At 43.0% G+C, this 144,179-nt stretch overlaps 1 protein-coding gene across 1 annotated transcript; it reads left to right on the forward strand.

Moving 5' to 3' along the window:
* Positions 1-17,247: 17,247 nt before the first annotated feature.
* Positions 17,248-110,627, forward strand: LOC124616561 (monocarboxylate transporter 12-B-like). The gene is made up of 8 exons (XM_047144880.1): positions 17,248-17,339; positions 29,973-30,070; positions 38,636-38,762; positions 52,599-52,742; positions 62,973-63,449; positions 80,263-80,574; positions 105,283-105,474; positions 110,268-110,627. Exons 2-8 carry the CDS (start codon positions 29,981-29,983, stop codon positions 110,390-110,392), a joined length of 1,467 nt encoding a protein of 488 aa, XP_047000836.1. The 5' UTR covers positions 17,248-17,339; positions 29,973-29,980; the 3' UTR covers positions 110,393-110,627.
* Positions 110,628-144,179: the final 33,552 nt, after the last annotated feature.

Consider the following 144,179-nt stretch of genomic DNA (forward strand, 5'->3'; position numbering starts at 1 on the left):
CGACACCCCACAAGTCCATAATAGCTTCAGAGTGGCTCGAGGAACACTCTTCTAATCTTAAACACTTCCGCTGACCAGCAAACCCCCCAGACATGAACATTATTTGACATATCTGCGACACCTTGTAACACCCTGTTCAGAAGAGATGTCCATCCCGTCGTACTCTTACGGAATTGTGAACAGGTGCTGCAGGATTCATGGTGTCAGTTCCGTCCAGCACGACATCAGACATTAGTCGAGTCCATGCCACGTCGTGCTGCGGAACTTTTGCATGCTGACAGGGGCCCTAAACGATGCTAGGCAGGTGTACCAGTTTATTTGGCTCGACAACGTATTTCTCATCACCAAGAAGTTCATGGCAATCTGAGGACGGTTCCTACCCGAAACGCGTCAAATAAAACCGTTGTTTTGTCAGCTGGTAGCTTCTTATTTAGTGACGAATACAGGAATTCTGCAGTACTCCTACTGATTTGGAGTATGGTCACATTTTTCCTGTGTGACTTGATGTCACAATTACAAGCAACTGAGGTTACGTTTATTATGGCACGTTCCACAACTCTTACCATTGGTATTTTCACGTAAGTAGTTTGCATACGGCAATTTAAAATCTAGAACAGTTCCTATAGATGCAGCTTGCTTTATTAAATTATCAACTCCATCTCTGTAGCGGATACCAGCGTAGGAATGCACCCACAGCAAAATCAATTGTCCGCCCCCTCCGACTAGTGCGAGCATATTCCAGCACCACATTCAGTGAATAACGGTTGACTGTTTTATTGCACGTAAATTAAGTGACAGAAGGATACCGAGCGGTGATCACAGACTGCCGGAGGGGTAAGATTGCTGCTACACTGTCAGCTATGTGGAACGCTAAAACGTATTACGAATTAATAAATGAAACGCATGTAACAGAGTCACCCACAGAAAGAGGAAGTTCCGATACTAGACACTGGGTTTGACCATGGAATACTTAACAATCGGCAATCGCCGAAAGTATAGCGACTATAGCTTCATACGATTAGCGGCATTTTGAAACGTAAATGAGACAGACAGTTATGATAACGAGAATTTATTACACCGGAAGAAAGTATTTCCAGTCACAACCCTTGTAACCAAACATATGTTAAATGAGAGACATCTCTTCGAACGAAATGGGACCAAGTATCCTAAACAGTGCTCTACAGCTGTAGTGAAGAACGCAAAATCACAGTACCAACTAAAAATAGCACTTACAAAGAAATAAACGCTAGTATCGGAAAATTCACTTCGACCATATTGAACAAGCGCACACTGCGATACCTAAGTTCAATTACAACGAGAATCTTACAACACATGCCACACGAATCAAATAAACAATTATTATATTCGCCTCAAGCACGTTGCAGGGGGCTAGGATAATCTAACACTATCGATTCAGTAGTTGGCTAAAAGCAACTCAAAACTGGCATTCACAAACTCTATTATGCAAATAAGAACTACAATCAAAATATATTCTGCAGTACCAACAAACAGCAGCTGAGTATTGTAATTGGACAAGAAGGTTGCTCTATAGCTTTCTTGGTCAGCGCTAAGGATACGCGTGTCGTAGCAGTGAAGTGTAGCCGTTAAATATCTTCTTGTTTCTGTGCCGTAAGACGTCTGTTCATCTGTTGTCCAAAAATGATTTTTTTTTGCTGTGTTGCATGAGTGATGCAGAAAGAAATCGACAACGACGGCAGTCTTCACTCCGTAGGTCAGCCGTAAGAGTATCTGGTCGACTTCACCATTCAGTCGACGGCCACGGGGAAGAAGAAGACTCCTCGCGCGTCTAGTCATGGCTGCAACGACTTTTTAGTAGCTAAAAGGAAATTTCGTGTAACTTTGAATTGTATAGAGTCAGTCTGTGTAATGCTGCCATGGGTGTTCACGTTACGTGGCTCGTGCTGAATGAGGAGAATGAAATAAAATTATCTATAACTGCCTAAAGTTTCTATGAAGAGTTTTGATTTGCCTAAAATAGTTTGACGTTAGTAATATTTGAATCTGTTAAGAGGTATCAGATTTTTCCATCTGTGAAGAATTTATAGTAAAGTAAAGTCAATTTGTTCGCCATACAATTGACAACGAGCAGCATCTTTGATATTTCTCGCACTTCATTTAAAGCGAAGTTAACACTTACTACTATAGGCTGTAAAAATACATTGCACCGGAGTACTTACTTGATTCTCAATTTGATGTTGAAGTGACATCGTAAGTGGTATTTATTTATGTGTGATAACACTGACATTTTCTATAAATACGTGCAACGTGAGGTCCAGAGCTAACGTAATCCGCCGATTGAGACAGGAAGAGAGTCTCTGTTGGAGCGAGCTTACGCAAATGTTTTCGAAAATTGGCTGTTAATTAACTGAAATGTACTTCGACATCATGTACAGTGAATTAAAATTTAAGAGAAGAAAACGATGAATACTGATGTGCCACAGTATCCTGTGATACGTACACATACTGATTCGCTAATAGTGTTGATAACTCGATGTCAAAGATAAATATAGCTTGGGAGGTAGCAATAGCAACGAGAGATATACAGGTGAAAAGTTCGGCACACATGACTGTAATTAACATCGCCGTATTAAGCTGACACAGTCATCTCTATATCTGCCAACACATAAATTGCATAAACACCAAATCAGCATAGTTTAGCGACGCGCGTAACTGCTGATAGACTTCCACAGCACGCATCACTACAGGAAAGGTGTTACCATAACAGTATTTGCACATAGTGTCCGTATAGCCAAATCAGACTGAAACAAAAAGGTCGCTTGAGAGGAATTCCACTTTCAAATCTACAACGTCTCTTCAAAAAATCTTTGAAATCCGGCGCAGTATCAACCCTCGCGATGTTCTCCATATTTCGATGTTAAAAGGACTATTTAATGACGAAATGTTAGAATTTCCAACAACATTGAAAAGGTAGGCTTTTGTTTTTCACACACAGAAGAGATTAAGAAATTGATTATCTTGAAACCGAAGATAAAATCGCAGTAAATGTCGCTATAAACCACTGCAATTCGAAACGCGAATCACGAACCTGCTTTACAACAGCCATTTACATTGCGTCGCTGGTCAAAACCATCACTAGTATGGCAGATTCTTCTTTATCCACATACCCTGCTAGCGCGTGGGTCTTCACAAACGAAATCCACAGATTACTGTGTTTGAGCGACAGATCGAAATTGTTTGCTGGTTGAGAAACCAATCCGCGCTGGATTAGCCGAGCGGTTTGAGGCGCTGCAGTCATGGACTGTGCGGCTGGTCCCGGCGGAGGTTCGAGTCCTCCCCCGGGCATGGATGTGTGTGTTTGTTCTTAGGGGCTGATGACCTTAGCAGTTAAGTCCCATAAGATTTCACACACATCTTTGAGAAACCAAATCGGAAATTCTCGTTCACTGATAACTTCTAACTGGCTATGTGTCCCTGGTTATATACGCTGCAAGTGGAAGGAAGTTAGTTATTTATAGTTATCCACATACCCTGCTAGAGCGTTGGTCTTCACAAACGAAATCCACAGATTACTGTGTTTGAGCGACAGATCGAAATTGTGCGCTGGTTGAGAAACCAATCCGCGCGGGATTAGCCGAGCGGTCTAAGGCGCTGCAGTCATGGACTCTGCGGCTGGTCCCGGCAGAGGTTCGAGTCCTCCCTCGGGCATGGGTGTGTGTAAGTGTAATTAAACAGGCGATACCAAGTAGTTAATAAATACTTGACACTAACGATGCGAGTCTGTCATGTTTCGCACGAAGATATTTCTCACTTCTAAAGGTGACGGTACACTTTACATAAAGCTCCCAAGCCTCCGTCCGGGCTATCAGTGATTCCTTTGTTTGAATCAAGACTTCATCATTACAGGGCACTATATCGACACAGGACTCTATAAAAAGAAACTCGAAGTAACGCTAAGTGACAATAGACGACGCTCCAGGCGCTTTTAAACTGTTTTGATCTTTCTCTGAAATGAACACTGAACTGCAGACCACTTCTCAGTGGTTTACTGGTCATATGCTATGAGTTTTCCGTACAAATGTCTGTGCAGAAGAATTGGAAGCTACTTAAGATAATGCTGTATAATTATTGATTACAGTTCAGATGCAGCTGGTCTGTAATGTAAAAATATTCATCAAAAAATCTGACGTTAAGCCGCGGAATATTTAAATGAAGAATTTTCCATTAAAATCAGTTCTGTTTACTTGCTGTTATTAACGTATTTGCCGAAAATTAGGTAACAAGTGAAGTGGTTACAACTAGAGGAAACTGGTAGTATTCCTTACTAGAGAACCGTGCACAGATTACGGTTGCAATAGCTACGGTCAGTGACAATAAGTGAAGTATGCAGATATGCCACCGTATATGTATGTTGCCTTAACCATCCGGCTCCAGAAACGAGCGCCCTTCATGATTCCAGGAACACTGTCAAGCGGTAATTACAGGCAGCACATAATACATCAAACTTGTAGGAAAATTCCATTAAAATTATTCTTGGTGTCCTGTCTTGTTATAGAATTCTAGAGTGTATGTTTCTACCTTGTTGCAGCATCTTCCTCATGGTGATGATTAAATTAACAGGTGAGTGGACCTTCAGTACATTGCGTTACTTATGGTGTCGCAAGGCCAGCTGTGTCAAAACGGCTAGACTTTATTGGTCCTAAAGTACCACTGGTCGTGACCACTTCCCCAGTGTTTGATTTAAGGTAACACTGGTCTCGCACTAAGTACACTATCAGATCAAAAGTATCCGTGCACTCTAAAAAAACATACGTTTTTCACGTTAGGTGCACTGTGCTGCCACCTACTGCAAAGTACTCTATATCAGCGACCTCAGCAGTGGTTAGACACCGTGAGATAACAGAATTGGGCGCTCCGCGGAACTCAGGGACATCGAACGTGGTCAGGTGATTAAGTGTCACATGTGTCAAACGTCTGTACTTGAGATTTCCACATTCCTAAACATCTCTAGGTCCACTGTTTCCTTTTTGATAGTGAAGTGTGAAGAGACACGTAGAGCACGAAAGCCTACAGGCCGACCTCGACTGTTGACTTACAGAGACGGCCGATAGATGAAGAGGATCGTAATGTGTAATAGGCAGACATCTATCCACACAAGAATTCTAAACTGCATCAGCCTCCATTGCAAGTACTGTGACAATTAGACGGGAGGTGATAAAACTTGGATTTCATGGTTGAGCGGCTGCTCGTAAGCCACATTTCACGCCGCCAAATGCCAAAGACGCCTCGCTTGGTGTAAGAAGCGTAAAAAGTGGACGATTGAACAGTAGAAAAACGTTGTGTGTAGCTACGGATCAGAGTGCACAATGTAGAGATCCGATGGCATGGTGTGGGTATGGCGAATTCCCGGTGAACGTCATCTGCCAGCGTGTGTAGTGCCAACAGTAAAATTCGGAGGCGGTGGTGTTACGGTGTGGTCGTGTTTTTCATCGAGGGGGCTTGTACCCATTGTTGTTTTGGATGGCACTATTGCACTGATGTTTTAAGCACTTTCTTGTTTCCCACTGTTGAAGATCAATTCGGGGAAGGCGATTGCATATTTCAATACAATCGATCACCTGTTCATAATGCACGTCCTGTGGCGAAGTGGCTACACGATAATAACATCCCTTTAATGGACTGGCCTTCACATAGTTCCGACCTGAACCCTATAGAACACCTTTGTGGTGTTTTGGAACGCCGACTTCGTGCCAGGCCTCACCGACCAACATCGATATCTCTCCTCAATGCGGCAGTCCCTGAAAAATGGGCTGCCTTCCCCAACTGATTGAAAGTATGCTTGTGGGAGTAGAAGCTTTTATCAAGGCTAAATGTGGGCCAACACCGTATTGAATTCAAGCATTACCGATGAAGGGCGCCACGAACTTGTAAGTCATTTTCAGTCAGGTGACCGGATACTTTTGATCACATAGTGTATATACGAATAGACGGCTGGTCTGGTGTAGCAATAATAAATTACACAGATGAATCTTCCTCGTGAAAGATTTTGTCAGTGAAAAATAGTTTTCATGAACAGCCAAAAAAACCAGGTAAGGACCTCTTTTTTATACATGGTCCAGTCATATTAAAGTGACCATCAGCTATGTTCGATGTCGGTGGCAAGAAATAACTGGTCACAGGCGACAGGTGGCAGCACTAGCAGTGGAGGGCATATAAAACGTATTGCGCGGACGCGGGAACAGTTCCACTCGTTGCTGTAATGCAGAAACGGAAAGATTTATCTGACATCCAAAATGGCACGATCATTTGCTTTCGGGCCAGGGGTAGAAGCAGTTTAGAAACTGTTAATTGATGACAGGGGTAAACGACGTCTGCAGAGATGTGTATAGACGTGCAACTGTAGAGTTAGTGACCCCCTAGATGAACGAAGGGGCTACCAACAGTGTTTCCTCAACGACAGTTCAGCGAACGCTGCTGCCTCCTCAGCAGGCACTTGGTTCATGTACTCCTGCAGACTGCCGCTTGTGGGCGACGAAAGCTGGCATTTCCACGCCAGTACCACGACTGTACATCCATTGAATGGCGACAGGTGGCCTCTTCTGGTTAATCACGTTTATGCTCCATTGGACTGATGGCCGTAGGCGCGTGCGGCATGAAAAGTCTGAGAGCAAAGACGCTGCAACAATAGTCGGAGCGTTACGATGTGGAAAATTTTTATGCGGCCTTGTTTCGGTGATCACATCATTCTGGAGGTCATAGTGGATCGGCATATGTACGGGGACCATGTATACTCCTACATGCAGCTTGTTTTTCCCTCTGCACAATGACACCTACCGGCAGGACAATGCAGCGTGTCTCTCAGATTGCAGTGAAGATGCATGGCTCGAAGAGCACCAGGATGAATCTACCATACTTCCTGGCTATCAGAATCACCATATTTAAAACCAACTGAGAGTCTATGGGAACACCTCTAACAGGCTGTTTGTACCATTGATGCTCAACCGAAAAATCTAGCGCAGTTGTTCTACATCTACATCTACATCTACATTGATACTCCGCAAGCCACCCAACGGTGTGTGGCGGAGGGCACTTTACGTGCCACTGTCATTACCTGCCTTTCCCGTTCCAGTCGCGTATGGTTCGCGGGAAGAGCGACTGTCTGAAAGCCTCCGTGCGCGCTCTAATCTCTCTAATTTTATATTCGTGATCTCCTCGGGAGGTATAAGTAGGGGGAAGCAATATATTCGATACCTCATCCAGAAACGCACCCTCTCGAAACCTGGCGAGCAAGCTACACCGCGATGCAGAGCGCCTCTCTTGCAGAGTCTGCCACTTGAGTTTATTAAACATCTCCGTAACGCTATCACGGTTACCAAATAACCCTGTGACGAAACGCGCCGCTCTTCTTTGGATCTTCTCTATCTCCTCCGTCAACCCGACCTGGTACGGATCCCACACTGATGAGCAATACTCAAGTACAGGTCGAACGAGTGTTTTGTAAGCCACCTCCTTTGTTGATGGACTACATTTTCTAAGCACTCTCCCAATGAATCTCAACCTGGTACCCGCCTTACCAACAATTAATTTTATATGATCATTCCACTTCAAATCGTTCCGCACGCATACTCCCAGATATTTTACAGAAGTAACTGCTACCAGTGTTTGTTCCGCTATCATATAATCATACAATAAAGGATCCTTCTTTCTATGTATTCGCAATACATTACATTTGTCTATGTTAAGGGTCAGTTGCCACTCCCTGCACCAAGTGCCTATCCGCTGCAGATCTTCCTGCATTTCGCTACAATTTTCTAATGCTGCAACTTCTCTGTATACTACAGCATCATCCGCGAAAAGCCGCATGGAACTTCCGACACTATCTACTAAGTCATTTATATATATTGTGAAAAGCAATGGTCCCATAACACTCTCCTGTGGCACGCCAGAGGTTACTTTAACGTCTGTAGACGTCTCTCCATTGATAACAACATGCTGTGTTCTGTTTGCTAAAAACTCTTCAATCCAGCCACACAGCTGGTCTGATATTCCGTAGGCTCTTACTTTGTTTATCAGGCGACAGTGCGGAACTGTATCGAACGCCTTCCGGAAGTCAAGAAAAATAGCATCTACCTGGGAGCCTGTATCTAATATTTTCTGGGCCTCATGAACAAATAAGGCGAGTTGGGTCTCACACGATCGCTGTTTCCGGAATCCATGTTGATTCCTACATAGTAGATTCTGGGTTTCCAGAAATGACACGATACGCGAGCGAAAAACATGTTCTAAAATTCTACAAGAGATCGACGTAAGAGATATAGGTCTATAGTTTTGCGCATCTACTCGACGACCCTTCTTGAAGACTGGGACTATCTGTGCTCTTTTCCAATCATTTGGAACCCTCCGTTCCTCTAGAGACTTGCGGTACACGGCTGTTAGAATGGGGGCAAGTTCTTTCGCGTACTCTGTGTAGAATCGAATTGGTATCCCGTCAGGTCCAGTGGACTTTCCTCTATTGAGTGATTCCAGTTGCTTTTCTATTCCTTGGACACTTATTTCGATGTCAGCCATTTTTTCGTTTGTGCGAGGATTTAGAGAAGGAACTGCAGTGCGGTCTTCCTCTGTGAAACAGCTTTGGAAAAAGGTGTTTAGTATTTCAGCTTTACGCGTGTCATCCTCTGTTTCAATGCCATCATCATCCCGTAGTGTCTGGATATGCTGTTTCGAGCCACTTACTGATTTAACGTAAGACCAGAACTTCCTAGGATTTTCTGTCAAGTCGGTACATAGAATTTCACTTTCGAATTCAATGAACGCTTCACGCATAGCCCTCCTTACGCAAACTTTGACATCGTTTAGCTTTTGTTTGTCTGAGAGGTTTTGGCTGCGTTTAAACTTGGAGTGGAGCTCTCTTTGCTTTCGCAGTAGTTTCCTAACTTTGTTGTTGTACCACGGTGGGTTTTTCCCGTCCCTCACAGTTTTACTCGGCACGTACCTGTCTAAAACGCATTTTACGATTGCCTTGAACTTTTTCCATAAACACTCAACATTGTCAGTGTCGGAACAGAAATTTTCGTTTTGATCTGTTAGGTAGTCTGAAATCTGCCTTCTATTACTCTTGCTAAACAGATAAACCTTCCTCCTTTTTTTTATATTCCTATTAACTTCCATATTCAGGGATGCTGCAACGGCCTTATGATCACTGATTCCCTGTTCTGTACATACAGAGTCGAAAAGTTCGGGTCTGTTTGTTATCAGTAGGTCCAAGATGTTATCTCCACGAGTCGGTTCTCTGTTTAATTGCTCGAGGTAATTTTCGGATAGTGCACTCAGTATAATGTCACTCGATGCTCTGTCCCTACCACCCGTCCTAAACATCTGAGTGTCCCAGTCTATACCTGGTAAATTGAAATCTCCACCTAAGACTATAACATGCTGAGAAAATTTATGTGAAATGTATTCCAAATTTTCTCTCAGTTGTTCTGCCACTAATGCTGCTGAGTCGGGAGGTCGGTAAAAGGAGCCAATTATTAACCTAGTTCGGTTGTTTAGTGTAACCTCCACCCATAATAATTCACAGGAACTATCCACTTCTACTTCACTACAGGATAAACTACTACTAACAGCGACGAACACTCCACCACCGGTTGCATGCAATCTATCCTTTCTAAACACCGTCTGTACCTTTGTAAAAATTTCGGCAGAATTTATCTCTGGCTTAAGCCAGCTTTCTGTACCTATAACGATTTCAGCTTCGGTGCTTTCTATCAGCGCTTGAAGTTCCGGTACTTTACCAACGCAGCTTCGACAGTTGACAATTACAATACCGATTGCTGCTTGGTCCCCACATGTCCTGACTTTGCCCCGCACCCGTTGAGATTGTTGCCCTTTCTGTACTTGCCCAAGGCCATCTAACCTAAAAAACCGCCCAGCCCACGCCACACAACCCCTGCTACCCGTGTAGCCGCATGTTGCGTGTAGTGGACTCCTGACCTATCCAGCGGAACCCGAAACCCCACCACCCTATGGCGCAAGTCGAGGAATCTGCAGCCCACACGGTCGCAGAACCGTCTCAGCCTCTGATTCAGACCCTCCACTCGGCTCTGTACCAAAGGTCCGCAGTCAGTCCTGCATGAATGGCACTAACGACGACCGAAGAGAATCATTCAATGTGACTGAAGTGCAACCCCTACGCAAATGCTGCAGTTTTCAATGCCGGGCAACCAACAAGTGTCAGAGTGCGAACCATTCAACGAAACAGCATCGATATGGGATTTCGGAGCCCACTCCTGTACCCTTGACACGACACAAAGCTGCATGACAAAGCTTTGCGCCTCGCCTGGGCCCGGCAGCACCGACATTGAATTATTGATGACTGGAAACATGTTGCCTGGTCAGACGAATTAGTCTCTTTTCAAATTGCATCGAGCGGATGGGCGTGTCCGGCTATGGAGACCACCTCATGAATCCATAGACCATGCATTTCAGCAGGGGACTGTTCAAGCTGGTAGAGGCTCTGTAATGGTATGGAGAGTGTGCGATTTGGAGTTATACAGGACCCGTGTTACGTCTAGATACGACTGTATCAGGTGACACGTACGTAAGCATTCTCTCTGATCACCTGGATCCATTCATTTACATTGTGCGTTCCCACGGACTTGCGCAATTCCAACAGGTCAATGTCACACCCCAGACGTCCAAACTTGCTGCAGAGTGGTTCCCTTTGCCTACACTGACTAATGGATTCTTCTAAGAAATGCAAAAGTAAGATAACCTGAAGATGCCTAAATAAGGCGAAACGCGTCGTTGAAAAATAAAAAAAACTAAAATTGCAACCAAGACTGTTTTTAACCAATACTATTAAGCACTGGTTTGCTGTATGCCACATATGGATTGGAAGAATTTCGACACTCTTCAGAGTTTAATCGCTTCCGCTGACCACCAAACTCTCCAGGCATGAATATTATTGAGCATATCTGGGATGCCGTCAACGTGCTGTTCAGAAGAGACCTCCATCCCCACGTACTATTACGGATTAATGGACAGCCCTACAAGATTCATGGTGTCAGTTTCCTCCAGTGTTATTTCAGATATTAGTCGAGACCATGCCATGTCGCGTTTCGGCACGTCTGCGTGCTCGCGAGCCGCTACACGTTATTAGGCAGGCGTACCGGTTTCTTTGGCTCTTCGGCGTAGATCAGACAGAAGAAGCTGTAGCCGCTTGCAATCGGTTTTAACCTAACTGCACCATATTCTTTCATTAAATTGTCGTCTCTAAATTTTGTTGTCACAACAAGGGGACGACATAAATCTTTCACTGGTTGTGCTGGATTCTAACTCGCTAAAATAAAACATTTAAGCCCAACATCTTTTGATTGATCTGATAAAGGAAAACAAACGAACGCAATGGATACGCAAAGATCCGACAGGACCATGCATTGAAGAGTCGATTTACGTTCGAAATCAAATGGCTGTAAGGACTATGGAACTTAACATCTGAGGTCATCAGGCCCCTAGACTTAGAACTACTTAAAACTTAACTAACCTAAGGTCATCATACATATGCATACCCGAGACAGGATTCGAACCTGAAGCGCCTAGAACTGCTCTGGCACAGCGGCCGCCATTTACGTTCATTCGGTGCGCATATTCTTTGGTAGATTACTGACATCGTACAAATATTCTCTAAAGGAAAGGGAAGTTGAATAATATCGAATAATAGTTAACCTACATTCAGAAGTCTGATTATTTATGGCAAAAACGTAATGCCAGATTGAACAAATGCATAACATAAACCATCTTATATTACTTTCGTTCATTATGTATTCACGAGGGAGGAGTGGAAATTGTCAATTTACATGGGAACTCAGCACGGAAAGCCTCTTCATAGTCTTTGGATAGGCATCCACTTCAAAATGGATTTAAAGACATGCAAAAACGCAGGGTATCCAGGCAGAATCAGGATAGTTATTCCAGACTAGAATAAATTCTATGGAGCCTCCAGATTATTCATGTAGTACAATGAGCACTGGTACTCGTCACTGATTTGCGTACGCGGTGATGGCGCCCGATAGCGACACAGATGGGTTCCAAGGGATTTACATCAGGCAAATCTGGTCGCCGTGACATTAACGTGAGTTCACTATTATGCTCCTCAAACGACTGTAGCTCCGAGTTACGAATAATTATACTGCTAAAAGAAGACATTGCCGTCGGGGAAGACATCAAGCATGAAGGGATGCAGGTGGTTCGCGGCTGTCAGCGTGTCTTCGATTACTACCACAGGTCCCATGCAAGTGCAGGACATAGCCTCCCACAGCATAATACTGGTCCCACCAGCGTGCGCCCGTAGTGCACTGTACTTTTCGAGCCACCGTTCACCTCGATGATGGCGTATGTGGAGACGACCGTCGATCTAGTGTAGCAAAAATGTGATATCACCCGAAGAGTCGACACGTTTTCATTGATGGACGGTCGAATCCCTATGTTCCCCTGCCCACTGAAATTTTAATTGACGATGTCATTGGATGAAATGTGAACACGTAGGCGAGGTCTGCTGCGGAGCTCTGTGTTCAGCGTTATAGGATGAACAGTGTGCTCCGAAACACCAGCACCAGTATTGTGCTCTTTCGGCAGAGATGCCACGGATCACCGTCTATCCTACGTGGACGTCCAACCACTTAGCACCTAGTCTTACTTTCACTGTCCTACCCCTTTCCGTATACGCTCACGACAGTAGTTTGTGAACACTCGATCACACTCGATATTTCGAGGTACTCGTTCAAAGGCTCTGCGCAGTAGTAATCTACGATAAAATGAACAGTCGAGATGGCAATAAAATTTCTTTATTAGCATAAGCTGCAACCGGTTAGTAAAGAAATATTATTGCGATATCGACTGTTCATTTTAACGTAAATATAGCATCAGGTTGCTGCTCTCCATAGAATATGTTTCCAAAATTTATAATAATAATGTGCCCTTTGTCAAAGTCGCTTATCTCCATGCATATCCTCATTTACAAGCCATATCTTCGCTAGTTTGATCCCCCGCCCTTGTCTGCTCCGCTTACATACTTACGTTACCGCAGCATGTGCACGCAATGCCATCAGGCAGCATCCAACGTCACGGTGGGCAGTGGTCATACTGTTTTGACTGATCAGTGCATGCATGAAAAGGTTGCCCGCAGAATCGCAGGGTTTTGGGGGCGAGGGGGGGGGGGGGGGCTTCTTGGTGTTCACTTCCTGTTTGAGCCACAAACATGGGGTTAAGCCTTTGGCTTAGCCTGGACCAGTGGCCATTTCTGTAGCCATTCGAACATCTGTTACAGTATATTAGACAAGGTTTGAATCGGAGATGGCAGCCAGGTAAATTGTGTGAATCGATTTATTCCTTTCCCAAAATATTTTAGTTGGGCTGAAATTAACGCTCAGCTAATGGCACCATTTCGATGTGCATCGTCCGGATTTTAGGTGTAAAAACAGCTTTACGTGTTCGGATTTTATGTGCAGTAACAGTCATCCGTAAGCAAATCGGACTGGAGCGAAACTGATGGTTCAAATTTGGTCCACCTTTCTATCGGACCGTAGACTAAGATGAGTTTCACCGGCTTGAAGAGTCTTGCTTCGTTTGGATTTTAAGTGAAAAAAAAAAAGTTCTGGAAGGTTTTTGAAGTGCGTCACTTCCACACTTTAAAATTGTACGGGTCGGTTCAAACGTTTCACGGGGATGTATATAAAGGGGAGGAAACAGTAAAATATCCGGCTAGTATTTACTTCGTGTATACAGAATGGCAGCATCCCAACCAGCTGGAGCAAAGCAAACATAACCTTACTACATAAGAAGGGAAGTATTCACGATCTGAAGAACTACCGCCCCATTACCTTACTTTCTGTTATATATAAAGTGTTCACTAAAGTCTTGATAAGTCGCATTAAAATGGTAGTGGAGACTACACAGCCCATAGAACAAGCTATATTTCGCAGTGGTTTCAGTACAATTGACCATATAAACACACTGTGAGAGGTAATTAGTCGAGCCGATGAGTATGAAATGCCACTATGCATAGCCTTCATTGACTTCGAAAAAGCCTTTGATTCTGTCAGCCACACTGTAGTCATACAAGCACTGGCTGACCAAGGAGTGGAAACAAAATATATAAACATATTGTGTAACATTTATGACACGTCAGTAAACATCTATCAACATAGGAAAAAAGTGCGAATTTCCCGTTGGAAAAGGAGTAAAGCAGGGCGATGCTATATCTCCGAAGTTATTTATAGCAGTTCTTGAGACTGCTATGTCCAAAATTATTTGGAACAATAGAGGAATAAGGATAAATGGTAAAAGGTTCACCAGCCTGAGACTCGCTGACAGTTTTTGATCAGTGTGTCCTACCGGTTTTAATGTGCGGGTGTGAAACATGGACTTTAAATGAATTTTTCAAAAGGAAACTTAGAACTGCTCAAAGAGCAATGGAAAGGTCTATCTTAGGCCTCACTAAGAAAGATCGACAGAAAAGTCAAGACATTCGAGCAATAACAGGAGTAAAAGATATTATAGAACGGGTTAAGATTCTAAAATGGCAGTGGGCAGGACATATTGCACGAACGCAGGATGAAAGATGAACAAAATCAGTTTTAGAGTGGAGTCGCAGAGGAAAACGAAGACCACCAGGGAGACCACCTGATCGCTGGGATAAGGAACTCAGGGAAGTTGCGGGCTTCAACTGGCAGAAGACAGCAGCGGACAGGGATGCATGGAAAAACCTCTTAAAAATGTATTTAATAACTTAAAGAGGTTACATCTAGTATAGAGTCAATTAGCTGAACAATAAATAAATATAAAGGATATGGTAAAAACCAGTTTTTTATTTCCATATTCTTTTCCGTTTAAAGTCGTGCTAAATGTAACATCTAAAATTCGTTCTTACCCAAAGTGAATGTGTGGTAACGTCTTAAAGTGATTGAAATAAATAAATAATGCATTCTTATAATAAAATTGAAAAAGAAGGAGGTATAAGAATTGAGGGTCAGTGGTCATACTAAGTAGGTTTGCAGTGTAAGGATGAACTATTTGTTCCCTGCTGTTCAACCCTTTCATAGGAGAAACAATGATGGAGGTAAAAGAAAGGTTCAGAAGTAAGATTAAAATTAAAATTAAAAAGATGCTGACGATAAAATAAAGAGCAGAAAAAAACTAACGGAAACCACCACAGATAAACTGCCCATTGATAGCTAAAAACTATTTGCTAATAAAAAAATAGGCATTAATTTGTGAAGAAATACCTGAAAATGTACTTTATGTGGAACTGAATGGTGGACAGTGGGAGCACCTGGAAAGCAAATTGAAGCATTTCATATGTGGTGTGACAGTAGGATACTGAAAATTATGTGGGCTGATAAGAAATGAGAAGGTCGTCTGCAGAATCGGTAAGGAAGGGAATATGTGGAAGAAGGGGCAGGATGAGAGGATATGGTTGTGTTAAGACGTCAGGGAATCATACTGGATGTATTTGAGGCAGCCGTAGAGTGCTGAAAACTCTAAAGGAATAAATCTAATATGCAATTGATGAATTCAGATTTAAGTTCTATTACCTCCAAACGATTTAGCACAACTACATTTTCAATCATAACAATGAATATCCAGCATGCAATAATGATAGTACTATGAAAAGCATAGATTGCTACTCACAACATAGTGGAGATGTTGAGTCGCAGATAGGCACAACAGAAAGGCTGTCAAACAAGTGCGCTTTCGGCCGAAAAGGCCTTCATCCGAATTAGACAGTAGTGTGTACGTTGTCTAATTCGGATGAAGGCCTGTTAGGCCGAAGGCGTACTTGTTGTTTTTTGTTGTTTCAATATGCAACTCAACTTCTCCGCTTTATAGTGAATAGTAATCTATCCTTTTCATAGTATTTTCAATCATCTTAGCAGTTATAAAGCTGCTCGGCCTGGCAGAATCAACGCAGGACTCCTTAGCTACAGAGGATTAAAGCTACAGTTGGGGATATTACACCTCTTAAACAAGTGCCCAAAGACAATGTTAGTTAGTGAATCGTTGAAGACAGCGGATATAATGCCAGTCTATTAAAAAAGGGGAAGATATACCTGTGAGACCCCGGAAGAACAAGCGTACTAAACGATTCTTACGGACTTTGCCAATAATTATTAAGAAGAGAATCTGAAAGATAAATCTTGTCTCTCTAATGGAGGAACAAAATGGATTTACAAAGAGACAATGTTACAAATGCTCACTAGTTAAGTGAAAAACGACGAGAATACAACCTGGACATATACATCACGTTAATAGGTTATGAGAAGGCTTTCGATAAAGTGAACAGAAGCAAGCTTTGGAACATCACAGAAAAATGAGGTGTTTTAGCACACAGAAATTAAAAGAAACACAAGAAACTGAAGATAAAACCAACAGAGATCAGTACTGTGACAAGGCCGTAGCCTTTCACCTACTGGATCCCTTATACATACCACGTTGTTAAAACAATGGAATCGAGTTAGCTAACAAGGCGTCAGATTTATACCAGAACTTTCACAAATAAGCACTCTGTACCTTGCTGATGACCAAATAATTATTCAGAAGACAACATTATCTCCTGTTTCCAATAATTCGCCTAACTGAAGTACGGTATGTACTGACTACTAGTGTTCTTAGGCTAGCATTGCTAGCTATTCATCAAAACGTCCTAAGTCCCGAGTTCGAACCTAGTCACTGTTTGCATTCTGAATAAAAATCATCAGCAATTGCCCTGTCGAGGAGGGCATGCTGCCAATCGGAGATCGGAATGTCGGAAGTTTGAAGCTAGGAAATGTGAAAAAGTGTAGCGCAGAGGTTCATTCGAGGTATAGAGGGAGTCAGTGACGTGAAATGGACACCTTGAATATATGGATAAGAATTAATTGCAACATTGATTGTAGTCTACAAAGATATTATCATGATATACTTAGCTCACAAATTCACAAAGACTTTCAGTCGTCGACAGTAAGAACCCGGAAGTATGAAAGCAGATGTCTTAGTTGATCATGTGACTGGTGAATGATTAAGATCACCGCATGGCGTGGATCATGTGACAATCAGCTGGTGTGCACTTCTGCGATAAGCTTCTTCGCCGTATCCATGTGGCATCTCGCAGTCAAACAAGGCTGCTTGTTCATTGCAACATCAGACATCACGGTAGCAGTCCGTGTTACGGGGACGAGTAGTTATCAAGATGATGAGCTAATGTCAGATACGAAGCGACAGCGACCAGTCAGACTTTGAACGACGCTCTGAGTGACAATCCTCAACTGCTTGAGAACAGTAGGACGATACTCGGCACTCGTGATTGGACACAGTAAATTCTGCAGGTAAGAAAATACTTCACTAGTCATCATTTCGTCTCTTTATATTGTAATGTTTTATAATTGGTGAGGTGTGACCTGCTGAAATACTAAGATGGAATTTTCTTCACCGTATTATAATATGTGTGTTTCATGACGATTACTGAGGAATTCTATAGGAAATATTATTTGGTTATGGGCTATAGCGAGTATGAAGGAGAAACACTTAAATTCTACTGCCACCTCTTAGCATATTCCTTTCGGACAGTACCAAGAGAGCCATCGAACTTAATAACTCCGTCAGTGGTCACAGATGCTTCCACAATGCGTAAAGGTTTGCGACGAACTTCACTGCCGCATAGTGATTGTAAACGTTGAGTCACACTTTCGATGCTCAGATACTGGTGTTGGATACTTCTTCAACAATTAGGATTCGAAAGAGTTATGCTAACATCGTGTACAAACACCCCAAAGAATTCTTGTGAATTTCTAAGGACTGGATTATGAAAAGATATGGAACTCAGTTAACGTGCTGTAGGACCGAACAAAAGGGAACACTTACCGTCGCAGTATTTCACGAAAGATTTATTTCAGATTCTCCGTAGTTGAAACGAACAGATTCTTCGATGTTCATTTCACATTTCAAAAAAACTTCTCAACATCCGCACTTACTACTGGCAGGTAGGTGACGACCAAACCAGAAACAAATTGTGTAAAATACAATGAAATTCTATAGCTTCCATGTGGAAAAGTAAAGGTTGCAAGAGAAGAAATTGTACTTAAAAGTTATTTATGGATCCTTCCGTTACTTCTTGGTAGAACAAATCCATATTTAAGGTTGAATAAGAGGTTCACTTCTTTTGTTCTTCTGACATTTATTTCTAACTAGTTTTCACTTATTAGGCCATCTCCGGGAAACAACTGACTTGCTTATATAATGGACACTAGTTCTTAGATAACCAAACATTATAAGAAAAGATAGAATCCAGTTGCGTACGATTTTGTACACCAAACTCTTTGGTTGAAATTACACTTTACGAAATGGACAATATTAAGCGCAACAAATAATTAAACTACAAGCTATTACAGGTTACATGTTCATAATGCTAAAGTTTGTAAGGTCTTGACAGTGGTTGAGAAACTGTCAAACTGAGCATTCTTCATTTATGTTGTGCATCAAACACGTTTTTTAACATGAGGTGGAAATGTTACCTGCAGAAGAGTAAACTGAAAATACTACATACAACATCTCCATTCTAGGAAAAGCACAGAAATCCGTAACATCATCATAGATATTAAGTAAGGCGGGTGATAACTTTAGATTGCATTGAAAGAACCAGTAGTCGTGCTGTTTCCACACGTTGCCTAATGTCACCTCCACAATGTGAGTGAATACCTCCTGCTTGTATAACAGCACTCTGTGTTGGATGTGTTCTCCACGTATTAGTGTCTCCCTTGTTATTAGTTCTCCAGCAATGTGGCATTACACATAAACTACGTTCGTGTTGAGAAAAGACAGAACGCTTTGACCGACTGGAAATAGATACTTGTATGGATATGGTGTCTGTTTTTTGGGACATGACATATAAGTATATAGTTCTGGCAATACTGACCATGACCTTCTTCTTCTTTGCCGATGCTCATATATTCCCCGAACTCTTACGGGATTTGGTAAGAATGTCTTTCACGAGTAATGAGTGTGTTGGGGTGGGACACTGAGAATGTAGTGTGCTGACATACAAGGTGAGAATTTCGGCCTCGCAGGAGGCGTGCTTGAGATAGTCCCTGCAGTCGCAGTATCCTTTGTCTCCTCAGTGGCTCAGATGGACAGAGCGCCTGCCATGTAAGCAGGACGTCCCGGGTTCGAGTCCCGGTCGGGGCACACATTTTCACCTGTCCCCCGTTGATATATATCAACGCCCGTCAGCAGCTGGAGGTATTAAAATTAATTCCAATTTCGACTAGAAATAGGGCGTTCATACTCACAGGACGTGCACATTAGTATGTTCTGCAGAAATGATTAGCATTTGAACCATGTCAGCCCACCGTGTCAAGGTCAACATCGATATCGCTGCGCAACACCACCTGTCCGTAAAATGTGCTTACGGCTCACGTTGTCGCTATAAACCCAATGTAGTGGATCAGTGTCACTTGAGCAGACGTGCAGGATGCCTCGCAGAGGTATGCGCGAACCGTACCGACAAATCAGTGAGTTTGAAAGAGGGCGCATTATTGTCATGAAGGGCGAGATGGACGGATTCGGGAAGTTGCTGTTTCATGTGGGACTAAGTGTTTCGGCAGTGCAACGGATGTGTGCCGAATGGTTCACGGAAGGCCGTAGAACACAAAGAGATAGGTCAGGACACAACAGCCCCCGGGAAGATGGACACCTCATCCGAATGGCATTGCAGGACAGTTCTGCGGTCTCCTCGGCTCTGGCGTAACAGTGTAACACATCGTACACTATCAGTCTGTCTCCGTTATTACGTCATGGGTTAAATGCGCGTCACCACTTCTCCGTCTACCCTTGACGAAAGTGCAGAAATATAGTAGACGCCAATGGTGTACGGAACGACGTCATTGGGGACAGGAATGGCATCAGATAGTGTTTTCGGACGACTCCAGGTTCTGATTGTCTCCAAATGATGGCCGCATTTTAGTTCGCCGCAGGCAAGGTGAGCAGCGTCACAGTGATTGCATTCGCACGAGACATACTGATCCATCTCAAGACCTTAAGGTGTGAGGTGCTGCTGGGCACAACCACAAATCACAATTGGAGGTTCCTAGTGTCCTGCAAGTAGTGTGACCTTCGTGGATGACATCCTGCAACCTGTAGCCATACCCTTTCTGCACAACTCCCCAGACGCCATTTATTAGCCAGGCAATGCACGACCACATTTTGCTGCTCGAACACGTGACTTCATGGTGTCACAGGATGTCAGCCTTTTGCCATGGCCCTCGAATCGAAAATGTTTGAGATATGGTGAGAAGACTGTCACAGCGCTGTGGCCCCTTCCCAACCACCAGAGACGAACTTTGGAATCAGGTGAATGCAGCATTGATGGCTACACCATAGGACACCATACACGCCTCATACGCGTCGATGCCATCACGCATGAAACAAGTAATCAGGGCCCATAGAGGACCCTGTGCCCACTAAGCAATAGGATACATGTTGAACTGAGATGACTGAAATGCTAATCATTTCTCCAGACCGAACTAATTACCACGTCCTACGAATATAGGCATCGTATCTCTAGTCGTTTAAGGAGTTCTGCTTCTTCTAAACATGAGTGTGTCAGTATTTCAAATAATAAAACAGAGGAAAATTTTTCAGAACAAACTAGCTTTAACTACAGTTCGATCTTACGTATGATATGATTTTCAATCACCGTAATAAGTGTATGTTTCTTTGTCTGCATCTAAAACCCGCAGGCGGATTAACTTTTTTGTATCAGAAAATTTAAGAAAACAATACATAATATCAGTGTAAGAGGCAAAGATCATTTTATCACTTTTACTGATGAATTCAGTCTACACATTAAATCATTTTTTTATATTTCACAAATAACTAAATTCGGCATTTGCCATGACATCATCAGATTTATGTAGTAAGACATGTAACAAAAGATCGTGAAGTGATGTTCGGAAACGTAGAAACAGTGATGTGTAAAACATGTATAAAAATCGCCGTCCAGATTGAAGTCCTTAGTAAACTATGGCATTTGAATTGACTAGGAGTGTCAAATACTTAGCAATATTCTCGCCCATCTTCTTACCACAGAGCTACGTAAATTCAAATGTGGAGAAGACAGACCTGGGTGAACATGAAGAAAAGATATAATGAAATGTCGTTCATCCACTGAAGAAAGTAGTTTATCCTTTATAAAACCCATATATGGTATCTTAATCATGTTGGATCAAAGGAAGGGAGAGAGAATTTGGAAGAAGAGCAGCGGGATTCGTCACTGCATCGTTTATTCAAAGACGAACATTTTCCAATGTGAGACGCTACTTATTTCATCGACAGGTTTGTCCTTAAAATTTTGGCTATGGACGAACCAAGCAATACATCACACGCCCTCACATGCATTTCGCGTTTAGGTCTACCCTGAGGTTAATAACGCAAAAATTCGGGATTATACGTATGAAAACCCTCTTTAGCACATTCGGAAAGGAGATGTTTGGAGAAAGGGTTGAGGAGGGGAGACGAGAGACAGAGGGATGGAGTGATGTTTTTCACACCATGTATCCTCCACGACACACCATACCTTGGTTTGTAGTTTGAAGATGGTCTCTTCATTTACCTGTTTGTTTCTGGTCACAAAAACAATATCTTAAAAACTTCTTTATTCATAATGAACTTCAGCGCAAGGTAAAAAACACCCAGAACAGGGTGACACTGCAGGCAGTTACCGTTTTCATGGCCGAATTTGAGAATAGCAAAACGTATTTCTTGAGCCTACAACTAAATAGTTCAGACCGAAACACAAAACTCTAAATTTCACAAATTTCTATTTGCTGACGACAACGGGATGTGGTGGAAATGAAATAGAGACAGCGATGTATAAACAAAACCATATACAGGGAATAACTAAATTAAGCCGGCCACTGTGGCCGAACGTTTCTAGGCACTTCAGTCTCGAACCGCGCTGCTGCTACGGTCGCAGGTTCGAATCCTGCCTCGGGCATGGATGTGTGTGATGTCCTTAGGTCAGTTAGGTTTAAGTAGTTCTAAGTCTAGGGGACTGATGACCTAAGATGTTAAGTCCCATAGTGCTGAGAGCCACGTGAACCAATAATTAAATTCCCATTGCAGCACAGGTTCCTTACACCAAATCAAGAAACAAATGTTTAGTAAACATGGGCTCTAAATCCGTGCCTTAAGATCTATATAATCAAAAAATAATTGAACTGAAATATTTGGGACATGATTGTAACCATACAAAATAGGACGATGATGAAATCAATCTTCAAAGATTTAGGCATTTCTGTGGTATAACGCGACAAACATTAAAATGTAATGCTCTTAACGAAACACTTCCGAAGCTAAACAAAGTTGTTCTTCCATCGTTGCTGCACGGGTGCGAAAGTTGCATTCTGTCTTCCGACCATATTAGACAGTCTGATTTTCTCGTAAATGAGGTTTTACCGCAATGTAGCAGGAGACTCGGTCCTAGATCATAAGAGTAAAGTTGGTATTAGTTGGGAATTAACTATGCGTTCGGGTGCAGATATAAAAAATAGAGTACGGAATAAACAGAACGGTCATGTCAACGTACGAAAAAAAAACTGGTGTGCAATAAAGTCCGCGGGAAAACGAAATACTGACCACTTTTAAGAATATGTTGTGAACAGTTTTGTGGTGTATTATGCCACTAGCTCTAATATATGACGACGATGGTTATGATGAAGCTGATGAAAAAACGAATTTGGCAAGCAGCTGTGTTACTGTTCCTTGTATATATTTATGAAATCTGATGTTGTTCTGTTATAGTCTTCAGTCCAGAGACTAGTTTGATGCAGCTCTCCATGCTACACTATCCTGTGCAAGCCTCTTCATCTCCGAGTAACTACTGCAACCTACGTCCTTCTGAATCTGCGTACTGTATTCGTCTCTTGGCCTTCCTCTACGATTTTTACGCCCCACGCTTCCCTCCAGTACTAAATTGGTGATCCCTTGATGAATCAGAATGTGTCCTACCAACCGATCCTTTTTTCTAGTCAAGTTGTGCCACAAATTCCTCTTCTCTGATGTATGTAATCTGAAATAAAAAATGCTAAATGGGTCATAGATTGTGTCGTCGATATATCGCGGAAAATTACTCTTGTCGATAAGAGACGTGTCGGCGTTATCGGTAGTTATCTGGTTATTTGTCAGAGATTGCTGGCTGTAATCTGCTGGTCATACCCTCATTTACAGTCTGACACGCCGCTTCCTGTCACTACAAAGCGAAGCGTGCACCTGGCAACTCAGCGTCAGGGTCAAATGGGCAAGGAAAGTGACGAAGCACGGGCGCTGCTCGTCAGTATGCGTTGGGCCCTCACGCTGTCCTGTCAACCTACATTCACCTTCACTGGTTTGCAAAACGTAAGGACGAAAGTAGCTGTCGCGTGATGAGTCAGTGCCAAGTGATATAAATCGATGAAGCTTGGACCACACATAGAAGGAACCGCTGTAGTGTACTGTTGTATCCTCGTCGCCACTGTAGAGTCTTGTCCTAAGGAAGCGAGGGAGAGGATGTGGTTATGAATGGCTGGTATCTTCTTTCTACAACACAAATGCACACGTGGATTAGTATGGTTCTTTATTTACATGAACAGATAGCTGATAACTTTAATAGAGTCCATGTGTTGCGGTACAAGCTCTTCCGTAACAGTCCTGCAGACAATATCGGTACTCTTGCTATTACATTAATCTGGACACTTAGTACTGCCGTAGCCTGTGCTGAACTATTCCGCTCCGCAAATGAATGACAGATGCCTACCTGGAGAACTGTACTGAGTTAGTGACTGTGGTAGTGAATGAAGCCTTTCAATCAGCGGTGCCGGCCTAAGAACTTGCGGTCGAGAGGGCGTTGCGGCTGTTGCTTGTTGATGCGTCGCTGGTCTCTCTCGTGACAGGCAAGCTTGGTTGATCGCCTACTATCTATCTTCGCAAGATCTTTGGCACTACATCTTTGGCGACAGCTTAAAGGGGCACGTATATTAGAGAAGGTAACTGAAAGAAATACGTAATGATACGAACAGAATTGACGTTTTTATTCAAAGACCATAATTTCCCTGAAGCCACAGCGGTTTATGATACCCCACCTGTGCGGTTCGCAACAGCTGTATTGTTGGTGCATATACACCTCATGCAGTATGTCTCCCTAACTCATCCTACACGTATTTGATGAAATTTAAGGGGGGGGGGGGAGGGTGTAGGACGCCAAACGGGCCGACTTGGAGCAGGAGAGTCACCACAGGACATTTTAATTTCCACTGTCTATACTTTTACAAATAAATTCATAAAACTTTGTCAACATGACCAGGAAGGATTGAGGACTCCTTCCTGGTCATGCTGTTAAAGTTTTATGAATTTATTTGTAAAAGTATAGACAGTGGAAATTAAAATGTCCTGTGGTGTCTCTCCTGCTCCAAGTCGGCCCGTTTGACGTCCTACCCCCCTTAAGTTGGGTTAACGGGCAGACCAGTCCATTCACTTAATATCCTGTCGTTCCAAGAGCTCCTTCATCCGTCTGTTCGATACGGTCGCGCAATGTCATCCATAGAAATGAATCCACCCTCTGACAATACACAAATGCGGAACGAGTACAACGTCACAATAGCGTTGACTGTTCAACAGCCCGTGCTCAATGATGTGGAGGTCAGTACGCCCATGCAACATCATGCATCTGCACATTACAACACATGCATCACCAAATGGTCATTTTCGATAATGTTTCTGGGTGATTATGTGTTCCCGCCTGTCGATGTCGTTTTATGCATCCCTAAATATTACATCTGGCCTTCAAAAGACACACGTGAGATTTTCATATTCTGTCGCTCGCTACGTGCTAACTATTTGCATTACAAAAATACGAGCACGAACTTTTTGTATAATATTTAATGTACACTCATTCTCATAAATCAAGGATAATTGCAGAATGTGGTGCCACGCAACGTGGCACTACACAAAGCTGGCGTTAATAGCATAGGCACATAGGGGATACACACGACACAGATCTGTAAGTCGGTATTGGTGATAAGTTGAGAAAACCGTCCCGAAACACATGCGCTACAGAACGCCACTTTTTCCTTCGTATGTACCCCCACATCAATATGGGATATGATCACCATACATCCGTACAGAAGCCGCACAACGCGTTGGCATACTCTGGACCAGGTGGACCAGCAACTGCTGGGTTATAGCCTCCCATTCTTGCACCAGTGCCTGTCGGAGCACCTGAAGTGTCCTAGGGATTTGAAGAAGAGCAGCGAAAGGCCCACCGAGAGCATCCCAGACATGCTCGATGTGGCTTAGGTCTGGAGAACAGGCAGGCCACTCCATTCGCCTGATATCTTCTGTTTCAAGGTACTCCTCCTCACTGGCAGCTCTGTGGGGCCGCGCGTTATCATCCATCAGGAAGAAGGTGGGACCCACTGCACCCCTGAAAATTCGGACATACTGGTGCAAAACGACTTCCCGATACACCTGACCTGTTACAGTTCCTCTGTCAAAGACATGCAGGGGTGTACGTGCACCAATCATAATCCCACTCCACATCATCAAACCATGACCTTCACACAGGTCGCTTTCAAGGACAGTAAGGGGTTGGTACCTTGTTCCTGATTCACGCCAGATGCAAACCCGGGGATTATCTCTGTTCAGACTATACCTGGACTTGTCCGTGAACATAACCTGGGACAACTGTTCCAATGATCATGTACAGTGTTCTTGACACCAGGCTTTACGGGCTCTCCTTTGACCAGGGGTCAGTGGAATGCACCTCGCAGGTCCCCGGGCGAATTCACCATGTCTGTTCAGTCGTCTGTCGACTGTGTGTCTGGAGACAACTGTTTCAGTGGCTGCGGTAAGGTCCCGAGCAAGCAACCTGCAGTACTCCGTGGCCGGCTGCAGGCACTGATGGTGAGATATCGGTCTTCTTGTGGTGTACTGCAGCCACTGGACACGTTTCCTGTCTGCTGGCATCGTTGCCACAATCCTGAGATCAAACTTTGTGGCACACGGAGGTCCTGTGCTGCGACCCGTTGTGTTTGACCAGCTTCCGGTCGCCCTAGTATTCTACCCCTCATAACGTCATAAATATGAGTTAGTCGCTGCACTGTACTCTGAAACGCACCAACAAACCTCAGCATATGTGGACTGCTGCCAATGCCACCGTGTGACGACCGCAGGCCAAATGCACCACATGGTCATACCCCGAGGTGATTTAAACCCGCACACCGCCCACCAGAGCGCTGTTTCACCATGTATCAGCATTATCCTTAATTTATGAGCATGAGTGTAGTTGTAATTTCTACTGGGACACATTTCCACTACAGGCCGTAGTTTTCAAGTTATTTAAGAAAAACGTACAAAAGTGACCCTCAAAAGCATCTCCTCGCCCACGAATCTCTCACCAGACAGGATTTCTAGTACACTGTTCATGGCACTCTCTAATAGTGCTGTAAAAAAATTTGCGACTCCACGAATTATTTTCCACATTCAACCCTTTTTGATCTTCATTGAGTAGCCTTATTATGCCACCGGCTTATTCGAGCACTTATAAGTGGTAAAACTGAAATTTTTCTAAATTGTAGGCAAACCTACATTTCTAGCATTTGTAGACTTAGAGAAAGCTTTTGACAATGTTGACTGGAATACTCTCTTTCAAATTCTAAAGGTGGCAGGGGTAAAATACAGGGAGCGAAAGGCTATTTACAATTTGTACAGAAACCAGATGGCAGTTATAAGAGTCGAGGGACATGAAAGGGAAGCAGTGGTTGGGAAGGGAGTAAGACAGGGTTGTAGCCTCTCCCCGATTTTGTTCAATCTGTATATTGAGCAAGCAGTAAAGGAAACAAAAGAAAAATTGGGAGTAGGTATTAAAATTCATGGAGAAGAAATAAAAACTTTGAGGTTCGCCGATGACATTGTAATTCTGTCAGAGACAGCAAAGGACTTGGAAGAGCAGTTGAATGGAATGGACAGTGTCTTGAAAGGAGGATATAAGATGAACATCAACAAAAGCAAAACAAGGATAATGGAATGTAGTCTAATTAAGTCGGGTGATGCTGAGGGAATTACATTAGGAAATGAGGCACTTAAAGTAGTAAAGGAGTTTTGCTATTTGGGGAGCAAAATAACTGATGATGGTCGAAGTAGAGAGGATATAAAATGTAGGCTGGCAATGGCAAGGAAAGCGTTTCTGAAGAAGAGAAATTTGTTAACATCCAGTATTGATTTAAGTGTCAGGAAGTCATTTCTGAAAGTATTCGTATGGAGTGTAGCCATGTATGGAAGTGAAACATGGACGATAAATAGTTTGGACAAGAAGAGAATAGAAGCTTCCGAAATGTGGTGCTACAGAAGAATGCTGAAGATTGGATGGGTAGATCACATAACTAATGAGGAAGTATTGAATAGGATTGGGGAGAAGAGAAATTTGTGGCACAACTTGACCAGAAGAAGGGATCGGTTGGTAGGACATGTTCTGAGGCATCAAGGGATCACCAATTTAGTATTGGAGGGCAGCGTGGAGGGTAAAAATCGTAGAGGGAGACCAAGAGATGAATACACTAAGCAGATTCAGAAGGATGTAGGTTGCAGTAGGTACTGGGAGATGAAAAAGCTTGCACAGGATAGAGTAGCATGGAGAGCTGCATGAAACCAGTCTCAGGACTGAAGACCACAACAACAACATGCCACAATTTTCTGAATTTTAACGGTATAAAATAGACAAATTGCATCGTTGTATTCGTCAGGCACCCTTACCTCCTGACTAAGACACTACAGTGTCTTTAAGTGATAAGTTTGGATCGAATTGTCGATGCAATTAGTTTTAGCGTAACGCTTACGAAAGTCATTTTTGTTTAGGTATCATCACGGGCGCGTTTGAATTAATAGTTTTAACGAAGTACCCGATTATTCTGGTGGCGAGAAATCCCAGTCAACACAGACCAAAAAAGGTCGAATATCGGGGATAGGTTATGTAGTCGGAAACTGTTACATAATTGGCTTCCGTATTTCTTTTTTCCACTCTTTTAGTAATTAACTAATGCTCACAGAAGTTAAAGCCAATGTAATCTGATGTATCATCTCTGTCTTTTAGTCTCGGATTTATTATTTTAATACTTTTGACACGTTTTTACTTTAGGTTTCGCCTCATTCGCTCCTACTGACTTCATGTGCAGGCATTGTGTGGAGCTTCTCCCACGCTATTCGGCAGTTGACGTTTGTGCCTTTTCACAGGTAATTGACCTTTGTACCTTTACACGGGCAGTTCGCGCTTCGCCCGCTGTCTCCTTTCATCACCTGAGGGCATAAATGTTCCAATGATTTTTATAGGTCTTATTTTTTTTTTACTTTCATTGTTGCTATGTCCCTCTAAATTGTAACGTTGTCTGCATTCCTAAGCCTGGTATGAAGATGATCATAACTGACAAATATCTTTTATGCGATCAAGACTGTTGTAAATAATTTTTAACTGAATGTGAGTGGCTCGAATGTGAGTTAAGTACAATTTGTGCCTTCGGAGATGTGAATTAATTAATTGTGACCGGAATCGGTATCGCAGTCGATGGAAGTGCATTACGCAGTATCATCGGGGGAAAAAACTAATCAGAACAATGCAATGTATATGTGAAAGGGAAACGCGTGTGTTTTGGAATCCGGTGTATGTGGACCCGTGGGTATTTTCAAGAAGTGGCAAACACATAATTCTCTGTTATGTATCGCCATTGTGAGGAAATCATGCCTTAGTTCACTCATGGTCTTGCGTGACAGTGAAAGATTATGCACTCGAACGGTAAGCACTACTCTTTAACCAAAACTTGCCTCATTTTCCTTATAGACTCCCTGTTCTGCGTTCATAGGTAGCAAACCGCGCTTATTACACGTGAGGAAATCATGCCTTAGTTCACTTATGGTCTTGCGTGACAGTGAAAGATTATGCACTCGAACGGTAAGCACTACTCTTTAACCAAAACTTGCCTCATTTTCCTTATAGACTCCCTGTTCTGCGTTCATAGGTAGCAAACCGCGCTTATTACACGTCCACCGCGGCGCTCGGGAGCCACAGTACAGTTGCGACTCCTGAGGATGGTCTTATGAGAGCCCGAAACCGGTCGTGATAGTAAGACAAATTTACAACTGAAGCGGTATTTTCTACCTCTAGCTTATAGAAAAGGCTGCTATCTATTAGGACACTTAAGGAAACTCATTATGGTTGTCGCCCTGAAGTCGGGGAGACTGCAAAACTTCGTACATAGTTTATTGAGATGAGCTCCAGTTTCAGAAGACTATTTCGCGAAAAGTACAAGGCATACCAAAAACAATGACATCAGTAGACAGAGCTTCTCTCCAGGCTACGAATCGTAACACACGTCGCGGCGTAGATGCGCACCACTAGGAGTCAGGCGTGTCAGAACAGGTAGTCATATCATCCACTCCATACTGTCAGATCCAAATAGTTCTTGCCTGCAGATAGGCAACCCAGCTAGCAGTTTACCAAAGCTGACTTCTGTCGTAGCGACCTCAGTGAATTCCTCGTACGTAACCTTCCGTCCCTATTGACGTTTGTCGCATCACAAATGGTGCCAGTACTGAAACCTGTAATAGGAGTTAATCCTCTAAAGATACTATATCCACTGTCACGTGGCTGTTTTCAAGCAGTTGTCTTGTGAGACCCACGAGGACCAAAGATGACCACTTATTTCGTTGTTCTGCACTACTTAACAGTTATTTTGGAACTGTTAACAAGTGCTCATTGACGCCGTATATTTTAGTGCTATTTAGAGTTGTGTTACGTGGGCTAATTCTAGTTAAGTGCTCAACAATTTCTTATTGAACATAATACGTAAGTTTTCTGAATGTCTTCATGGATGACTAATGTGCTGTCGTACTTGGAAGGTGCTTATCCTCCAACAGTAACAACTGTTAACGTATTTTTTCAGATGCGAAGATGGCTGCGACGAAAACAGCTGAATATGAAATCATTCCACCTGATGGAGGCTGGGGCTGGATGGTGGTCCTGGGGGTCGCCTTAAATTACGTAAGTACTGCGTCTCAACTTTTCAAGTCATCAAATTAATGTCCTGTTCAAATTCTATAGAACATTGATTCTAATGGAATACAAGGAGAACAATTAGCGGTTAATGAAGTTCAAAGCAGACATTTGTTTGCGATGCCCAAATAGTGTGTAGAGAATTGTTGTCGGTACCAATTCTCAAAATAACAGTCATTTACAAAGAGAGATTATCTTAGCTTACTTTCAACGAGAGGCAATCGTAAAGTTTTACTTATCACCTAGGAATAAAGTTACGTGATTAATTTTTTGTTTGACTACAGATGCATGGAAGACATTTTTTGTTTTTATTTAATCGAATTTTTAACTTGTTCACAAATTTCAACATATTTGAAGGTTTTCACCTTAATTAAGATCATATCAGCGTGGTCTTTTCCTAATATACTTCTGACCAAGAAGCGAGTGTTTTTGTTAATTGTGCCTTTTGCGTTCTTGTGGAGATATTTCCATAGCAATTCGTACCCCTAACAAATATTTCTTTATACCTAGCTGAGAAATGAGATACCAGTTTTCAAAAAATTTAACTTTACAATTTTAATGTAGTATTTTCTCAAAAAATTTCATGCCGTATTGCACTCCCTTAGAGGTTGAATTTCCAGAAACACAGAAACACGATTTTTTTTTTTTACTTTTGACTAAGTAGTCAAATACCAGTTGTCATAGACGTAGCATTGAAAAATCCTTTAGTAGTTCTTTAGTAATTATTTATTTTCGATATTTTATCCCTTTGGTGGCTGAGCTACCAAATATGCTGAAACATATATTATTTTATTTTCTGACTGAGAAACCAGATACCAGTTTTCATAGTTCTAGTTTCAAAATTCCCTTAACACCGACTTACTTTTAAAAAGGTCTTCATCGCCAATTTCACCCCCTTAGCAGTGAAATTTCGAGCAGTCCCTTCTTAAATGATGCCTACGGTGTAAGATCTACACCCTATCCGAACCTGAAGTTTCTATCCTTAAAGGTTTGGGCTGGGCGATGATGAGTTAGTGAATCAGTCTGACCCTATTTCGTCCCCTAAGGGTCCCATTTTCGAAAAAAGTTTAAACACGTATTTTTTCATTTGTAACCGAGAAGTCACACATAAATTTTCAGATATTTATCTTTAAAAATGTTTTCGCAAAAAAATATTTTCATAAAACGTTTCACACTCTGTTTCACTCCCTTAGGGGTTGAATTTAGAGAAGCATTGCAAGCGTATCTCTTATTTCTAGCAGAAAAGCCAGTACAAACGTTCATAGATTTATCTTCAAAAATGCTTACACAATGAAATGTTTGCGTGAAAACTTTCATCCACCATTTCACCCCCACAGGGTCTAAATTTCCAAAAACAGTGAAACACTTATATTTTTAATTGTAACTGAAACCGAAGTTTAAATTTTCATAGATTTAGCTTTGAAAATGGTTTCGTAATAAAATATTTTCCATAAAGTTCTCATCACCTATTTCAACCCATAGGGGTTCAATTTCACGAAACACTGAAACACTATTTTTTTTTTATTTGTAACCGAGAAGTCAGATATCAATGTTCATATATGTAGCTTAAAAATACTTCAGTAGTTCTTCAATAATATATTTTCAAATAAAGCTTTCACGCACTATTTCGCTCCCATAGGGTTACATTTCCTAAAATACTGAAACACGTATTTCTTTATTTATGACTGAGGAACCAAATAGCAATTGTCGTAGGTCTAATCTCCAAATTACCCTAATAGTGACATTTCTCAAAAAGAAAAAAAACCTGCATCCCCTATTTCACTCCCCTTAGGGTTGGAATTTCGAAAAATCTCTTCTTAAACGACACCTACAGTATAAGATCCACGTCTTCTCCAAATTTTAAGTTGCTGTCCTTACCGGTTTGGGCTGGGCGATGGTGGTTCATTCAGTCAGTTTGCTAGTCATGTCATTGCCTTTTATATTCAAGATTTTGTTTTTATTTAATATTCAAGATTCAAGATTCAAATCTTCGCCCCACGGTATTGAAGCACGTCACTAGACGAGCCAAAAACATTCGCCAAACTTATTGATAAAGTCGAGTAACGGGCGGTAATTCAATTTCTGCATTTGATGGGGAACAACGTTGTCACAGTCCATGCATTGTTGGTGGACGTGAACGACAACAATGCACCGTCATATGAGACAGTAGTTAGTTGACGCAGTCGCCTCCAGCTTAGTTAAACAAGCCTGTCGAAATGTCATACCAGCTCACTGCGAAAGGAACTAGATTGGAAAGACAGGCGATCCACTGTCGAGGTGACAGTGAAAAACGTGAAAAATCCCTAATGGATTAATTTTTAACATATTTTCATGACATTCTGAACAAAATTCGTCGATTTCTGAGTGCCACGACAGCTCACAGCTGTTCGAAAACCCCGGCGAACTCAGACAGCAGCGGAAGTAGTCCAACTGTCTCAGGTCAATCCAGATGGCTTCTTTAGCCTCCTAGTCACTATGAAATAGTGCTGGGAAACAAAACAGCAAAGTAAGCAATGGCAACATGAGGTTTCAACATCACCAAAATGGAAAAGACTCAACCACCGTGAGGCAAGGTGATTCACAGTGATCCTTGGGATAGCCATGGTGTGGTGCTAATCGTTTATCTCGCACTGCACAGACTGTCACAAGAGCATCCTGCAGAAATCTTATGGAAGGTTACCGGATGCTACCAAGTCATACATAATTGACGACGTAGGTTGCAGGCTCTAGTCTGGGATGAAGAGTTTGTCACAGGAGAGGAATTGGTTACGGGCCGCATCAAACCAATCAGAAGACTGATGGTTCGGATAAAAAAAAATTAACGATGGGAAAAATACGTCACACTGAAGGGTGAATATGAAAAGACCGACCGACACCAAGACTCATAGTCGCATCTCTATAGTTTAGATTTTTTGTCCGACTTCTTGGACACTGAGATGGCGAGTAATAACACAGTTAGTTAGAGCACTCAGAATAAGTAATACTTTATTAGTCACAACAAAACTTGTCTTTCCTCGCCAGGCTCGGCTGTAGCTATGAAACTGCACACGTGGACTTGCGGTTCAGAAAACGCTAAATCAGCCACAATTACTGAGTCGCAAATTGATACAAGTTCATAGTGGCTGTAACGTGGCTTCACTACAGTCACTAGGAAACGCTAGTTCGTAGACACTTGCTGACACAGTTCTGATAGCAATGGCGCGTAGACACAGATCACAGGAGAAGGATGCCTCTTCACTCTCCGACGGTTTGTACGGGCTGTGTCACGGCGAGAAGGCAGCACAACGACGTTACTCCGACAGGAACTTCCTGGAAGTGCGCAGGATCCGAACTCGAACTGAAGTGCCCTCCTGGTCTCTGACGACGCTATTTCATGGCAGGGGCGCGGCCGTGGCCGCTCGGAAGTACGGGAGGCACGGCTTCTCCGCAGCATCTCATTGGCGCCTCATGATATGGCTTTGCTGTGCAGTATCTCTGCAGTGGTCAATACTTCTTGCACCTCTCTCGATACTTGACAACACCAAAAATACGAATACTAATAGAAATAAAGATTGATGACACATGTAGTGATTTTTCTGGAGAAAACAATGAGGAATGTTTCGGTACCATCTCCTTACGAACTTAAGGGTCCATAGTAATGAGCAATGGGAAACAACATGAACACACAGGCTCGGGGTAAGGGTTCCTATACAAATGATGACATGAAAACAATAAATAAGGTAAGAAACTTGACTCTTTAATACGAATGAAGGAAACAGACCATTAGACAAGAAAGGCAGCATTTTGATTAATATTCTTATTCTCTATGTATCTCCATCGTTTCCCTGAACATATATGTCCGCTCTTCTTAAAGTAAATGCATTTACTGTTAAGCACTGTTCTATTTATCTTTTCGTGAAAATTTTTCAGATTGGCTTATGCAGTTGTTCTCAGACAAGCCAGTAGCATTAAAAGCAGTCTCAAGTCCTGATTAAGATAATGCTAGTACACTATTCCCCCCCATGAACCATGGACCTTGCCGCTGGTGGGGAGGCTTGCGTGCCTCAGCGATACAGATAGCCGTACCGTAAGTACAACCACAACGGAGGGGTATCTGTTGAGAGGCCAGACAAACGTGTGGTTCCTGAAGAGGGGCAGCAGCTTTTTCAGTAGTTGCAAGGGCAACAGTCTGGATGATTGACTGATCTGGCCTTGTAACAATAACCAAAACGGCCTTGCTGTGCTGGTACTGCGAACGGCTGAAAGCAAGGGGAAACTACGGCCGTAATTTTTTCCGAGGGCATGCAGCTTTACTGTATGATTAAATGATGATGGCGTCCTCTTGGGTAAAATATTCCGGAGGTAAAATAGTCCCCCATTCGGATCTCCGGGCGGGGACTACTCAAGAGGATGTCGTTATCAGGAGAAAGAAAACTGGCGTTCTACGGATCGGAGCGTGGAATGTCAGATCCCTTAATCGGGCAGGTAGGTTAGATAATTTAAAAAGGGAAATGGATAGGTTAAAGTTAGATATTGTGGGAATTACTGAAGTTCGGTGGCAGGAGGAACAAGACTTCTGGTCAGGTGACTACAGGGTTATAAATACAAAATCAAATAGGGGTAATGCAGGAGTAGGTTTAATAATGAATAGGAAAATAGGAATGCGGGTAAGCTACTACAAACAACATAGTGAACGCATTATTGTGGCCAAGTTAGATACGAAGCCCACACCTACTACAGTAGTACAAGTTCATATGCCAACTAGCTCTGCAGATGACGAAGAAATTGAAGAAATGTATGATGAAATAAAAGAAATTATTCAGATAGTGAAGGGAGACGAAATTTAATAGTCATGGGTGACTGGAATTCGAATGTAGGAAAAGGGAGAGAAGGAAACATAGTAGGTGAATATGGATTGGGGCTAAGAAATGAAAGAGCAAGCCGCCTGATAGAATTTTGCACAGAGCACAACATAATCATAGCTAACACTTGGTTTAAGAATCATGATAGAAGGTTGTATACATGGAAGAACCCTGGAGATACTAAAAGGTATCAGATAGATTATATAATGGTAAGACAGAGATTTAGGAACCAGGTTTTAAATTGTAAGACATTTCCAGGGGCAGATGTGGACTCTGACCACAATCTATTGGTTATGACCTGTAGATTAAAACTGAAGAAACTGCAAAAAGGTGGGAATTTAAGGAGATGGGACCTGGATAAACTGAAAGAACCAGAGGTTGTACAGAGTTTCAGGGAGAGCATAAGGGAACAATTGACAGGAATGGGGGAAAGAAATACAGTAGAAGAAGAATGGGTAGCTTTGAGGCACGTAGTAGTGAAGGCAGCAGAAAATCTAGTAGGTAAAAATACGAGGGCTAATAGAACTCCTTAGGTAAAAGAAGATACATTGAGTTTAATTGATGAATGGAGAAAATATAAAAATGCAGTAAATGAAGCAGGCAAAAAGTAATACAAACGTCTCAAAAATGAGATCGACAGGAAGTGCAAAACGGCTAAGCAGGGATGGCTAGAGGACAAATGTAAGGATGTGGAGGCTTGTCTCACAAGGGGTAAGATAGGTACTGCCTACAGGAAAATTAAAGAGACCTTTGGAGATAAGAGAACCACTTGCATGAATATCAAGAGCTCAGATGGAAACCCAGTTCTAAGCCAAGAAGGGAAAGCAGAAAGGTGGAAGGAGTATATAGAGGGTCTATACAAGGGCGATGCACTTGAGGACAATATTATGGAAATGGAAGAGGATGTAGATGAAGATGAAATGGGAGATACGATACGGCGTGAAGAGTTTGACAGAGCACTGAAGGACCTGAGTCGAAACAAGGCCCCCGGAGTAGACAACATTCCATTGGAACTACTGACGGCCTTGGGGGAGCCAGTCCTGACAAAACTCTACCATCTGGTGAGCAAGATGTATGAAACAGGCGAAATACCCTCAGACTTCAAGAAGAATATAATAATTCCAATCCCAAAGAAAGCAGGTGTTGACAGATGTGAAAATTACCGAACAATCAGTTCAATAAGCCACAGCTGCAAAGTACTAACACGAATTCTTTACAGACGAATGGAAAAACTAGTAGAAGCTGACCTCGGGGAAGATCAGTTTCGATTCCGTAGAAATACTGGAATACGTGAGGCAATACTGACCTTACGACTTATCTTAGAAGAAAGATTAAGGAAAGGCAAACCTACGTTTCTAGCATTTGTAGACTTAGAGAAAGCTTTTGACAATGTTGACTGGAATACTCTCTTTCAAATTCTAAAGGTGGCAGGGGTAAAATACAGGGAGCGAAATCTATTTACAACTTGTACAGAAACCAGATGGCAGTTATAAGAGTTGAGGGACATGAAAGGGAAGCAGTGGCTGGGAAGGGAGTAAGACAGGGTTGTAGCCTCTCCCCGATGTTATTCAATCTCTATATTGAGCAAGCAGTAAAGGATACAAAAGAAAAATTTGGAGTAGGTATTAAAATCCATGGAGAAGAAATAAAAACAGAGACAGCAAAGGACTTGGAAGAGCAGTTGAACGGAATGGATGGTGTCTTGAAGGGAGGATATAAGATGAACATCAACAAAAGCAAAACGAGGATAGTGGAATGTAGTCGAGTTAAGTCGGGTGATGCTGAGGGTATTAGATTAGGAAATGAGACACTTAAAGTAGTAAAGGAGTTTTCCTATTTGGGGAGCAAAATAACTGATGATGGACGAAGTAGAGAGGATATAAAATGTAGACTGGCAATGGCAAGGAAAGCGTTTCTGAAGAAGAGAAATTTGTTAACATCGAGTATAGATTTAAGTGTCAGGAAGTTATTTCTGAAAGTATTTGTATGGAGTGTAGCCATGTATGGAAGTGAAACATGGACGGTAAATAGTTTGGACAAGAAGAGAATAGAAGCTTTTGAAATGTGGTGCTACAGAAGAATGCTGAAGATTAGATGGGTAGATCACATAACTAATGAGGAAGTATTGAATAGGATTGGGGAGAAGAGAAGTTTGTGGCACAACTTGACCAGAAGAAGGGATCGGTTGGTGGACATGTTCTGAGGCATCAAGGGATCACCAATTTAGTATTTGAGGGCAGCGTGGAGGGTAAAAATCATAGGGGGAGACCAAGAGATGAATACACTAAGCAGATTCAGAAGGATGTAGGTTGCAGTAGGTACTGGGAGATGAAGAAGCTTGCACAGGATAGAGTAGCATGGAGAGCTGCATCAAACCAGTCTCAGGACTGAAGACCACAACAACAACAGTACACTATTCGCAGGTAATTTCCGACGTACATTTTCTTGTTGAGTACGTCTAGCGACAATGAAATTTCGACATTACACTGACCGCTGAAAAGCCTTCTTGGTAGGTTTTTAGCCTTGGCTGTGGTGAAAAAATTTAGAAACAGCCATAGAATTTGGCGCTTGTATTCCCAACGTGCGAACAGCATTTACGAGTATGACCACGTATGAACAACAGCTGCTATCCCCATTTGTGGAAAAAGTTTTCAGCCGTATTTATATGAACTGTCTTCAGACACTTTTTTTTTAGTTTGACGAAATGTTACACGCATCTGAATTAAACATAAACCCACTTAAAATAACATATAATGCAAAATGATTATCTTCAGTGTCTTACAAGAGGTCTGTTCGCAAATAATGCCAAGTATAGATAAAAATTCATCTTCTAGGTTTTTGTGTTTCGTTACTTTTGGAGTCGCAACAACTCAAGTTTGGCCAGAAACAGGTTATCCCTTTGCTTAACAAACAGAATGATCGTATTTCTGTAGGAATCTCAGTACAAACTAGATGACTGTCAGTGGAACTCACACTTAAACAATGTTGCGGCCACGAAAATTTAGGAATTTAAAAAATCAGTATGGTAGCCCACTACATCTAGTAATTTTCCAGTAGGCTCCTCTCTTAATTACAGAAGATCAGTAGTAATTAATTATGAAACTAAACGATACAACGATCAGACTGTGGTGCTTAATGCCTCTCCCAAATGCCTGTTATGAAAACAATAGTTCTTTAATAACCAAGCTACTCAGTGTTTCCGATAAACGTAGCATTATTTTTACATTAAAAACACTGTGGGGAAACTTGCATTCACAAAACAAATCACCTTCCGCAAATTCTTGTGAAATTGTTCCTGAAACAGGTCCATACGCTTTTCCGTAAGCAAGTTTACTGACATCACATGATTAAAGAGGAACCAGCTTCGCATTTTTAACGCCCTCTACCTATAGAACAGCCATTTACCATGTAATCGACACTAGAGATAAAATCACCGATTATCCTTTGTATATACCTTCCTAATCTATGACTGCAGACTGTAATTGCAGATTTGTCATTGTAAATAATCATTTGAAAGGCGTAAGATATCGCCGAAATACAAAAATTAATATAAGTAACTAATATTTGAGTCCTGGGACAATCAGGAGTAGAAGAACCAAATGGTATCGATACATGATAATGAAACGTGGTATAACTACAACTTGCCATAGTCAATATCCTGTGCAGACGACTCTTACGATGCCATTGCTTATGTTTTATTGTTTCTCTGCAGATGACCAGTCAAGCCCTCATCTCCGTGTTCAGCGTATTGTTTGGACAAAAGCTGATCTCGATGGGACATGAGACAACAAGTGCAGCCGTCATAATGAACGTTATGACGGCAGTCATGAACTTCTCTGGTGAGTACGAGAGATAATCTCCTCATTATATTGTTGTCTACTTGTTGCCGTCTTTTTTTCATTTCTTATGATATACCCAAGGGGGCAGGTTTAGTTGTTTTTCAGACCTTATCACAGTGAACTGGCAATGGAAGGATTCGAAGTTTTAAAAGCGGATGTACCGGATTCATCTGAAAACCAAAGAAAGCCGTTCTGTATCCTAGGTCGAAATTGAGATTCTGAAATTAATTTTAATGTTGGGTTAAAACTATCTCAATCAAACCCATGTGACCTTAGCGCTCTACTAGTTGTTACCTACAGTTTGTTTCACATACCAGTTGTTCTGATACACACACGGAAAAAAATCGCAGTGCCAAAAAATAATTAATGTAGAGTAATGAAATTTCGGAAATACAGTACAGCGTCGATTATCCGAAGTAATTGGGGGACATAGGTGTTCGGAAAACTGGTTTGTTCGGATAATCAAACTGTACATGTTTATTTGCCAAAAAGAAGTACTGTACAGTAAATTTATTCATAAAAACAGGCATCTCTTTTAGTATTACAAAGTAACATACAAAGGCAACTTCAGTAGGAATACATAGTAATAATCTCGTACTTGTCCCTCATAGAAAGGACAACACGTTTACGTTTAAGCATTTTGTATCGTCAAGTTCACTTCTTCACGCAGCAGCACACAAGTGGTCGTACCAGAGAACAGAAGGTGACTGTTTGCACTAGTGGTGGGCAGGAAATCGCGTATCTGTTAGAAATCACAGTGATTGAGAAGTCACAGATATCACAATAACAACTTTACAAAATCTAACTGCGATTTCAGTCACAGTTAGCAGTCGCAAGTGGCATTTCACATTCAACGCCATGAGCTATCTGTTGGCCGAATTCCGTACTGCTTTGTGCGATTTCAGTGACAAGTCGCGGCTAGAAGTCGCAAGTAGCAACTAAAAAGCGCAGTTAACAGTGCCATCTGTTGGCCAAAGTTCGTACTGCACTCATCTCTGCGACACGCTATCGAGTCCAACTGCGATTTCTGTGACAAGTCGCAACTAAGAGTCGCAAGTAGCAACTAAAAAGCGCAGTTAGCAGTGCCATCTGTCGAGCAAAGTTCATACTACGCTATTTGCTACCTATCTAACTGCGATTTCTGTGACAAATCGCAACTAAGAGTCGCAAGTAGCAACTAAAAAGCGCAGTTAGCAGTGCCATCTGTCGAGCAAAGTTCATACTACGCTATTCGCTACCGAGTCAAACTGCGATTTCTGTGACAAATCGCAACTAAGAGTCGCAAGTAGCAACTAAAAAGCGCAGTTAACATTCTTTTCCTAGTGCCATCTGTTGACCGACGTACATACTTCGTTATGAGAGCCTTGTGCCTCACGAGATAAGACGTGCTGTGTGCGCATATGAAGGGTTCATTTAAATAGTAGTACAAGTCCATTTTTGTTCATTTTGAGATACAGAGTCGTAAAGTTAAATAAGCGCTGAAAAATCTGTAGTTGGGATACCAGAAATATTCAAGCATATGGCTTCTTGCTAGAGATGAACCTTTATTTATGTTTATTTGGATCATTAATTTCAGAAGCATTATAGAAAGAAAAGTGGAGGTAATGGACTTGTACCACTATTGAAATAAGCCCTTCACATTATATGACGACATGCACATTCAGCACCAGTTATGGTTGGTCAAACACAACTGTGACTCTGAATATATTACATTAATAAGAAGCAACATTGCCTTTTTCTCCTGAAAATATCAAGTAACGTAACAAATGTGTTTGATTCTGCTTCCAATATGACAGTTTTGGTTAATACTCCACATGCCTACAGGACTTTGCAATGTTAACACAGCAGAACTCAGACATCTGTATAAGAGTAGTGAAATGAAAACAGTATTATTGAATCATATGAGTGCCTCACTTTTGTTCCGACACAGTTCAAAGTTTTACATCTGGTGTTCTACATGGCAACTTCACACACAAGAACTTTTTGCCGACACTACTACCACCTACATAAGTAAGCTTTTCCTGTGTTACTTTCAAGTAATGCACTTAAGCTACACTCCTGGAAATGGAAAAAAGAACACATTGACACCGGTGTGTCAGACCCACCATACTTGCTCCGGACACTGCGAGAGGGCTGTACAAGCAATGATCACGCGCACGGCACAGCGGACACACCAGGAACCGCGGTGTTGGCCGTCGAATGGCGCTAGCTGCGCAGCATTTGTGCACCGCCGCCGTCAGTGTCAGCCAGTTTGCCGTGGCATACGGAGCTCCATCGCAGTCTTTAACACTGGTAGCATGCCGCGACAGCGTGGACGTGAACCGTATGTGCAGTTGACGGACTTTGAGCGAGGGCGTATAGTGGGCATGCGGGAGGCCGGGTGGACGTACCGCCGAATTGCTCAACACGTGGGGCGTGAGGTCTCCACAGTACATCGATGTTGTCGCCAGTGGTCGGCGGAAGGTGCACGTGCCCGTCGACCTGGGACCGGACCGCAGCGACGCACGGATGCACGCCAAGACCGTAGGATCCTACGCAGTGCCGTAGGGGACCGCACCGCCACTTCCCAGCAAATTAGGGACACTGTTGCTCCTGGGGTATCGGCGAGGACCATTCGCAACCGTCTCCATGAAGCTGGGCTACGGTCCCGCACACCGTTAGGCCGTCTTCCGCTCACGCCCCAACATCGTGCAGCCCGCCTCCAGTGGTGTCGCGACAGGCGTGAATGGAGGGACGAATGGAGACGTGTCGTCTTCAGCGATGAGAGTCGCTTCTGCCTTGGTGCCAATGATGGTCGTATGCGTGTTTGGCGCCGTGCAGGTGAGCGCCACAATCAGGACTGCATACGACCGAGGCACACAGGGCCAACACCAGGCATCATGGTGTGGGGAGCGATCTCCTACCCTGGCCGTACACCACTGGTGATCGTCGAGGGGACACTGAATAGTGCACGGTACATCCAAACCGTCGTCGAACCCATCGTTCTACCATTCCTAGACCGGCAAGGGAACTTGCTGTTCCAACAGGACAATGCACGTCCGCATGTATCCCGTGCCACCCAACGTGCTCTAGAAGGTGTAAGTCAACTACCCTGGCCAGCAAGATCTCCGGATCTGTCCCCCATTGAGCATGTTTGGGACTGGATGAAGCGTCGTCTCACGCGGTCTGCACGTCCAGCACGAACGCTGGTCCAACTGAGGCGCCAGGTGGAAATGGCATGGCAAGCCGTTCCACAGGACTACATCCAGCATCTCTACGATCGTCTCCATGGGAGAATAGCAGCCTGCATTGCTGCGAAAGGTGGATATACACTGTACTAGTGCCGACATTCTGCATGCTCTGTTGCCTGTGTCTATGTGCCTGTGGTTCTGTCAGTGTGATCATGTGATGTATCTGACCCCAGGAATGTGTCAATAAAGTTTCCCCTTCCTGGGACAATGAATTCACGGTGTTCTTATTTCAATTTCCAGGAGTGTATTCCTGATTTAACTGGAAGATCTGTACTTCCCACTTTCATATCAACAGCCTCAAAATGCATATTGTAGACTTCGGGATATGTTACAGGTCAGTGTCACACCAAGATTGTGGAGAAAGGGGGGGGGGGGGGGGAGGCGGCATGCCACTCTCCAACAAGTGTTTACCAATAAATAAGTGGCGGAAAATTACGGGTATAGGGCGGCTTAACATGAGGAAAATGAGATTTTCATTATTCACTCACTGTATTTAACATTTATTATTCCTTTAAAATCGCACAACAACTTCAATAAAACACAGTTTAATCACTCATATGCACACTTATTTCACAATTATGTCACCTTTAAATTGCAAATCCTCTAAGAGCTGTCTTGAATCTTCACGAGTCTCCTTCAACAGCCTTGATGTGGATAGATACGCAGAGCAACCAATAATCAGAGTCAGAACTGTGTCTGCAAAATCACAAGGATTATCAGACAATTTTTGCTGTCACTAATTACAAGCAATATAATTGACGGAGTAGATTGCTAATATTTGCTGTAATGAAAGCCACTCAATGGGGTATATTTCATATTTGCAAGAACGATCTCACTGAAGTAATTAAGTTCGTCAAAACACTTAGAAACTAACCTCTCGTCTGACGAAAACGGTCTAAAGACGCAGTGGCACTTTCTCCAGATCTGTTGACAATGATATTTTGAGTTATCACTTTACTGAGTGACTGAAATGTAGTTCGGGTACCTGTGAACATAACAATATGTTAGAATTCATTTTCTAAACACGAACTATTACGGTACTGTATGGCTACTTACATATTAATTACACTATTAATATTTTCACAGTTGTTTCTTTAATACAAAATTAAAGCCAACGGAACAACAAACGTAAAACATACTTACCAATGACACGTTTGTTAAGATGCAATTTTCTCTGTGGACAGATGTAACTTTTTCATACGGTGGTAAGTCGCAGAAATCGCAGGAGTCACAGAAATCGCAGAAGTAGCAGAAATCGCAGAAGTAGCAGAAATCGCAGAAGTCGCAGAAATCGCGGAAGTAGCAGAAGTCGCAGAAATAGCAGTGGCGGAGGGATTCACGACCTAGGTTCCTTAACTGCGACTCTTAACTGCGACAAATCACAGTTAAGAATAGCAGATACTGAAAAGTAGCATTCACAGAAATCACTGATATCGGAAAATCCCAGTTTAGCCCATCACTAGTTTGCACCGTGAGAAGCTCTTCTTGGGGGCGCGCAGTCCTTCAAACTGCGCGGAGGGGCACGCCTCAACTCTCAGCTGGCGCAGCTGTTGCTGTGAACAGCTTTGATACTGCCACTACTGCTACTGCCAGTGCCAAGCCGACAGAAGCGTGCTGATTGTTGAAACACAGCGACTGGCGGCTTGGCCGGTCAGCAGCGCCTTGTGAAGGCCCCATTACAAGCAATGTTCCGCCAGCGGTGGCCCAGTGCGGTAGTGATGGGGAGCTCGTGAATGAGTCGTTCAAATGAACACTTCACTCCTGTGAAGTGCGAACTAACCATTCAATTTCAGTGAACTGGTACTTCAAACTCTTCACAGATAGCACACTCCACACTCTTTTCTAGTTCACTCACTCTCTTCCCCTCTCCCTCACCCACGTCACTCCTCCTCCCATCACTTCACTCCTCCCTGTCCTGCCTGTCGACGAATCACGCGGTGTTAGTGGGGAACGATAGGCTTAGGACGGGTGGAGGAGGTGAGGGGTGAGGAGAAGGCAGCGTCAGCTGCTACCTCCAGTGCTGACATCATTACCCGTGACTATTTGTGCAGTTAAACTTGGCGTCTACGGGTAGCCTACCGTTGGTAGCGCTTGAGGACAAATGAATATTAAAGATAGAAACGAAGTGGCTATCTGTGTGAGCACGCACAGCAAACATGAAAGTAAAAGGTTTGTTAATAACACTGAAAGAGGGATTTTACCTGAAATCGTACCAGTGACTACAGGTGAGAGTTTACGTTTTGAATCTAGTGGGTTATTATTGCCAACAAAAATAAAATCTACAGGAAAACTTCTGAATAATTACTTAGCGTAGATATATAGACATTCTACACTCCTGGAAATTGAAATAAGAACACCGTGAATTCATTGTCCCAGGAAGGGGAAACTTTATTGACACATTCCTGGGGTCAGATACATCACATGATCACACTTACAGAACCACAGGCACATAGACACAGGCAACAGAGCATGCACAATGTCGGCACTAGTACAGTGTATATCCACCTTTCGCAGCAATGCAGGCTGCTATTCTCCCATGGAGACGATCGTAGAGATGCTGGATGTAGTCCTGTGGAACGGCTTGCCATGCCATTTCCACCTGGTGCCTCAGTTGGACCAGCGTTCGTGCTGGACGTGCAGACCACGTGAGACGACGCTTCATCCAGTCCCAAACATGCTCAATGGGGGACAGATCCGGAGATCTTGCTGGCCAGGGTAGTTGACTTACACCTTCTAGAGCACGTTGGGTGGCACGGGATACATGCGGACGTGCATTGTCCTGTTGGAACAGCAAGTTCCCTTGCCGGTCTAGGAATGGTAGAACGATGGGTTCGATGACGGTTTGGATGTACCGTGCACTATTCAGTGTCCCCTCGACGATCACCAGTGGTGTACGGCCAGTGTAGGAGATCGCTCCCCACACCATGATGCCGGGTGTTGGCCCTGTGTGCCTCGGTCGTATGCAGTCCTGATTGTGGCGCTCACCTGCACGGCGCCGAACACGCATACGACCATCATTGGCACCAAGGCAGAAGCGACTCGCATCGCTGAAGACGACACGTCTCCATTCGTCCCTCCATTCACGCCTGTCGCGACACCACTGGAGGCGGGCTGCACGATGTTGGGGCGTGAGCGGAAGACGGCCTAACGGTGTGCGGGACCACAGCCCAGCTTCATGGAGACGGTTGCGAATGGTCCTCGCCGATACCCCAGGAGCAACAGTGTCCCTAATTTGCTGGGAAGTGGCGGTGCGGTCCCCTAGGGCACTGCGTAGGATCCTACGGTCTTGGCGTGCATCCGTGCGTCGCTGCGGTCCGGTCCCAGGTCGACGGGCACGTGCACCTTCCGCCGACCACTGGCGACAACATCGATGTACTGTGGAGACCTCACGCCCCACGTGTTGAGCAATTCGGCGGTACGTCCACCCGGCCTCCCGCATGCCCACTATACGCCCTCGCTCAAAGTCCGTCAACTGCACATACGGTTCACGTCCACGCTGTCGCGGCATGCTACCAGTGTTAAAGACTGCGATGGAGCTCCGTATGCCACGGCAAACTGGCTGACACTGACGGCGGCGGTGCACAAGTGCTGCGCAGCTAGCGCCATTCGACGGCCAACACCGCGGTTCCTGGTGTGTCCGCTGTGCCGTGCGTGTGATCATTGCTTGTACAGCCCTCTCGCAGTGTCCGGAGCAAGTATGGTGGGTCTGACACACCGGTGTCAATGTGTTCTTTTTTCCATTTCCAGGAGTGTATTTTGGATTAAATTTTAAAAGGAACATAAAATTGGACTGCATTTCGTTGGTAGCCCTATTTTTCAGTTCATGAATACAACAAATAATGTTTCATTTGGCAGATAAAAGACTTTTTTGGGCGCTTCATCAGAAAATGTCGAGCAAGATTAAATGTAGTACCTTCTTTATATGTGACAGCCTTCTCTGTTTATCTTTGCTTTGTCCCCCCTTTTTTTTTCTTTATTGCCATTTTGAAACCTGTATACAGGCAGGCCTGCAGCAGCATACTACGCCGCTCTTTGGCCGCAGAGAAACACAAAAGATAGAAATGAAGACAATTAGAGAAAAAAGATGGTGGACATATAAACGGAGCCAAACACTTTTTAAAATACAAGGTGCCGTTCACGGGCGTAAAGTCCAAGATAAAATTGTTCAGACACTTGGACACAGACAGAAACGCCCTTTGTCCTCTTCGACCATGCTGTATTTAAGATAACTCAGACGCTGTAAGGGCGTAAAACGTTGCGTGCACGTTACTCCATAGTTCCGCCATCTGTTGGTAAAATTGTGAAGTATTACGAAGCTTTATTGTACGAGCGAGGCGAAGCGAGCGTAGCAGCGGCTGAGCGGCGAACTGGGCAACTTCGCTAGGCTTCCGTACTTCACGAATGAACTACTTCATTTGAACGCTTCACGGCAAAGAGTGAAATGAATAAAGAAGTTCACGGGAATGAACGAGTTCGACCCACCTCTACAGTGCGGCGACTACTGTGGGAAACTTGGTTTGGGAGTGAGGGAGATGATGGACGGTAGGGTGGGAGAGTAACAGGTGCCAGCGAGTACACAGTTCCGTGAAGCGGTCGTTTGGTTGACTGACGTTCGGATAATCGACGCTCTACTGTACTTTTGTCTAGATAACATATATAGGTGATTAACATTGCAAGATCACGGGTTATGTAAGCGTGAGATAAGCCATTGCAGATTTGAAATTCTGGTACATTAATAAACAGCCAACAACCAAAATAATGAACGCAGACAGCCATGCCTTGTGTTGTACAGGTGCCGAATGCCGGTTTGTGGGCTGGAGTTCCATGCCTGTTGCACCTGGTCGGTCAATACAGAAATGGTTAGTGCTGGTTGTGGATGACGTTGGAGTCGTCGTCCAGTGATGCCTCAAATGCGATCTATTGGAGACAGTGACGGCGACCGATCAGGTCAAGGCAACATGTCGGCACTCTGTAGAGCATGTTGGGTTACAGTTGCAGTAAATGGGCGAGCGTTATACTGCTGGAAAACACCCCTTACAATGCCGCTCACGAATGGCGGTACAACAGGTCGAATCAACAAATTGACGTACAAATTTGCAGCCAGGCTGCGTGGGATAACCACGAGACAGCTCCCGCCGTCGTACGAAATTTCATCTCAGACCATTACCCCAGGTATTGGTCGCGTGGGTCTAGTATTCAAACAGATTGGTTGCAAGTCCTCTACAGTGCTCTTTCTAACCAACACGCGGCCATCACTGGCATCGAGACAGAGCCAGCTTTCGTCAGAAAATGCAACAGACCGCCACTCTACCCTCCAATAAGCTCTCACCCTAAAGTCGCAAATGGCAGTGGTTTGGGATCAGTGGAATGCAAGAAGCTGAGTCGCCTGGCTCAGAGCTGTCGATGATGTACCCGATTTGTAACATTTCGTTATTTCTTACCTAACTGTCTCTTATTTTCAATTTTCTGTTTTACTCCTACATCAATAATACAAACAGGTAATGGCAACATAATTATTACCGCATATAAAATATAAATCATTGTATGTCACCATGATTATTGAGCATGTACGACCTGTTTAACGTTTCCAGGTAACAAATAAATTGAAACGGAATTGAACAGAATTGTCACTGTGGTACCAACTGCTGTTCAAATTGCTGCTGCAGATACAGTGTAATGCGCCAGAGCCATACATCGAGCTCGATGGTCTTCCTCTCGGTAGTGCCACGTATCCGTCTGGAGCCCGATCTTCTTGCGACCGTACATTCCCCTGAACACTGCTTTCTTTAGTCATGTGCAGTGGCTACATTCCAGAAAAAGTCTTCCTGCAGTATTGTAGGAGGGACATCAAGCTTCTCGCAGACATATTACATGACCTTGATCAATCTCAGTGAGGTACCGATAATGGTGTCTTTGACCCCTTAAGGGCATTCTTGATTAACATCGTCTCACCATGTCCAGTCTCAAAGGTAACTAACGCACACGATCGTAATAGCGTGAATTTAAAGAAAACCTGATTTGCATCCTCATAGCGGCGCTATTAGCGCCATTATTATGTTATTGGTGCGAAATTTGAATATAAATCACCTTTCAGATGTAGAAACACGCCTACCAACTTCCGTTTATATTGCACAACTTCTTCTTGGCTTCGCATCTGTGTATGATGAGTGATGACGAGAAAGTAATCTATTGTACATGCAAAAATGACAGGTGGCCTCAAGTGTCTACATGTTTGGGTAATCATAGCTCGTGATGCGCAACCCCCTCCATGCTTAGCCAATTACCCATCGCATGATAATGCAGCATGCACGTAGAGTTGCCACCGTGAGGTGCATGGGGACAGGCATGGGCAGAAGTGTGTATCTGTGCACAGTGCTACTGTAGTAGGTGTACATTATATAATGTGTACATTATGCAACAAATTTAATTATTCTTGATATGGTTTATGGTCACTGACGTAACTTCACACTATTAGGTGTCGACTTTTCTTTTTTCTTTTTCTTTCTAAAGCAGCCTACGTTTCTCCTCATGGTTCAAGCTCCATGCCAAATTTCATCGAAATTTGCTCAGCGGTTTAGTCCTGAAAACGTAACAGACCTACTCTCATATGTATTATATTATAGTACAAAAGTGAGGATTTAACACTTTGAGGATTATACAAGCATTGTATTCGTTATAGTGAATCATATTATGTAGAGGGCATATGAATCAATACAAGTATTTTCCATTAAAACACATTTTCGTAAATATGATAAAATTCAAAATCCAAAGAATAAATAACTTTTTCAACAAGTAAATATTTTTCCCTAATTCGCGTAATACTCTTCAAATCAATAAGTATCTCGTACGACACACTTTCTGAAGAAGCCTGCGTTCTTCTTCTGCGATCAGGTTATATCCGCACCAAATTTCTTCCATGTCGGTTCAGCGATTTTGTTGTGAAAAGGTAACAGAAAATAAAGACTTTCACGTTTATGGAAGTTTGAATTAGAATAACTTCTTTTCATGATCCGCTTTTGATGAAATGAAGCATATATGTTCCCGCAAGCTACTGTCAAATTACCTGTGAAAACACCATTAAGGTTCTTCTAATACATTTGGAGATTAGCGTGTTCAAAGAAACAGACACGACGGTTTTACAGTTTTTTATTTGTATAGAAGAAGATAACCATTTTCATCTGAGTAAGTAAGAAGGAGGCATGCAAAATTTGTGCTTAACACATCAAACCGTTTATCCACTGCATGGAGATACTGCAATATCTATCAAACGTAATGAAGTTTCATACTGTAGAACACTCAGTCTATGTAATTGAAACTGCGAATTCTTATTTATAATTTTATTTTTCATCTTTCATTCTTTACCACAGTGGATGGGAACATAGGTGAAGAGCTATCGCTGCTATTCAATCAATCTCCAGTGAGACAGGAATGGGATAAAGGGGCAACCTCTTTTTATATACTTCATTGTCTACCTCTAACGCTGGAACGAACTGTCTGAGGTCCACACAAATCAGATAACGTTTTTTTATTTCCTTTATTTTAGTTGTTTTAGACTAATTTAAGTATTCTGGAAGTGAAGCAGTCGGGTCCCATGCTAGGAATACTCGGCAGGGCACTACCAATTCCGCCATCATGGGAAATCTGCCGGAAACATTGATAAGAACCGAGGGCCTACGTTTGCATTTCATAAGTTTCTGGAACAATATGTTCTGGATAAAATTATGAAGTCCTAATATGCCTATTTGATAGCAAGAGACTAAAGGCAATGAATTGCTTTGCATATACTGTGCATCTACCTCTAATGAAGTGATTCCAAATTTCTTCTTTATACATTTCATTCTTTGTCCCAGAAAGTAGTGCACGCTGGTATCGAAGCAGAGACAGTATCAACTGGAACCGTTTGGGAGGGGATTTCCAGTTCAGGGAACCGCAATACAATCAAGCGAAACGTTTACCCCCTCCCTCCCACCCCGCTCGCCCCAAAGCTGTCCCCTTTACTGCTGCGGTAATGTCTTTTGTCCCAGACAACATAAAAAGAAATTATATCCCAGGAGTGGAGCTGGCTGTTTGAGATGCCATACGAAACAGAATAAAGAATTCATTTCTAATGTTCAAAAATGGTTCAAATGGCTCTGAGCACTATGGGAATTAACATCTGTGGTCATCAGTCCCCTAGAACTTAGAACTACTTAAACCTAACTAACCTAAGGACATCACACACATCCATGCCCGAGGCAGGATTCGAACCTGCGACCGTAGCGGTCACGCGGTTCCAGACCGAAGCGCCTAGAACCGCACGGCCACACCGGCCGGCCATTTCTAATGTAAAGAAGTCATATAGAAGGTACAGATTTGATGGAAGGGTTCTGGAAGGGTGTAGCACATTAGTTAACGTAACTGGATAGATAACTCTTTAAAGTTCTTATCAGATACGATTGCCAAAGATGTCGAAGGAATCGAGAGGTATGATACAAGTGGCGTAACAGATCAGTACGTCTACACAATAGTCTAACATTATTTAAATTTGAACAGATTCAAGAAAGATTACGTTGATTTAGCGACACTATTGTAACAGGATAAACGATTTCGAGCAGAAGACGGTTCTCCAGGACACTGAGCATCGGCTGCTGCCACTCACCGACCTGCCTGATCAGCACCCCAGTAGGAGCAAGACACTTCTGTGACACTCATTCATGTCAGTGCCGAGGGACTTGCCTCCTGGATGTGACCAGCTGCCGTGGTCGACGATCATTGGCTCTTTTCCAGAAAAATTACGCTTCCCCAGCGTCAGACAGTAGCAGCTGCATTTAAGGCCGCCCTTGTCCACCACATGACCGTGTAACAGCTGACATCAGTGTGACGTCCAGCGTGTGTTGACCAACGCCGTATCGATGATACTGCTGCCACTACAATCGCCGGGCCCGGATCTTCTGTCCATCCTCTGAGCATCCGAACTGTCGGGCACACTGCAGCCTTTCACAGACTACGAGTTCGTGAAGCCATTTCCTCCTCTGCCAAGATGTCAATGGAGGACTTCCATGTCTGACGCGTGGCGCAGTCTGATGTATCCCGGGGGAAAGTACACATTCTCGGTTTCTTGTAGGTACAGTTCTGCTGAGGTACGGATAACCGGTGCATCACAGTTTGCGAGTTAAGTGGCGCCTCAACGTACTCGAGGCCTGATGTAGGCAGAGCAGAACGACTGCTATTACCATAACGTTTATGTTACACGCAGATTCACCTTGAAATTATGGTAGTACATTGTCCAATCATATTACTATGACAACCACCTAGTTTCGTCCTCAAAGTCAAGAACTACTCACAGGCGGAAAGTGGCAGCACTAGCAGTGAGAGTAGTCAAAGCCCGTCGAAGCGACGCAGAAAACAGTGCAGTCGTAGTCGTAATGCGATTTATCTGACGTCCATCGGGGTATGATCATTGGCTATCCGGAATAGGGTGGAAGCATATGAGAAACGGAATGACATTTTTACTCTGCAGCGGAATGTGCGCTGATATGAAACTTCCTGACAGATTAAAACTGTGTGCCGGACCGAGACTCGAAGTCGGGACCTTTGCCTTTCGCGGGCAAGTGCTCTACCAGCTGAGCTACCCACGCACGACTCACGCCCCGTCCTCACAGCTTTACTTCTGCCAGTGCCTCGTCTCTACCTTCCAAACTACGCACAAGCTCTCCTGGAACCTCGCAGAACTAGCACTCCTGAAAGAAAGGATATTGCGGGGACATGGCTTAGCCACAGCCACAGCCACAGCCACTGCCAGGAGATTTCATATGAGAAACGGCTAAGTTTCTCAACGAGTCGCCGTGGCCGGGCGAATACAGTGTAACTGTTGAGCCAAAGACTGCCCAAGTGAATCAATGGGCTACCAACAGCGTAATTTCAATTAACATTCGGAAAACGTTGCTGTATATGGGACTCTGCAGTAGGCGCCTTGCTCACGCACCCATGCTGACTGCTGTTCATCGGCGACAAAGGTTGCGATTTGCGTGCCAGTACCATAATAGAACGTTCACTGAGAGCTGACATACAACCTTCCAGGCTTTTGGTATGTGGTCACATTCATGCCACTGGACAGTGAATACAGACCAAAGCAATGTGGTGTCCAGCCACTGTGAAATAGTGCCAAGGAGACAAAGACGTGGGTGAAGCAGATCAGGAAAGAAGAACATCGACATCGACCACAGACGAGAATTTTCACGCAATATTTTTGGAAAGCTGAAAGAACATCTGGGGGAAGGTTTTCCAACGATGAGGACGTACATGCAGCAGTTTTCGAATGGTTCAAACACCATGGACTCGATTTCTATCGTCGAAGAACTGAACGTTTGCTAGAACTTTCCTACCCTTGCTTACAGAGATTAAGTGACTGTGTTGAAAAAGTGTGTCATGTACCTGTGTCATTTCGAAGTATAGTGCAGCGTTCGCTGAAAGTTACTCTATCTGCCATAATAACGTGTAACTTTGCTTTTTGAAGTTAACTCGCACTATTTCATTTTCAGATCAATGAATAACACATTTTCAATTCGGAACACAGTTTTATCACTCCTAACTTTCTGAGCTGACGGGAAGAAACGTGTCTTTTCAGGTCTACTTACCGGACCGCTGCTGAAGAAGTTCTCGATGCGGCAGGTGGCTGTCACGGGAGGGTGCTTCGTGGTGACCGGCCTGGTGCTCACCAGCTTCGCCAATTCCATCATTCACATCATCATCACCTACAGCATCTTCGTAGGTAAGACAAAATCAAAAAGTTCAATGTACACTTGCGAGCAATCGCATAATCGAATTCTCATTGTTCAGAATTTAAGCTATTCTGCGACTTTGAATAACTGGTTTCGATTACGAGCTGCTATTTTTTATTGTCCACTGCGATAATCGTGTTCCTTCGTTCTAGGTTTTCTCTCAGTGTATACGTATCACTATGGTTTCCTTTCCCTCATTTCGTTTTGTTGAATGTATGGGTTTGCGTGCATTCTGAAGTACCATTTGCAAACTGTTTCACTGTACTATTTCGTAATCCAAGGATGACCTAAACTACACGGTGCACCTTCAAACATAGTACACGCTAGGTATTGTGTGAGGGCGATGTTTATTCCAGTTTCTGTTTTGCTTTCTAGTACAGACTTTACATTAATCATCAACAATTTCCTGTCCAAAAGCACGTTACATAATATCGTAATTACATCTTAAATCTTTTTTTTTAATTTATGTTCTCAAGACACTAATGATGGTAAAAATAACAGTAGAAATGGATTTGTCCCTTTACAACGCCATGCAAGCATCTTGGGTCCAAAACATGTGTAGTTGTATGAGGAAAACTGTTGTGCAAATATAAAAAAAACTGTGGAGACAGCAGTACAGTTCGTACGTTGTCTATATGGATTTACAGGAAGTTCCACTCTTTGATGTGTTGTAAATGGTTCACTATACATCCATGAATACATCTAAGCTGAATCACCTAAAATTTTCGCCGGAAATATTTCGGAAATGGGAAGTGCTATTGATGTGCAGCTTTCACAGAATGGATTGATAGTCGGGTCTCGTATTGTTAGCCAAAAACATAGCACGTAGAAAGTGTTTTTGTGGAAACATGCACTTTGTTAAATGCAACAATGCCTATTCACACGGGCGAACTAAAAGTTGCGCAAATTAAATGTCAGTGGTTTTTATTGCCGGATTCTAGGCCAGTCATTTACAAGATATCGTATTTTTAAAAGTTTGCACGCCGACACTTGTTTGTGCCATTCAACCGGCGTAGTTGCTAGCTACGATGCTGTTATGTTTGCTTATATTGTGCTTGTGTGTTCCTTGAGTGTGACGGTCCAAGCCGTAGGTCGTGAGTAGAAAATTTCATTTGCCAATGCAGAGAAAGCCGGCATGCTTGTGGCGTTCAGAGAGTGTAGGAAGAAAGCAGTTCATTCTGGTACGGTGTTTGTAGCAAGATTTCACAATAGACGTCAACCATCTCGGCAGTTACTTATCAGTCTCTTCAACCAGTTATGAGAAAGTGTTATTGATCCGCATGTTAGGTCCCGCGCTTTCTCACAGGGAAGTGGTATACTAGTAAGTCAGGCAAGTGTCCTACGCGTTGTCCATCGACATAGTTTCCATCTCGATCACATCTCTCTCCATCAAGAGCTGTATGGAAACGATTATGAGAATAGTGTTAACTTTTGTACATGGTTATTTAGACGAGGTACTCCAGATGTATCATATGTGTTGTTTAGTGATGAAGCTACATTTACCAATAATGGCCAGGTAAGACACCGAAACACGCGCTACTGGTCTGTTAACAATCCGTCAGATGGAACGTCAGCATCCATGGAGTGTAAACGTATGTTGTGGTATAGTGAGCCATTAGACGATGCACCTGTTTTTCATAGATATCCTGTGTGCATGCTTACAAACCACATCAGGTGCGTCCCTCAGATGGGTTACAGCAACAGTCGCAATAGCGACACACCTGCATGACATATCGAGATGACTTTTGTTTATGTTTGTTCATACACAGCCTCCACATCATCTTTTCATGTTTAAATTTGTACGTAATTATTGTCTGATGTATGTATCTTTCAGTTTTATATAGCACGCTATTGATAATCAATGAGGGGGGCTGAACTGTTGGAACGTACAGGGCAGTAGCAGGGCTGTGGGAGGGGGAGAGGAGGGGGGGGGGGGGGAATCGACGACTCGGTCAACAAGGAGTCGAATGGTGGACAGCAACTCTATCTGTCTTGGAGCTTATATGACTTGGAGGGGGTCGGTGGAACAACGTCGCGGTATCACAGTAGAGGCTTTGAGTTCTTTCTAGAAAATCCGTCAGTTAAAACTGACGAATAGGGGATCCATAGGGAGCACTTTTGGCGTGAGCCAATTGGGTCGTTGCGTTGGGCCCAGAAGTTAGGCCCATGGTTGGCCGAAATATGCGCCAGAAAGTGCTTCCTCTCAGGGGTAATGAGAGCTAATGGTATTTAGTGGAAGGCTGGATAAGCTACACTATGGACGTGTTAGCCGGTGGGGACACACTGTGCAGCTGTACCACGAGGCAATGACGGTGAGACGTAATGGAAATGCTTGCTGACCGAATTGCTGAAATATTTGTCATGCGTGTCGCAAGCTAAATTCTTTACACTGTGCTGTTTTAGGTTGACCAATATGTTTGTTCTCTCGCTCCAATATTGTAACTAATATCCGTTTTTCTCTGATTCTGTCCTCATTCGATGTAAATCGGTCAATAAAATTGTAAGTTTATTAGCCCCGCGAACCTCTGTGAATGACTAATAGCAATTTTCTCTCTTGTTCTTTGCTCTCAGCAACGCATATCTCTGTTGCAGCGTGTTGGATCACACACAATCTTATAAAACTGAAAGATGGTGGTGATTTCTGGGCAGGCCACTACCATGGTAATACCTGTCAGGCACCTCCTCTTTCATTTTGGCTCAAATGGCTCTGAGCACTATGGGACTTAACTGCTGAGGTCATCACTCCCCTAGAACATAGAACGACTTAAACCTAACTAACCTAAGGACATCACAAACATCAATGTCCGAGGCAGGATTCGAACCTGCGACCGTAGCGGTCGCGCGGTTCCAGACTGAAGTGCCTAGAACCACTCGGCCACACCGGCCGGCCCTTTCATTTTGTTTCGGTGATTATCATACATCTTCATTCGCCTTTGATGTATCTAAATTTTCCCTGATTGATATCAATCTAATGGACTATTAGGGTTAGGGTAAAGCACTGATTGATCTCACAGTACTTGCATGACTTGAGCAGCAGTAGTAGAATTAAACTCGGCTAAAGAGAGAGATTTTTGGACCCTGGAGGTGGCCATTGCATTAGGGGCAGCTTTAGAACCTTCCTCAAGCAGCAAGAAAGTTGGCGGATTCCTTTGCGGTCAGCGAAGCAGGCCGTGGACCCGGCGGGGCAGTGGTTTATGGGCAGCCATTCTTGTGGCCGGCCTTGTTGCACTAGCGGCCAAGCAAGAGGGTGGGAACACCATGGTTGAATGCGAAATGACACTTCTTTAGAAATTGGCGGCGCCGGGCATCCTGCCGACTGTCTAAGCGTTTTATTTGAGAGTGGACGTGATGTAGGAGTCTGGTCTCCTCATTCCGCGTGTGGGTCCAGGTAAAGCGGTGTCGGGCTGGCGCTCGGCTAACTTGTTTATTACAAGAACGGCGTACCTTGTGAAACGGGACGACGAATTTCTCCGGATGTCGCGTTTCTTAGATGCCGCAGCGCCTCGCCAAAATGGCGCCGTCTAAATCGTTTTATGGACGAGAGAGAGCTTGTTTTCACTAGGAAGCTTTCCTCATCTTGTGAAATGCGTTGGGGTTTTGGCTGCAGGATCTCCAGCCAAGGTGTGCTGTTTTTTCGGAGAACAGAATGTGTACTGCAGTGTAGGGTTTGGTTGAGGAAGATCGGGTCTCCTTGCTAGTAAACATGATTGGCACGGTAAACACTGCTGGGCTATGACAGGTTTATTCGAGAATATTGGGGAAATGGCTGTTTTTCGGAAGGTTTTGAGCAAAAGGGAGAGGCAACTTGCTTCTCGACAGCCGTGGAGCACAGTCGCTAGAGGTCTCCCATTTCTACGGAGAGCGCAGTTGGTTGTAAAGACGCCTGGACACGCGGGCGAATCTTTATACTTTCACAGACGTGAGACAATCACTGGCGGATGTAGGGTCATCTCCCGCAGTACGGCACTTCGGCAGCGCCTGCGTGCAGACGACAGCATCTCGTCTTTCACCAGCTATATCGGTAATGTTGCGCAGCTTGGGTAAATTCAGAAGCCTATCAATCGTTTTCACGACCATCTTTTTCCATAGTAGCCTTGTACTCGCAGTAGTCACTACAAGTGTCGATTGCATGGTTAATTATATTTTGATGTGGGAGCAATCAGCGGAACGATACAGCAGAGTGTGCTTGCCTAGATTGGCACCCTTCCACTGACAGTAGCCAGTCTTATTTACATGTAAATTCTAGTAGCCTCCCCAGGTCTACCGCCAACCAACCTGAGTTCATGTTAATGAAATGTTGCACGGTTGAAGTTTCTGTATGTTTGTTCTCTTTTGACCTTGATATTAGTTAATAAATCGCTTTGTGATACCATAGGTCCTTGTTATCAATTTCTTCAATGACACCCATTCTCATTCCCTACGACGTCATTTATTTTGCTGATCTCCTTGACTCAGAAGTTTCACGCATAGAACCCTCAGTTTCCAACTATGATGAGTTTGTAGAAGCCGTGAAAAGATGCTCAAGACTCTCAACTCCCAGAGGCTGTCGAGTTAACTACATACCTGGCTTGACAGAAGAATCCGTGAAGCATCTACATAACTATATCCAACTTTTCAATGATAATCCTTACAGCATTGAAACCTTAACTGCTGGCCAAAATTTATCCTCAGCCTTAGCCAAATCCAAAAAAGAACGATGGATAGAGCTACTCGAGAACCTTGATATGTCTAAAAGCAGTCAGAAAGCCTGGCAGTTGCTGCGACGCCTGAACAACGACCCTGTCCACAATCATGGCCATGCAAACATTGCACCAGATCAAATTGCTCATCATCTAGTTCAGAATGGAAGGGTCAATTGTTCTAAAGATAGAACAAAACTCAAAAGAGAACCTGAACGTGAAAACAACCATATATCAAATGACTTCATCTTACAAGAACTCAGAACCGCAATTCAGAAATGCAAAAATGGTAAAGCGCCTGGTCTAGACGATCTAATGATTGAGCAAATTAAACATTTTGGTCCCATCACGGAAAGATGGCTTCTGCAATTCTATAATGGTTGTCTGAAGCGGAAACAGATCCCTGCCATCTGGAGGAAAACTAAAGTTATTCCCTTACTAAAACCTGGAAAGGGTGCAGCTGATCCCAAGAACTACCGACCGATTTCGCTCCTTTGCCATTTGTATAAAATCTATGAAAGAATGTTGCTAAATAGACTCACTCCCATTGTTGAAAAACAACTCATACCTCAACAAGCAGGTTTCCGACCTGGAAAGAATTGTACAGCACAAGTCCTTAATCTGACTGAACATATTGAAGAGGGATATGAGAAAGGATACATTTCCGGGGCTGTCTTCGTGGATCTCACAGCAGCATATGACACCATTCAACATCGACAATTATTGCACAAAGTCTATTACATCACTAGAGACATTAATTTCACCAGAACTGTGCAGACACTTTTGGAAAACCGGCGATTCTATGTGGAGTTCCAAGGAAGAAAGAGCAGATGGAGAAGTCAAAGGAATGGCTTGCCTCAGGGTAGTGTCCTTTCCCCCATATTGTTCAACATATTTACAAATGACCAGCCTCAACCTTCTCTTACAAAGAGTTTCATCTATGCAGATGATCTTGCCTTAGTCACACAAGCCAGAGATTTTGACACAGTAGAAAACCAGCTTACTGTTGCTCTCAAGGACCTATCTGAGTACTACAGAGTCAATAACTTAAGACCGAACCCTGCTAAAACTCAAGTTTGTGCTTTCCACCTACGCAATCGAGAGGCCTATAGAAAACTTACAGTGTTTTGGGAAGATCAAGAGCTTGAACATTGTTTCTACCCCAAATATCTGGGTGTCACCTTAGATCGAACGTTGACCTACAGAAAACACTGCACTAACACCAAGCAGAAAGTTGCTGCTCGTAACAACATCCTGCGGAAGCTCACTGGCAGCGTTTGGGGTGCAGATCCCAAACTACTAAGAACATCAGCCTTGGCCTTGTGTTATTCCGCAGCTGAATACGCATGTCCTGTATGGTACAAGTCATCTCATGCAAAGCAGGTTGATGTGGCCCTGAACGAAACCTGCAGGACAGTAACGGGATGCCTCAAAGCTACATCTATTGATAAACTCCATAAACTAGCAGGTATTGCTCCTCCAGACATAAGGCGTGAAGTCGCAGCCAAACTTGAGAGACATAAAGCAGATCATAACACCGATCACCTGCTACATGGATACCAGCTACCAATTAGTAGACTCAAATCTAGGAGGAGCTTCATGAGAACTACTACACCCCTCACCGGTCGGACTGGAGCAGCCAGACTATCTCAGTGGACAGCAAAATCTGACAGTAACGATTGGATGACTCCTTCTGAGACCCTTCCTCCTGGTGGAAATCAAGTCTGGACAGTGTGGAAGTCTCTAAATCGGCTCAGGAGTGGCGTCGGACGAACTAAGGACAATCTGTTTAAATGGGGCTTCATGAAGGAATCTTCCACCTTGTGTGACTGCGGAGAAGAACAGACAACCAAACATTTAATTAACTGTCCTAGATGTCCTGTATCATGTTCCACACAAGAGCTTGTTGATGTTTCAGACAATGCTGCTGCCGTTGCACAATTTTGGGCTAATACCGTTTAGTTTGTTCTTTTATGATTTGACCTGATTTGTTATATTGTATATATTGTAAATATTGTTGTAATGTTTTTGACTCGAAATAAATAAAATAAATTTTGTTGTGGGTTTGAAGAAATTAAATTAATTTTATGTCAAGTTAGCCAACTCAGGAATAATCCACACTGGGGCCACTAGTTACGAAAGTCAGATAGCCTAGCGCTATTGACAATCGTGGCACCTCTTGAGTATGGTGGTTTCGAATTTTTTGGCGTTTTGCAGACACCACAAGCTAGCTTGCAAAATCCCCACCAATGCTGATCATTTCGTCTGCTACATTGTTATCAACTCTTCATTTCGTAGCGGACAGTATCACTTACGAACATTGTTTGTTACGCAGTTAACATTTCCTTGTGTAAAAGTAACCATGTTGACAGATGTGAAAATTACCGAACTATCAGTTTAATAAGCCACGGCTGCAAAATACTAACACGAATTCTTTACAGACTAATGGAAAAACTGGTAGAAGCAGACCTCGGGGAAGATCAGTTTCGATTCCGTACAAATATTGGAACACGTGAGGCAATACTGACCCTACCACTTATCTTAGAAAATAGATTAAGGAAAGACTTAGAGAAAGCTTTTGACAATGTTGACTGGAATACACTCTTTCTAATTCTGAGGGTGGTAGGAGTAAAATACAGGGAGCGAAAAGCTATTTACAATTTGTACAGAAACCAGATGGCAGTTATAAGAGTCGAGGGACATGAAAGGGAAGCAGTGGTTGAGAAGGGAGTGAGACAGGATTGTAGCCTATCCGCGATGTTATTCAATCTGTATATTGAGCAAGCAGTAAAGGAAACAAAAGAAAAATTCGGAGTAGGAATTGAAATCCATGGAGAAGAAATAAAAACTTTGAGGTTCGCCGACGACTTTGTAATTCTGTCAGAGACAGCAAAGGACTTGGAAGAGCAGTTGAACGGAATGGACAGTGTCTTGAAAGGAGGGTTTAAGATGAACATCAACAAAAGCAAAACGAGGATAATGGAATGTAGTCGAATTAAGTTGGGTGATGCTGAGGGAATTAGGTTAGGAAATGAGACACTTAAAGTAGTAAACGAGTTTTGCTATTTGGGGAGCAAAATAACTGATGATGGTCAAAGTAGAGAGGATATAAAATGTAGACTGGCAATGGCAAGGAAAGCGTTTCTGAAGAAGAGAAATTTGTTAAAATCGAGTATAGATTTAAGTGTCAGGAAGCCGTGTCTGAAAGTATTGGTATGGAGTGTAGCCATGTATGGAAGAGAAACACGGACGATAAACAGTTTGGACAAGATAAGAATAGAAGCTTTCGAAATGTGGTGCTACAGAAGAATGCTGAAGATTAGATGGGTAGATGACATACCTAATCAGGAGGTATTGAATAGAATTGGAGAGAAGAGAAATTTGTGGCACAACTTGACTAGAAGAAGGGATTGGCTGGTAGGTCATATACTGAGGCATCGAGGGATCACCAATTTAGTATTGGAGGGCAGCGTGGAGGGTAAAAATCGTAGAGGGAGACCAAGAGATTAACACACTAAACATATTCAGAAGGATGTAGTTTGCAGTACGTACTGGGAGATGAAGAAGCTTGCACAGGATAGAGTAGCATGGAGAGCTGCATCAAACCAGTCTCTAGACTGAAGACCACAACAACAACAAGAGTAAACATTGATAATTCCAGAGGTTTGAATTCACTCTTTTAGTTCAAGCCCCCTCATTTCCATATGCATGTCAATATCTTAAGAAATATATGAGGTATGGCTATATATTGTTCTTGTCTCTTAAGGCCATTCAGTGCTACTTTTTCCATTACGTTAGGGCAACAAATTGTATTACCCATTTTCAAGGCAGAAGTTCCTCCTACTTTAATTAACCACTCCATGCTATCAAATATGAAAAGACAGCCCACATCTTACTACACTGAACATGGCAGCCCGTTACAAGTAGACTGTCTTAGGAATCAATGATGGTAATTTGTACAAGAGCATGGTTCATATCACATCGGAAATTATGCATTAATTCGGCCGTCCTAAGTAAACTGTGTCCAGATTAGATGTTCAGTATTGCAGAAACAATGTTTCCAGATGCGTAAACTGCCACACAGAATGACAGCAGAGCCGTCCAGGGCGACGGATGACCGTCACATCCAGGGTCTCTCTGTGACTATTGCTCACTCAACGTATTAGGTTCATTAATATTCAATATAGTCAGTCATATAAACGAAGAAATCATACATACATACATAGCTGATAAACTATTAGTTCGACATTAGTTTCATAAGAATTTTGAAGCTGGTCTGTGGAAAAGGGCGAGTAACTGCATTTCATTTACTTGCTCTGGTGCACCTGGTAATCTACGTCTATAGCTACATCCATACTTCGCAAACCAACTGACGGTGTGTGGCGGAGGGTACCTTGAGTACCTCTATCGGTTCTCCCTTCTATTTAAGTCTCGTATTGTTCGTGGAAAGAAGGATTGTCGGTATGCTTCTGTGTGGGCTCTAATCTCTCTGAATTTATCCTCGTGGTCTCTTCGCGAGGTATACGTAGGAGGGAGCAACATACTGCTTGACTCTTCGGTGAAGGTATGTTCTCGAAACTTCAACGAAAGCCCATACCGAGCTACTGAGCGTCTCTCCTGCAGAGTCTTCCACTGGAGTTTATCTATCAAATCCGTAACGCTTTCGCGATTACTAAATGATCCTGTAACGAAGCGCGCTGCTCTCCGTTGGATCTTCTCTATCTCTTCCATCAACCCTATCTGGTATGGATCCCACACTGCTGAGCAGTATTCAAGCAGCAGTCGAACAAGCGTACTGTAACCTACTTCCTTTGTTTTCGGATTGCATTTCCTTAGGATTCTTCCAATGAATCTCAGTCTGGCATCTGCTTTACCGACGATCAACTTTATATGATCATTCCATTTTAAATCACTACTAATGCGTACTCCCAGATAATTTATGGCATTAACCGCTTCCAGTTGCTGACCTGCTATGCTGTAGCTAAATGGTAAGGGATCTTTCTTTCTATGTATTCGCAGCACATTACACTTGTCTACATTGAGATTCAATTGCCATTCGCTGCACCATGCGTCAATTCGCTGCAGATCCTCCTGCATTTCAGTACAATTTTCCACTGTTACAACCTCTCGATATACCACAGCATCATCCGCAAAAAGCCTCAGTGAACTTCCGATGTCATCCACAAGGTCATTTATGTATATTGTGAATAGTAACGGTCCTGCGACACTCCCCTGCGGCACACCTGAGATCACTCTTACTTCGGAAGACTTCTCTCCATTGAGAATGACATGCTGCGTTCTGTTGTGTAGGAACTCTTCAATCCAATCACACAATGGGTCTGATAGTCCATATGCTCTTACTTTGTTCATTAAACGATGTGTGTACTCGAATCCCGAGGCCGCACTTGACTGCACCAAGCTAAAACAATGGTTGCCAATATGTAGCAATGTCACTGCCCAAGTGCAGCGCAACACACATAGTTTCAAGTAACTGTGACGATCCCCACGTAACGTGAGTGCTTCGTTGTTGTGCTGTACCAGGTCTGGGGATGGGCTTGTTCACACCGTCGGGCTTCCTGGCGGTCAAGACGTACTTCGTGGAGTCGCGCGGCCGCGCCGTGGGGCTGTCGATGGCGGGAGCCAACTGCGGCCAGATGGCGATGCCTCACGTGGTGCGGCTGCTGCTGGAGACGTACGGCTTCAGCGGCGCGCTGCTGGTGCTGGGCGGGGTGGCCATGCACGGTCCGCTCGGCTCGCTCTTCTTCCACCCCGTGGAGTGGCACGCCGAGCGCCGGCCTGTGGCCAACGAGCTGACGCTGCTCAAGGGCGAGTCGGAGCCCGGCGAGGAGGTGCGGCCGCGCCGGCCCAGGAGGAACGCCTCCATGGCGTCGCTGGCCAGCTCCGAGGTGGGCGACATGGCCGACGTCGTGCCCGAGGACCGCCGCATGCGCCTGGGGCCCACCTGGGAGGAGGACGAGGAAGAGGGCGTGGGAGTGGCAATGGGCACTTTCCAGAAGAGTGAGTAGCCGCATCACTGCCTAACCCGCCCCTCGTCATCGTCTTGAATCCGATGATTGGTTTGATGCAGATCTCGATGCCAGTCTATCCTGTGCAAGTTTCTTCACGTGTGCGCGTCTACTGCAACATTCATCCATTTTAGCCTGCTTAGCACAGTCAATCTTCAGTCTCCCTCTATACCCCAGATATTTCCCTTGATAAACAAACAGGCTATCCTTGATACCCCAGAATGTGTCCCAGCAACCGAATCCTTCATTCAGTTCACTTATACCGCAATTTTATTTTCTCTGCAATTCGTTTCAGTACTTCTTCAATTGTTTCAGGAACTATCGCTCTAATCTTCATCATTTTCCTAGACCATCAAATTTTCAAAGCTTCTTTTCTCTTCATGTCTGAACTGTTTATCATCCGAGTTTCACTTCAGTATCCTGCAATTCAGAAACAAGGTAGTTACAACGTTCCATTGTCTCATACAATTATATATTGTGACCCAAAAGTCCTTAAAATTTGAAAATTCTTTCAATACTTCACGGAATAATGTAGGTAGAGAAGAAAAATTTGACAAACTTGCTTGAAATGATATTGAAACTGAAGAAAGTTAACCAACAGATGGCGTTTCATACGATACAAAATCAATAATTAGCGTGACAATTGATTTTCAGCAAAGACCATCTCTTTTTTATTTTTAGTAAAGACCATCTCTTTCAGCATCTCGGCCGTCATTCGTCGACAATACTTGTAGTCGAAGGACAAAGTTGTGAACAGCACTGCACAGCGTATCAGTAGGTATGGTGAGAAATTGGCTACGGAAGTTGTCTGTTATCATCCGTAATGAGGTCGGAAGATCACAGTGGATTTGCGACTTAAGGTAACCCCACGATCAGTAATCACACGGATGCAGTCTGGGAATGTAGGAGGCCGAGAATGACGGATGTGGCGACTCAGTACGCAATCTTCGCCAAACGATGTGCACAAATGACCTTTGATATATCGGGCGACATACCATCCTGCATAGATCTCTTACCTTCCAGCCGATGTTTATCAGCTTCGCTAAAGATGATCTGACTACACCTCTCTTACTACAGATCATTTTACACACAATTGTCATGCGGCATCAGGCCCCATGTGTTCATCAGGTTTTGCACTCGTTATTGGTTTCAATAAAATCGCAAGTCATTTCAAGCATGTGTGTCAGTTTTTACGTCTCTGCCTACGTTAATTCGTGAATTAGTGCTTTTGCAAATGTTAACAGAGTTTTGGATCACTCAATAAAAATTGCGCCGCAAATATTGTAAAAACGGAAAATACTATTGACGTGCCCTTTCCACAGAGTTGATTGGTAGTCAAGAACTCGTAATGTTAGCCTATCAATAGATTGTAATAATACTTAAAAAGTGTATTTTTTGTGCAAACATACAATTTTTTAAATGGAACAGTGCCTCTTGAGATTAACAAAGTAGTGTCCAAATTTTGAAAGGTTATGGTTCAAAATGGCTCTGAGCACTATGGGACTTAACATCTGAGGTCATCAGTCCCCTAGAACTTAGAGCTACTTAAACCTAACTAACCTAAGGACATCACACACATCCATGCCCGAGGCAGGATTCGAACCTGCGACAGTAGCGGTCGCGCGGTTCCAGACTGAAGCGCCTAGAACCGCTCGGCCACACCGGCCGACAAGGTTGTGGTACCCACCTGTTCATACTGACTGAAAACAAAAGTAGCCAGTATAGTGAGAGGTGGTAGCTCACATCTCAGCATGAAAACAAGACCATCACAATTGGGTCTGGAAACGCATTCTTTCTAATATATGTTCACTTGTTCACCAAGTCACACCAGTATTGTCCATTATTGTAGGAGGTTGTAGTACTCATAATAACATGAAAAAAAGAGAATTACACATGGATCTTGAAAAATGTATTTTCTGCGACCTGTACACGTCTTCGTAAGGTAGGTTCAACCTGTCGTCCATTCATGACACTTTTTATGGAAGGTGCTCAAACTGGCGTCAGTCCAGGGCAATGCACCCCTCTGCTGTAAGTGACGACGACACAGTCCTAAAGTGTCTGGACATCGTTGACTGGGGTTGCCCAAACTAATGCCTTCAAGCGTCCCCGCAACCGCGAATATAGGAGAGTGAAGTCTGGAAAACGGGGAGGATAAGATGTTGGGCGTCCCTGTCCAATCTAGCGGTCCTGAAATATCAGTATAAGATGTTCAAGCTTACTGTGGAGAAAATGTGCTGGTGTGCCACCGTGCTTAAACGTGCTTAGTCTTTGCTGACGTGGCACATCCTCCAACAGGGTCTGCAATACATTAATAAGTAATTGATAATATTGAGCCCCATTTAATCTTTGAGGCAGGATGTATGGCCCTAGCGAGTTTTCACCCAGAACTCCTGCCTACATGTTGACGATGAAACGATGTTGATACCCTCTTTCTGCTAATGCGTAGGAATTTCCATCATCCCACAGTACTGATTATGAAAGTTCAGAACGCCAACTCTTGTGAACACGGACCCGTCGGTAAATATAATCTTCGACGAAAACAGTGCATCTGCAGCATACTTCTGCAAGAATCACTGACAGAACTGCGGTCTGCTACGGTGCTCCTCTAGCCTTAGTGCCTGGGTTCGCTGAAGATGCTATTGAGGCAGCAGTTGTTCACGTAGTACCGTCCAGACAGAAGGATGACTCACGCCTTCTGCAACTGTCAATCACTGCACAGTAAACGTAAAACATGCTTCCCCACCTGGTTGCTCACTGTTCACACTGCGGGGTGCTGGAGAACCTGTGTTCTTAAGACACGGCGAAAAACGGCCGGACAACGTATCGGATGGCGCTGTAGGGGTGCGAAAAACCTACCGGTTGAAACTGATACAGGTACTTTAGTTCTGAATAATAGGTAGTTTTCGGTATTTGTTTGGTTTCAGTTGTAATAGATGGTTTTTATTTTTTACTAACAAGCGAGAAAAAAATAAAAAATCAATTAGCCATAAAAGCATTCTTCAAATTTTTCGTTTTTAACTAAACCTTTTTTGAAAGAAAGATTAAATTTCTGCATTGGTTTGAAATATTTAGTTACTATAGAGAATGGGGAAAGCTAACGGGGCTATTGTAATAACAATGGCGATAGAAACGAGCAATAAACTAGTGGCATAAGATCTGATACTGTACTGGTGAGACAGTATTGACCCTGTTGCCGTGCTTCGTGGCATATGTACTGGTGTACGTGTAGAGTCCAAGATATGTCCCCACCTGGTCCACACGGTATTTTCTCGCTGTCGCCGCCGTCGCCGGATATCCGCTGGTTGTAGTATGAAACTAGTCCTAGTCAGGAAATATTTTTACGAAGTGACGTAGCAATGAAATAGAGTGCTTCAGTTGCCTTAAAAATATTAAAAACGTGTCTGCCATATCTATGCGGTTTTTGGCTCCAGGACAATTAAAAATTGATGATGTTTTCCTTCCTATGCAGTTTTTGTCCTCGAGACAATTAAAAACCGATTTTACCATCCGATATGGTACGACCTGTCCGTGGTAGACAACTACTTAACTAACAATGCCACAACTGTAGACTGGCGTACTTGCGCAGTTATGCACGTTGAACAGTTCGGATGGTGTAATGTGCAACTCAAACCGCAGCCGTCGTACTGCGATTCATCTGCCATTCGTAGCTGACCCCATTCACGTTAAATCTATTGGTAATATTTCCGATAATTTTCTAAATCGAGGATTTGTAGAGGGGACTGGTCCGACAATTTCTGAACTGGAACCCACGACCGAAAACGTACCGTTTCCATGCCACAGCCGTTTGAAAACACGTTTGCGAGGTATGTATGTAACAGGGTAGTCATGGTAGGGAGTACTTACGTCAGATCGGCTGATATCATTAGACGTCTATTCTGCCTTTCTGGCCTGGTTCGAACGTCATTCACGTGTCTGTGAGCGCTAGAGGAACATGCTTGAGTACGCGTTTGTAGAATACACCGACATGATCCGTATGGTGAAGCTCACGATAATGGTCGCCTTTATCAAGAACATTAGAGTCCGATTCCATCGCACACCATTCCACCACAATTACGCAACGGTTTCGCGATAGGGGTACCTTCACCGTCAGCAGGCGTGGCTGTGGTGCTCCAAGAAGACGCCGCACACCGGAATAAACCACAAACAACAGTGTTTATGAAAACTGATTACGTTTTCTTTTTGTTTCTTTGCTTGTTAATGAGTGGCATTGTAAAACAAGTGGTGTACTGGGTCACGCCTAACAAATAACTTGTAAAAGTGGTCGCGTTACAAACATGGTTTCAGATGGTTGTAGCACGGAAACGGTACGTTTCTGGACATAGGTTCAAACTCCAAATATGACAAACTTAAGATACAGGTTCCATACAAAAAATTAGAGAAAATGTTTAGTAAACAAGGGCTCTAAGGCTCATATGTTAAGGGATATGAGCACTTGCTTATCTTCAATACTTGAACAGCATCTCTTCTAGTGCAAGCTCTCTGCTTTCCATATTTTAGGAGGAAGTAGAGTGGCCCAAGAGAAGAAAAAATGTCTAGTAAACATGGGATCTAAAATACGTACCTTAAGAGCTCAGTAGAAGAGACGTGTTTCACACTAGCGAAGATGAGCAAGTAGTCACAGAACTTAAAATATGCATTTTAGACCCCACGTTTACTAGATAATTAATTCTTATTTTGGTCAATACTTCCTGCTCCCAAAATATGTAATGCAAAGATCTTGCAGTAGAAATTCTGTTTCATAGTAGTGACGATGAAAAGAGCTAATACCACCTAAGTTACGTATTTTAGAGCCGATGTTTGCTAGACAGTGAGACAGTTTAGACTTATTTCTATAACTTACATGGAATCTTTCCTGTCCATGAAGTTTTCCGGTGTTACTTGATACACACGTAAAATATGTATACGAAACTGAAAATCCTTAGGGGCAAGATCTTGTACAGAAATAAGTGAAGTGAAACGAAATGTCGTCTGGCTAGGGTCTACCGTCGGGTAGGCCGGTCGCCTGGGCCAGATTCGAATCCTGCCTCGGGCATGGGTGTGTGTGATGTCCTTAAGTTAGTTAGGTTTAAGTAGCTCTAAGTTCTAGGGGAGTGATGAGCTCAGATGTTAAGTCCCATTGTGCTCAGAGCCATTTGAACCATTTTTAGCCTGTCGCCTGGTGCAAGTCTTTTTGGTTGACGCCACTTCGGCGACTTGCGCTTCGATGGGGATGAGATGATGATGAAGAAGACAACACAACACCCAGTCCCTGAGCGGAGAAATTCTCCGACCCAGCGGAAATCGAACGCGGACCACTTGGCGTGACAGTCCTTCGCACTGACCACTCAGCTGTCGGGGCGGACACAGAAATAAGTAAAAGAGTCTAGGGAACATGTAAAGGATGAGTCAGAAGAAATATCACGTAATTAGATGATTCTGCATATGAAAATAAACCGAAAAAGTCCTACGAACACGCGTGGCATTCGTTAATTCCGAGGGCTTGCACCCGTTCCATCTGTAGCTCATGCACCATCTGCATCCAGGTTACTCAATAACCAGACAACAACGTTCTAAACGATTTCAGTACACTTGATTTTCAGGTGAGGCTACCTTTATACGCAATAATATCTTGAACACCCGCAATTCTCATACATGGGCGATGGAGAACCGACATGACACTAGGGAAACAAAATTTCATGTTAGGTTCTCAGTGAACGTCTGGTGTGGTATGATTGATGACCTGACGATATGGCCTGTGTTCCTGCCAAATCGCATGACAGCCGCTTCGTACGCACATTTCCTGATAGAAGACCTCCCTACACTTTTGGAAGACGTGAAATTAGAACAACGACGGGAAATGTACCTGCAACATGATGGATTACCGGTTCACTGTATCAGACAAGTACCCCAGTACCTAAATAACATATTTCCTCAACGGTAGAGTGGCCGTGGCGGACACATTACCTGGCCTGCCAGATTACCCGACCTAACCCCATTATACTTCTGTTTATGAGGGTAGTTACAGGGGATGTGTTCGCAAAGGTGGATACACGTGAAGAACTTGCCGTTCACATCACCGATCTGTTGCCAGAATTTAGGCCCGCCGAGTTGATGTTCGATACGCAACGAAACACACCCTCCAACGTGTTGACAAGTGCGTTGATATGGGTGGAGGACTTCCTGAACACCTCTTGTAGGATACATCAGTCATGTGTCACACGATTATTCTTTCGACCACATCGCCTACACGGCATTTCGGTACGTAATATGCACATGTGTTTCATAACCATTCATGGATGTGTGTAATCTTCAACCTACTAAAGTTCCGTAACGATCGGAAATCAGACACATGTTCATAGGATTCTTTCGGTTTACTTTCACTAAGGAATCAAATGACAAATTATGTGCCATTCTTCCTGAATCACCATAGAGAACCCCAAGTTCTTCCTAGCAGAAGGTGGATGCGTCAATCCAGATATGTATTCGTATATTTGAAACTTTGCCAGGAATGTGACCGAAGCATTACGACAGGCTTGCCGGTGAGAAGCTGCACATTGAAATGCGGAAGACCGTGGCCTTCGAACTTCGTTCACGTCGTTGCATATATAGGGTGGACCATGGGGGCAATGACTCGGGATAGAGATGAGATACAACAAAATGTTTTAGATGAAAGTCGTAGGTGGCAATGAGGGTCACGCATTGCTGCTAATGGCTGTGACCTTGAAAGTGATTTTTTTTTCCAAATGGGAACGCTAATATTTGGTTCAAGATTTGGCGGGAAACTTTACGTATAAAATTACGCATTATTCAAGGTTATGGCTAGTTCAATGAAGGTCAAATAAGCAAATGATTTTAGTTCTAGCAGGGAGTAACTGATAATGCAGAAGGGATACAGCAAATGCAATGTTGGGTACAAACTGGAAGGGGCATTCCGACAAATGATATTTCAGGAACTCATTCGACGATTTGTAAATCAACGATCTACTTTTTATTCATGTTTTTTTCTGGCCTGAAAATGCCACAATGACATTTACACGATTGTTAAGTATTTGTTTTTGGCATTAACACCTTAATTAAAAATTAAATTACAAATCTCTGTTTTCTCTTTCCTAATCCGACATCATAAATAGGGGTTTCTATGAAACAAAACTCAGCTTTCGAATGACCTTAGATAATTACCTTTAAAATCATGATTATCGATAATGACACGTGGGCCCTTATGCCCCTTACAATCTGCGACTAATATTTTATTTTGATATATCGCTTCGTATTTCGCGTTAATCCCTACTTCAACTAAAAACATATTTGCTTATTTGACCTTGGTTGAACCTTAGCGTGACCTTGAATAATCTGTCATTTTGTACGTAAAATTGCCGTTCTTTTCAAATCTTGAATCAAATTTTAGCGTTCCCGTTTCAAAGACTCTCTTAAATCTCCAAGTCCTCTGGAAAATCGCTTTCGAGGCCACGACCGTTAATAGCAAAGCATGGCCTTCTTTGCCTCCTCTGACTTTTATCTGCAACGTTTTGCTGTATCTCATCTCTGTCACGATTTATTTTCCACTATGAATTATAATGGCCCATATATACACATATATATTGAACATTAGAGAAGAGCGGCAAATTTTACATATAAAATGGTCTTAAAAAGTATCGAATATTATGGGAGGTGGTAGTAACGACCAAAACCGAAATCCCAATAAACATGGGTCCGATAACGCGTTCTTTCATAAAACTGTAGCCTTGTCCCAAGTGGTGATTTAGGTGCCCCTATCGAAATTATCTGATGCATTACAACAAACGTGTGAAGTCGTCATAAGGTTGGCCTTCTCCTGTTTACTTAATTTATAATATTAATTTCCAGTAAGCTCATTTTGCAAAAGAAGAAAGAACACACCTGAAAGGTTGGTCTACCACGTAACTATAGTAATATGTGGTGCTTAGTGACTGGGTGTAACTAAGAGCGAAATTAATGTTTAAATGAGGTGACAGTGAAGTAAATAATGTATTAAACAACGAAGTGACGAAGTATGTATCTAAGCTACTCGTAGTACAAATATACTTCCAACAGAATGGCATGGCGGCTCTGGTTAGGCCCTCGCCAAGCACTCACTGAAACGTGTTATCAATGGTTCGGATCCAACATTGTTCAGAAAATTTTGCATCGGTATGATGTGTTAATACGTAAGCACACAGGCCAACGTTTACCACATTCAAACAAGAAAACGTCGCTGTTATTGATACTGTGCCCTGTGCACACTGCGCTGGTATATGGCCTGAATATGGTCTCTTCCGCCAGTTGTCATGTTTTTCACAAACGAATACGTTGACATGCTTGTTATTTATGGTAAAGCAAGAAAATGTGATGTAGGCAGTACTTCTGACTAAGGAACGGTATCTTGGCAGGTGACACCCGGCTGCAAAGACATTTCGCTTGTGCTGAAAGACATATAACGACAACAACTGTGATTCAAAAAGCATCATCCGTGAGATAGAGGACCGTAACACGTGGCAAAAACCCGTCTTGGATACAGCTCTTACTAATCCACACATGAGTACAAGGGCAACGTCTCAACAGTTGAACAACATCCAGTCGCATGCACATAAATTTCAACCATACGATCTACTGTTATACGAAGAGCTCCACGGGCGGGATCTCGAAGCTCGAATGAATTTTTATCAGTGGCTATTAGGCACTCTGGAAAATGATGCAGAATTCATATCGCGCGTCTTGCTCTCTGACGAATCGCGATTCCACAATGATTGGACCATCAGTCGCCAGAACATGCACTATTAGTGTACTGACAATCCTCGCTCGATGCAACAGGTAGCCTGCCTAGTACTATGGGGAGCGAATGCCTGGCGTGGAATCTTAGGTGATCGCTTTATTGGATCGTATTTGTTTTGAGTTCCGTTTGACTCGCACACGATACCTGCGCTTTCTGTGTCAGGAACTTCCACTACTGCTGGAGGGTGTACCATTGCAAGATTGTTTAATGATGTGGTTTCAACAAGATAGTGCTCCACCACACTCGACTTCGCCCGTTCGTAACCATTTGAACGAGGAACTTCTAGGGATATGGATAAGAAGAGGAACACCTGTGGCTTGGACTGTCAGATAACCTGATCTGACACCATCGGCTTTTTTCCTATTGTCCGCCTGCTAAGCTGACTGGTAACGTGTGTACCTACCATGCAGCAGGTCTGGGTTCGATTCCCGGCTAGGTTGGAGATTTTCTCCGCTTTTGGACTGGGTCTTGTCCTGTCCATCTCATCGTCACCGACGCTCAAGTAGCCCAATGTGGCATCACCTGAAATAAGACTTGCACAATTCACACCATTATTTCATTACTTCTTCCTGTTGGGGCATTTGAGACACGTAGCTTACAATCAGGTGCCGGAAAATTCCGACCACCTCCGGCACCTCATCACGGAAACTTACAGGTCAGTAGTACCGCGAATGCTTCGGTGCGCGAAAAGATGAATGCAGCATTGTACCCAGATGTGTGTAAACCAAAACGGTCATACTTGACCATCTGCTGATATGATAAAATAAGTACAGTTTTATACTCCTTATTTCTCTTTCATATTTGTCCGGCCTGCTGTCAAATAGGCCCTTCTTATGGCACGTCCATTCATATAGAGTTTGCGTAAAAAGATATTTCACGTACATTGCGTGCGTAGTGTAAAACCAAACAAATGTAAATGATTCGAACGCCGCACCTTACACGCAAGACTTGTCCGCAACGTTCGGTCCGTACTTACCCAATACGCTGCTGTTCACTGCAACATAACTGTTGCAGAGTATAGCATGTTTAAGTAAGTCTTAACGTGGTCACAATGTCACCTCATTGTTTCATCGGCGTTTCAATGTCTAATTATCTAGACAGCACTCTCATCATTTCCATTGTTTAACAATATTATAACTGTGGTGTCACCACCAGACACCACACTTGCTAGGTGGTAGCCTTTAAATCGGCCGCGATCCATTAGTATACGTCGGACCCGCGTGTCGCCACTGTCAGTGATAGCAGACCGAGCGCCACCACACGGCAGGTCTAGAGAGACGTACTAGCACTCGCCCCAGTTGTACAGCCGACGTAGCTAGCGATGCTACACTGACAAATACGCTCTCATTTGCCGAGACGATAGTTAGCATAGCCTTCAGCTACGTCATTTGCTACGACCTAGCAAGGCGCCGTATTCAATTGATAATTAATATTATGAACCATGTACCGTAACGAGATATGTTCTACAATTGTGGATTAAAGTTAAGTATTATATCAACTACGTACTTTATTTGCAATTCTCAAGATATTGTCCTGTTCCAGACCTCACGCCAGTCAGCGTGTAATTAAACGCGTGCGTTTCGGCCTCCTCTAGAAAAACAGTGTTGGCTTTTCTGCCAACACTACAATAACAATAAGGCGTTCTATTACGGTGACGCGCTAAATCTAAGATATCTGTGTTTGCTGAACATACCAGACGGACAGATGTTTTCGGGTCAGATATAAAACTGAGGGCTGCATCACCTTGTATATGAGTGGAAATGTCAATCATTCTAAATTCCATATTTGATATTAGTCTGGAGAACCTTACTTGAATCCAAAAAATTGATAAGGCATTCTGATACCGTAGAAATATGCTGATCACTTCGTCAATACAAATATAATGAGACAAATTAGAAAATAAACCTTTAATTATTGATTCCCGTTCTCTGCGAAAAAATTATGAACTAACTTAGAAAATAAATCTTTCAATATTGATTTCTCTTTTCTTCTAGCGACCAGATGTTTTTAAGTTTGCTCTAGAACGTCCAGTGCTGTTGAGGAAGAAATGTCAACACCGTCAACAGGTCTACATCATCAACGGGTCTTCCTGTTTCGTAACAGATAAGCATGGTTGGTCTTTGAGATGAAGTACGGCATGGCATACAGCAGCCTTGGTCTTTCCTCCTTTGAAGACAATGACTTTTTTCATTATTCTGTTTCAGAGTAAGAATTTTTTGTAGCTGTTTGAGATGGATAAGTATGAGACACACTGATCACACTTCATTTCTAGACCTTACATGCGTGCATTAACAACAACGTCTCAACAGCAGTTTCAAATCAAAGAATGCCTTGCTTGCATTTCTTCTACCATGCATTTCTGGTTATTTGTTTGAAACATTTTCTCCGTGTTTTGGCATTAGGAACAAATTTAGAACGATTCTAGGGACATACAGCAGAATAATGAGAACACAGAAGCCCTGAAAGCGCGTCTTGCAAAAGAAATACACTTAAAACGTTTGAACTTCTGCTCTTCCTCCGTAGCCGAGATCACTAACACACGCCAGTGCAGTGGCGCTCTCTTACCAAGTAGCCGTTTCGAATCTTAATTGTGGAAGAAGTTTTCGCAATATTTATCCGGCAAGTGAAGGACAGGTGGAAGCGTACAGTTCCCGATCAAAAGACTGTGCGCCAGTGTCCTGGGTTAATTTCCAAATGTCTCAGTAATGTGCCATGCACTGCTTTACCTGAGGCTCCCAAAGTCAGTTTTCGCAAACCTTCTTCCCAATGCAGTTTCTGATTTTTCTTTTAAATACTTCAATATTGATATTGTAAATCCAGTTCTAGCTGCCAGATTTTCTCTTCCACAATAAATTTGAACTTCATTTGAACGCTTACCCGATTTTAAAATTCTTGGGTTGTCAGGTTCCGTCTCGTTTCTAAAAACCATGTTATTTGGACGGAGTGAGTCTTTGTGCAGCGAAGGAAAAGAGATATTAGCCTGAGGCAGGACTTATGTATGTCATGTATTGAACTGAAGCGAAACAGTCATCGTCCAGACCAAATGGATGACATGGACAACTGCTTTCTCAAGGTTATTCATGTTACCAAAATCGATCCAAGTCCTTAGCTATGAACATTACATCGAAAAACTGTTCCTGAAATTTGGTTTTCCTCCTAGTGTCCGTCGGACAAAGCCATTAAGCATCGCAATCGCCTTGGTGCTACCCCGCATTCGCAGCAACATAATCACTTCGTCAGACTGTAAATAACTCATCACACGCGTCCACGTGACACACATGTGGAATCAGCAAACGAACCCCAGTAGGTCCTTGCCCAGGATGGAAATGTGGTATTTTCTCGTGGTCTGTTCCTCAGACTAGGGCTGACTTTATCTTTGAATCTCAGATTGGAATCGAAATGAATACCAGTGTAAACATTATGAATTGTTCACTCTGTTTGAGCCAAATCTTTAGGATCAAGATTGTACAGACGCCAGAGGAATAAAAAATTTAGTTCTTTGAAATCTTAAACGAACAGTACTAGTGGTGTAAGTGTTTGTAACCTGTTCTCGTACCATAGAAAAGAATTGCCTGCGACGACGACGCTGATTTAAATACTTTGAAGAACCGTACGCAATCGCTAGAGATGCTTCCATGGTGTATTTTACTGTGCTTTACAGTTCGTGACTGATTTTCGAAGGTGGAGCGCCACTTTCTATGCAGACTTGCAGATATACGTTTATTGGACGGCGCGGCAGGGTGCGATGCCAAGAAAGCCAAAAGGAAGAACAATGAGAAGTTTCGCACTTGCCGTCATCCTGTTTCAAAAATATTAATAATGACTGCTGTGGATGGAAATTTACAATAATCTGGGCTCTTCAAGTCACAGAGATAAGTCAAAGATTATTGGCAAAGAGCTAATCCCGCAGTAGAATCGTATCATGTGAAGGAGACTTATCGAGAAACATCCATCAGTTAAACTGTGAAATGCACATTTCGAAGAATAAATATGGAGAGTCTGTCGAGTCATGTCGTCACCGTGCAGTTTAAAGGAGTGTATTCGACTCATTAAAGCGTAAAATGTATCTGTTTCTTTGTAGTAATGCTATGTAGCTGAAAAGTTGTTAATAACAATGGAGAGCTCCTATTATTCAGGCAACTCGCTTGCGTTTAGAAAGGGAATAACCCGTTCTCATAAACACATATAAAACTATTTATCCCTGTTCTAAATGGTGTTTCTGTTCACTAAGAACAAGACGTCTATAGTTACCTGATCGTTAAAACATGATAATTCCAATATTAATGTGTGTGTGATCTTGGGCACTAATCACCTCTTATTTTATTCCACCAGTCAAACACCTGGACTGCACTAACTCCGAGTCTTTCCTCCAATTACCATTTAATTATTGAGACTATCACAGGAAGAAAACGAGTAACAAACACACACACTCGTATCACTTATACTCTCTCAGTCAAGAAAAACAAGTAAGACAATGACGATAACAATAACAATAATAGCAGTGAGCTACAGCATGAAATAAAATTTATTAAATAGTGTGGACATAAGCTATATTGTTACGAGGCAAGTTATCCGTCAGTTCTTCATGCAACTGAAGGATCAGTGAAGTTTTTAACGGAATTGCACTGTCTTATAAAATTCTAACGTATGTCTCCCCTTTCATTAATTATATGATATATGACGAGGGTAAATGCATGCGAGTAATCAGCTACGTCACATCAGAAAGCTTCATCAAATGTTTAAACCGTGATACTATGTACACGTTGCTGTTGAATGTTATGATACAGTGAAGTTGAAACCATTCGCGAGGTTTATAAAGAAATGTGTTACTAAATAATTTATTGTAATTTCCTGCTGCTACACAAATGTTTCGTTTCCCACTAGGGTCAAAGACGTTTTTACGATCCTTGCAAAATACTGTCGGTTATACACTTGAGAAAATTTCGTACATTTTATTTCCTACGACGCAGTTGGTTTGTTGTAATTGCCTTCTCCAGAGATGGAATTGCAGTGTAACTGCAAAGACATACCATCACGCTGCGCCTGCGTTGGGAGTCAGTTCTCTGACGTAGATAGCAATAATCTTTGCTGGACCAGGAAAGATGGCGGTCGACCACAACGGCAAATTACTTCTTACTGTGTTGTTGATACGAATGAAACACGAGTTTTGACCAACCGCACTATGAGAACTTTACGTTCATTCGATCACGACTCAGATTTCTGAAGCAAGACGAAGCATCGATATGCAACTGAAACACTATAAATCTGTACACAGAACGTATACGCCCCCTTCCACTTCATCTTCCCGGGACAAGCATATTTATTCAGGCTTTCGTAACAAATAAAACTTGAAAATGATCCTTACAATTTCGATTCTAATGTTAGTCTGCGGTTACCGTGCACTTAATCGTTGATCGTTCGTTTCTTCTGTTGCCCTGTACCACAGTTCGGAAAGTCACAGTTTATGGTTCAACACCGTTCGAAGTAGCTTCACTTAAGTCCACACACTTCAGCCGGTCCTTTTACTAAAGGTTTTCTTCCTCTCCGAAGTCCATATCCACGATCTAAATTACCACCCTGTCCCCTTTAATAACGGAACAATCCGCCAGGTGCTTAACGATGCATCATGCTGAATCGCGTTTCCACATCTTCCAAAACGCAGTCGACAAAACACTTCCACATTCTTCTGTTCCTTGTCTTCTGAAATAGTTCCCGGTTCGTGTTAAATCCTAACTTCAAATTCCCGCACAACCTTAATAAAGGTTCCGTAATCAGCGCACACCGAGTTCACGTGCAACCACTGCCATCTTTCGTTGCAGCATATCCTACAGATGTTCTCAATATGACTAATTGGGCTATCACGCTACATTAAATACAGATTAGGTCGGTTTGCATCACACGTTGTATGCAATCATAACAGAAATTTACGCGAATACGCACAATACAGGGAATATTTTTTTTTTCAATTTGTTTGAAATTGAACGCAATGGAAGTACTGTGTGATGACTTAGAATGTCGATTTCGTACCGGATGCCACCTTCAACTACAAATCACTACCTTCTCTAAGTTCTCGCTTCCCACGCCCGGGCTCCCGGGTTCGATTCCCGGCGGGGTCAGGGATTTTCTCCGCCTCGTGATGGCTGGGTGTTGTGTGATGTCCTTAGGTTAGTTAGGTTTAAGTAGTTCTAAGTTCTAGGGGACTTATGACCATAGATGTTAAGTCCCATAGTGCTCAGAGCCATTTGAACTACCTTCTCTAGTTCTGACTCTCGAGGAATAATGGACTGCTATTTCACCATAGACATTCAGATACCTCACTGAATGTGCCCCAGCAGACTCCAAGTATCCAAAAGGCGAAGGGTGGACACAAGCCATATAAATGTCCATTAACACAGTCCAGATACTTTTGATCAGGCACTGCGTACGATGGTGGCAGCAGAGTGAGCCCACAGTCTCCTTCTACTACTGGCTCTCTAGATATACCCAAAGTATTTTCGTGATAACTACGCTATCTTCCATGACTTCCCATTTATGTTCCCCGAGTATTTTTGTTACATTTTCGTAAGGGCTACACCAAACTGTTACGATCCTAGATGCGTAACTTCATAAGGAATGCAAACGCTACAACTATGTAACAGCATCATTAGTGTACTGGATGCGATTTCTTTTACAGATGCATTGCAGTTTTCTAGAACCCTTCAGACACATCGTTCTATTCGCATTCCCTAATACTGAATTTACGTCTTCGTCACGTTTTACAGTATATCGCTTCTTAGTATTAACCATTAACACTTCAGCGATGCGAATTGCGCAAGAAGCACACCATTAATCGGATACTATGGGCAAATTTCTCTGTGTTGTGGCATTAACTTGCAACCAACCACTTTAAAAGAGGACTTCTATTCATTATGTGAAACGGAAGTTTTCTCCAAGGTATTCTGCATTTCATTGCGATCGTTCAACAACGGTACTTTCCTGTTGATCGTAGCATCATCAGTGAAAAATATGATGGTGCTGCAGATCCTCTCAGTGAAAAGGTTTTTTTTTATATGATGAGAATATGAAACGTGGTTATACTTTTCCTTGGGGCAGATCTGACATTAGTTTCGTTACTATTGAATGTTCGACGTCTTCTTTAACGTAATGGGTTTTATTAGTCAAGTATTCACCGAACCAGTCACTTATCTGTGGTGATACTCTATATGATCCTATCGTGGATAGTGGTCAGCCATGTGGGAGAGACTTGCTGTGGGATACGCAAAAAAAACTGTAGTGAATGAATGACTTTCTTATAGTCATTTTTTAGTTTTTTGCGGAATTACAGACAATGTGTTAGTTGTGGCCTTTATGGAACTGTTTCTAATGTGGGACGTAAAGAACGACAGTTAAAGTGGAGGACTCTTAGAACCTGAAATTATTGTTTGCGTTGTCAAGGAATCGCAGCCTTTTCGACGGGTCATTGTGGCTTGATCGAACTCAACCTACTATGATATATCAAAAAGTGTAATAAAGGGTGAACAACAACAACAACACAAAAGTATCTGCTCGTGGTTGCAGAACTGCAGCCATTTCGGTGGCATGTTGCGTTCTTGATGAAACTGGCCCTATTGTGGGACGCTCAAAAAGCGTTATAACGAAAGAAAAACCTGTAGAATCTGTAACAGTCTGTTTGGTTGTTGCATAGTTGCAACCGTTTGATAGAGCGCAGCGGCCTTAAAGGACCTGAACCTACTGTGCTGTATCCGAAAGTGTAGTACGGCATGGGAAACGTACAGAAAGACTGTTGATCGTTGCAGAATTATAATCGTTTTGGTATTCCAGGACCTACTGTGGGTTGTCCAAAGGCGCTGTAACGACTTGCAGAACCTGAAACTATCTTTTGCGTTGTAGCAGAATCACAGTCATTACGGAAGGGGGCTGGTGGACTTGATGGACTACGCCCTACAGTAAGACATGTATGGCGCAGTAAAGCATCGAAGACTCGCTGCATCTCACAGTATCTTTTGTGCTGTTGTAGAGCCGCAGCCGATCTGGCGGCGTGTGGTGGCCTTCATGGACCTGGACCTGCTCCGCAACCGTGTGTACCTGAACGTGCTACTGGGTACGGCGTGCATGATGACGTCGACGGTGAACTACTCGCTGCTGCTGCCGTTCTACCTGCAGCGCCACGTGGGTCTATCGATGACCGACACGGCGCTCTGCCTCACCATGATGGCCGCCGGCGACTTCGTGTCGCGTCTCACCGTGCCTCCCATCACGGACCGCATCAAGGCCAGAGCGCGGTACACCTTCTTCCTCGGAGCCTGCTTCATGGCCCTCACGCGATCAGGTGAGTGTACGACCAACCAGCAAGTCCCAACACATGTCCTTCACTTGTTGGAGTGTGAGGCATGTTATCACCGAAAATGCTGTTCCGATGGGATTCAGTTTTTCCACTCCCTTTCATCACTACTCACATCGTGTCGTAAAGCACGAAATGGGGCTAGATGAGTTTCCACTACACCAATCTCGTGGCAACTAAATCACTGGCACACTGGCGTGAATTGATGTTCGGCTTCACAAAAAACTTACGGGTTGATAGGCCATGATCGAAGCATAAAACTTTAGCCTAACGTTTCATCTCCAACTGCGAGGGACATCTTCAGAAACAAAACTGCGAACTTCAACCAGAATTCGAGGGAGCGCCGAATATATAGGCAATACTGAGGCCACTACACTCCATCACATGACGTCGGCTACAAGAAGAACACTAGTAATGCCGACATTCTCGACTGAAAATCATCGATCGCCATTTTTATGGTGCTACGGTGGCGCCCAAATTTTATCTAATTCAGCACCTTACTCTTTTCTGTAAAATTATTCCACTGTCTATTAATTTCAATAGTCCCCGTACATACGAGTGCAAGATAATGTGATGTATTCAGTATGACGCTCGTCTGACTGCATTTTATTTCGTGATTACCTTCTTCGTAAAAATTTTCCTCTACGTCCGATTTATCCATATGTCCCAGATGAAAATTCCTCTTCTGTTCGAGCATACGAGTGTTAACACATCTTTTCATGGTACCTATGCAAACCATTTCGCAACTACAGGGAATTTTATATACACCCGATGTAGCCAAACCATGTCATATGTCTTTTTTAAAAAAGATTTTTCTGTTCGTGGTGGGTCAGAAGATAGTTTCCACGCCTTACTTACTCAACCCTTTCCCAATTCGATCTGTAATCTTCCTAATGAACGCAAGAAAACCTTTCTCTTTGGGAAGCAGTTGTTCCACGTTGATCTTGATTCTCTCGTTTGGGCGATGCGCTCGATCTATCTCTTTGTTGGAATAACGATTCTTCTTGAATGTCGACGGTAGTTCAAGTGTACCGAGGTCTTAAACATACATCTTTTTTGTCTGGGATGATAGAATTTTTATGTTATGCGTAGCCTTCCTTGGACATCTGTGGTCGACACTTCTCGATTTGGATGTCAACGTTGCACTGTGAGAATGATGATCATTACTTTCGATCAAGAATGTTGCCATTACCACACATAATATCGTAGCCGACATAATGTGATGGACTGTTGTGCCCTCTACACTGTCTATGCATTCACCGCTTCCTCTAGTTTTGGTTGAAGTTTGCCGCTTTACCTCTGAAGATGTCTCCCGCACTCGGAGATGGAACGTTAGGGGAATTTTTTTTATGCAATGACCACAGCCAATCAGCCCGAAAACTTTAAGGAAAGACAGTACCGGCCCTGGAAACTTACACTGATTGACGTTCGGTTGTTGTGCTTTCGGCCATCAGCTGTTTGGATAGTGTGGTATATGAGCTTTTTTCCATTTAGTTTCTAGGATGCAGAGCTGCAAGGAGCTATGGACTCGAAAGTATTGCACGCAAAGCTGATTCATTTCGTTTCCAGTGCTCTCGGGTGTCCAGGCGGATGCGAAATTTTTTAAATCAAGCAGTAATGAAGTGGTGCAGTAAAGAAACTCCCAGAAAATTTCCTACACTGATTGTCAATGCCTCTCATAGCCTCCAAGTATCCACTGTCTACTTATTTATATTCTCACCCAATGTACCATCTATATGAAGATGGTATCTATACTTTTGGACACGTCAGAAAGATCAGATACCATTGGTGATCTTGCAGCTCTCGAAGAATGAAATTTAAATGAAATCGAGACCATTAGCTTCTTACAGGCGTTGATAAATATCAACAGGAAAAGTTGAAAATATGTGTCCCGATCGTGACTCGAACCCTGGATCTCCTGCCTGCATAGCAGACGCTCTATCCGACTGAGTCATCGAGGACACAGAAGGTAGTGCGAGTGCAGGGACTTATCTCTGGCATGCTCCCCGTGAGACACACATTTACAACTTCTTGTCCACACACTACATTTGTAATGCCCCTCCCCACTATACTCATTACTCGTGGCAGTCAGTCTACCGATTCCCGTAAGAGTTTACCAATGTGAGTGCATCCGCACTGAAGAAGATCATTGGCCGATAAGCCTTATCTGTATGAAGATGATATCTGTTCTTTCGGACATGTCCCTGCTCAAACTCTTACGGAGTTAGTTAGACGGAGTTAGTTAATCAACGGAGATACTGCAGCTAATACCTTTTCTTAAATAGAATCGTATAATTTTTATAGCTGCATTTGATAGATCTTGAGAAGGCAATTACAGTTATATAGAGTTCGTTAATGTTCACGTTCAAAACAGTCGTAAAAAAATTCGAGACATGTCCTACAGTGCAAGAGCACATGACCGGAAATGGCATTTGCGGTGCAAACACTGTCAAGTAGGCGTCTCGAACTAGGCTGGGTAGTTGTATACCGTAAAGGTTGGCCTGAGCTTCGAGAATAATGATTTATTTACCCTTCAACCAACTTACGACCTAGATGCAAGTTCACCTACGAATGTTAGATATGCAAACAGGACATGAGCTAGAATCTAGGGTATCACAAAGGGCTTAGGAAAACTATTTCACATTTTTGTATCCTCCCAGATTTACGTGAGCTGAATGAAAGAAATAAACAGTTCGTTTTTCTAAAATAAATAGGTTTTGCACGCCGCAAAAAGCAACATCTGTATATTAGAAGGAAGATTTCACCTATTTTTTCCTGTGTGTGGCTGTGTGCTTCTTAGAGGTAAAATACATGCTGTCGGACAACTGTCTATACCTACACTGCACTAAATTGTATCATATGGGGTACCTTCATTGAACTAGACGCTTTATTAAAAATAATTTGGTCACCACCTGTACACCGCAAAATAAAGAGACCTCGTTTCATGCTGAACGTAAGCGCGTAAAGACACAGTTTTCAGCTACGTAAATGTTGGCGACTTATTTGACATTTCAATACAATTTCGTGCACACGTAAAAGAATAAACAAATTGCTATCAATGATTTGGTAACCACACAAATCACATAACATAAATATTGTCTTAAAAAATAGCTTTATCCTTTATTTAAGCTTGTATTGAAACTGTTGACGATGGATTCGAAGTCACATTTGCAATCGCCGTTCGAAAGCACGATTAACAGATGTAATTACAGTAGATGACATGGTAGAGCATGCACTGGCGATTCGACAACATATATAGTCTCGCGTAGTTGGGGCTTCGCCATAGACTGCATCTTTGAGTGCTCCCCAAAGAAAGAAATCAAGATGAGACAAATCGGGTGACCTCACAGGCCATTTAAAAACAGAATTTAGCCCTATCCAACACCCAGGAAAGTTGTAGCTCAGTATTTGCGTTGCAAAACGGGACGAATGAGCCGCACAACCGTGTTGTTGCAGCCAAATATACAGTCGAATATCGAGTGTATCTCTTCTAGAAGAACCAGAAGAATATTCATCAAAAAGTGTGCGTAAGAATGTCCATTTAGAACCCCTGAGATGAAGTGAGGTCCCACAATGTAGCTTCCTATGATGCCGCACCATATGTTTACGCTCCACGGTCGTTGATGTTGCGCCTGACGAAGGCAGTGTGTATTTTCAGCTGCCCAGTAGCGCACGTTATCCACATTTACGTTAGTGTGGTTAATAAACGTTGCTTCATCGGTAAAGAGCACACGCTGGAAAAACGTAGGATCATCTCTGTTTCTGAAGGGCAAACCGACGAAATTCTGTACGACATTCGAAATCACGGTCGTCAAGTGCTTGATGTAGTGACAGATGATAGGGGTGGAAATTCTGTCGATGCGGGGTGCGAAAGACACTCTGATTCCTCATTCCTTGGCAATACGTCTCGAACCATGGTGTGGATTCCTAAGAGTCGTAGCCAGAACAGCTTCTTCGTGGCCTCTGTCAGTTGCAGTCTTCTTTCTTGCCCTGTTGGTGACGTTCAGGCAGGCTGTCCGCAATAGCGTCTAAATAATTCGTTCAATTGCCTGGCGCGTCGGACATAGGCGATCGGGATAGGTAGCCCTATATAGCTATTCTGCTTTACGTCGTTCCTTTTACATTCACCATATAAAAGTAGTACAGACGGCCGCTGTGGCCGAGCGGTTCTAGGTGCTTCAGTCCAGAGCCGCGCTGCTGCTACGGTCGCAGGTTCGAATCCTGCCTCGGGCATCGATGTGTGTGATGTCCTTAGGTTAGTTAGGTTTAAGAAGTTCTAAGTGTAGGGGACTGATGACCTCAGATGTTAAGTCCCATAGCGCCAAGAGCCATTTGAACGATAAAAGTAGTATATCCGACTTCTCCTCATCTGTGTACACGTCTCCAACCATACATATGTTGAAGCAGAAATGAGCGGTCTGCAGTGCAGACAGGGAAAGAGGCAAATGTGTTGACATTCTGACACAGTGTAGCACCAGAGCTCTGCTTGGCGGTATTTGGATCGCTAATGCCGATTCCGAGCACCGCGCTCTCCAATACTAGGACATGCTTCGAATTTTTTTTTACGAAAGGTATGAACGTCAACATTGACTAATGCTAAATCACCGTAATTGTGTTGTCAAGAACTAGCGAATGCAGTTATAAAAAGTATACGTTACCACTTAAAGAAACATACTTGGTTCAGTATCTCCGTTGGTACAAAACCATTAACCAAACAAAAGATATGTTCCTCTCGACGCTTTAACATTTGCCGAAAACCACGTTTCGATATGAATAACCTTAACAACGTATTACTCAAAAATGGTTCAAATGGCTCTGAGCACTATGGGACTTAATTACTGAGGTCATCAGTCCCCTAGAACTTAGAACTACTTAAACCTAACTAACCTAAGGGCATCACACACATCCATGCCCGAGGCAGGATTCGAACCTGCGACCGTAGCGGTCACGCGGTTCCAAACTGGCGCGCTTAGAACCGCACGGCCACACCGGCCGGCTACGTATTACTCACCCTCTATTTATGTAGAGGAGGTGGAGATAGAGAGAGGGGACAAGAGGATATACAGAATTCAATCTTGTGTCAAAATTGCAAACCAATCGGTCAAGAACCTTCTGAGATACACGATTTTGAAAAAAAAAACAACGAACATTTACATTCTGATTTACACTGAAGAGCCAAAGAAACTGGTACATCTGCCTAATATAGTGTAGGGCCCCCGCGAGCAGGTAGTAGTGCCGCAACATGACGTGGCAAGGACTCGACTAATCTCTGAAGTAGTGCTGGAGGGAATCCTGTTTGGCTCTCCATAAATCCGTAATAGTACAAGGGGGTGGAGGTCTCTTCTGAAGTGCACATTTCAAGGGGTCCCAGATATGCTCAATAATGTTCAAGTCTGGAGAGTTTGGTGGCCAGTGGAAGTGTTTAAACTCAGAAGAGTTCCTGGAGCCATTCTGTATCAGTTCAGGACGTGTGAGGTATCGCATTGTCTTGCTGGAATTGCCCAACTCTGTCGGAATACACAATGGACATGAATGGATGCAGGTGACCAGACAGGATACTTACGTACGTGTCACTTATCAGAGTCGTATCTAGACGCAACAGGGGTCCCATATCACTCCACCTGCACACTCCTCACACCGTTGCAGAGCCTCCACCAGCTTGAACGGTTCCCTGCTGAAATACAGAGTCAATGGATTCATGAGGTTGTCTCCATAACCGTACACGTCCATCCGCTCAACACAATTTTAAACGAGTCATCTGACCAGTCATCAATAGTCCAATGTCGGTGTTGACGGGCGCAGGCGAAGCGTAAAGCTTTGTGTCGTGCAGTCATCAAGGGTACAAGAATGGCCCTTAGGCTCCTAAAGCCCGTATGATGATTCGTTGAATGGTTCGTACGCTGACATTTGTTGATGGCCCAGCATTGAAATCTGCTGCAATTGGCGGCAGGGTTGCACTTTTGTCATGTTGAACGATTCTCTTCATTCGTCGTTGGTCCCGTCCTTGCAGGCCGCATCGATGTTGGAGATTTGGAGTTTTACCGCATTCCTGGTATTCACGGTATACTCGTGAAATGGTCGTCCGGGAAAATCCCCACTTCGTCTCTTCCTCGGAGATGCTGAGTTCTATCGCTCGTGCGCCGGTATAACACCACGTTCAAACTCACTTAAATCTTGGTAACCTGCCATTGTGGCAGCAGTAACCGACCTGCCGTATTCTGCTTGTTTACACATCTCTATATTTGAACACACATGCCTATACCAATTTCTGTGGCGCTTTGATGTGTATAGATACACAACCGTAAAACTACAGATGCCAGCTACTTCCGAGATCAACACTTCAGCCATTACTCAACGTCTCCTATGCCACACATATAAGATCACTGGATAAGATATCAGTAACACTGCTCTAATTGGAATTCAGTTGATCGTGTAGAGATGACTAACCATCACAGACGTTAGTCATAACACTGAAGTGATCTCACTGTGCCAGTTGGTGTGACGGAATCTCCACAGTAAGATGGGTCGAAATAGAAACGTAACGGAATGGTAGAAAGGTGGCAGTGGTAAGTTCGTATGGGAGCAAACTGCTGAGGTCACCGGTCCCTAGGCTTCCACATAACTTAATTAAACTACCCTTGGACTGCGCGTTTACCCAGCGCGGCATGGTAGAACGGAAACATCGTGTTTGCTCGTCCCATGACCACATCACGACTGAAGTTGCCACAGTTGGCTGTGTTCCAACGCCTACTCTCATTGTGTCGACAAAGAATGGTGTAACAGTCATAGCCGCCTAATACGTAGTAAGCAGAGTGATCTTCTCATTTACCCCTTACTCACAAAAGTATGTAGTTATTATGGTATGCCCAGATTGTAGCATTTCTTCACTAAAAATTGTTTATAAATGATGAAAAGGGTTGTATTTTATAAAACTGTTATAAATTTGTATTTGGTCCCATATAATTGACGCTGCATGTGATTTAAACAAAGCTCACTAAAGTCTCCAAAATCTATAAAAAAATCGCTGAATAAAGTAACCTTAGAAAAATAAAGTTTTCGATATTATTTGCAGGGATAATAATTATTACAACTGGACAGTACATTACAGTCTGCCTAATGTCTGCAGTTCTTTATCACCTAACACTTGTGTTTTAAAGCAGAGTACATTTTACTACAGCATGGAAGTGCCTTAGATGGTTTTATCCTCCAATATGAAAACAATGTAGGTCTTTTGTTGAGTACCAAATTCAGCAATCGTGCTATAAAACCTCTTATCTCATTTATTGTGACTTTCTTCCATTTTTATATGGGCTGGATATAGGCGAAAGATGTATAGAAATAAATTCCTTAGCTGAACGATTTGTTTTGGTGACAATTACCTGCAGTAACGTTGCAGTGAAAACTAAATTGGAATATTCAGCTGCAGAAAATTCCACTGGCGGCATATGCTTCGGTCCACGCACATCGTGAAATGCATGCAGCAGCGACTGTAGGGTTTCAGGTGGAATCACTTCAGTACACTGTGTATTTTACAATCTGTCTTCAATTTCAGTCAGTGTACCAGAAAGAACATCACTGTCACTTTATAAACCGCTGCTACTTTCACTAAAATAGTATGTTTCACAAGTATTTTTCAGTAACTCACGAACTTCATTGTTGAACACATTTTAAAAACATTGCAAAATCGAATGAAATAAACAAACTGAAAACATTACCTAAAAGAGAAACAGCACAAAAAGAATATTAAATAACCATACTGCAGAAAAATAACGACGTCAGATGAAATGAAAAATGTGAGCAAGTATTACGAAGTATCATGTCAATAAACGAATAATGCAGTAGCAGAGCTATCGCTGTACATATAAAGCGAAACGTTGAGCATCAATATTAAACACGCTACTTACGTCTAGCGGCAAATTTATAGAGAAAGCGGAGGTGAATAATGGGTTAAAAACGTTGAAAACTACAGGGGCTGGCGACAACTGTCAGGCCTTTTCAGTTACTGTCCATATAAAAAATGACAGCACTTGATGCTGCCAGTGAAAGCAAATCCATCTTAACCAAAGACCAAGCGAGCTTTGGTTGTAATGGACGTCTTAAGTCGTGTGCCTTGCAATAGCCGTTGCTCACAGTCACTGGTAAAGCTGCATGTCTTCTTTGTGGAAAACAACACGTGAAAGCGATCGACTGGAGGAGTGCGACGTTTTGGGTTCAAATGGCTCTGAGCACTATCGGACTTACAGAGATCATCAGTCCCCTAAACTTAGAATTACTTAAATCTAACTAACCTAAGGACATCACACACATCCCAGCCCAATGCAGGATTTGAACCTGCGACCGTAGCGGTCGCGCAGTTCCAGACTGAAGCACCTAGAACCACTCGGCCACTGCAGCCGGCGACGTTTTGGGGTGTTTTCCGTACCATGACTAGGGCCTCTCATAAATGTTACCGTGAGAATGAGGCAGAACATTTGTTTGAACATTCTTGGTGACCAAGAGTTGTCCTTTCTTCTGCAGCTTCGAGATGAGAATGCTGTTGACATTGCCATCTTCCAAGATGACAACATCTGTGTTCACAAGAATGCACACATATGTTTCCAGACTGATGAATACTCAGGGACCCTATCGCACATCTACTGGACTCTTCCACACCTGATCTGAACCCCACACAAAATTCTGGAATTATTTGAGACTCGTACATATACTGTCAGAAAACAATAGCGACACCAATAATAATCAATGAAAAGTAAAGAAATTTCGGTAATACATTTATCTAGGTAACATATTTAAGTCATCAACATTACAAGATCACAGATAATTCAACTGCAACATGAGCCATTCCAAAAATGTTGGTACATGAATAACCTGTGTAGTCGCTAGAATGTTGAATGCAAGTATACAAATGTGCTTACATTGCGTCGCACAGATCTCATTTTCTGGGATGGAATTTCATGCCAGCTGCAGTTGGTTAGTCGGTACAGGGACAGTTAATGCTAGTTATGGATTTGTCGGTACAGGGACACTTAATGCTAGTTATGGATGACGCTGGAGTAGCCATTCGACGATATCCCATATGTTCTCAATTGGAGACAGATCTGGTGATCGATCAGGTTGAGGAAACATGCCAACTCTCTGTAGAGTATGTTAGTTTAGAACAGCGGTATGTGGCCGACAGTTACCCTGCTGGAAAACCCCGCTGGAATGGTGCTCGTGAATGGTAGCACAACAGGTCGAATCACCAGATAAACGTACAAATATACAATCAGAGTTCCTTGCTGTCATACAAAAACGCACCCTAGATTATGACTCAGTGTATTGGTCCAGTGTATCTAGCATGCGAACAAGTTGGTTGCAGGCCCTCAGCTGGCCTAACTAATACTCGACCATCATTGGCACCGAGAAGGAGCCAGTTTTCATCAGAAAACACAACAAACTTCCTCCCTGCCCTCCAATGAGCTCTCGCTTGACACCACTGAAGGCGCAAACGGTGGAGGTTTGGGGCCAGCGGAATCTCCACTACAGGGCATCTGACTCGGAGCTGTCCCTGAAGTAATTGATTTATATCTGTTCTTTGTGTCACTGTGGTGCCAGCTGCTGCTCAGATTGCTGCTACAGATGCATATGATGCGTCAGGGCCATACGGCGAACACAGTGGTTTTCCCTCTCTAGGTCAAGTGGCCGTCCGGGATCCAGTCTTCTTCCGACCTTGCATTCCCGCGGTCAATGCTCCCACCAGTCATGTGCAGTGCCTACATTCGTACCAAGCCTTTCGCAATATCGCAGAAGGAGCATCTCCTTTCTCAAGTCCCTATTACACGACCACGCTCAAACTCAGTGTTGATAATGGCGTCTTTGACCCCTTAAAGGTGTTCTTGACTAACATCAGATCACCAGGCCCAATCTCAAATGTAGCTAATGCTCACGACGATTTAGGCGTGTATTTTCAGTAAACCTGATTTGCGTCCTACTAGCGCCACTCTTATGCGACTGGCGTAAAATTTGAATAGACTTAATATTTCAGACGTTGAATATACGTGTAGGGTGATTCAGCTCCCTCTACCGCTGCGTATTACGCAACCCGTAACACCTTCAAATACTAGCGCAAGATTTTCATATTCTCTCGCTCTCTTTGTGCGAACTATTACTCCCACAGAAGAAATAAACTCAGACTTTTTGTAGGAAATTTAATGTAGTCAAAACTGTACTGGAATTCGTTTTCGATAGAGGCTTTAGTTCTCGAATCATCGAAGAAAAACGTACAAAATTAACATTAAAACGCATTTTTCCTGAATAACTCGAAAACTGTGGCCCCCAGCAACACGTATTCCCACATAATTAAACTGCATTATATTTTCTACGAAAATGTCCTGTTCTTTTTTCTGTAGGGCTAACAGTTGGCGCGTAGCGAGTGATATAATATGAAAACCTTGCGCATGATATTTGAAGCCGTTGCATGTTGCACAAAACCCAGCAGTAGGGTCGGCTGAATTACCCTATAAACGTATGCGAGTTTAGTACAGCTGTCTTCATTACTCGCTTCCAATTTTTAGTTGCATCCCTTCCATTCAGTGTCCATATTGATAACCTGTATTCTGCATTGCTTAATCTATACACTGTTTCCATGTTCTTGCCGGTCTACCACTTTTCCTTCGTCCAGGGGATATCCACGGCCATAATCGTCTCTACCCTCTTGCGCCGCACATCCTTTCAAGCTCTCCATACTAAAATAGCTTTTCTGTTTCAGTTGTCTTTATAATAGTTTTCCAACTTCCGTTTTCCTACGTATTTCGTCATTTCTTGTAGGATCCAATCTCGATATTCCGCTACTCCACCTTCTGTAGTCCATTTACATTGCAAGAATCCTCTTTTTCACTCTTTCACTAATTTTCTAGATTTCTGACTCATATGTAGCAATACTTTCCACAATTGTACCGAGCGAGGTGGCGCAGTGGTTAGACACTGGACTTGCATTCGGGAGGACGACGGTTCAATCCCGCGTCCGACCATCCTGATTTAGGTTTTCCGTGATTTCCCTAAATCACTCCAGGCAAATGCCGGGATGGTTCCTCTGAAAGGGCACGGCCGACTTCCTTCCCCATCCTTCCCTATTCCGATGAGACCTATGACCACGCTGTCTGGTCTCCTCCCCCAAAACAACCAACCAACCAACCACAATTGTATGGTATATTAATTTTTTTATATTGATTATTAGTTCTTTATTCTATAAGGCAGAATTCAACTGTCGTTCTGCCTTCTCGCTTTGCCCAACTTTATTTTATTTCTTCTGTGCTCCTTCCACAAACAGGTAGTGTTACCCAAAGCTTTGCTTCTGTCAACTCGCCAACATCTGTTACCGGATCTATCGTCTCATTTTCTCTCATCGTAAGATAGTTTTGCAAGATTTGCTGAAAGATGGCAATTGTCATATCCTTCACTGAGTTTGCGTAACATATATTCAACATCTTCAACATTTGTTAGAATGGCCAGCTTGTCGTCTGCAAAAAGTAAGAAACACAACGTTTCTATTCCAACAGGAATTCCCATACCACCACATTTACATTTACATTGTCGTAAAGCAACCTCTAAATAGATTTTGAAGAGAGTTGGAGTCCTTTTTTGATTTCAAATTCAACGGTTACCTGTTTACTCGGCTTTGTATGACTGGTGCATCGACTATAAAGTTCTCTCATGGCTAATGCATATCTTACAGATATTATTCTTCAACATGCTCTTCCACATCTTACTTAGCAGGACCTTGTCGCAAGCTTTATGTATATCCGTGAATAACAAATGAGTAGTCGATTTCTAGCCATTCTCTTCTTAGTTAAATTTCGTGAAGTAAATATTCCGTCAATATAGGAGCTTCCAGGTGGATATCCATTTTACTCTTCTCTTTCTCCTACGAGTTCTTCTATCCGTTTCTTTAAGGCTCTATCGTACCATCTAGCTTCTGAAGGCATCGCATTAAACCCTCTGTAATTTTTGCATTCTCTCCAGTAATACTTTCATATGTGGAAGCAATACATGCTTTTCCCCATTCACAGGGGTCAGATCTACTTTTAAACATTTATCAGAGAGCCTTGCCTCTCCGAATTGAGGCCATTTTGAAGGCTTTGTTACACGGTATTAGAGAAACGTATCTTGGGGTTACTAGGCTTTTGTCCGTTGTGTTTACGTATAAAAAAATGGCTCGGAGCACTATGGGACTTAACTTGTGTGGTCATCAGTCCCCTAGAACTTAGAACTACTTAAACCTAACTAACCTAAGGACATCACACACATCCATGCCCGAGGCAGGATTCGAACCTGCGACCTTTACGTATACAGTGTGTAATAAAATTTTACCGAGAGACTTCGAGGATGTCTTGAGGGTCCTGAGGAACAAATTGAGAACAGAGACTTATGCTCAGAAGCGTTGTTGAGCGACACTACAGAGTGTCGAAGTTGGAGAGCTGAACAGTTGCTGTTACTTCGCCTACCTAAGTATTTCTCCAACAGTTTCGCGCTAACTAGATCCTTGATAAAGCCAACAGTTCTTACTTAAATCCTGTCTCTTCTGTTTACGCAACTCGATATAAGCCCTAGAGCGAGAATATTGGTCGCAGTAGTGATGTATAAGTGACCATCTTAGCGCATTTCCTTAGCATTCCCGGAAGACGAAAGAAAAATTAAAAGACTTATTTACGATTTGTTGGCCTAGAGGAAGTGCTGGAAAAGGTAAAGTGGAGCAACTTTTTGTAAATCCTCAGTAAAATAGGTGAATGCTGTAGGCAAAAACAGGTAATATACAATATGTAAAGAACCTAAATGGAACCACTATAAGAATGACTGAACACGATCTGTGGCCACATAGGGATGTGTCTGCGATAACCATTCCGATACTGATCAACACATTCTGCTTGCAGATGTTACTTCGTTTTTGGTTTTGTCTTTAGAAGAAATGCGTTCTGGTCGTGGTTATCAGCAACCACGTTGGTAATTAAATGGTACTCAAAGGTAATGCTGTGGACTTGAGTGAGCGTTCGATGAAAGTCTTTACGAAAATATTGAGAAATTGTTCGCAGAACTTTAGATCTTTTAATTTCGCAATACTCTCTGATGACCTCTCATAATAACTTAATTTCAAAAATCAGTAGGTATTTTTAACAGCAAAAAATACACTATATTGTTTTAATGCTAAGAGAACTATGGTAAAAGAAACTCCTTCATAAAAGAGGAAGGGCTTGGAGGAGAACTTTCCATTGCTCACAGAAGGGGATGAGACCCAAAACTTAGACAACGTTGCTTGTAGTCAAATCGGCACTGCCGATCAGAAGGTTGAACATGTGACAGCTATCGTATCTGTCAAAAAAGCTTCAGTAAGCAGGTGATACATTTAGAGATAATTTACTTCGGCAGATAAGCCATGTTACAAAATTCCGCGGAATTTCCAAGGAAACACCTTATCTCATAACAGGAAAGTACCACACTAGGACGCTTGAAATATCGCTGTGCGGGAACCAGCTTGCTATCATATTGATTCGTACGATATAGAGAAGTGCTATATGTAGGGCAGCAGTAAAAGGCACGCATTGTATATTGAAACGTATCATCCCTAGATGCATTAACTAATAATTAAATAAAAGAGTGATCGGAAATTCGGAAACAACAGCACTCCGATAGATTGAAGAATTATTTTAAAAAAACCGAATGTTAAATCAGAAGTAGTTATTATTTACGGGGTTCATAGAAGACCCAAATGGAGTTATAAAAAAGATTCTAAAATACTGTACGACAGTGTTATTTCATATTTTAACTTAGACACCTTATCGGACGAATGTGATATGCAGAAGATTGACAGTAAGCCGATCACAGTAAATACACAACACAGTTTGTAATTTGTTTGTCTTTCACGATTTATCTAAATTATTACAAGTTGATGTCACGAAAATGTAATTTTTGCTTTAGAAAAAGAACTTTTCTTTTTCTTTAACTTGCGCATGATTAAATATTGTGGCGCTATATCAGTGAACAACTTCGTTTCTGAGCGCAGCTCTAGCGAGAAGCTGGGCCGAAATGTACCAAGCACGAGAGCTAGGAGTGTGGTTTACGTATCCTCGTTCGGACAATGCGAATAATATGCTGATTACATTTTTTCTACCAAGCACTAAGTACGAGCTATTATAATTCATGTATGTTAAAAAAGTTCACTGATCTGTCTACCAGTGTGCTGCAAGATAACCTTGCTGAGTGGAATCTTGCGCATAGAAGGCGGAGCTTCTGCACAGAATATTCACTTGATCCTTTAAAGGCCGAACCGTGAAGTGCAGATAGCAGTCAAGCAGTCAAGTAAGAAGGCGGAGCTTCTGCACAGAATATTCACTTGATCCTTTAAAGGCCGAACCGTGAAGTGCAGATAGCAGTCAAGCATCAACCACACTGTACGCAAGTAGGTGAAACCGTCCTAGGTGTAATATGGCACGAAATCGTCTCCCAGATTCTACACTGATCGAATACTAATGAAATGACACAGTTTCACAGTTACTGGTCCCATAGCGATATGATTTTATGCATGTAGTTTGAAGCGGCGAATGAAAATTTGTACCAAGGCCGGGAATCGAACCAGGATTCTATTCAAATTTTCTCTCGCCACTTCAGTCTGTATATATAAAACCAATCGAATAGTTTACAGGAAAGCTACTAGATGGAGATGTCCAACTCAGACAGTCATTTGACGGGTACCCTTGTGATTATCGTCAAGACCCTAACTACAGTACCTTTCTGAAGCCCTTCTTTGAAGTCTGAGGTTCGGCTTATGGGTCAGTAGGAACAGGTTTCAATGACAGTTTTGTTGGTTTTTATGAATATCGAAACTCAGTCCTCTGGGTTTTAAAGCGACATATGCGCATATTGTAATATGGCTGAAGAAAAGTTTTATTGACAAGCCGGCCGGCGTGGCCGACCGGTTCTAAGCGCTACAGTCGGGAACCGCGCGACCGCTACGGTTGCAGGTTCGAATCCTGCCTCGGGCATGGATGTGTGTGATGTCCTTAGGTTAGTTAGGTATAAGTAGTTCTATTCTAGGGGACTGATGACCACAACAGTTAAGTCCCATAGTGCTCAGAGCCATTTGAACCATTTTTCTATTCAGATTCAAAACATAAATAATGTTGTGGCCATGGGTGTTGGTCATGAAACTGGATTTCAGGAAGCGAACGTGAGAGAGAAGAGTGTAGCAATGCTGTCATGCCATTATTAAACCAATAATGTACGGTGGAGAACTAGATGGGGTGAAACAGTTGATAAACTGTTAAAAGAGAACTAGGTCCGCGTTACATTCTTACATTGAACTTAAAAACTGGCTTGGCAGCTAAGGGAATTTAACCTCTGTGGGTACTTTAGAACTGTGTGATGATGATAATGCATATTGTTATGCCTTCAGCTGCCAGAGATGGATGGAAGGAATTGGGATATCAATTGAATGATTGTAAACAGTGAGTTCTAGTGTAGTAGGAGCAGATTTGTTCTCATATTTTGGACGTACATGGGATAGATCTTAGTGCAGTTGTGGCAGGGAAGTGTGTATTTCAGGTAGGAGCTGATTTTGTGGGGGTGTTGGCACTTGAAATAAGGACGGGTGGCAGAGTTTTCGGATTTGATGGTGCTCAAAGTATTGTAGGCATTGGCAGGATATTAGTTTGGGTAGACGGAACGAATGCTTAAGTGGTTAGCATCAACTTCAGTCAAGGTGTCCTACATGACGGAAGCAGTGATGAAAGGATTGGAAGGTACCGGGCTAGTGTTAGATCTGGGTGTAGCTGTTCTCACTATAAAAATTCCAATCAGCACAGAAGTAACCTTGGGTTAATTTAGATGGCATATTCCGGGGCTGGGTTCGTTGGTGTGGAGCTAGAGTTAGAATTGGCAGTAGTTGCAAGGTCTTCCTCTACTTTTGTATCCGTCCATTAGTTTCCACAATAGTGCAGTTTTGGGAATAATTCCATCTTTCGTGTGTAGAACATGAAGCGCAGGCTTCAGTCTTCTTTCAGCAACGATTTTGTGCAGGCTGAATTTCATCATTTGAAACTTTGTTGCGGTAATTGACGTTCAAAATGTGCTTCAAACATCGTTGGTGAAAAACATTGAGCTTATGTGCCCAATTTCCTGACATTTTCCAGGTCTCACAAGCTTACATGGCCATTAGTAAGATGACAGAAGAGCGCAGTTGGAACTTTGTAGACGTAGTTATAGAGCTATATGGATCGCATTTGACTGGAGACTATAGAAGCGTTCGCATCTAAGCTGCTGATGTCTGCATCTACGTTGCCGTTGTTACAGATAAGGCTGCCGAGATATGGTAAACGATGGGCACCTCGTGGTACGTTCTATTGCACTGCAATTTGAGTCCTGTTGAACTGCCATTCCATCCAGCATTGTACTCATTACATATGTTTTATATAGGGTCTGCCTTTAGCAAAACACGATTTTGTTTTTTAACCCAAACATGTTTCACTCCAGTTGCAGCATCTTCAGTGGACTTTTATTTTTCATCTGTTAAAGATAAAGAGTATTATTTGTTGTTTGTATACATGTACCTATTAGTCTTTAAATCGTAATTACAGATATTTGAAAAAACACAAAACTTATGAATTCATACCTTTTCTTTTTTACCACATGGTGTGGTTTTTCTGATGTGTTGTGTTACTACAGTGACCGTTTTGTTCCACAGTTTCTGATCTGCAACCACTTATACCTTATAGTAGATAAATTGTTTAAGTTAAAATTACGATTTCAAAACTTGTTATTTCTACGCCTGAATTTATATTATTCTCTCTCTCTCTCTCTCTCTCTCTCTCTCTCTCTCTCTCTCTCTCTCTCTGTGTGTGTGTGTCTATTTACATAATTTTTCACTTACATTTTCTTTTTATTCATCATGTCACTGTAGTAACACAACACATCAGAAAAACCACACCATGTGGTACGAAAAAGGTATGGATTCATGTGTTTTTTCAAATATCTGTAATTACGATTTAAAAACTAATAGCTACATGTATACAAACAGCAAATAACACTCTTTATCATTAACAGATAAAAGATAAAAGCCCACTTAAGATGCTGAAACTGCAGTGAAACATGTTCGGGTTAAAAAACAAAACTTTGTTTTACTAGAGGCGGACCCTATCCAAAAACATATGTATTGTTAAAGCAAGTACGGAAGAAAAGAGCTTCAACCCCAAGATGATTATTGTACTCATTAATTGTACACTTTCTGGGATTTTTGGCAGAAAAGCGATGTCGTCAGCAAAATCCAGATCCGTAAGCCTAATTTCCTCATTCATACGTATTCTCGTGTTGAAATTGTCTGCAGTTTTTATGATTATGGAATCAACGACTAATACAAAAGGCAGTGACAACAAAATGCAGCGTTGTCTGACGCCTGAGAGAACAGTGAAGAAAGGGGCGTTCCTCTCCTCTATTCTTACACAGCAACTCAATCAAATACCAAGTTCGGCTTCGAATACATCGCTCTTTTGTATTCCTCTCCGTCGTCCAATTGTCTCTTCAGCACGTGTACTCACACTATCTTCGAATTTAAATTACTGCGTCTCATGTCTTTAGCTAGATTTTTAAGTGTCTAGGTTCGATTCGTAAGACTGATTATGAATGGATTTTCCACTTCCTTGCGTTTTATCCTTCGCCACATCAGATGGTTACTTAGACTGTCGGTATTGCTGCGATTTGAATTTCACTCTCTCGTAGAAACGGCGCGACGCAAGATCCACAATACAACAGGTAGGTGTATTACGTGACTGTTAAGGTAGTAAAAAAAAAGGTGGAAACAGTTGGGTACTTGGCAGAATGATTAAACAAACTACAAACAATCCTGTTGGAAGAACATCCACAACTCAGCATTGTAGCAGAGGTTGAAAATACCGCTTCAGTTGTAAATTACCTTATTTTCACACGACCGGTGTCGGACTGTTATAAGCCCATTCTCAGGTGCCGTAGCTGTGCTGTGATCCCCGAGCGCCGCGTAGACCAGTCAGGGAGTTCTGTGTTCATAGGCAGCACACCGCGCCTGGTACACGCGGCGCTCGGGGACCACAGCACATCTACGGCACCTGAGGATGGACTTACAACAGTCCGAAACCGGTCGTGTGAAAATAAAGTAATTTACAACCGAAGCAGTATTTTCAATTTCTGCCATTAAAATAGCGTTGTAGGCGAACCGAATAGTGTTTAGGGTAGTCAGCCCTTCTGTACTGACTACCCTTGGATGGTGCTACCTTGTGACATTTCAGGTATGTGAAGGATCATTTATAGATAATATGGTCGTTGGGGATTCTCTAAAGAGGAAAATGAGATATGTAGAAAAATCGTTGTTACAGATGCGAACGGCAGTCCAGATTTCAAGATCTGTCGATCTCATCAGCTGTGATTCCATCCCTGACCAGTGAGATGAGAATCAGCAACGTCGGGCATATTGTACTGAAATGTGATGGGGATGGGTCAGAGAGCTGAGAGTGGCATGGAATGAAGCACCGCTGTTCTGGTTACAGACGGGTAATCGGTCGGACCGACCGCCGTCTCATTCTACTCCAGTGACGTAGGGTTGAAGGTTTAGCAGGCCTGATGCCGCTACTGCTCTTCATGTAGCTTCTATTTGGTATTACGATCCTAAGTGCACCACTTTTCTGTCCTCCCACTACGAATAAAAACCTGATAATACCAGGAGACGAACGTGTGTACCCTCATGGCCATTACCACTCCGACCACCAGCTTCAGAGGCAGACTAGCATGGTACTGGTGGGCTTCAAAGTGTCCCTCAGTAGAACTGCCAGTAATGAAATCTTATCTATGTAAGGTTTGGTAGATACGAAGTTTAAGTGAATGATTGCAGATCTTCTGGACATTAATGGTTCAGGGACGTAGGATAACCTTGAGATAGCTGGAAAGTACATGTAGTGAGGTAGTTGATTTGAAGGAGTGCGCAGATGTAAGAGGTTAAACAGGCATGGGATTGGTTAGGCCTACGATGCTTATATTATACACTACTGGCCATTAAAATTGCTAAACCAAGAAGATGACGTGCTACAGACGCGAAATTTAACCGACAGGAAGAAGATGCTGTGATATGCAAATGATTAGCTTTTTAGAGCATTCACACAAGGTTGCCGCCGGTGGTGACACCTACAACGTGCTGACATCAGGAAAGTTTCCAACCGATTTCTCATACACAAACAGCAGTTGACCGGCGTTGCCTGCAGAAACGCTGTTGTGATGCCTCGTGTAAGGAGCAGAAATGCGTACCATTACGTTTCCGACTTTGATAAAGGTCAGATTGTAGCCTATCGCGATTGCGGTTTATCGTATCGTGACATTGCTGCTCCAATGACTTTTAGCAGAATATGGAATCGGTGGGATCCCAACGGCCTCGTATCACTAGCAGTCGAGATGACAGGCATCTTATCCGCATGGCTGTAACGAATCGTGCAGACACGTCTCGATCCCTGAGCCAACAGATGGGGACGTTTGCAAGACAACAACCATTTGCACGAACAGTACGACGACGTTTGCAGCAGCATATCAGCTCGGAGACCATGGCTGCGGTTACCCTTGGCCCTGCATCACAGACAAGAGCGCCTGCGATGGTGTACTCAACGACGAACCTGGGAGCACGAATGGCAAAGCGTCATTTTTTCGGTTGAATGCAGGTACTGTTTACAGCATCATGATGGTCGCATCAGTATTTGGCGACATCGCAGTGAACGCACATTGGAAGCGTGTATTCGTCATCGCCATACTGGTGTATCACTCGGCGTGATGGTATGGGGTGCCATTGGTTACACGTCTCGGTCACCTCTTGTTCGCATTGACGGCACTTTGAACAATGGACGTTACATTTCAGATGTATTACGACCCGTGGCTCTACCCTTCATTCGATCCCTGCGAAAACCTACATTTCAGTAGGACAATGCACGACCGCATGTTGCCCGTTTTGTACGGGCCTTTCTGGATACAGAAAATGTTCGACTGCTGCCGTGGCCAGCACATTCTCCAGATCTCTCACCAATTGAAAACGTCTGGTCAATGGTGGCCGAGCAACTGGCTCGTCACAATACGCCAGTCACTACTCTCGATGAACTGTGGTATCGTGTTGAAGCTGCATGGGCAGCTGTACCTGTACACGCCATCCAAACTCTGTTTGACTCAATGCCCAGGCGTATCAAGGCCGTTATTACGGCCAGAGGTGGTTGTTCTGGGTACTGATTTCTCAGGATCTATGCGCCCAAATTGCGTGAAAATATAATCACATGTCAGTTCTAGTATAATATTCCCTTTTATGATCTGCATTTATTCTTGGTGTAGCAATTTTAATAGCCAGTAGTTACATTGTATTTATTGATTTGCAGAGTTTTTGCTTCTTCTATGTAACGGCATATTCGGTGAAGTTTCTTTTTGTTTTTGTAGTGTCTGACTTGGTAGGCTGTTTCTGGCAGTATTAACAGCCCCTCGTTTTAGTGAAACATCGGGTGGGTGGAGTTAACATCACAGTTTGTTCTGTTACTGTTAAGTGGCACTGGTGTACAGGATATCTAGTTTCCCCTCGTGCATACTCTTCTACGTCACCCGTGCCAGTGCAACGCTACCTGATACGGATTTATATTACGAAGCGCAATCAGCCCCAACCCTCTTCGATACATGCCTTGAAATTCTAGACAGACTTGGACATCGCTTCACCTTCCAAATCCGCCTACCTTCCCCAACCTGTATCCTGTACCCACTCATCCAGTGACCACATCTTCTTCTCTTCCTGGTCACTTTCCAAACCAAAACAATAATCGGAAAACCCAGTTTGCAGACTTTCAACCTAGCTACTGGCACCCGCGAAAACGGACGAGTGGGAGAGACTGAGGCAGCTGCATACATTTCGTACTTGGGCAACGAGTCGAAGAAGATCGTCAGACACCTATGACCGCGTAACACGAAGTGTGTGGTTTCGGCTCACTTCCCGGAACATTCGATTTATGATGATCAGTGAAAAACGATCCAGTCTACTGTAAGTTATAAGTCACCCGTATCCTCTGCCAGTGTGGCAAAGCATATTTTTGGAAGTCTGTGCGCACACCTGAAGAGCGATACGCCAAACGTAAACTGCGTTCGCACAGCTCCCACAACCACAGACTCGGTCCTTTCGGAGCCCCACGTAGGAGATGGCCATGCCGTAGCCTATGGGAAAACGATGTTTCTCGGAGAATTATTTATTATGGTTCATTGCAACACAAGCGTTTAAAATCCCGAATAATAAGAATCTGATATACAGAGAGACGAATTACGTCTTAGGAATCGTCGGGAGTCTCGGATAGGCGTACTGCGGACAGTGTGTCGAGCGGGATAAGTCACAAGAATGAAAACCTCATTGCTGTGGCGGCAGCAGCAGTTGGGAGAGCCGGTAAGAGAACCAATAAACGTTCAGCCGGAGTCCAGCAGTCGTCAACAGTCACCTGAAGATGACAGCGAGCCTCCTTGGCAAAATTTCGCACAGAACCAACGTTTTAGCTCACCAATAAAGCTGAGCAGAATTAAAATCGTCATTCAGTAGTTAATTTTTTTTCGTCCTTTTGCCTTTGGTGATACTATCTGTTCTACCTTGTCATGTGCTACGAACACTTCAGCTACATTGATATTATGTCCTGAGATACCACATCCCTTAACAGTTATTATATTATTAAATATGTCAATATTAATAAAGCGTCAAGAACGGTGATAAACCTAACGTGCTGCCACACCTGTTTTTTATATACTGGAGCGTTCTTCCATACCTGTTAGTAATACCGGAAAGACAATCCGTGTCTTGCACCTGCACTCCCTAAATGATTTCCCAAATCGGAGTTTCTACAAAAAAAAAAGGAAATTAAAAAATATTTCCTCATTTATGTACCAAGTAAATCCGCTCAAAATTCCATACTGCAAGTGAAAGAGATACATCACAGCATTTCTCAGGACAGACCTGCTGCAGTTCATGCTGTAAATGAAAGTGGAATATCAGAGCATTTCTCGGTAGAGATCTATTGCATTTGAATACAAAATTTACTAAATCCAGGATTTAAGTAGATATCTTACTATTAATGTATGGAGACCTATGGGCTACCGTGGTAATTCTATGTCAGCGATATGTCCAGCTTTTAGACAGAAATCCACAGTGGAACGTCTCTGCATGCTCCTCTCTTTCCCGCAGTAAGCAGACGTGCCCCTTTTTATGTCCCATGTCGTAATTACAGAAGACACTTACGAAACATAATTCTTATTTTTCCTGTATCTTCACGGTGTTGGCATGTTACTTGGTGCTGTCGTCACCCCTTCCACACCTTTGGAAGGGTGTGTTGGATTTTCGAAGAAGAGTGAGTAAGGAAGAACTACAGTTTTGGTTCCTAGTCGTCTCTGATTTCTTTTCATGTCCTCAAGAGCACCTTTAATTGCCAGTCATAATCATCGAATTCATTCATCGAGTGAATTTACGCTAAAACAAATCTTGAGAGGATCATACTTATCGTGCCGTTTGGTAACGATCTGGTCGCCCATACTGTCTCGGTAGCTACAAAGCTAAATTTTGGATCAAAATCGATAGATAAACAATACAAATGCATTTAAAACATGTTCCATCTGTTTTCAAAGAGACAGTCCAGCATTATGCTTGAAGTAGCTATGTATGTGAAGATGAGCCTGAAATCGTTCGGAAACCGGTTCATGGAATGAATAGATAACTATTCGAATAAAAAGTGACTGGTTGCTGTTTTATGTGGCATGCACCAATTCCACGAAAACGTCTTGATTACTAAAAACTTCATGTATGAAGCGTTTCGAGTCATCATCATCACATAAACTCACATACAGTTGCCATTAGGTGATATTTGTAAAAGATGTTATTTGTAGACTTACCTTCTTTTATGTACTTACATGTTTAATACATTTCCACTAACACAATGTGGTTCACCCTTGGAACTCATGCACACTTCTCTTAATCATCAAAAGCTACAGTGAATATACAAAAATTCACAGACACTAAGGCGCTGCAGTCATGAACTGTGCGGCTGGTCCCGGCGGAGGTTCGAGTCCTCCCTCGGGCATGGATGTGTGTGTTTGTCCTTAGGATGATTTAGTTTAAGTAGTGTGTAAGCTTAGGGACTGATGACCTTAGCGGTTAAGTCCCATAAGATTTCACACACATTTGAACATTTTTTTTATTCACAGACATACCTATCATTATGTACAGTGCTCAAAATATATTGGTATATTTCCGAAGCTTTAAAAGTGACTGTTTGGATACAAAACACGTTATGGTATCAATACAATGGTTTAAGTAGATGTTTCTACCGTGAGTGGGGCAATATGTGCAGTCTATGGCCACCGCGTCACCTGTAAACGTTGCAGTACCCTAGAGCTGTGTTGCTTCAGGATTGTTTGGACAACAATAATGTGCGATCAGAGGTTCCGTATAGCTTCCGAGTGGGGCAGCGAATGAGACAGGTGGACTCGCAGTGAATGCCACTGTGGGTCAAAGTGATACCTCTAGAACCTGCAACAAGTTTCTAGCGCAGGGTCAGCTGATGACGTGGCAGTAGTGACCACAGAACAAAATGAAACAGGTGTGCCGGACCGACATCTGTACATAGACACCCTCAACACAATGCGACACGTCTACGCTGACAGTTCCAAACAGCTACAGGAGTCCACGCGTCAACACAGATGATACAAAGTAGGCTCCGTGAACAGGGATTGCGCGTCAGAAGACCTTTCAAGACTCCACTGTTAAATTGGGTTAGATGTGGGGCTTGTATCGCATAGGCATGAGATCACTCTTTTGGGCTAAGCAGCAGTGGGACCCAACCCTCTTTTCTGATGAGACCTGCGACTGCCTCCACACTTATAATACTGATATTCGTGTGTGGAGGCTACAACAACAACGTCCACGCCCCAGCTGTATCGTAGATCGCCACCCTTATCAAGACCCTTGTGCCAATACATGGGAAGATGACTGGTGTGGAGTATCGGGACGACATCCTTGCAGGCATTGCGGCTCCATTTGCTGAACATATTTGAGCGGGATTACAGCTGATTGACGACAATGCGGGCCCCCACCGTCACAAGCTTGCGAAAACTTTCCTGTTGGAGAATACAGTCGGGTGGAATGGCTCCCATATTCTCCAGATCTCAACTGCATTGAAAATGCATGGGCCATGCTAAAACGAGCGGTTGGTAATCTTTCCGTCCCACCAGAGATCGCAGAGAGGCCGCTGTGGAGGAATGCAGGAATATCTCACAGACTTATCTGGACAATTTGGAAAGGAATATGCCTAACAGATTTCAAAAGTCTCTCCAGTTATGAGGAGGGTCAATGGGTTCATAAAGAATGTTTTATGCAATATGAAATTGAAAATAAACTGTAGTGACTGCTAGAATTTTTTGTAAGACTTTATTTCTGTTTCTTTGATAGTGTTGATCAAGTGTAAATGTGCTTATCTCCCTTTTTTCGTATTCTTGTGGCTGTATCTGACAGTACAAAACCAATTCTGTTTCCTATTATGTCCAGTATTGGCAATAAATCAACATGCAACATTTATTTTGACCACTGTGCATTATTTCTAAGAGGAGTAGGTATATTTAAGTAGCCTTGTTGAGCATACATTACAACAAGTCATGACGCCTTGTTCTCAGCAATCGCGATGAGCACCGGGATGGTGCCACTGTGCGTGTGGAACGCGCTGTGCGGCTTCTCTCGCGGCGCCGCCGTCGTCAACAACAACCTGTGCGTCGCCGAAGTGTGTCCCGAGGAGAAGCTGCCAGGCGCCGTGGGGCTCAACATGGTCTGCACCGGCTTCATGCTGCTCGCCGTGGGGCCCATCATAGGTAAGGGTCGGGTCTGGCTTCATACACTCGATACCTAACATTTCCCAGTACTCAACATTACGTATATCGTGAGGGTGTACCGCATGTAACGTTCAGCCCGATAGCTGAATGATCACGGTGACGGACTGCCGTCCTAAGGGGCCCAGGTTCGATTCCGTGATGGGTCGGGGATTTTCTCCGCTCAGGGACTGGCTGTTGTCATCATCATCATTTCATCCCCATCTGGCTCGCAGGTCGCCCAATGTGGCGTCGAAGGTAATAAGACCTGCACCAAGGCGGCCGGCCCAGCCCTGTAGAGGGCGTCCCGGCCAATGACGCCAAACGCTCATTTCCGTTTCCACCGTATGTAACAAGTGCGTCATTTTAAATGAACGATCTTAGGCAGGACGTTATTTAGTTAGTGACCTCCACTGTTGCTTAAATCGCTCAGAATCTCTCCGAAGGTTTATTTAACCGGTACCAGCCTGTACCATACGACATAAAGAATGTATTAACCATATGCCACGACAGTCAGTAGATGGGCAATTACGTCTCGTTAAAGCCACATTAAGGGGAACGAAACGGTAGATGTTTATGCTAAGGAATTCACAAGCGACGGAGTAGTAATAGATTATTACTTACTATGAAAAACTAGAGACTAAGCCAGGAAAATGTGGAACAAATAATGTGAGGAGTCTTTCAGACATAAAATTATACGTTACTTTATCAATTTTAATACTTGTTGAGCTCCATGGCTCTCTGTTATACTACCTAATAAATACAGCTACTAGTAACTTGTTTTGTATTTTTATTTATGCCAGTAAACGTTACTGGGTTTCGCCTATCTTCGTTTGACGTGGTACACTGCTTGACAATCGCAAGGAACAACTGACACTATCTAGAAAACAACTGGCAATTGTTACAGTACACCGATAATTGCTACGAATACCCGACCAATGGTCGTAAAAGGAAATTTAGAGGGTGGGATGTGTTCACTAAAGCGAAGCCTGTGCACGAACGGTCTGCATTTGACACATCGTACAGTACGTTGTTTGACGAAGGTTAAGGTGAAACCAGTAAGTGCTACCTTGTGTGTGATAAGGCAGTATGTCTGCCACACATCATTTGAGAGCTTACGATTGTGGACGATGGTTCAATGGCTAGAAATCAGTCAAAATATCACTTGTGTGGCCACAGTGTGCCCAGAAGTGGAAATTTGTGTTACAGTCTTATGGACCAAACTGCTGAGGTCATCGGTCCCTAATCGTACACATTACTTAATCTAACTTACGCTAACTGACGCTAAGGACGACACAAACAACCATGCGCTAGGGAGGACTCGAACCTCTGACGGGTGGGAGTCGCGCGAACAGTGACAAGACGCCCAAGACCGGGCAGCTACCCGCCGAGGCCCAAAAATGGCACCTCGCGCTTAAAAATGCAGCTGAAGGTTGGAATTCTATGCGAAAGCATACCGATGGTCGTATACGAAACACTACACCGTAGAAGTATCGACACGTAGCTCTAGTGACGAAAAAGAACAGACATTTGACTCCTAGTCAGATCGCTGAAGACATAGCAACCGCTATCTGTATATGAGTATCTGTCAGAGACATTTCGCGTAATTAAATCAGGCTAGCTTGTATGCTCAGAAGCCTGTTCCACGTATGCCACGTCAACCAAGCCATCCTCGAGAAACAGTTCGTTGGTCCACGGGGCGTGTTGGTTGCGATCGACAACGGTGGCGCAGAGAAATCTTCCCTGACTAATATCTCTCCACTGCGGCAAGTGATTCTGGCCGCCAGTTAGTGCTGAGAGAGACGTGAACACGCTGTACACCACAGCATGTACATGAACGTTATCCGTATGGCCTAGGCGTTATGGTGTGGGCAGGCATTATGCACAACTGCTAACGTCGCTCCAAATCTTTGCGCTAGATACCGTTACGGCACAGCGGTATTGCAGGGAGATTGCTCTTAATCATGTCCGCGTCCCTTTAAGGGAACGACAGGTACCGACTTACTTCTTATGGACGATAATGCGCCCGCACGGGATCGCTGATGTATCGGACACAACTGAAAGTTAATAGAGTGAATTTATGAAATGGCCTGAGTGATCCCCGGACCCGAACCCTGTACAGAATGCTCTTGGCAGACATATTTTTCATAGAATACCCGCTTCCCGAACCGTACAAGAACTGAAAACCGAAAGACTAGAAGACTAGGAATGGCACAACGTCCCCCAAGGAATACTAAACATTTAGGTAGCTAGCACGAGTAATAGGCACAAAATGTGCGTTAGTACCTGAGGAGGGCATATTCCTTAGTGAGAGTCCGATATTGACGTTTATGTAGGCAGTCTGACATGTCTCAAACAGGAACGTTATTTAAGTCTGTTATACTGCTTTCTCATGTTATGAAATGACTGTAATGAGTAAATCTACCACCCGACTAGTGTCACACATGTACTGTGCTTCATGAGTAGATTTTTGCCTGTGATTATTCCTGTCCAACCATGTCTCTACTCCTTAGCAACTGTTAAGCAGCGTATATATAACTCTGTTATCCTGCTTTCTCATGCTGTGAAATGAGTACCATTTTTCGTCATAAATCTACCACTCGACTTCTGTCACGCATGTACTGTGCTTCAAGCGTTCATTATTGCCTGTGATTATTCCTGTCCTACAATGTCTCTGTTCCTTAGCTGCTGTTAAGCAGCGTATATATTTAAATCTCAGTTTGCATATCGTTGAAAACATACTCTGTAATTTGGATGCTGCTGTTGTTCTATGCAAAATAACTTTTTTGTTTAACTCCTAAACTTAGCGAGTTGTACATTCACAACATATGGCTCGTTAGATATTTTAATTTCTGCTATGCTCGATATTTATCGTATTTTCCGGATAAATAATCGTCACATAAACTCTTTCTCTTTGTAGGTTGCACAAAGTCAGCGTAGTATACGCTATTTTGCCGACTGAAATGTATGTTTATAAGGAAAAATACGTCTATGGTCAAAATTTCATCTTGCTTACGGGTTCTGAAAGTGCTACTGTTGAACTGATACATTACATGTTTTGAATTTAAGCTTTCATATGAACTAAAAAATAAAGTTCTATAATATTCAATATACTTCAGTAAACATGTCGCTACTGCAGTTAGTAGATTAACATACGCAGCACTTAGTATATTCCTGCTAAACAATTTCTATTATTTTGTCATAAAGAAGTGTCAATTAAAAATATTTCATGTATGCAACCAACCGACTTCAGCAGGAATTTCAGAACCTATCGGCAGCACTTAACTTTGACCATAGACGTAATGTTTCGATGTAAACAAGTACGTCATTCGGCAACATGACGAATACTGTGCAGTTTTTCTGGAATGTAAAAAGACAAAATATCTATGTCACGATTGCGCGTACGAAAAACTGGAGCAGTATCAAGCAGAACAGAAAGTGAGTACAAGTAACGGGTAATATATTGTAAATATACAACTCGCGAAGTTAAGTAGTTAAATAAAACTGTTATTTTGCACAGGGAAACTGCAACATTCAAACTGCAGTCGTTGTTTTTAACGATGTGTTAACTGAAGATTTAAATACGTATTACTCCAGTTGAAGGTGGGGGAAACCCCGAAACATGTACTGGCATAAAAAAGAACAGTTAAAAAATGGTGGTTACTGTATTACTGCCGACGTTCAAGGATCCTCACAACCACTATGCAAGCGGCTGCCTCAAGAGACACCCACACTGCGTTAGTATTACACCACCCAAACAGAGTAAACATGACCAAGAGCAAAACACCGACCTTATCTCCTGCGACTGAATAAATCAGTATTTCAATTTCCTACGTCTGAGACATCCATCTCCTAATCGTACTCCTTGAGAGAACAACTGTTTTACAAGACGAATTTCCGCCGGATGTAAAAATGTTGTGCCCGGCACAAACAGTTCTTTCAAAAATTCTCCACTGCCGAAAGGACGTGCTGACTTCACTGTTTCAAAGGCTATGTGATAGGTTAGTTTCATTTCAGCATCATTCTGCAGCACATGATTTTTTTTCCTCTACATCATAAGGAGGAGGTGAAATCGATGTCAGAACCGTATAATGCGTTGTAAATAATAGTAACCAATTAAAAAAACTGTCACATTCCCTCTTAGCTCGAGAAGTGTGGCTTTATTTTCTTCAGTATTCAAACTGATGATTAGTTTCTCATAGCGCGATTCTAAAAGTCACCTCGTATGATTTTTGTCTTGTTTTACTGGCTTTGATTTTTACAAACATACAACCATAATGAATATACAGGATGTAACAAAAATGTACGGCACATATTGCACGACACATTCCTCACACGTAGATGAAGAAATTGAGTTATACTGTAGGAGAATGTGTCTGGTTCAAATGGCTCTGAGCACTATGGGACTTAACTTCTGAGGCCATCAGTCCCCTAGAACTTAGAACTACGTAAACCCAACTAACCTAAGGACATCACACACACCCATGCCCGGGGCAGGACGCGAACCTGCGACCGTAGCGGTCGCGCGGTTCCAGACAGTATGAGATTTTTTGAGAGAATTTCGGGACTCATTGTTGCAGGTGGAGACAGTTTCAGTCTCTGCACTGTATCATTACTTAGAAAAGAAGCCTTGTAACTGCAAAAGGGCTCAAATACTGATACTTAACGTAGTGGTTTGCCAATAAAAATGATGATAGTGGTTCGCTTTAAAATCTATATGAAAAATGTCCTACACATCAATCTCTATTCGTTACTTGTAACAAGTTGAGAGTGCATGAAATCTTTCTTGCTTTCAGGATACGTCCGTGATGAGACGGAGAACTATCCACTGTGTATGCACCTGCTGTCAGTCCTGGTGGCAATAGCAATGTTCTCCTGGCTCGTCGAAGGCGTACTGCACTGGTGTCGCCGCAAGAGATGAATGTGGGCCATCTTATGATTGGTGTTATCCCAAAGTTTAACTAACAAAACTGCCAGGACTTTTATACATAACATTGTTCCTGTACCAGGGAAAATACACTTTTGTTTGTGTCAACACTGGAATGAGGAGATGATGTAACAAAATAACTTTTCACTTAGTACTATGAACGTTGTAGCACATAAAGACTGAGGTTAGATCCGTCATATAGCGTAGTTACAGCCATAGTACGTGAAAAAGTCGTGCTCCGAAACGACACTTGGTAATGACTCTCAATAATTTCTCTACGTGCTTTGTATGATATAGCTTGATAACTGTGTTGTGCAAACCACGAGTTAAAAAGACCTGTCTTCTGTTTTGCCAATATCTCACAATTTATTTAGTTTCCTTTTGTATTAGGCTTTCCTTGTGTAGAGAATGTCAGAGTACCGATTTCCGTTCTTCCGACGCAAAGAGACTGGACAACAGGAAGTCAGCTAATAGAATGTGTCCAGAGACTAGCTGCAGAGTTGAGGCTGGGCACTCAGTTCAAAGATGAGAAACCTCGCAAGCTGCACAGACACCCAGACAAGCATTCCAGAGGCATTGACTCCACCAAGATGCAGTATTACTAATAAGAACCCAAAGAAAGAGTAAGAACCATATCTCGTATGTTGTGATGGAGAAGAAGAGCATGATAAAGAAGCATGATGAAGAAGAAGGCGTTAATTACAAAGAGAACAAAATCTATGTGAAAAGGGAGGCTGGATGTATTGGTGGAGATCATGAAGATGAAGGTTACAGTGAGGAAAATGACGACGAGCAAAAAGTAGAAGAGGGTGGTCATGATGAGGAAGACGAGGTTTATAATAAATTGGAAGTTAATCTCCAACGAATCTCCGGTAGATATCGTCTATATCTACTGGAATAAACTGAATGCATTGGTAGAAAAATTTTTTCCTTGCTAGTTTCAAAAGCAGTAGGCAATAATTCAAATGACTATGAAATTAGTAACTGTTGAAGAAGAACTTCGAAAAGCAGCGATTACTACTTATAATTTACAACATCTGCAGAAAATACAATGAAAGAGTCAACTATAGGATGACAAATTGCATATGGGAACATTCAGTAAGTTGAAAGACAACAACGCAACCAAAAAAGATACAATTCGCATTTGCTTACTTAACAGCACACTTTGAAAATGGTTAGAGCTTGTACGTGATTTCAAAGTAAAATAGATCAAATGGACAGACTTATAGTGCTAACATTACGAGCTGACATACTGTCAGCTATTGGTACTACCATACAGTCTTAAGATTCAGTGCCTGGCACCTGCTTTCAAGTTACAGCACACACATTGTCAAGTCATGTCGCACACACTGCCAGCTTCTGGTTTTAGAATACTAGTTCAGTTCTGAATGCTTGTTTCTTTATGTCAGCTATTACTGCCTCTCCACTTAGCATTACTAGCAGAAGATGACAAAATTTTGTAGTGCAAGATAAAATTAATATCCTAATGTTGGGTCACTATGGTGTCTGAATGACTACGAGATTGGTTAAATGAATGCATGCGACTCTGTTTCTCACCTATACGAATGTTTATCAACGAAATTCAGTTTGCTATTTTTCTGAAGACTTACTTCAAGGAATGACGAACTTACTCCATTGAGCCAGATCTTTGATGTTGTTGACTGAACAAAATTTTCTTAAGATGATGGTACTTGGAAAATAGTTTTAACAACTTTACCTTCCCAGATGTTTTCGCTACTAGTTAATGTATTAACAAAAATCACTGGCTGGTGGTAGGCATTCTGATCATATTTCTTTGGTAAATGCATTCTGAGCATGTGAAAATGTATGAATGAATGATGAACTACCTCAAACTGCTTTTTGGAAGTATGAGATGTTGTGAATGCCAATGCTGTTGGAATAACATGGTTTACTTTGGTAACTGTCATTGAAAAGTGCATTTTAAGCTGTAAATTAGATGAGTGATAGTGACCTTGTGTGTTTTTCAGCACTATATAGAACCAGTTTTATGTGTTTTCAATAATTTAATGCATGGTTCAAATAATAGACTATAGTCGTCGACCAACCAATAATGTATTTCAGTAGTGTAAGCAAGTGAACCTATGAATTTTTGTAATTAATACACACAATTTCTATGTAGAAATATTTAATTTGTATGTTCATTGTGCTTGTAAAGCGTAGTACAAACATCAAACTTTGGTTGCCAACAAAAAATCTTATAGAATAATTAAGTTAAGATAATACTGTCGTATGTGTTTTGTGTTGAAAGTCATACATATTTTAAAAAATAATGTAATTTTATTTTCATTCAAAATTTGAATTTTTGTTTGCAGTCAGGAATTTGTAATTATATTTGTGTTTTATGATAAGAGACCTGCATGTGTTTTGTACTCAAAATCTTTATTTATTACTATCAATACATTTATTTTGCTGAGAAAGATTATATTTTCGAGATATCGAATTTTCGTTTGTGTCTTGTTCAACCATTACCTTTGGAACTGTTTCATATCTGTCTTGTTCCACCACATTCTTTGGTCAAGTTGTATTGAATGTATTCTATTTGTGTTAGGAACTTCTCCTTGTGTGTTACAAAGCTATGTAGTTTAAGTATTACATATCAATACACCACATATTTTGACCAGATTTATGGTATTATTTGGCATGTGATAATGGGAGATACAGTCTGTAAAGACTTTAGAGAGCCTTGGCACCAAAGTTCCATTTGCTAAATGTTGAAGCATTTCCCGAAATCTCATTTTGAACATAACCTCTAACAGGAATAGTTGGAATGCAAGTAAAAGGCAATGCTAGGTTCTTCAAAACAAAGATTATTTTTTCTAGTGTAATACATATGGATTATTTTTGATGCTCCAAAAATGGTGCAAGATAAAACTTTACTGATAAATTTATAAAAATGACAGGCGATGACAGTTTGTGCTATGAACCGCCAAAACAAAGCATCAGATTGAAATGACAGCGCCCTTTACAAATTTTAGATATGGAGATACCATTGCCCTGAAACAAATGTACAGAAAAATGTACATGTGGAATTATTTAATCGGTACTACATTGAGGCTTACACCAAGTGTAGACCTAGAAAAGAAAATAATTACATTCTCGCGCTAGCTGACAGTACTTCAGACTACCTACTTGTCTGTATGGACCGCTGCGGTCGCAGGTTCGAATCCTGCCTGAGGCATGGATGTGTGTGATGTTCCTTAGTTAGTTAGGTTTAAGTAGTTGTAAGTGCTAGGGGACTGATGACCTCTGAAGTTAAGTCCCATAGTGCTCAGAGCCATTTGAACCATTGGTCTGTATGCTTGCCTGCTTAGAATAGTATTTCAGTCAATGTTTGTTCCCTACATTATGGGCTTTGTCAAATTACTTTTGCTATATCATCACCTTTACATCTAAACATGAAATGTTAGTTGCCTTTGTAGCACATTATTTTTAGCCACATGTCTTTAGGTATGTACATAACAGTCAAGCACATAATTTGGGAGTTCATATTTGAGACACTAGTTTGACAGTCGCATGTTCAGTAATGGCTGTTCAATTTGTACGTATATGGAACAAACGTGTGTGTGTGTGTGTGTGTGTGTGTATGTGTGTGTGTGTGTGTGTGTGTGTGTGTGTGTGCTTGTATGTACTGACGTATTTTAGATGTGGAAATACTGAAAGTTACACCCTTTTTGTAATTTTTTGGATAGTGTAGACTGGGGCTAGTTGGCATAGTTTTTACTTTACGATTTTTCTAGTTTTTCCTATAGTACTTTCCGCTTTTATGGTCGATGCTGCAGATAGTGGTATTCCTTGGCTATTAACTAATTATGAAAGCATCTCTTAGAATTGCATGCTTAACTCGTAAAAGCAGTTTACTAAAACGTTACAACTATCCCAATTTACCCCACATGTGAGGCAAGTTGGCAAACGTGCTGAGGTAAGCTGGCATGCTTAACAGGTTCTGAGGAATAGACGCAAGTTAGTAACTAAGATTCTTTTATTTCAATACCATATGAAGGACAAAATTGTGTTCGCACTTTCTTTCAATTGCTAGTACGAATTGTATTAGTGTCTGTCAAAATGCCAACAGTATTAAAATATTATTAAGTTAGTAAATGAACACAGAAAAGGTATATGATAGTAAAATAAAAAATAGCAACGAAATTATAGAATCATAACTTCGTGTCCACCAAGAAAATAGGTCAATTGCTCACCTGAACTGGTGATTTTAGTTTTCGGACGATTTTGCTACTAAATCGAGTGAGTAACGTCACGCCGTCGTCAATATTTCTTTTCTTTCACCATTGTGGAAATAAGTATTTCATCACCATCAACTTCCAATATCTATCCAGGATACAGATGTGTACTATACTGCACCATCACGAAGTCTTCCACGTGATACTGCACCGAATTGTCTTCTTGAACTACATTCATGGTGTCCTCTTTAGTAGTCGGTGTTGACGAGCATTCTCGATATGGTGGAGACTTGGGCCCATGTTGCTCTTCGGTGTCTGTACTTAGTGGGAAATCGACGCTATCCTCAGAATCATCATATCTTATTGTATCTGTCGTTTCGTCTTCAGATTCCATCATTACTGAATCATTTCCCTGAAAATGTTTTCCCTTCCTCTTTTTTGAGTTACAGCTCTTTTGCCTGTCTTCTCTAAGATAGGCTTTCTAATTGAGACTTGCTTTCTTTTTGCCAGTATGTTTTTGGTAGGAGTGTCTCCTTTTCCTGCCACAGTTACACAGTTTTCGTGAGCCTGACTTTGGAAAAGGGTGAATTTCTTCTGGTGTTACATTTCGGGCGATGATGGTGTGCTTGGAGTAGCTGCATCAGTGTGGAAGGACTATACTGAGGAAGCGAACCAGTTACAACGTCGGCATTCACAGTCTGGACACCATTAGGAGACGGGCGATCAGTGGCAGATGATGGCAGAAAGTCGAATTCATGAAAGATGTCAGGATTAAAAAGGTCAAATGCCTTTCACTCTAAGCCCTGTGGTGATACTGGATGGGGTTGCTACAGTGAAAAAGCAGCTTCACAATGCTATATACGTAATAAATTGAAATCGTTTGGCCAGGATGATTACTCATCCAAGCACCACAAGCAGTACGCACATATTTTTTTAAGTGTCCCAGAGGCTGCAATTTGTGATTTCAGTATGAGGGAAATGATAGGACAACCATCCCACTTTCTTTCAATAAATCAATTGCTTCAATAGACAAATGAGAGTCATGGTTGTCAAGCAGTAGAAATGTTGGCCGATCCTTCGAACTTCTAGAATAGCGAATGAAGTGCTTGGAGAACTTAATATAATTTGTTTCTACCATCCACCCTGATTTGTTGACATCACCGTCAGAGCCAGCTGGAGCGTCTAGAACAAAATGTGGTTTTATTTTGCTCTAAGAAATATAAAGAACAGACGGACAGCATTACCTCCAGCTGATACACATGTTGCTAGGCTTCCGCGACTGCCTCTTTCAGCAGAGGTTATCCTTTCAATTTGTTTCAGACCTTTCCGTGCTACCACTCTGTCTGGTATCTGTACTGTTGTGATCCCCGTTTCATGTATGTTCCATATATACTGAGCTTGCAACTTCATTCCATCGAAAATATTTTTAAGCAAACTGAAGAAATTGTTCACATTTTCTTCATTAAAACTGGTGGCCCTGCCTAGGCTTGTGGCTCCAGGTGTTCGTATGGATAAGCTCTGATGCCTCATCATAAAGTACGTGTATGAATCAGGTCCCGCCATTTTCTTTTGCGCCCAACAAAGTGGTACGTTAACTTCATTTTTGGTGGCGTATTGAAAAGTAAATTTTCTAACGTCCTTCGGGCTTATGCCGAAATAAATATCTGAGGCTTCTTAATGTATTCACTTAACAGATACTCCTGTTCAAGGGAGAAAACCTGTAACACAAAATACGGAGTATGTCGTCAGTTGAGAATCTAATATTATGACAGGCATGTGTAGTAGCTAGATATATCGCCTTGGAGTTCAATAGAACTACAAGGAAAAGCTTACATAACTATTTTTTTTAAGTTACGTCACTTGGCTGATACATACCTTCCTAGGAGTTTTATATCCACTTACAACATCAGGGACTTCATCAGTGAAAACATCACATTCTCTCGCTTTTAGGCAATATCTAGCTAAGTTACGTACAGGGATATTGAATTCCTCTGCTGAGGTGTCTCGGCTTCTCTTGTCGATAATGTGAGCACGTATGGCATTCTTTACGTTCCGAGCAGTATGGTTTGCGCGTTCCGTCTTTCTCTTGTAATTCCTCATGATAAACTTCAACGAAATGTATCAGGAAGTAGTTAAAACACTTCACCAGATACCCATGTAAAAGAAATGTCAGTGAGGGGTTAATTGACATACGCCACGTGGTCTATGTCAACATGCCCCTAAGCCGAGACGCCTTCTTGCCCCAGCAACACATTTTAGACAAGATGGATGCTTCATCCCTACACAAAAAGTTTTACGAAGCAATTCAGTACTTGAACACAATAACCATTCTCTCCTCTACCCATCACAGGTGCTTAAAATTCCGACGGATTCTAGAGCTTCACGTAATAACAAAAAATTACAGTGAAAGAAAAAAATAAATACTCTAACCTCTTAAAAACAAGAAACATGAAGTCCTTTCTCTCTAGGAGTTCTCGTCAGAAAGAAACTATAATGGAAGGTACAACGTCGTTTGTGAATTTTACTGATGCTATCCTAGCGCTTAGTTCTTATAGGGGCAGAAAAAAGAAGCTGGTTTCCAACTTAACCTATAAGCCTACTAGCCCCGGTCTCCCCTATATAATTTTCAATGTGGTACAAAAGTTCATATCCTTGAGATTCTTTTGAACACAGTCGAGAGGGGTGATCTTGAGCTACGGTGTATTACACTGTTTTAATGGCCACTTAAATGCTGTTTCGTTTTAATACTACACTCTTATTGACTTGACAGTAAATGAGGAGGGAAAGCGGGGAAGAGGGAATGAGAGGGTGTCATGTGTCACATGATGGTGATGATGATGATGAATTCATACTTAAGGAGGGTGTGGTTTATCGCTTGATAGATATGGGGGCGTAGCCTGTCGTCATCTGAAATTTTTGATTTTCTGGCATCGTCAATGACTGCAGTGCTGCGACAAAAGTGCCAACTACTGGCAGAAACTTGAACTATGCGCCAGAACATACACAGATGTAGATATACTACTTAAGATATTTGTTACTGGAAATTCTTGAAATAAGCTGTAATAGTGTCATAATACACTGTAAAGTAAATGTATTTTCTACCGTGAATTCATGAAGACTAGGTATTCCTTAAACGCTGAAGCTGTGATAAAATTAATACATATTAGATGAAGGCTTGATATACTTGTGGGCAGTGGAATCTGCTACAGCTTAGTGTTTGTCTTCCACTGCACTGATAATGGTATCAAACATACTCAGATCGCTTAAGGACAAACAAAGGCCACATTACGTGTACACGTGTCTAACTAATTTAATACAGTGCGTACGATAAAATAAAATAGTGTATACGACACCACGACAGTTGTAGAGCAAATAATTCATTTACTGGCGCTATGTGGAGGTATAAGCTGTAGCGAAAGATTGGTAATATACAATTTGAATAACAAAGAAGAGGGAACAATATCAACGGAAGCTCAAGAGATAAGTGCTCAGATTTAAAAGGGCATAGTATATGGATTAAGTGTTTCTCCTCTGTTGTTCGACCTGCACATCGAGGAAACAACAAGGGAAGTAAAAGGAAGGTTTAGGACAAAGGTTAGAACTAATGGTGGGAGGATAGTAATAATAAAATTCAGTGATCCATGTCTATCCTCACTACTGACTGGAATGATCAGTTTATTGGGGGTAATGTAAGAGGCCCTAATATCGTCCTCATTCCTAATTTCGTACCCCTAGAAATTTCCGGTTTCCACAGTTGTTAACACACGATTAGCTGCGCGTATATTCGTGACCTCTGTCCATTGTGTTGTTGACAAAGTTTGTTGTGTGGAGCACGTGTAGCTTGCATGAGTTAGTGTAGGAATTAAATTAACAGCTTCAATTCTTTGTGTGAAATACTGGGCTCCATTTCAGTCACTTTTTTTTTGTTATGGTTCTTAGGGCGCAAAACTGCTACGGTCATTAGCGCCCGGTCTGTGACATAGGAAAAGGTAAAAACACGAAACTGGAAACCAGCAGCAATGGGAGCGAAACTGAAAAAAGGGGGGAAACTAAAAGCAGAAGGAAAACTTAAAACACCATTATAGAAGGGGGGTTGTTTGTCACCAAAAAGAGCTTCAAATGACTGACGTCATCTCACTGGCACTAATAAACTCGAGAACGCGATCGACTGAGCGCGTGTCATCTGCTAAAATGGAAGGTATATCAGGCGACAGCTGTAGACGGGTGCGTAACTGAGTAAAATGGGGGCACTCATGTAAAAGGTGTCTCACCGTCCACAGTTGAGAGCAGTGGGGACAGAGTGAGGGAGGATCGCCACTTAAAAGATGTCGATGACTAAAAAGACAGTGCTCTATCTGGAGTCTAGTTAAAATTACCTCCTCCCGACGACGAGTTCGGGAGGAAGAGGTCCAAGCACAGGGAAGAGCTTTCACGTCCCGCAATTTATTATTAGGAAGTGTCGACCAATGTGGGTACCATAAAAGAGCAACACGACGACATGAAACACTCCGTAGATCGGTGAAGGAAATCATGGGAATAGCAGGCTGAAGAAGACAGACTGCGGCCTTGGCCGCTATATCGGCCGCCTTATTTCCACAGATACCAACATGTCCTGGGATCCAGAGGAACGCCACAGAGACGCCCCCCAAGTGTAGCAAGTGGAGGCAGTCCTGAATCCGGTGGACCAGAGAGTGAACAGGGTAGACAGCCTGGAGACTGAGGAGAGAGATGAGCGAATCTGAGCAGGTAACATGCTGTATCCGCTGATGGCGACGGGTGTATTGGACAGCCTGGAGAATAGCGTAAAGCTCCTCAGTAAAAACCGAACACTGGTCGGGAAGCCGAAACAGATTTCGGGTGTCGCCAACAATATAGGCACTCCCAACATCAAACGATGTATTTAAGCCATCAGTGTAAATAAATGTGGCATCCTTCATTTGTGCGCATAGAGCAGCAAATACCCGACGATAAACAAGAGAAGGGGTACACTCGTTGGGAAACTGACAAATAGAATGTAGCAGTTGACGGAAGCGGACTCCCGGTGGTAGTAGGGAGGAAGGGCGGCCTGCATACCCTAAATCCAAGGATGCGTCGAAATAAATGTCATGGGCTGGATTAGCAGGCATGGAAGACATATGGCTAGCATAACGACTCAGAAGGACAGCTCACCGATTGGACAGCGGAGGTTCAGCAGTCTCAGCATAAAGGCTTTCCACAGGGCTGGTGTAAAAAGCTCCAGATACTAAACGTAATACACGGTGGTGGACAGACGCCGAAGAATAGACGGCCGAGCAGAGTAGTAAACTATGCTTCCATAGTCCAATTTCGAGCGCACTAAGGCGCGATAGAGGCGGAGAAGGACCACTCGGTCCGCTCCCCAGGAGGTACCATTCAGGACACGGAGGGTGTTGAGGGATCACAGACAGCGAGCCGAAAGATAGGAAACTTGGGAGGACCAGCACAGTTTTCTGTCAAACATAAGACCAAAGAATTTAGCGACGTCCGCGAACGGAAGGTTGACAGGGCCTAGGTGTAGGGAAGGGGGAAGAAACTCCGTACGACGCCAAAAATTAACACAAACGGTCTTACTGGGAGAAAAGCGGAAGCCGGTTTCGATGCTCCAAGAGTGGAGGCGATCGAGACATCCTTGAAGTCGTCGTTCAAGAAGACTGGTCCGTTGAGAGCTGCAGTAGATCGCAAAATCGTCCACAAAGAGGGAGCCCGAGACATCAGGAAGGAGACAATCCATAACTGGATTTATGGCAACGGCAAACAGTACAACACTTAGCACGGAGCCCTGGGGTACCCCGTTTTCTCGGGAGAAAGTAGTGTTCACTCGCACTTTAAATGTGCGCTTTGCCATAAATTCACGAAGGGGCAGGCGACCTCGAAAGCCCCAAGAGAACAGTGTGCGGAGGATGCCCGTCCCCCAACAGGTATCCTATGCTCTCTCCAGATCAAAAAATATTTCTACTGTTTGGCGTTTCTTGCGAAAACTGTTCATGATATATGAGAGAGCAAACAAGATGGTCAACTGCAGAAAGATGCTTTCGGAAAGCGCTTTGGGAAGGAGTTAAAAGACTTCGGGACTCCAGCCACCAGTCTAAACGGCAATTCACCATACGCTCCAAAACCTTACATACACTACTCGTGAGAGAAATGGGGCGATAGCCAGGTTTCGGAACAGGAACGACGATAGCTTCCCGCCATCTTCTGGGAAAAGTACTGTCGGTCCAAATTCCATTATATAGGCGAAGGAGGTAACGCAGACTATGGTATGATAAATGCAGCAACATTTGGATGTGAATACCATCCGGTCCTGGGGCGGAAGAGCGAGAAGAGAGTGCGTGTTGGAGTTCCTGCATGGAGAAAACTGTATTATAGCTTTCGCGATTTTGAGAGGAGAAAGCAAGAGGTTACACTTCCGCTGCACGTTTCTTCCGGAGAAAAGCTGTCGGGTAATTTGAAGAGCACGAAATCTCAGCAAAGTGTTGACCCAACGAGTTAGAAATTGCAACAAGGTCCAGTAAGGTATCATGCGCGACGGTGAGCCCAGAGACCGGGGAGAAACTAGGCGCGCCAGAATCCTACTCCAAACTTCCGAGGAGGGAGTGAAGGTGTTAAATGAGCTAGTAAAGAAGTCCCAGCTTGCCTTCTTGCTATCGCGGATGACGCGACGGCATCGCTCACGGAACTGCTTATAGCGGATACAGTTGGCCAAAGTAGGATGGTGGCGAAAAACGCGAAGAGCACGTCACCGCTCACGTATTGCATCGCGGCATGCCTCGTTCCACCAAGGAATTCGGGGGCGCCTGGGCAAATCGGTGGTGCGAGGTATTGAACGTTCCGCAGCTGTAAGAATAACGTCTGCAATATGAGTGACCTCATCGTGGACGCTAGGAAAGTGACAGTCATCGAATGTCGCTAGAGACGAAAAAAGTGTCCAATCGGCTTGGGAAAAGTTCCAGCGTCTCGGGCGCATATATGGCAGTTGTGGCTGCAATCTGAGGACGCATGGAAAGTGGTCAATCGAGTGTGTATCAGCAAGCGCGGAGCTAGCGGAACAGTACCGACCGAAAGGTCCAAGTGAGAGAAATTTGTCGTGGAGGCAGACAAAAATGTAGGGTCCTCAGCGTTGAGGCAAACAAGATCCGCTTGGTGGAAGACGTCTGTCAATAGTGAGCCGCACGGACAAGGACGCGGAGATCCCCAAAGCGGCTGGTGGGCAGTGAAGTCCCCAACCAGCAAATAGGGGGCGGAAGCTGACCAAGAAGATGAAGGAGATCAGCTCTAGCCATTGGTGTGGACGATGGAATGTATACAGTACAAAGAGAGAAGGTGTATCCACAAATGGAAAGACGGACTGCAACAGCTTGGAAGGGATTGGGTGATAATGGAGAGTATCATGGAGAAGAATCATGAGTCCTCCATGTGCTGGAGTGCCTTCAACAGAGGGGAGATCAAATCGGACTGACTGAAAATGGGGGAAACCAAAGCAATCATGGAGACACAACTTTGTTTCCTGACGACACAAGATGACTGGCGAGTAGGATCGTAAGAGGATCGACAATTCATTCCGTTTGGCTCGAATGCCGCGGATATTCCAATGGATAATGGACATAGGGTGGACAGAAAAGGGAAGACTGTGACCAAGGTTGCCCTCAACTCAATGACTGCTCACAGCTGGCGACCAATAGCGTGGAACGGCATTCAGCCGAAGGCATAACATCCTGACCCATAGGTTGTTCAGGAGCAGCTCCTGCAACCAGCGATCGGCCGTTTGATCGGCCGCCAGCAGTGCGCCTCGGCGACACAGAAGATGACCAAGGGTGGCTACCACCATGTGGTGCTGTAGATGAGACACGCCGTGGCGGAGAAGGAGAGGAACTGGGTTTCTTATTAGCCTTCTTGGAAACAGGACGTTGAGATGAAGGAGGAATCGATGGTTGTGAAGTCGGTGTACGTAAAAAATCTTCATGAGTAGGCTCTTTTTTTTGGAACTCCGGGTGTCTGATTTTGGAGCTCAGGATTTAGCAGAACCCCATGAAGGGTGAGCCATAGAGTGAGGAGCTGAGAGTGGGGAGGGTGAATGGGCGATTATTGCGCTGGCCGATCTGACGACCGTGGCACTAAAGATGAGATCACAAGACTGCGTGGCTGCCTTCTTTGTTGGACGAGGAGAGGCAAGGACATTGCTGTATTTATATGCGTGAGGCACAGTGGGCTTCGGACTGGCGAATAACTTTCGAGCAGCAAAGGTCGACACCTTTTCCTTCACTCTGATTTCCTGAATGAGGCGTTCGTCTTTAAAAATGGGGCAATCTCTAGAGGAAGCAGCGTGGTCACCCATACAGTTGATGCAACGAGGGGATGGAGGGGGAGAAGAACCCTCATGGGCATCCTTACCACACGTAACGCATTTGGCCAGATTGGAACATGACTGGCTGGTATGAATGAACTGCTGACACTGATAGCAACGCGTAGGGTTTGGGATGTAAGGGCGAACGGAAACTATCTCATAGCCTGTTTTTATGTTCGATGGAAGTTGAACTCTGTCAAATGTCAAGAAGACAGTATGGGTTGGAACGATGTTCCTGTCAACCCTTTTGATGACTCGATGAACAGCCGTTACGCCCCGGTCAGACAGGTAGTGTTGAATTTCCTCGTCGGACAATCCCACGTGATGAATTTAAAATGCGGTGCACTTCCACCCGGACAGGGAAGGTGTGTAGCACTGAAATACGCAGCAATTTTTGTGCCTGGAGGGCACTGACTGTTTCTAACAACAAGGTGTCATTTCGTAATCGGGAACAAGACTTTAGAGGACCTGCAATTGGACGACATATTTCTGAATAATGAAAGGGTTGACTGTGGAGCAGTCTGGACCTTCGTCCGACCGAGAAACAACAAGGAACTGTGTCAACGATGGAAGAATTGTCCATGGCTGAGACTCATTTAACTTTCGCTTGTGAGCGAACATAGTAGATTATGAGGAAACCATTGCAGAAGTATCCCCCATTATTACCGGCGGCTCCGATGGCGCGCTCCTTCCTTGTGGGGGCCCTCTCTGAGGGCACTCCCACCTTAGGTGATCGTTCGCACCTCAGGTCACACCTCCCGAGAAAGGGACAGAGGGACCAATCGGCACTTTCGGAAGGTATCAGCTCAGGTAATCACCCCTCCCTGTGCCTGGCCGTTACCAGGGGGTACGTACGTGTCCTACCTGTCTACCCGGGGCGGGGAATTGCGGGTTACTGCGTCACCAGTTACGCGTGGGAATGCGTGGGTCGGCCTGCAGACACGCACAGGGAGGGAAAAAGAGAAAGGGAGGAACAAAGAAAAGGAAAGGAAAGGAAAGAAGAAAGGTTTCGAACGCCACAGCGGAGAAAATGGTAAAAAGAAGAGGTAAGGAAAAGATAAGGACAAAGGAAGACTTGCCAGCAGAGAAAGTGAAGAAGAGAGACTGTTTTACAGTTTCGAGAATCCGTCTCCAGACGTAGTCACTAAACATACTCCCAGAGGGGGAGAAAGGGAAGAGCGGAGGTGATGGGGGGGGGGGAAGATGGGGGATGGGGAAGGATGTGGAAAAGGAAGGTATGCTGCCCGAAAAGGAAGGAGGGCCACACTAGCTCGGGGTCAAGTGCTCGCTACGCATGTATCCACAAAAGTGTTGTGGACCCCCTGGGGGGCATTTCAGTCGTGTGTTGAAGTCTCTGGTGTGTAACTGTGATAGTCAAGGGTTTTGCTTAAGCTGCTGTAACGGCCAACATAATAAATCTGAGCATGTTCATAATTTCTTTCCTCATGCAGTTCTTATTTTCGCCCCAAGAACAAAATTTAGGTTATTAAACACTGATTTGATGTAGTATTTATAAGAACTGCTTTTTTATTTCTTTTGGTATGGGAAGAAGCAGAGGGAGGGAAATGGATTCGTTGCACAAAATTCTTAGGTTGTTATCACGAAACATGCTGTTTATCTACATAAACATACAAATTCATAAGGTACACGTCTTTACAAAGCTGAGAAAGCTTGAAAAGATTGTTCATTCATGACATTCAAGTGATTTATAATAATGAAACACCCTGTCAATGTTAGAAAGGAAAACTACATTTAAATTAATACAACCTTAGAGAATTTTTGTGAGGGACGGAATTACAACACTCTTTTTGTGTTTCTGTTTTTACAACGTTAACGTTTATGTCAAATACTGGATTTAATACGTTACAACAATTTAATTGTAGCTTGCCTTCAAGTGCAGCATAAATTCAGAAATATACATACCAGTTTCTAACCTTTTCCGTAACCTTTCAGGAATTGTACAGGCCCTAACGTTCTAAGGGACGAAATTTGTGCTCCCTACCTTACATCAAAGAAAGTTGAAAGTATTGAGAAATAGCAGAAATGAGACTGGCAAGGAACAGCGCTTTCCTCGCTAAAAGAAATGTCCTAATATCAAATGTATCCCTTCGTTTGATGAAAAAATGTCTGAGTACGTACATCTGAAGGATACCACTGCATAGAAATGAATCGGTTGTGAGCTCTGCAACATCCATGTACTAATTTATATTTACATGACAAACCCTATTTTTAGGGCTATATTTTAATTTTGACAAATGGATCTATGCAGACATTTGTAAAAACGGCGATGATACATCAGTCCATACTAATGTAAAATTGCCACCTTCTGAAGAAGACAAATTTAAATTTGTTGAAACCTAGGTAAAGAATTCTTTATCCATTATAACTGGTCGGCTGTTTATAATTTTATTACGTGGAACCGTTGCTGTTGTGCAGCTATGTTTAAAATACTGATATACATATTAAATATGTAGCTTTCGTCTGTCCGAACTTTTATTGGTATAAAAATAGGAAATAAATCGGACAAGAATTTTTCGATAATTTTGTGCTCATCCGAACGTTTATTACAGTATTGTGTAAAAATTCGAAGTAAAGCAGATAAGAACTTTTCGAGATTTTCGGTAAAATTTTAAGCAGTGACTTGTCTTTATATAAAACTTGGTAGTATAGGTTGACACACCAAAGAGGTTCTTGCGATGTATGCGTTTTTTCAACAAATAAAAATAAAGCATTTACGTGTAAGTCATTTGCTGTCGTATGACATACTTTGTACAGCAGAATCGCCGACAATTGCCGCAACCGTTGTCTCCAGTACTGCAGTTCAGTCTTCAAGACGGTGTTCGAAACTCTCCCGGTTGCGAGCAGCCGACGCGTACGTTGGCCATTTCACTGTAGAGTAACAATGTTCACTTGCTTTGTTTTGACTACAACTAACAGTTAAGTAGCGAGTGAACTGTGATATAGTGGTCGAACTGTGGTCTGTGCCGCTGATACAGGTCAAAATGTGCTGTGCTTGTTAGAAACATATTTCACTTGCTACAAATAATTTATTATTATCTGTTGACTTCGAACAATAATCGTGCAGGTGAAGAAGTTTCTGTCCGCGGTATTACATCCCTCCTATAGGCAGTCCAGAAAGACGAGTCCAATGACTATTAAAAGTTAATATTTGTATGGTCGGCTGACAGTGTCCACGCTTTAGTGGTTTAATGTGAAAAGACTTTCGCACTGAGAAGGACGTGTTTTCGTTAAGCTATACTGCGAATTCTGTAAACTCTCACAATGTCTGACGGCAGGAAGCGCCTCTCGAAAAGTCAATATAGGAAAAGACCAGATGAAAGGGAAAATGTACATAAAAATTGAAATTTCCATTAGATAATTTTTTTCAACCTAAAGGTTTTGAACGAGATGATCCAGGCACGAATGAAGATGCAGACATAAATCAGTCCCTGTCTTTAGTAGGTGAAGATGCTCCTTCAGCATCTCAGGGTAAAACGGTCGTTGTATATGAATGCAAAACTGTTCGAGCCTAGTCTAGCAACTGCATATCTCACAATCAAATTCGAAGTTATGCAGTCGATTCAGGTCTCGCAAAACGGCCTGAAAAAACAGACGATTTTGTTAGGACAACCTGAGTCGAAAGACGTTCTCCTGATCAGGTTACCGAATTAGACAGATAGTCAAAGGATTATTCTAATCGTCGCTCTACTTCTAAAAACTACAATTACAGTTTGTGAAACGGTGAAATTGCTCAGAGAATGTGGTCAGTTTATTCAGAAAGCGCTGTTGCTTTTTGTTTGTGTTGCAAGCTCTTTTCTAACATTAAAATATTGCTCACTTCAGGTGTTTCCAGTAACTCATGGCACATTTCTGAGAACTGATGTAGCCACGGGATCCAAGTGCACTTAGAATCGCACCAAAAGTAGATGGAGCTCAGCAGAAGATTAAAAAATGCCATTACTGTCAATGCAGGATCTCTGGAGATATTGACTGCGGATACCCGGCACTGGAAAGGTGTTGACTTCACAGTGAATGGGAACTTCAGAAAGTTGTTTACTCACAACCAGAAAATGTTCTTAAAGTTGATCGAATTACTTGGAAAATTTATTTCAGTTCTGGGAGAAAGTCAACTGTTGAAAATAAGTCTCATTATTATCTGGGAAAAATATGTATAATGAAATAATTCACATTCCCCATCACAAAATTAATACCAAAATGTAGTCTCTACTGAAAGCTGTTAATTATTATAATACAATTTTGGAGTGTACACCAGACATTTCTTGTCCTGCGAAAGTGATAATAACAGTGCGTTTCGTTAATGTGAATTTCACACTGATATTGACACTATTTTGTTTGGTAAGAAAAATTTATGATTGCTGTTCAATGACTACGCTAAGGTGGAGAGTCTTGAACCATCATATATGTGCTCTAACGTTGAAGCCATTGAACGCAACAAGATGGGAAACGGGACTGATGCAGTCGTCTCTGTAAAGTAAGGAGAGCAATGAGAGAAGAGTTCAGCGACTCTGAAAGTAAAATTTTGTCAACCAATCTCAGTAAAGCCACTAAGAGGTTTTGGTCGTACGAAACATCAGTATACGGTTCGAAGTCCTCTGTTAATTCACTCAGTGGTCATCCTGGCACCTCAACAGAAGATAACAAAGAGAAGGCCGAAATACTGAATTCAGTCTTCCGAAACTTCCCTGCTTTCAATCAACATACGAACATCGAAATGGCGGATATTGAGATAACCGATTGAGGAGCAGAAAGGCAGCTACACTAGCTTAGTGTTGGAAAGGCATCACGACCAAATTAGATACCTGTAAGATTCTCCAAAGATTATGCGAAAGAACTCGCTCCCTTTCTATCACCTGTTTATCGTAGATCGCTGGTGCAAAGAAGGGTATCAAGTGAGTGGAAAAAAGTGCAGGTCAATCCTGTTTTCAAGAAGGGTTGTACGTCAGACGCTCGTAACTATAGGCCTATATCATTGACGTCAGTCTGTTGTCGAATTATGGAACATGTATTACGCTCAAAACTTACTACGTTTTTGGAGAACGAAAATCTGTTCTATAAAAATCAACATGGATTCTGCAACAGAGATCTTGCGAAACTCAGCTCGCTCTGTTCCTCACTGAAATCCATAACGCTGTAGACTAGGCGCTCAGTTTGATGCCGTGTTTCTTGACTTCAGGAAGGCATTTGACGCCGTCCCAACCATAGTTTAATGAAAAAAAAATGAACTCACCGACTGTCAGACCAAATTTGCGACTGGATTCAAGACTTCCTTGCAGGTAGAACGCAACAAGTCGCTCTATACGGAACATAACCGCCAATGTAGAGATAAGTGTTCCTGTTATAACTTACATAAAAGTTCTAGTGGAAACTGTCGGTAGGTCTTTAAGGCTACTCGCAGATGCTGTTGTCAATAAGAAAGTAGGAATGCCATGAGGACAATATCGATTTGCAGAATGGCTCACGGAGGACTGACGAATGGTGCAGGTACTGGCAGTTGACCTTGAACGAAAATATATGTAACACATTGAGCTTAGGCAGGAAAAGAAATGTACTGTTGTACAACTACAATGTTGATGGTGAATTGCTGGAAACGGTATCTGCCGTAAAACATCTATGCGTAACTATCCAGAGCGACCTTATGTGGAATGGCCACATGAAGCAAATAGTAGGAAAAGCAGATGCCAGACAGAGATTCGTTGGAATAATCTTAAGGAAATGTAACTCATCCACGAAAGGAAAGGTTTACAAGGCGGTTTTTGGACCGATTCTTAAGCAGAACAGAGAGAGCAGGTTCAACGGAGAGCGGTACTGTTCGTAGAGCCTTTGTTTAGCTGGCGCAAGACCGTTACCGATACCTTCAAGAAACTCCACTGGCACGCGTTGCGAGAGAGGCGTTATGCATCACGGAGAGGTTTGCTGTTGAAGTTTCGAGAAAGAACTTTCCAGAGATAATCGGACAACATATTATTTCTTGCCACATACATCTCAAGACATGAATACGACGAGAAAATTCGAGAACTGAAGGTACGACGGAGGCTCCCACGCAACATTCGCAAGTGGCACAGGGAAGGGGGGATCAATTAGTTGTACCAGACAAACCCTTGGCCACACGCTGTTAGGTACCTTGTGGGGTATGATGTAGATGTAAATAAAACACAGAAGAGGTCTGCGATGCACTGTTTGATATATTTGAAATGATCGGAGAGGAAAATAAGGACCATCTGGCAAACCTTATTCGCGATATTACGTGTCTTTGTTCAGTAATGATATGGTATAATACATTACTCGATATTAATGTTTTCAGCAAAAAGCTACATAGTGTTACAACAGATGTAGTGAAGGCCACTGACATACTTCAGGACACAACGAAGTATTTCACAATTGGAGGTACTACTCCAAGAGAACCTGCTACTTACTAATAGCCGTGCCGGATTAGCCAAGCGGTCTAAGGCGTGGCAGTCATGGACTGTGCGGCTGGTCCCGGCGGAGGTTCGAGTCCTCCCTCGGGCACGGGTGTGTCTGTGTTTGCCCATAGGATAATTTAGGTTAAGTAGTGTGTAGCTTAGGGACTGATGACCATAGCAGTTAAGTCCCATAAGATTTCACACATATTTGAACATTTTTGAACTTGCAAATAAACTGGCAACCCAACTCGATACAGAAAACGTAACCGTATATGGCAAAACTGAGATACGGAAGATTTAGGACAAGAAACAGTTCCAGCATGTGGGAGGAGATGAGAAAATGGAAGATGGTTAGGTTAGGTTAGGTTCAGAAACGCAGTACAAATAGATTTTTCTTCGAAGTACTGGATGTTACAAAATGTGCTCTCCACGAGAGTTTTAAACAGCTTAAATAGCTTCACTTTTTGTATGACATTAGTAAAGTTTAAGACATGTGACCTGCCGTTATAACAATCAAATGTCCCAAACTGTGCTGTAGTTTTAGTCATGGGCCAGCTAAGGACCTCATCTTCCTGACTTTCAAGATGAATTTAAATTGGTCTCAATGTTGAAATAGCACGGTAACACACTATCTGAAACTGAAACTCATTCCGGAGTATGACTTGGCGATCAACGTAAGTGTAGTCTCACGAACTACGCTAAAACAACCAGTGACAGTGACAAGTGTTGAAAGAATGTCTTTGAAGCTTAAACTAATTAAATGTACCGAGTTAAACAGTGGGCCAGGCACGGCTGTGTGGCCTGGTGACGGGTGTCGATTTAACAACAACTATACTGTGTTCATCATAAAGAATAAACCTGAGGTAAACATTAAACCATGTATTCTTCCGCGTTTTCCGGAATCTCGTTGGATTTCCTTTCACTTGGAGCAGAAGCCAAGCTTTCTCGAGTACAGTCAAGTACGATAATACCGATACGTTTTAGGCTGTGCGTTACGCGCACGTCGATTGAGAAATAATATCGGACAACAACTTTACCGGCTCATTTAACTAGAACAGCACTGGCTAGCCAGCTGGTCCAACTAACCTGCAGCGGTGTGAGCAGTTAACATTTACGACGCAAAAAGAGACGAGCAGAGAAACAGTATAGCTTCGGATGTCATTTACTTTTGAAAGAGAATGAAACAACATTCTCCCAAAACTCCAGCACTTCACGTTTCTTTGGGACCAGACGGAAAACAGAACAGAGTTCCGTTCTTAGCTAACATAGTACTGTAATTAAAAACAATGGTGATGAAAATTCCTAACTAAAACACAGGGTAATTTTTCTGAGTGCGGTGCGTGTGACGCAGAAGTTTGTTGCAGGGTTTTCATCGTGTAATTATTTACTGAAGCCACTGAACGTATTATCTATAGTCAATCGTCCGGTAATCTCTGAACTCCTTCCATATCCAAATCCGAGAAATACGTTTCAGTACTGGAACTGTCATCTGCTACATTGCTAACGAGTAGATCAATATCAGAATCTACGAAGCCATCCAAGCGTCACATTATCACCTCTTATTTTATCATGTGGCGTTCTGGATCCCGCCAGCGTTAGCCAGTGCAGAAGTATCAGTTTGTCTGCCAACTTAAATGTCTTGTTATTTCTCGCGACAAATCCCTTAATTTGGCTCCAGATCAGTTGTATCATGCTGGGTTCATATTACAGTAGTATGGTAAAGTTGCAGGCAACATTTGTACCATCGATTCATGAATTCTACCGAACTATCATTCTACAAGGATGATAGTTCGGTAGATGGGTTGAGTTGTTTGGGGGACGAGACCAGACAGCGAAGTCATCGGACACATCGGATTACGGAAGGACGGGGAAGGAAGTCAGCCATGCCCTTTCAAAGGAACCATCCCGGCATTTGCCTGGACGGATTTAGGGAAATTACGGAAACCCTTAATGAGGATGGCCGTACGAGGGACTGAACCGTCGTCGCCCCGAATGTGCCACCTCGTTCGGTTCGGTAGAATTAATGCAGACATCCCCCAGGCTGTGGCTAAGCCATGACTCCGCAGTATCCTTTCTGCCAGGAGTGCTAGTTCCGCAAGGTTCGCAATCGAGCTTCTGTGAAGTTAGGAAGATAGAGCACTTGTCCGCGAAAGGCAAAGGCCCCGAGTTCGAGTCTCGCCACTAACGGTGTTCCAAGAGGATGTAACAGTTTGGAGCACGAAGCAGGGTCCGCCATTTCCACAGTACGTATTAACAGCTCGACAGAACACGACAGCACAGTGAGTGAGAGTGATCACGAATTTTGAAATAAAAACTACATACCTAAAGTGCGACTAATAAAAAATTTGATGGCTGTTGATAGGTCAGAATATCTTTATTGTGTACATAGTTCCGCGTAGTCAGCACGTACACAACTTTCCCACTAGAGCGTGCCCCGCTAAGCACAACAGCGCAGGCGCCGCGCTCGTCCGTCTCCGCACTACGAGATGGCGCTGTCTTAGAGACGGACCAAATTCTGCTTCCGCCGATCCGTGTATTAATATGTCACACAGCCAATGAGATTGCTGCTAACGTAGAACCTTTTCTCCTCGCAGATCACACTCGCGCAGCGATACCTAAACGCGCGAGGTATTATAACGAGTGTACAGACCTCCAATTAGTCAGTCTGCACCAGTCTGTACCAGTCTGCATTAGTCTGTAGTCAAGTTTCAGTCTGAGCCTAGTAAGATTATATTCCTGTACATAACCATGAAGAGAAATGTATAGACACTTGTCTAGTATCAGAGATATGTGAGAATAAGATTAACATACCAAGACCAAAGGAACTTCAGATTGTCAATTGTAAACAGCATCCAGAATCAAGTTACGTATATGTACGATTTTTATTATTTTAATAAATGTATGTGAAAATTAATTTGTTTAAAGTTGGTCACCGTCAATCTGCTACTGTAAGCGTGTAAGTGGCATTTCTATCGTCTGACCTAACGGCAGAAGATAAACAGGCCACGATAAGACCACGAGACATATTGCTGACACTCGCCTACTTCGTTAGAGCGACAAGTCAAATAATCTGATGGTGTGTGTACCGATGGTCTTGCAGTACGCACACCACAATCTTAAAGTTTCATTTATTGTAACAGAGTTGTAAGACATCGAACATATAGGTAGGACCTACTTGCAAGAGCGTAACAATACCAGTGTACGTGTGCTAAGGCTGCAGACCAATCATAGCGTCTGTATTTGTTTACATCATGTTTATTCTTATAATGAAGAAAGTATGGTTGAATTTTGGATACATACAGTCATACAGGAAGTCTGTGATGCCAAAGCAAGAAAAATAAATGTAACATAAGGCAAGTGTGTAAAGGTATATTTGAGCCGTAGTAAAGTTAGCTTTGAAAACCGCGCCGCAGCGCGTAGCGTGAAGCAGTCGCCCTCCGTTTTCTGGCGGTGGCGCCGCTGTCGCAATTGAAGGCTTCGGTGTCTTCCTCTAGCGGGAAAGGGGAAAAGTGGGCTGTTCGCGTGGGTTTAAGAAGTGGCTGTATGGGCTCTCGTCGTGCGTTGGCAGTCGGGGCATCAAGAAGCGACTTCTCTGACGGTGATGCAGGGACAGCACGCAGAGCGCGGCATCAGCGTAAGCGGCTCCGTGGTATGGGGCGTTAACTGCTCGTCTCGAAAGGAATCTTCCTCAGCGTGGGTCCACAAGGAGCCTGATTTGCAGTTCGGCCGTATGCTGTCGACCGGCGAGGAGGTTCTGAAAATCGGCGCGCCTTCCTGCGTCCGTTGAAACGGCTGGCAGCGGGCGGTTCGGCAGAACATTTGGAGGTGTTGCGTTGGCTCAGTCCTGGGAATCGTAACGTATCAGAAGTTGAGTATTGATTGTTAACAGATTTTAGGAAGTGTAACTGAATTCAATTTACTTATTCTTGTTAATTATACCAGCCGTATATTTTGGGGGTTTCCCTCCATCCATTCTCGTCAGCCCACCCGCGGGAAGGTGGTAATATTAGAAAGGGTGGTCCGTTTATCCCTTTTTGAGGACGAAAGGGGAGGAGAGGGAGTCAGAGATCTGTGGATCGGATTGCTTCTTTCCCCTCCCAGCTTACCTACGAGTTATTCGACTGTTAGCCTCTGCGATGCCTGTGAAAGTCTAAGGCACCAACGGCTGTACTGTTTAAAACGCAAGGCACTAAGACCTGATCCATTCTCTCGCCTGCCATAACTAATATTGGTACTCTAAGAAAGAAGAAAAATTCCTTTTGCCTCGTGGTAAGAACTAGTCAATTGCATAACGAATTCCTGCTCATCTGGAAGCTGTAACTTACGTAAATTTGTGTTTATGTATATTTGGCTATAATCAAGCAAGTTTGTGAATGTACGTAGTGGAGTTTTTTTATATTGTTTCTAGTCAGCAAATACTGTTGTGTGTTGTTCCATTAAGTTTCGGGTGTGCAGCCGCAATAAATCTCCTTCTTCTTCTAATATTTCGGCTGTATAACGTTCAGCCATCTTCAGAGTGAGCCGCTAGACTGCCGCACCAGTGCTCGCTTCGTCCTTTTATACTGTCGTACCGCGCGACTGCGCATGCGGCCGCAGATGCCATTGCGCCAGAGACGTTGGTCGGCGGCAGAGACGTGCATAATGCGCGAATTTGCCATGCAAAAGTTTGCCATTTCATTACGGGTAGAAATTGTAGCCTTGAAAGGAGAATGTTGTAAAAGTTCGCAACTCCTACCTTGCGAGCGTGTGTGTTTGCCGTAAGTAAACTGGCATAAATTTGTAAAATTTGTTTTTTATATATTTTGGAAATGTTAATGTTATTAACTGTGAGTGGCCTTCAGTAAAGGATTGAACTTTGCCCCAGCTCCACGTAAGTTACCGATGGTTGAGATCATTAGTGGAGTGGAACAAGCAGTTCGTCATCTTCCTCAAGAAGCAGCGGATGACGTAAGGCTTGCTACTAGCCACATTTTAGAGACATCCAAGCCGCCTAAGTCAAACATCAGCAGAGAGGAGAGACAAGGACTGACATTATTGCAGAAGGATGAATACCTGCGGACAAGGAGAACGCCACGGTAATCCTCAATGCTACAGATTACCACAATGTCTCTGAGCACTATGGGACTCAACTGCCGTGGTCATTAGTCCCCTAGAACTTAGAACTAGTTAAACCTAACTAACCTAAGGACATCACAAACATCCATGCCCGAGGCAGGATTCGAACCTGCGACCGTAGCGGTCTTGCGGTTCCAGACTGCAGCGCCTTTAACCGCACGGCCACTACGGCCGGCAGAGTACCACAAGGAAATTGGATTGTTACTGGAGGACAGCACATACCGGATTCTCATACGGGATCCCACATCGGCGCTCAGCAGGAAGACAAGGGAGCTACTAAAAAACTCTGGCCTCTCCGACGAACTGGGGAAGAACTTACGGCCGAGAGCACCTAGGCCACCAAGACTGTACGGTTTGCCAAAGGTTCATAAGGAGAACGCCCCGTTGAGACCGATTGTTAGCGCTATTAGCTCTCCTACGTACAGGCTTGCAAAACACTTAACTAAATCATTGGCGCCTATAGTCGGTCACTGCCCACATCATATTACGAATTCAAAAATGTTTGTTGATATCATAAAACAAATGAAGATAGGCCCAAATGATATCATGGTCAGCCTCGACGTGGTTTCTCTGTTCACCAAAGTACCTGTGGATGACACATTACAACTGTTGGCTGCTCATTTTTCCTCAGAATTTTGAAGTTGTCCCGGCATACCTTGACGACCAGAGTAATAGCCCACGCATCGAACTACTGGGACTCTGTGATCCGGGAAGCAGTCGAAATTAGACTTAGCGATAGTAGCTTTAACAGAGACAACGGCTATGCACTTAACAACACTTGGAAGAGTGCACCGGACAAAGAAAAATCGCAGAGAAAAACTTCCCGCACTTTACCTCCTGATTCAAGGGATGGCGCTGCAAGCAACGCGGGATAGAAACTACGTCTATGGAAGTAGAGGGCACCACTTCACTACGCGCCATATCGCTGTTCCTATGACGTATTCCAGCCAATCAGAAGCCGTCCTTTGCATATAAAAGTGGGAGCCTCGCTAGTTCACGACAGTCAGTTTTAGCCCTGATGACGACCATGGAGGTAGTGGTCGAAAGCTTGGAGTTTTATCCTGAATTGATGCGGCATGTACACCGAGAGATTTATATTCAAGAAATATGTGGCGAAAGACTTCGTAGCCATAACGATAACTTATTTCTAAGTTTATTTTTATGAAGTTAAAAACAGAGAAGGCACGTTCCACTGTGGAATGTGTTTAGGAATTGATAACATTCCATTGGTAAAGTTTACAATGTCACCAAACCGACCTTTCCGAGCCGCATTTTTATCATTCAGAACGTGAGCGCAGAATGATATGGTTTTCTATGTATTTTTCCACAGCTAATTTTGTGGGTTATCCCATTGTGACACAGCGACGCCAACTGACGCATTTAACTTGTGTCTGCTGACATCTGAGGCGACTGGAAGGATGTCTGGTTTCTGCTGTGTTGCTGCAGAAGAGGGATGAGAAACGATTATCATGTTCATAGCACAAGTATTTTCTGGTGTGCGGTTGTGCAACTTACTAACCAAAATTACTTGCATTGTTCATGTACATGAGCAGATTCTTCCGGTTTTAAAAACTCTTTGGCCTAAATTCGAAGCCATAACCCAAGTAAATGGCGGAACTATGTATTATCTAGTTCTGAAAGTTAAAAAGAGAGGTTCGAAATCTTTTTGCTGATCTGCTGTTCTGCGCTCGTAGGCAGCACACCGCGCCTGGTACACGCGGCGCTCGGAGACCACAGCAAAGATACGACACCTGAGGATGGTCTTATAACAGTCCAAAACCGGTCGTCTGAAAATAAAGTAATTTACATCTAGCGATATTTTCAACCTCTGCTAATTCAAAAGGGACAACAATGTTTTAAGTACAGATTTGAGCAACATAAACATATCTTTCAATGCTTTAAGTGGCTCAGTTCCGTCATTTCGGAAAACAAAATTCACTCTGCAAAAAGCACTTTAGTTCATTTCGTAGAAAAATTAAGAGGCCTTTGTAAGCTGGGCCCTCCGTTGTGTTATACAGCTACGCAGCTGTGTAAAATACACTCCTGGAAATTGAAATAAGAACACCGTGAATTCATTGTCCCAGGAAGGGGAAACTTTATTGACACATTCTTGGGGTCAGATACATCACATGATCACACTGACAGAACCACAGGCACATAGACACAGGCAACAGAGCATGCACAATGTCGGCACTAGTACAGTGTATATCCACCTTTCGCAGCAATGCAGGCTGCTATTCTCCCATGGCGACGATCGTAGAGATGCTGGATGTAGTCCTGTGGAACGGCTTGCCATGCCATTTCCACCTGGCGCCTCAGTTGGACCAGCGTTCGTGCTGGACGTGCAGACCGCGTGAAACGACGCTTCATCCAGTCCCAAACATGCTCAATGGGGGACAGATCCGGAGATCTTGCTGGCCAGGGTAGTTGACTTACACCTTCTAGAGCACGTTGGGTGGCACGGGATACATGCGGACGTGCATTGTCCTGTTGGAACAGCAAGTTCCCTTGCCGGTCTAGGAATGGTAGAACGATGGGTTCGATGACGGTTTGGATGTACCGTGCACTATTCAGTGTCCCCTCGACGATCACCAGTGGTGTACGGCCAGTGTAGGAAATCGCTCCCCACACCATGATGCCGGGTGTTGGCCCTGTGTGCCTCGGTCGTATGCAGTCCTGATTGTGGCGCTCATCTGCACGGCGCCAAACACGCATACGACCATCATTGGCACCAAGGCAGAAGCGACTCTCATCGCTGAAGACCACACGTCTCCATTCGTCCCTCCATTCACGCCTGTCGCGACACCACTGGAGGCGGGCTGCACGATGTTGGGGCGTGAGCGGAAGACGGCCTAACGGTGTGCGGGACCGTAGCCCAGCTTCATGGAGACGGTTGCGAATGGTCCTAGCCGATACCCCAGGATCAACAGTGTCCCTAATTTGCTGGGAAGTGGCGGTGCGGTCCCCTACGGCACTGCGTAGGATCCTACGGTCTTGGCGTGCATCCGTGCGTCGCTGCGGTCCGGTCCCAGGTCGACGGGCACGTGCACCTTCCGCCGACCACTGGCGACAACATCGATGTACTGTGGAGACCTCACGCCCCACGTGTTGAGCAATTCGGCGGTACGTCCACCCGGCCTCCCGCATGCCCACTATATGCCCTCGCTCAAAGTCCGTCAGCTGCACATACGGTTCACGTCCACGCTGTCGCGGCATGCTACCAGTGTTAAAGACTGCGATGGAGCTCCGTATGCCACGGCAAACTGGCTGACACTGACGGCGGCGGTGCACAAATGCTGCGCAGCTAGCGCCATTCGACGGCCAACACCGCGGTTCCTGGTGTGTCCGCTGTGCCGTGCGTGTGATCATTGCTTGTACAGCCCTCTCGCAGTGTCCGGAGCAAGTATGGTGGGTCTGACACACCGGTGTCAATGTGTTCTTTTTTCCATTTCCAGGAGTGTAAATCTTCATTTTCTGCAAGGGTAAAGAGAAGTTTCAGTTCATCCCACTGTTCCAGATTTGTCTCATTAGCTGTAAATCCTGCATGGCCAACAAGTGCCACAATGACGCTGATTTTACTTTGGTGTGTGATTTTCATTAATAGTTTTGTACAATTACCTGCGCTGAGCTAAATTTTTGGGTTTGTACGAAAACCAAGTGCTTACCTGTCTTGTAACAAACTCCAGTTGGCGTGGTATAACGTTGTGTGTTAACGTCCGTAGAACGTCTGGTGCAAAAGCTGGTATCTCATGACGGCATGAACGATAAAGACGGTCCCCGCCAGCTGTATCACTAATTGGAGACGTCGATGTAGACACGCGCCAAGTTTCTCAGTGATCAGCAACAACAGTTTTTTCTATTGTGGAGTCTCAAAGTATTGCGGAAACATCCGAAGTTGATTTTGAGTCTCCATTTATTTCTCTTGTTCATATTACACCAGGTACTCAATGTAAAGTGAATGTAAGAATGAATAAAAACAAAGATCAAATCAATGGCAAAAGAAGAAGTAGGTCTTTTCAGTCTAGTAGTGCTCACGGTGTACTTCAGAACAATGTGAGAAAATCTTGTCCTCAGTGTTTTTTCTAGACGTGATAGACAATCATTTACTGTTCGTACCGCAAAGTTTCCACTGTGGTAAGCAAGGTCATATCCAGATGGTATTTTTACAGCACTACGATTCACATTGTCAATCTATCACAAGGCGACCGTGTAGCTCTCAGAGAGTACATGTTATCGCGTCCAGGCAAATACTACAAGCACATACTCCGGCAGACGTTTCCGCTTCGCAGAGGACTTCTGCTGTAGTCCACAGGAAGAAAAACGAAATTCTTGCGCAGTTACGAGTTGCTCAAAAGAGAATAAAGTTATAAAGTTTATATTACTCACAGCTGCATCTGCTTCTCGAATCAATAAAGACAACTATGAAATCATCGGTGGCCCACATCTACGGAAGCGTTTTCGTGACATTACAAACAGTGTATCATTTCATGCGCTATGTTCTAAAAGCAGTACAGACATTTTTTATTTTGACTTGTTTGATTTGTTCCAATGTGTTATAAATTCATGTCTCAGTTCCTCATATAAATGTTTCTGACTTGTGCAATAAGTACAGTGGACTGTCGTTCATAAAAAGCTATCAGGGGGTTTACGTTTGCGCACTGATTTCAAAACCACAGTAAATCCGCAGACTACCGTGGATTTATTTCCTCTCTCATGAAAGGAGGAATTAATGGACAGACTCGGACAGCGCAGATCCTTTGCCAAGATTAATTTACCTGGGGCGTACTGGATGATCAGTCCAAGAGATATTTTGTGATCAACATGCACCTACGTTGGCTACAGTTTCATTGACTGCCATTTGTAAATGCTTCAGCTTGTAACACTCCAATTATGGAACCCATAATAAACACCATTTTGTTGCAAAAAGAAATAGAAAAATCAGTCATCCTGACAGTGATGACAGCTACTGACAAAATTTACACTCTTGACAGTTTGAGTAACAAGAATGTTATGTAAATACTAATGCTTATTATAATGAAAGGACTGAATGAAAGAATACCATATGATACGAAACAAACTTTAAAGAAATAATTCAAAAAATTATTGTTTACAAAGGTTGAAGCCCAGACCATAAATTGACCATTGATCCTGTAAGAGAGTTGTAGCCGCATCGAGCTGTAACTTCACTGTGACTACAATGAAACAATGTAATTCGGCAAGGAGATGTTAACTTCGCTTCTCTCTTGTACTCTTACAATAGTAGTACCCATGTTAAGCGCTACTAGATTGTTTTAAAACCGATCTGAAGTTTAAAAGTTTTGCGGTTGGTAGTATTAGTCAGAACTCGGACTGAAGTAAAATCATCTTTACCGTTTAGACAGATAACGGGATAATTGATATATGTGACAGAAGAATAACTCGTGTGATTCCTAATTTATGATGGGACTTAGTCTTCGTAATACTTAATAGTCACGAACATCAAAGGACACAGAAAGAGACTGATCGCCGACATAAGCTCAATTATTAGACTTGAGTAAGCAACAGATAAACGCAGTCGCGAAGAACTTACAGTTACGTCGTGTTGTCAGAAGCTATCGTGGAAGTCAGAATTGCTGATGCTAACAGTCGCAATTCCCTGAATGAAAAATCGGTGTGTGTGCTCAGTGTAGGAACAAATAATTGCGAAGAACAATAAACTTTAATTCAACTTTAATTCTGCGTGACGCATACATCATTTAATGGACATTTAAGGTGTATTTGTGGAATTAACTGATTCTTCGGATAAAATAAAAGTGAAAAGTGATTTAGTGACAATTTAACTATAAACAGCAATAAGTTTATACCGAAATACGACGCATTCTGAACATTGCTAAAGGGTATGTTATCTGTGGAATTACGTCGTGTAGTTGTTGGATACTCGACGCAGCGACACCTTGGCGACGGAATAATAATTAACAACTCAATATCCTCGCAAAAATCATGATGTGACATGGACTTGGGTGATGGATTGATGATTCAAGACATTATATTTTCAATGTTTGAATGCCCATTCTCAAACCGGGCATAAGAACTAAAGTCAGGAAGTTCGCGTGAACTGAAATGTCCGTCGCGAACACCCAAAGGACGTTTGGTTATTATTTCAGATCAAGGGAGTCATCGCGTTATCGAGTGGTGCAGTCGCTATGTTTGTAAGTGGAGAAGATCGACAGACATCGAACATCATTTCTTTAGTTACAAGCAAGGGCGGCGCACACACTCCGGCGTGCTGCTCCTTCGAGACGTTGATGTCAGTTTTGAGAGACAGTATCTGAAAAATAACCAAACCGTGCGAGAAATTTGTTTTTATAATAGTTACAGATTGGCGTTGTCGTGATGGACGGACGCCGTTCCACGTCATCTCGACTGGGACATCCATCACCATCGAACCGAGACAAAACGAGACGTCACAAGCTACTGCTATTTTTCAACGTTTCCTAGAACAATTAGCACCCAAAGTCCTTTCGCGTATAAGGTACCTGGACGATACTGTTGTCACAGGTGATACACCTGCTGATCATTTGGCAGGTTTAGACCATTTTTTTCGTGTTCTTCTTGTGGCTGACTTAAAGTGAAACAAGGAAAAGTGTTCCTTATTCCACGAAGAACTTTAATAATTAGAACATGTTATAACAACACGGAGTATTCACACTGCTACTTCGCACTTGCCGGCGATTAAAAAATCTTCAGGGCTTCATGGAAAAGCTCACGTATTACGTTAAGTTAATTCCAAACGCTGTGCAAATTTCTGAGCCGCTGAACAACTTGCGACAAAAGGATGCCCCGTTTGTGTCATCCCAAGAACGCCAGACTCATTTCAGCGGCTAAAGGAAGCATTCTTAAGTCGTTGTTGTTGGACTCATTTTGATCCAGCTAAGCCTGTTGTGTTAGCTGCTGATGCATCTTCTTACGGGATGGCAGCTGTGCTCTCCCATAGAATTGGTTAATGTAATAGACCCATTGCTTTTGCCTCGAAAACTCCTAACAGAACACAGTGCAGTTACAGTCAGGGTGAAGAAGAGGCGCTCACCATTATCTATAGCGTTACCAAGTTCTATTTCATTCGAGATCATCAACCTTACAGCCTTTTTCTATCTTTCCTAGCCTGTTCCGCCATGGACAGCACAAAAATTGCAAGGCTTGGATCTGGTTATTGTCTACTCACAACTAAAAGTTGTTGTAAAGGCGCGCTGTACATCTTTCGAACGCTGTCTTGTTGTCCCGTTTATCGGTCGGAACCGACGGTAAGTTTGTTTCATCCAAAGATTCACTTTATCACATTGATGCCCAGGATTTTGGAATGTTTCAAAATTTTCCTCTTCATCTACATCTACATGGATACATTGCAAATCACACTTAAGTGCCTGGCAAAGGGTTCATCGTATCACCCTCACAAAATTCTCTATTATTCCACCCTCTAACAGCCAGTGAAAAAAAAACGAACACCTATATCTTTCCAGTGCGAGTTCTGATTTCCCTTATTTTATTGTGACATATCGTTTCTCTCTATGTAGCTCAGCGGCAACAAAAAAGCATTTTCGCATTCGGAGGAGGACGTTGGTGATTGAATTTTCGTGAAAGGATTCAGCCTCAACGAGAAACGCCTTTGTTTTAATTATGTCTATCCCAAATCCTATAACACGTCCGTAACACTCCCTCCACTATTTCGCGATAACAGGAAACGTGCTCCCCTTCTATGAACTTTTTCGATGTACTCCGTTCATTCTGTGCGGTAAGGATTTGACACCGCGCAGCGGTACTCCGAAAGAGGACGGACAAGGGTAGTCAGGCAGTCTCTATATTACACATTAAGACCGTGTTCAACTGTAGGCGCTCTCTGTCAGTCAACAAACGAGGTCGGGCTGTAACCTTTTGTGCTGTACGTGTCTCTTCATGTTTTCACTTCACTATCACATCGGAAACAGTGGACCTATGGATGTTTAGGAGCGTGGAAATCTCGCGTACAGAGGTACGACACAAGAGACACCCAATCACCCGGCCACGTTCGAAGCCCGTGTGTTCCGCGGAGCCCCCCCATTCTCCTCTCTCGTGATGTCTAAAGATTACTGAGGTCGCTGTTATGGATTACCTGGCAGTAGGTGACAGCAAAATGCACCTAATATGAAAAACGTATGTTTTGGGGGTGTACGGGTACTTTTGATCGCATAGTGTACATTTCATCTGTATCTGTTTCTGTTTTGCTACAATACACCACGCTTCAGAGGACGTTTCAGCACCGAGCTGGAGGGAATGACAAATATGTTTCACCTCAGTTATATTGGGAACGACATGTTTCATCAGAACTGATGAAAAATTAGCCACGCCCACCATCATACTTGTACCATACATCCCGATTCCTACCAGATGTTCAAGAATGAGAACATCAGTTTTTAGTTTTGCCGGCCGCTGTGGCCGAGCGGTTCTTGGCGCTTCAGTCTGGAACCTCGCTGCTGCTACGGTCGCAGGTTCGAATCCTGCTTCGGGCATGGATGTGTGTGATATCCTTAGGTTCGTTAGGTTTAAGTAGTTCTAAGTCTCGGGGACTGATGACCTCAGATGTTAAGTCCCATAGTGCTTAGTGCCATTTGAACCATTGTTTTAGTTTATTTTTGTTATTGTACCGTGTATTGTCTGGGTCTCAGAGCAGGTCACTTGTAACAGGCAATAAAATGTCATACAATCATTCTTGCCTATGGATGCATGACTGGGCATAATACACGGTTGTTTTGTAGTAATGAGGTCAGTACTTTCACTGATAATTATAGGATAAGAATAATTTCCTGTGTCTGGAACTGGAACGGATGACATGTTTTATTAACATTCTGCACTTAGTGCAGTGGACTTCTAAATTTTTATAACGAAGATGTAGAATCAAACTTCGTCTAAACTGCCCCAAGTGGTCAAAGTTTTAATGGTAGAGCGCTGAGTAACAAAATTGCAATATTAGGTACAGAGTTTTTCACATTATTAGTAATTGCTCGCTGCTGAAAATTATGAGAGGATTTTGCAATTCATTCCATTTTCACTTTCCCGCCATGCTTATTTGTTTTTGCATAATCAATTAAATCCTTCTTGCAGGCACTGACAGAACTATGAGAGCATCTACAGAATTCCTTACTGTTCTGGCCAAATGGATCAGGTTCTAACCAATCTGAGAATGAATGAAAAAGTAAACTAGCTTTTACAAATGTTTACATAATTATAAATACTGACAAATTTTGTAAATTTTACTTTTCATGTGAGAATATTCACAATACTTTCAAGTCCGACGTATTTTAAAATGTGTTTATGCTTGGCTCTATAAAATTAATAGAATACTTCACAACACGAACCACCATTTCAATGCGTTATTAAAAGCTATGCTTATGCAAAAATAACGATAAGCTGAAATGTAGCATTCACGTTCTAAAATCTAGAAGGAGATCTAAATTCAAGACTTGCTCTCAGCCTTGTAAAATCTAACAATGCCTCTGCACACGAAATTAGTGCTGCTGTATCGAAAAGTAAGCTATAATAAGAAATAAGTGCAACACACATGCATTTCAACAGAGGTTCCACTTCCTATTCATCGAATATTTTTTCACAGTTTCCTGGTGTCTTTTGTAGCCATTGCGTACAGTGATACGGTACGTTTCCTACACACAGCACTC

The sequence above is a fragment of the Schistocerca americana genome, chromosome 5 (assembly GCF_021461395.2).
Source record: "Schistocerca americana isolate TAMUIC-IGC-003095 chromosome 5, iqSchAmer2.1, whole genome shotgun sequence".
Taxonomy (NCBI): domain Eukaryota; kingdom Metazoa; phylum Arthropoda; class Insecta; order Orthoptera; family Acrididae; genus Schistocerca; species Schistocerca americana.

Bases quoted from the DNA above. Each gene is read 5' to 3' on its own strand.
- LOC124616561 (XM_047144880.1), top strand. From the start codon at position 29,981: ATGGCTGCGACGAAAACAGCTGAATATGAAATCATTCCACCTGATGGA. The intron at 52,743-62,972 runs GTAAGACAAAAT...GTGCTGTACCAG, and splicing joins CACCTACAGCATCTTCGTAG to GTCTGGGGATGGGCTTGTTC. The intron at 105,475-110,267 runs GTAAGGGTCGGG...TCTTGCTTTCAG, and splicing joins CGCCGTGGGGCCCATCATAG to GATACGTCCGTGATGAGACG.